The 111,633-nt window shown below is 45.6% G+C and overlaps 4 protein-coding genes and 1 non-coding gene across 9 annotated transcripts in view; 2 read left to right on the top strand and 3 right to left on the bottom strand.

Moving 5' to 3' along the window:
- The window catches only part of LOC135908481 (glycerol-3-phosphate phosphatase-like), a 12,502-nt gene extending 5,199 nt beyond the window's left edge, over nucleotides 1-7,303 (bottom strand). Inside the window, exons 1-6 of the mRNA XM_065440279.1 lie at nucleotides 7,165-7,303; nucleotides 6,912-6,979; nucleotides 6,752-6,844; nucleotides 6,533-6,670; nucleotides 4,967-5,029; nucleotides 1,999-2,149 (exon numbers count right to left, since the gene is read on the bottom strand). Coding sequence (XP_065296351.1) covers nucleotides 1,999-2,149; nucleotides 4,967-5,029; nucleotides 6,533-6,670; nucleotides 6,752-6,844; nucleotides 6,912-6,979; nucleotides 7,165-7,258 — 607 coding nt within the window. The 5' untranslated portion in view covers nucleotides 7,259-7,303. The remainder of the gene's footprint in view (nucleotides 1-1,998; nucleotides 2,150-4,966; nucleotides 5,030-6,532; nucleotides 6,671-6,751; nucleotides 6,845-6,911; nucleotides 6,980-7,164) is intronic.
- Nucleotides 7,304-9,537: 2,234 nt separating this feature from the next.
- On the bottom strand, nucleotides 9,538-37,301 carry LOC135908485 (nucleosome assembly protein 1-like 1-B). Of its 5 annotated transcripts, none has more exons than XM_065440285.2 (13): nucleotides 37,173-37,301; nucleotides 36,194-36,223; nucleotides 34,293-34,363; nucleotides 33,177-33,276; nucleotides 30,770-30,911; nucleotides 30,372-30,461; nucleotides 30,241-30,292; nucleotides 30,056-30,129; nucleotides 28,818-28,889; nucleotides 27,418-27,557; nucleotides 23,010-23,292; nucleotides 11,963-12,061; nucleotides 9,538-9,755 (listed from the first exon to the last, which is right to left on the bottom strand). In XM_065440285.2, the coding sequence occupies exons 2-13, from the start codon at nucleotides 36,208-36,210 to the stop codon at nucleotides 9,711-9,713; spliced, it is 1,185 nt and encodes a 394-aa protein (XP_065296357.1). In that variant the 5' UTR covers nucleotides 36,211-36,223; nucleotides 37,173-37,301; the 3' UTR covers nucleotides 9,538-9,710. The 5 variants fall into 5 exon arrangements, with proteins under 5 accessions (XP_065296357.1, XP_065296355.1, XP_065296360.1 ...); XM_065440283.2 differs by having other exon boundaries at nucleotides 34,269-34,363; XM_065440288.2 differs by having other exon boundaries at nucleotides 9,538-9,778; nucleotides 34,269-34,363.
- A 3,250-nt stretch (nucleotides 37,302-40,551) lies between these two features.
- On the bottom strand, nucleotides 40,552-78,423 carry OstDelta (oligosaccharide transferase delta subunit). The gene is made up of 18 exons (XM_065440289.2): nucleotides 78,265-78,423; nucleotides 76,474-76,673; nucleotides 74,226-74,318; nucleotides 73,046-73,154; nucleotides 71,330-71,393; nucleotides 68,055-68,169; nucleotides 63,475-63,564; nucleotides 61,355-61,462; nucleotides 57,368-57,564; nucleotides 56,340-56,457; nucleotides 54,531-54,622; nucleotides 53,674-53,878; nucleotides 52,819-52,923; nucleotides 49,682-49,765; nucleotides 49,407-49,502; nucleotides 47,879-47,954; nucleotides 43,822-43,961; nucleotides 40,552-40,873 (listed from the first exon to the last, which is right to left on the bottom strand). The coding sequence occupies exons 1-17, from the start codon at nucleotides 78,284-78,286 to the stop codon at nucleotides 43,828-43,830; spliced, it is 1,908 nt and encodes a 635-aa protein (XP_065296361.1). The 5' UTR covers nucleotides 78,287-78,423; the 3' UTR covers nucleotides 40,552-40,873; nucleotides 43,822-43,827.
- Nucleotides 78,424-78,517: 94 nt separating this feature from the next.
- LOC135908487 (protein N-lysine methyltransferase METTL21D-like) lies at nucleotides 78,518-91,938 on the top strand. The gene is made up of 4 exons (XM_065440290.1): nucleotides 78,518-78,870; nucleotides 86,060-86,243; nucleotides 88,389-88,508; nucleotides 91,803-91,938. The coding sequence occupies exons 1-4, from the start codon at nucleotides 78,641-78,643 to the stop codon at nucleotides 91,908-91,910; spliced, it is 642 nt and encodes a 213-aa protein (XP_065296362.1). The 5' UTR covers nucleotides 78,518-78,640; the 3' UTR covers nucleotides 91,911-91,938.
- On the top strand, nucleotides 78,914-78,985 carry TRNAD-GUC (transfer RNA aspartic acid (anticodon GUC)). Its single transcript has one exon. It is a non-coding gene; the product is annotated as a tRNA-Asp (tRNA).
- Nucleotides 91,939-111,633: the final 19,695 nt, after the last annotated feature.

The following is a 111,633-nucleotide window of genomic DNA, read 5'->3' on the forward strand; positions in this document are numbered from 1 at the left end:
ATAAGTACTTAGTTACGAATGATTAGATAGGGAGCTGATGCAGATGGGCACCAACTAATCAACCATAACAGAAGCTATGATAAGTATAACTGTAAGAATCTGTAAATCGTTAATTTGTAGCGCAAGCCATCGTGGTTATATATCATAAAACATTAGCAATCATATAAATATTCAGGATAGGAAATACCAATCAAATACTTAAACTTGATATCAAAGTACTAATTTTCTTGTATTCAGTTATGACTATATATGTATAAGGCTACTGTGCCCATACTACTTCATGCTAGCCTTTGGGAGCCCATGCATGTAGTGGCAAACTAGTAGATGCTTTGAGTAGCCAGAACATAGCCAGAACGCTATTCCAGTAAGATTTTTTCGAAATTTTCGGTCCTCCATTTCTGGGAAGCGCAATGCGACACTGGAGGGTCCTTGATATGGCATCTCTAATCAAAGCTTTACTTCTCAAGATTACAGAGTACCAGAAAATGACAAATGCAACAAGAACTGAAGGAGCAGTCTTCAAGCTGTGCAGAGGATGGTTTCTCTTGTTAAAAGCAAAAAAAGAAAGCTTAAATCAGTTTCCTAATGTATTAAAAATAAACAAAAAACATTGTCATTGACCCTATGATTTAGAAAGGTATAATCAAAAGAGCCTCATACATTTTGCTGAACAGCTGAAAAGTGCAGACAGTCATTAGATTAATGTTATATACGTTGAAGAAACCATACATTGAAAGCATATACAAAAGCTGACACAACTACCTAATGCTTCCCTTTTTATAATATACTTTCACTTACAAAAGCATAATGTGTGGTACATACTGCATGCCTGCTTCTTCACCTTTGAACAGCACAAGAAAAAAATAGGACGTCGTTGGGGTGGGTGGGGGGGTGCAGAAAATCAATAATAATAATATATGGGGTTTTACATGCCAAAACCACTTTCTGATTATGAGGCACGCCGTAGTGGAGGACTCCGGAAATTTAGACCACCTGGGGTTCTTTAACGTGCACCTAAATCTAAGTACACGGGTGTTTTCGCATTTCGCCCCCATCGAAATGCGGCCGCCGTGGCCGGGATTCGATCCCGCGACCTCGTGCTCAGCAGCCTAACACCATAGCCACTGAGTAACCACGGCGGGTGTGCAGAAAATCAAGACAAGACAGTGCTTCTTTGCGTTGCAGTTTCACTGCTTCTTACTGTTCAAAATTGGGGAAAACAAAGCAGCCCAACCTTCAATGCCTCTGTATAATTGCATTTGTGTCGCAGCCCACTGGATTATCTTCATCTGTGCACTCGACTGTAGAAGACATCGCTTTTTTTTTTTTTTGTACAACATGGTTCCCCTGGAAGAGCTTACGCCCAACATGGAAGCCAACTGAAGCTGCATCAAAAGTAAATCGATTGACTGCACAGTAATAAAGAGATCAGCTATTTCCATGGTTAAGCTAAAAGGCGCTCTTGTTAATGTTTCACCGCAATGTCCCTGAAACGCAGGCATAACAATATTTTTTTAGTGCTGTATTGCACTTTTCTTGCTTTTCCGTCTTATTCTCCCATTTTCTTCAACAGATGTATAATGCAGCCATGCAACTTATGCTTTTGTAGGCTGTCTGTACTGTGCCCTGTGAATTCTTTCTTGTCCTTTTTATTTTATCTTCGTTATTGCATTGGGAAGTCGTACCTACGAGCCCAAGTTCTGATGCTACCACATCTATTCCCAGCAGTGGCAAAAGACAAAATATGTTGTTCAAGGCTTGCACTGAGGCTAGTTGTAATGCATTAGTGGATCGAAACAGCCCTACAAAGGTTTACAAGACGGTCGACAGGAGCACTTACACGAACGAGAAAGTGCTTTCTCGTTCACATACACTTCTTGTTGTGTGTCTCGTGAGCCAGTGAAGCATGGCTCCTTTGCACGCTTTCTGCCTGTTTCCTGCACGTACGGCAAGACAGCCTTGTGCTGCCGCCTTATGGATTTTGGCACATGCACTGACCTGGTACAACGATGTCCTTGTTGGAGCACGGGTACGTCTCGTCTGTGTTAGTGGCAAGGAAGAGGCAGTCCTTGTCTTTCAGGTAGGTCGCAGCCCTCATGCACTTGTAGAAGCTAATGTGCTCATCAAAGCCACAGACAACAGCCCTTACCTGCGCCAGAAACATGGGCACCTGCTGTTCAACAAAGGTCAAAATGACTGAAAGAAAGGCAGTTTGACAATACTTTGAATTCATTAAGCAATGTGACTGAATTATGGTATTTAATGTCCCAGAGCCAAGCAGGAGCTATGAGATATATCACAACTTGGTGGGGGTGAGGATCGCATTAACTTCGACCACCTCAATTTTCTCTTTTTTTAAATTTTACTTTGACTAAATTGGTTATAAATAAGTAGCACATACTAATAAAGCAACCTTGGCAAAGCTACAGGGCTGGCAATTATCTCATTTTTTTATCAACACCCTTTAAATGGCACTTGAGTGGATGTCTGATGAACAGCAGATATGATGCACATCCCGGACCATGGCCTTCGAGATCTTTAGCATGCTGTGGGTATCGCCACAACCCAGAGCTCGTGTCCAGGAGTCGCACTGGTTCTCAACATTCTGGGCTCTGTGTCATCAATGGCGAGGCATAACAGTGGCAATATTTTTTGTTAGGTTCAGCATTAAAAATGTGCATCTTTGGATCCAGTCCTATTTCAGCCGCAAAATTTTTCATGGAAGCTGCACCATGTCTGTACTGTCCGAAACTATGCAGTCCCAAATTTTGCTGCAGTTGGCCTTTGACATGCATTTAAAGCTCAGTGCAGGAGCATTTTTTGCATCCTGCTAACGTGAAACTGTGGCCACTACAGTGAGGAATCGAACCCAAGACCTTGTTCTCAGCATCAGGACGTGGTCACCACTGAACCACCGTAGTGGGTCCCAAGTAATGGGACAGTGACTAAGGGCCCCATATTGTGAAGCAATTACTGTCAGTAATACGCTCGGGCTCTTTTTAAAGCTGCTGTCATCCCATCCATTTAAAGCGTTATTAAACATCTGCACAGTTGCAAATGGGAGAATATTTAATAGTGCTGAGTAATTACCAAGGCATAGAGTCAGACGTGCTCGGGAGGGCCACACCCTCTCTACCATACCTTATTAATTAATTTATTTATTTAAGTTTACTTTACAGGCCCAAAGGGCATTGAGTAAGGGGTTTAGTTACTACAATGAAAGCACACGCACACTGATAAGAAACATGGTTACAAAGCAAGCGAACAAGAAAATGCAATGCAACAAAATAAATTACAAAATATAAAAGAAGATTCCAACACAAGAAAAAAAAACGAAAAAAAAATGCAGCACAAAGGACTGCATTTAAGAAATAAGCATTAAAAGAGCATTTGACTGCAAGTGAAGAAGGAAACGCAACACATTGCAAAATAAACAAAGTAACAACTTAAACAATGAAACCATGTTACGATGCTATTGCAAAAAATGTACCTCGAGCTTGTGGGAAAACATATTCAGGTCATTATCAGACTATATGACGGGGCCTGTTCCCCTCTCATGAGCAAATATTACCATCCTCTGGAGAGTGAAGTGAATCTAGGTTAAGAATGATGGCCATTGCAACAGTGATGGCATGTACGGCGAATTACAGATTAATTGGCTAAATTTTCAAATTAGCCTATTCACCATTTCTATTTTCTTTTTCGAGGTACATAGATACACACATACAAATTATGACCAGCCAACGTATACATAGCAGGCCCCACATGTATTTTAATTTCTCTTCTGTATAAGCAAGAATAATTAAGGCCGACCCCTGATCTTTGCTGGGCCAGATGACGACTCACTATGTTCTAAAGATTGCTATATAAGACTAGGGGCAGCTTTAGCTGTTCTTTTTCAGGAATGACTTTCAACCTATATTCAGGCTTATACAGCATTTTTAATAGTAACAGTTAATCTTCATTATGCTTGCCTTGGCTTCATTGTCTGTTGGCTTCATGTGGTTGTAACAGAAAATCGAACCCCTCGGTTCTGATTCACTTCACTTGGTGCTCTTCACGTGGCTGTTTTTGTCAAAATTAACAGGGCTATGCGGAAGTAGAGGGCCTTATGAGAACAGTAAAGCACTACAATTGATATAACCATAGCTGCATCTTGGTTAGCCTCTCCTGAGAGAAATAGTTATAAAAACAGCAGGTACCTATATTTGGTAAAGTCTATCCTTAAACCAGAAATTACCATGAGTAACAAAGAAACAAATGATTAACGTTGGACTAAGTGTTCATTCACCTCTTAACTATTTGACAAGCCCGAGCTGTACTCATCCTAGCTGTTTGTACCAATATCGCCAAAGAGGAGTCGTTTTCGTCCAGGCCGCAGCATCTTCTGCTTTGCTTGTCACAGGCAAGCCGCACTCATCAGCTCAGATCAGGTAGTGCATCTGAGTTTTGACACTAAAGCATATTCTTTGCTGCTTTCAATTTCTTTTGTTACAATCTATTCAGATAATTATGCTAAAATATGCAAATATATTTCCAGGGTTCTGTGTGCCAAAATAATAAGATATGATTATCAGTTTCTCTATAGTGGGGGACTCAGGATATAACGTGAAATAATCTGCTGGAATGCGAAAAATAAAAAGTAAATGTACAATTTTCTACAAGATAAATGCGGAATTACAAGGTTGAAAAAAAAAACAGGCTACACAAAAGTGGCACAGCACACGGCTTACAAATGCTCTCTTTAATTGAGAGCATTACAACACCCTTGCTTCTTTTTTTTTTGTCACAAGCAATCACGCTGCAATATGTGCCATACACGAGCAGGTGCTAATAACCCAGGTCTTTCCTGTCCAGCAGAAGGAACATGCAGCTGCAGCCCCTTCAGAAAAACCATAAACATGTTTTGCAAGATACTTCACAACACCCTCGCAAAAATTACTGCAAAACAAATTTGCTATCTTACGCCGGGCTCCATCTTCACCTCTTCCACACAAAACTTCAGCCAGTCTGGACCAGTGGTCTCTGGCTGAAAACAGAAGCAAAATGAACTGCATTGACATAGCAAAATATTAATTTCAGCTGTCAAACTGTCATATGACACTAAATACAATATCAAATTAGCCTCTTTCAGGCAAGACAGGTGAGAATCCACAGTAATGCTGGTAGAATTTGTGAGTTATGTCATGTGGAGACGATATATACGTACAATGTTTGAACATTGCATGATTTTCATATATGTAATGTGGTCTTGCTTTCAAAGGCAGCTATTTATTGACAAATTCAATACAACTGCGAGATTTATTGAAAGTTATCTTAGCATAAAAAAATACTGTATACAAGCCTTCAAGCTATATCTCAGTGGTCAATGATGGCAGTCACACCTCACCTGCTGACTAGAGAACAGTTTTAAGTGGGTCTTCCATTTAACAATGAAACACTAAAATATATATCACAACTACACAAAAAGTGGGGCCATACATATAACTGTCCTGGTATTTTGTTTCCTGTCATATTTACAAGGCGAGCCTTACTGGGCTAATCATAATACATATAAGCCACATAACACACTGCAATATAGGCAGCTGCTATGGATGCATTGCAGAGGCACATTGCCATCACAGATACTGTGAAACTTGCAATTCCCAAAATTGCTTTGTGACAAATCTCAGCCTTCGTATAAAGCATCTCTAGGTTTTTCAGGTAGCAAAACCTATATGTGTGCTAGCATAGGCATCACCACAAGTTTTAGAAATCAGTTCAACATATTTCTTTTTGCTGCGAAATGCTCCTGTAGGTGGACAGATACTCTCAGGCTTGGTCTGTACAGTTGGATAGAACCAGCTGAAAGCAGCTCAAAGTGTCAATTAGATAATGCATTCCCTTTCTGCTCAAATGGAAGTAACATTTTGTTACAGTAAGAGAACATCTAGTGCACAAAACACACACACACACACACACACACACACACACACACACACACACACACACACACACACACACACACACACACACACATATATATATATATATATATATATATATATATATATATATATATATATATATATATATATATATATATATATATATATATATATATATATATATGATGTTACGCTGAAGTGAAGGAAGTTGAATTGGACTATAGAGAAAGACGAAGTCTGGCAGTTGCCTGAACGCCATATCCATCATTTGTAAATATACGTTATTTTATACTCGTGGACCATATTTGATATTTATTCGCGGTTCATCATTGGGGTTTCGATCCTGACCATTAAAATTGCATGGCTAGGGCTATAGGGGACTTATATTGGCAATTACTGAAAGCAAACGCACAATTACAGCGAGACCTCTGATGAAACATAAGAAATTCAGGAGTCCTATATTATTTCAATTTATGTCGTTTATATTCAATTTTCTGCACTGGCTGCTTGATGCACAACCGGCATCAAGAGCAGCGCAAGTAATCAAAAATTTTATAATGCACTCATATGTCAGACGAAAGTAGAGATTAACGATATGTACGTACGCCGATGGGCAGGGCCGTAAATCCCGCTTCAGTGAGTTCATCGTAAAGACCAGAGGAGCCAACGAGATAAATTTTTCCGGTGAAATTCACGTGCTTCAGGTAAAGCACTATGCAGTACGGCGCCGTAATTATTTCGTCCTGTCGGAAAAAACCAAGCACATATATATACCATTCGAAATTCGTACTGAGCAAAGTGCGGCGAAACTTTCAGCGCCTTACAAGGCTCGCCTCGAACTTCAACTGATGCATCTTGCTGAGGTACCCGTGCCGCGACTTTGAGCTGTTGTTTGTCACGTAGCGCACTTTTTTACCCTGCACAGGAAACAATCAGCGCGAGCTGTCACAGGAACTCGCCGTGCACGTACGGCCCGAGACTTACAAGTTTTCGAAGCAAAGATAGCGCTTCTGACGAGCCAGGGATGGGATTATTTGCCCGCCACAAGACGCCTGTAAAAAAACAGAGCGGGAGACAAACATGTTCATCCTGATGAATGAAACCTCTTTCGAAATTGCTGCCGGAAAAGGACGACCAGCGAAACCTCAAGGACACGGGCGATGTTTCGTTAGCAAGCTTCGCGAACCGCGATTCTTGCCGGCACAAGTGTTTGAGAAGAGGTGTTCCAGCCACCTACCATCGCAATCCACGAGCACATACGTAACTGAATTGATCAATTCATTCTTCAGAATTTCTTTCGTAAGCAGACGACAGCGACCCAAATCAGCCATTTTTGTTGTGACGCGTGCTCACGTGACAATAGTGACGTATTCGACTCCTCACAATGGCAATACGAATGCCATCAGAACGTAACTGCCACATGAGGCGCCCAGAGAGGGCAGCTTAGAAACCTGCCATGAGCAACTACTTAAGAGGACAAAACGAAATCAGGAAAGAAACAATTTATGATGACTCAAAGGGACGCTCAATACTTTTCGAAGCGAGATCAAGGGAGGTATTTTGTAAGCGTCCACCTACTGGACTTCTCCATTTTGTGCTACTTTTTGTGGTTCCTGCTAAAGCGCAGCCCAGCCAATCAGCACTTCAACGGCAGACGAAATGGACAAGCCCACTAGGTGGACTCTTGCAGAATACCAACCCCAGCGAGCCGCTCACGCCAGTGGAGCCCTGGACTAGAGGCCCCTACCACGGGACCTCAAATTTATTTTATTCTATAAAGTTTCTCTCTCTCTTCCCCAGGATGCCTTAGAACACGCACCCATAAAGCGAGATATAAGAACGAAGCATGTGCTTGCTGCAGTAAAGCTAGGCAAATGTTGCAGCATGTTTTATTAGAATGTGTAGGTCACAGAGTTAAGATAACCAACTCTGCGGAGAGCCCAGTACTTACCAGTAACGAACGGCATGTGCGTTATCAGCATGACATCACTGCCAACAGGAAAGTAGCGGGCGCGGCGTTTTTAAGGAAACGCAAGCAAGGCAGATGACCATTAACGTTCTGTGCACCCTGAAAACAGTTGTACCCTTTGGGGTGTATATTTGTCCCACAACAATAATCGTCGTCTGCCTTGCCCGCGTTTCCTTTCTTTAGGGACTTTTAGAATTTCTTTCTCTATGCTTTTAGCGTGTCCGGTATCCGGGAAAGCGCGGGCGGTTTTCCGGTTTAGCGGGGGCGTAAAGGTGAGTGGCCCGATAGGTGGCGCAAAGCTCAACCACACAACCACAGAGCTAATTACTGTATTCTGCTTAGCTGCTGGGGTAAATATTCGACAGTGGCGTAATCGTGTTCACAATTACGCCGCTGCCAAAAATTTGCACGAGTGGCGAAGCAGGATATGGTGAGTTACTGCAGTTTTAGCTATGCGTTTGTCTGGTTGAGCTCTACAACACCAGGCGGCTTCACCGCTCACGTTTACGCCCCGACCATCCGGTAACCCGCCCAAACCGCTCCCATTTACCGGATTAGCGTACAAGCTAAACGGCTCTTAACTCTGCGAGCCCGGTACTTCCCAGTCACGAACGGCATGCGAGTTATCAGTGTGACGCAGCATTCTCGACAGGAAAGTAGCGAGCGCCGAGTTTTCAAGAAAAACGCAAGCAAGGCAGATGATTATTGTGGGACAAATATACACCCCAAAGGGTGCAAACTGTCTTTAGTGTGGCAGAGATACGCCCCAAAGGGTGTAACTTTGCCTACGAGCGTACTCTAATAAAATCGCACCCTTTGAGTTGTATCTTGCCACACAAAAAACGTCATCTGTCTTGTCCGCATTTCCTTTCTTTAACGCGGCGAGCCCGGTACTCCCAGTAACTAACGACATGCACATTATCAGCATCACATGCCATTCCTGACAGGAAAGCGGGCGCGGGCACTGTGGTATACGAAACGAAAGTGTTCCATTCAGCACAAATATATGGTGTGGACCATAGACTCAAATAGTCCGGTGGCCTTGTATGTAGTCCCATTTTCTGCATGCACTGGCATCTTCACGAGCAAAGAACAAATTCCATGTACAGATCTGCAAGACCAGCAGATAAAACACAGAATGGAGGGCAAATCCAAGGCTGGTAGACATCCCAGAGCTCCTATGCAGGCTGCAGCCAGTGCATCCAGTTTTGCTTAGCCCAATTTCTTGGTGGCAGGCAGTTCAATCCATACCAGATTCCATTCACAGCACGACCGCATCTTGCCACAAGGTTCGGCCAATGCTGGCACGCTACGAGTATATCACCCACTTCGGTTAACTGCAGAACGTTCATAAATGCAACATCTTGCCTATTCAACTGTCTACTGCAAAAGGCATACACCAGAAGACCTACAAGCATCTCCAAGAAGAGCAAACCAGAATTCTCGAAATTAGAAATACTGCACGGAGGGCGGCAACGAAGTGGGCTATGCAGGGTCTTATTGGGAGATTCAAGTACTGCGAACCATGCGAGAGCTTTATGCCACGCAAGCAATGACAAAAATTGTTACATGAAAAGTAGTGTACCTGTAAAAATCTTTATTGCATTCTGCCAGCCAGCTAACTGAATGTACAAGTCCACACAAGGTTTGTAAACGAGGTTTATTTTCAATTTGGTTTGCAAGAGACTTGCGACAACATGTAAATACGCGGTTTGAAAGGAAACTTTTTATATAACAATTTCAAACCTCAGCTGACATACAGAGAAGGGAGAGAGGGTACATGTGTCCTTAAAAAAGATTAAGCCACATCTAGATTACTGCTGCTTGCACTCTGCTGGAGGCTCCCCTTTCTTGGTGCTCTGTGAAGCAAAAGACATCACAACTGAAAACAAAACAGCACAAGTAATCAAAGTCAAGCCTGCAGTGGGGGTTCAGGACAGCAAGCCATGCACAACACCCAAAGCTCGGCAGTGAAGGCTACCATCATTCCAGTTTGCAACAGGTGCGCACAACCCTTCCAAACACGGAAGCCATCAAAATGGAAGGCAAGTCCTCCACAGCTAACCCACACAACCTGAACCAAGGTGCACAGTAATGTGCCTCAAAGGTATCCTCCTGCTGAGGCTTGCATAAGCCCTTACAGATACTTTCTAGTGAAATTTCCACTACATTTGGCAGATTTTGGAAGCTGCTTCATGCTCCTGCTTATTCAATGTTTAATGCAACTTCACGATAACCAGCAGTGACAAGCAACAAAAGGTCGCTGATGCCACAACTGCACGCGCAAGATCAACATGAGAAGCAGTGCCTCCTTAGTGACCTTTCCCACACCATCCAGTTTAATGAACTATGAATGGCCAGCAGTGCAAAATATGCAGCAAGCTGTGTTTTAGTTTGAGAAAATATTTTGTTGTTCTTGAGGCTTCCTTGTTTTAGGAACTTCTGTGAGCAGCTGTACAGAAGGCTAAAAAGCAAGTATTAAAATGGGAGTGCACACTAAGCAGAAGCTTGCAGAGGAAGGAGGAACTGCTACTAAAGGTTTGTTCTAAATGTACCCCCACATTTTATGCAGGCAATCAACTCAAAATGGCTCTTGCAAGTACTAGTGCAAGCCACATTACAAAGAATCCTCAAGGTGCACAAATCTCAAGATGTTGCAAACCCAATTTCTAATACCCAAGAAATTGCGCCTTATATTAAGATCAGCTTTCCAAAGCTGTTGTACAAGACTACTACAACACATTCTTTTTGGACAGATCCACAGAACTACAAGAAACAAACCAAAATACACAAGTTGGCTACAACATAGCACTAAAATGCTTTAAGGAGGGGTGGGTGTTTAAGCAGCTGACAAATTTTACTATGCGTGCCCTGATGTCGTATGTATACATGTTATAAGCTTTGCAGATCTTGGCTTGCGAGAACACGCCTGCTGTCTGGCCTTAGACAAGGTGTAAAAGAAGCAGAGACAAAAGGCAAGCAATGCCTGATGAGCTCCTGGCTCCCTTTAAACGAATACACAACAATTTGGCTACTTTGCAATTCTGAAGTTCTAATGCAGCACTGTAGTTATTGCAAGACAACCAAAGCAAATGCATGCACGGTCGTCTTGTGCGTTACCTAGTCAAGCAATACATGCACAAATGAAACAAGCCCTAAATCAAGCCTTAACCTTCCAGCCTTTTAGATAATGGACAGATTTATGCTGACCATATTGAAATATGCCAACACTATACTACATCACTCAGTTTTGGCAGCATTCCCCTCAAGCTTCAAGCGCTACATGTAGGACACACTTGGGACCGGATTGCTCCAACATACGGAACCTCCAGTACGGAGTATGTGTGTCCCTCTATAACTTTGATGTACCTGTCAGTTTCTTTGAGAATTGGACACAAATCAAGTCCAACCACCAAGTGTCTGCAGGATACTACACAAACTGGCGGCATAATAAGCACTTCCTTATGTGAAACAAGGGACGAATGCAGAAGGCAGTGAAATTCGGGCTGCTTAACGTTTGTGTTCTGTGGCCATTTTGCATGTTGATCTATGTGCAGCTCCCACTGCTAAGCAGACCACTCTATTTTGGAGTGATGCTGTTAATTTTAAAGGATAACTACATTTAGAGGGAGACATTGTGGAACTACTGCATAAGAAAGTCAACTTGGAATGCAACTAAGGCAGCAGAGTAGGTAATTTGCAGAAGATATTGGGGGAAATTGCAAACGTGTCACGGGAAGGATGGCGGAGATGCGGCAAAGTGTTTATTACAGTGATGTTTGCACGTCTGGTACAACCTATGCTCCTTCTCCAAAGCTTTAGTGCACCAAAGAGTTTCAATAAGCCCAAAAAAGCAAATTTAGTATAACAAACTTCAATGCTTATCCAAATGTGACCCTTGCACAACTAAGGGTGCTACCAGGTAATGTGCGAGGCACAAGAGCCAACAGCATTACAATGCAACTTATGTAAGCAATAAAAGCGCAAGCAAGCAGAGAGGCTCATGGCTAGTGCAATGTGCAAAGCGGTAGGACTAACAAAACGACTAAAGAACAGCGACTCTTACCTTGGGCGCATAGTCTGGGTCATTCTCATCATCTTCGTCAAGGAACTCGTTCTGGTCATCATCTTCCTCATCATCGATGTCTTCTTCATCTTCATCATACTAAAACAAATGAAATGAAATATTTCATGGTACACACACCTTCTACAAGATAAACACAATTGAAGAACCCAATTATGTAGAACCAAAAGGTGCAATGTCGCAACACATTTTCTGGCATAAGAGCGACCTGTGCCAACAGCAAAACCAAAATGCAATTTTACTGAAGAACCCACAAGCGCTGTGCGCTACAAATTTTTGCAATCTGCTAAATACATCTATCAAGACTCATCAAGTCATTGTACAAAACTTTAGTATGGATAGGTGCAGAAAGTATAAGAGCAGCTTTTGAAGAGGAAATTGATTTGGTTTAATGGGACCCTGAAACACTTTTGACGATTTTCTACAAACGTACTGAGTTGTTATTGTAGGTCTTTCTGATAATTGACACATCTAAGTGCTCCGCGTAAAGCGTGTAATTTATTATAAGGTTTTAAAAATGCACATCGCTGCCGATCGCAGCACACCGCTCGGCAGCGATTTTAAGCCGCCCTACCCATATGACCGAAATCACCCATATGACGTCAGTGGGGCGAGCTATCCGATTGGCTGACCAGGGCGCGTGATCGATGATTTTTCCAACTTTATGGTAAACAAATGATCTTCATAATAGTTGGAATGTTAGTTAATTTGTTTTCATAAAAAGAAAGTAACATAAATAGAATGCACAAGAAAAATTTTTCAGTACACTTAAGCCCTTCCGGCAAACATCAATGGTCGTCTGCTTGTGTACTACGTACTCCATTTTGACGACAGCTCTGCGGTCAGAGTCTGTCTCAGACTTTTCGCAAGCACTACGATTAGATTTTGTTGCCTTGTCGACTGCAAACGTAGCCACTGGCAATATGTCAAGCTGTGACATCGTGTCCTTCTGCAAGGCAGCGTACGAGCGAACTGGCTGCTGTGCATCGGACTGCCGCTATCCAATCGGCACCAGAATTTGCGCGTTTGTGGCCGTCACTTTACACCGGAAGATTACTAACGCAATAGCGTTTCGCGAGTCCGTCATTGCGGCAAGCGCAAGGGGACAGGGTCTGGCCGCTTGACTGTGTCGTAACAGGATGAGCCATGAGATGAGCAGAAGGGTGTGAATAGTCTGCACGGTGCAGCTACCTGGTGGCACAGAGCTCAACCATACCAGTAGCAGCAACGAAGTGTATTCTTTGCTGCTGGTGTGTATTTTTCACAGGAGTGTAATCATCAACACATTGTTTTTACAAATGTTTAAAATGTTTTACACTTGGTTAGAGCAATATTAGCGCTTTGTTTGGCAGGTTAAGCACTGCGCCAACAAGTGTCTGGACCGTGCAGACCGATCAGGCCGCTCACGTACGTCTACACTTAAGTTCCTTCATCAGCTTGAGTTTATGCCTCCAGCCATTTGCCGAAATGACCAGCTTGCCTGTGGTTACCAGAATACAAGACACAATCGGCGCTACGACAGAATGCTTGCGTTGCACGCTGCTTCGATAGCTCTCGCTTGGGGTCGACGACGAAGCGGCTAGCGGAGAGGTCTCGCGCGGGCGGGCTCCAAAACAACCGGAAGTGGCCGATGTGACACAGAACCAGTGAAGGCGGAGCTTAGCCCCACTCACTTGGCGAACGAGTTGAGGAGGAAAAGCATAGCTAGGGAGGAGGGTAACTTCTAATCGCTTGTAGCTCCATTAATACATAACGCTTCACTTAAATTGTGGTGCAAATATTCTACTTAAGCTGTACCCTACGTGTCTACAAAATTTGTCCGAACCGTTTCAGCGGCCCTTTAAGATTCCTATGTAACACAGTGGCCATGTCTAAGGAATGTCGCAGCAAGGTTGGGGTGGTCAACACCAGGAGTCCTTAAGGGGGGACGCGGGTCTTGAAACGGCAAAAAATCACAAAAAAGTCGATTTTCGGAAAAGTGCATTTTCGCTAGGTTTATACATTCAAGAATCCCTCCGCGAAATCTAGAAGCTAAATTTAATCGGAAAATAATAAAAAATCGCGCTTAAAGGGGCCAGGGTGAACGCGAAATCAGCAAAATTTGGTCAAAAATGTTCAAACTTCGCGCCGTCACCATTCGCGAACGCGGTGGCCGATGGCCGCCATGTTGCGCTTGTTTTGAAGCTGTTTTCTTTGTGCGCATTTTGCACCCGTTCAAAATGGCGTCGGTGAAGGGAAACCGACGCTATCGCGTCATTTCTGGAGGATGCGTCCGTGCCGCCGATTGGCCAAAGCGCGCACACCCCCGCGCGCCTCGCTCCTATTGGTCCGGTGCTCGTCGGCGCGCGCTCGACCGCTCTCGCGTCTCGCTACGTTTGTTTATCTCTGGTTTCATCGCGCCGCTGTCTACGTTTGTTCAGCCGCTTGCTTCGCGACGTTTGATAAGATGCTCATTTCGTTGCCCGGGTGGCTGAAAAAGATTGTCGTCTCAAGGCTGCTACGCGTAAAGCGGCTGTGCAATGTGCGACGGAAGGCGGCTAGGCCTGTCATACTCGCGGAGTTGCCGGTAGCTGGTCTGCCTGGACATTCTACCGGATCGAGTTCCGAGCTGCAAACTGGCGCGTCTAGCGTCAACTCTTCGTCCGCCCACGCCACGCGTGTTGGCACAGATCGTGCACGCACCGTTTCCTTCACGACTGAAGAAAGTAGCGAGCGCGCAGCGAGCGCCGGAAAACGTCCGGAGCGCCAGACCGTCGAAGCATGTCGAAGTGCTAACTCCAGCAAGAAGCGAGAAGCCTGTTTGAGCGCAAGGAAGCTGGCCAAAAAGCGGCAAAAAGATAGGATGTATCCAGATTATGCCCCTGGTGAATTTCCTTGAGATTTTATTGGTATGTTCTCAATAAAGATGTTGCAGAATGTTTTTCCTTGATTTCTCAAAACAACAATTCCGACAGACTTCCAATTTTGGAGGTAAAACAGCTTCTGTCCTATTTCAGCTACCAACGTAATTTTTTTTTTTGCCAGAAAGATAAATGTATGCAGTAAGCGATATGCACCTTTTCAAAGCAGCACTCTTCTCAAAAAGTTTTTGAAATGGGTCACATGCTTGACATGCCAAAATGGCAGTTTTTTCTCACAACTTTGATGAGCTCTAACTCTTGCTCAGATTAGCCTAGAACATTGAATAATACCTTATGGCACTCCCTGAACATCCTAGATAGACTTTATACTCAAATTACTGTGTTAAGGTTTTCTGTTTAGATGCTAATTTTCCTCCAAACAAAGGACTCAGCTTATACAATGCTTTTAGAATATATCAGAAACTACTTATACTGTGGCAAAATTAATTATATTTTTAGAATCTGCATATTAAAATACACAATGTGTGAAAATTTCGTTCAGATCTGTCCACAAATAAAAAAGTTGTATTTCAAGTGTAGCCTCCCCCCTTAATATGTAATAAAGCTTATAGCAGGAGCATGTTTTGTAAACTTCAAAATGCAGCTGCAATGGCCAAGAAATGAACAGTTGACTTCATGCTCGGGAGAAAGCCCTAGTGGCTGGTGCACGAATTGAAGAGGGAAATTAACAGTGAGGAAGGCCGTGAAGCGGCACAGCTACATCAGAAACAGCTATAAATGGCTGCCAGTACTTAGACGTCTAGGGGCTCATACTGTGCCTGGGGGCAGCATATGCACACGTGTATAATTACGGGGACATGCAATGTTGCGTGACACTGGCCCCCTTTCCACTGGTAATGTGCCCCAACACATAAAATGGTTCTGATGTGGTGAAGCTGACTGAAGTGGACCAGCAATTATGCACCCTTGCCAGACCCAAAATAGGTAACCCTGTGCTCGGTTCCTGGTAATAATAATATCTGGGGTTTTGCGTGCCAAAACCACTTTCTGATTATGAGGCACGCCGTAGTAGCGGACTCCAGAGATTTTGACCACCTGAGGTTCTTTAACGTGCACCTAAATCTAAGCACACGGGTGTTTTCGCATTTCGCCTCCATCGAAATGCGGCCGCCGTGGCCGGGATTTGATCCCGCGACCTCGTGCTCAGCAGCCCAACACCATAGCCACTGAGCAACCACGGTGGGTTCGGTTCCTGGTAGGAGCAACACCTACTCTTTTTTTCAATGCCAGCGCAGTCCCTCGCTCCTCAATGAGGGCCGTTGGTACACCTTAGTTCAGAGAGTTGCCGTGATGTGACGCTACCCAGATGGTACGCCTGCTTGCATAATGCGGGCATCTGAGTGTGCACTGCTGCCGTTCTCAACGAGAGGTGGTAGATGCTCCGTCCCTGTGTGTCAGGTGTCAGATTATTGCGAGTCTGTCAGCCTTCCTCCGTCTTCCGCTGTGAAGCGCCACCCAGATGGTACTCTCCCTCACGACCGTAAAGCAGGTGCGAAAGCTAACCGCCGAGGAGAGTAGCAAAGGACGATAGGAGAGGGTGGTGAATTGTTGGATCGGCCGTATCTGGCTGGCATTGAAAAATAGAGGAGGTGCTGGGCAGAGACTTCGCCCAGCACTCTGTGCACGTTTTCTCCCAATATGCTTGTGCTAACTTGGTCGCTTGTTGCAAAGTATGCATGTATCGTCTTCGTAGCAATGCATGAGAGTGAATTCCCAGCTGCAGCGCTAAAGTGACGAGACTGTTGCGTTCAAATGCAATGCACATATGAGCCTATGGGATTTATGTTGAAACCATGAAAGTGTGATGAGGTAGCAGCCACGAAAACGAACTTGAGGAACATGCCAATGGGGCTCCACTGTAAATAGGTAGCATCGACTACACTGGAGAATGCAAGTTAATTGCTTCAAGATCCAAATACTAGAGCATTGGGAACATCACTTCAGCAGGCTTTGTTTCCAACATCACTCCAGCAGGCTCATCTGTTTTGGTTCCAAATTAAACATTTTACTGTGCATTATGCCCAGCATCAGATGCGCCACTCAAGCTTTTAAACAATGTTCTTGCACTTTTCGATCTTTGTTGAGCACCACACCTTTCCCATTTAAGATCTTTAAAAGAAGTACTGTATACTTTTAGCTCCGCAAACGACTTTCCAAGGCAACTAACGAAGGGTGCCCTGTAGACACGACAGACCCAATGCCTTTATGAAACCAGCCCCAAGCTTTGGCTCGAATTCACCTTCGGCTAGGTGCCCAGCGCATGCTGCTATGACTGTATTGCATACAGCGTACTTATTTCCACAACTTCTGTTTCTTGACAAGGTGAGGGCCATTCCCTAAAAAATTTCAGGTTGTGTCGTTACACTTGGAGTCTACCAGGCAATTAGAAGAGTTGGCAGGTATGCAGCTGCAACATGAAGCCCATATCTATTTTTGGTCCATCATCTGCGAAGGTCACAGTGCAAGAAAGAAGCTTAGCATACTACACTAGCCAGGTACATCTTCCAACTTTATGCTAGAGTTACTGTATGCATCATGTAAGGCTGGGCTCCGCAGCGCAGTGGTGCAACACTGCAGGAACTGCCCGACCAAGCGCAATTGACAGCAGCATTGTTATTACTGTATTCTTATCGCTGTTAATGCTGCTAGCTGATAGATGTGTTTGCAGGTTTCTTCTCGTAAAATTTTAGAAATGCCACGTGATGCACTCGCACATTTTGCATTATGATGAAGTGCAAAAAGAAAAGTGCATCCTTTTTTATCAAAAGCATGCATTTGCCAAAGCATGGCACTGCAGAAGTTGCAAAATTGAAAGTAACCATGGGAACTTCGCTAGTACAATAGGCACATAAGGCATGCAGACTTAGCGTGTCTGCTACAGACGAGACCCAAAACACGGCTGAATTTGTCCATAACATGTAAAATGCAATATGAATATACCGGAATCAGAATCAACACAGTGGTGCAAAGCGGGGTTACTGCAAACAATGTATGATGATTGCATGCAATTTCGCAAGTCATCCACCTAGGTTGTATTTACTTTCATACTTTACACACGGAATGCGAGACTTGACTGTTGGAATACGAGCAATCACTTTTTTCAGTTGCCGCGAGCCCCATCACATGCATGCCTAAGAATGATAGCATCTATGAAAGCAAAGCATTATATTTGACACTTTGCAAAGAAAATGGAAAAGCTCACAGATGGTGCCACAATGCGCTAGTGTGTGTTGGTCGCACACTGCATTTTCAGTAATCATTAGATAAGGCACATAAACAAAATTCAGCTTCGTATTCATGAGTTGAGCGATCGACTTGTACTAAAGAAATAATGAAAAAAAAAAATCCGCTGATGGCATTGCCAAGTGAAAGTGCCTTCTATGTGCACGGAGGCCTCTTTCCTGCATCACTTTGAAGTCCAAGATGGCATACCTTGGTGCAACCGACTCCCTAAACGGAGCCTTATATACAGTAACTGCACTATGCATCACATGCTATACAATGCTGTCCACTGAAAACATACCTAATACAGCAAAAGCTTGTTAATTCGGAAAATCCGATAATTCGACCTTCACGCCTGGTCCCACCAATTATATATAGTAGTCTATGGGATGAAACTCTCGTTAATTTGGACGGATTCCAGCCCACCTCGGATAATTCGGACGATTTCGGGCAGCCACTGAGACTCGAAAACGAAAATATGGCAAATGCAACACAAAAGTGATACCCAAACGCAGCATTGCCATTGACATCAAGTGGCTGAAACTTGGTCAACCCAATCCAATTGGCTAAACTTGTGGCTGGATGGACGCTTTTCCTTGTTTTTGCATGTGTCAGCGTTATCGATGGGGCCATTTTGTCGCTTTGTTGCTGTCTGTGCGCTACATCCTTGCATGCTGTTTTGCCGCGGACCACTGGATTTAGCGCAGCTCAGTTATTGAACTTTATTGGTGCTTTTCTGTTGTGCACCCGTGTCATTGCATTCTCCGCCAATGGCAACACCGGCAAAGCGGCCGAAATATGAGGCCAAGGACTTGGCTACCAAAATGGAAATTTTGCGGGCCCTGAAGGACAGGCTCTCTCGACAAGAAGCCATGAAGTAAGACGTGAAAAGAAGTACCTTGAGCATGTATGTGAGAAATGAACAAATTCTTTCGAGCGTCGCGAAAGTGTCTGCAAATAGCAGCTCATCCAGAGTTGGAAGAGGCTTTGCTTTGGTCGGTGGTCGACTCGCGTAATGCAAACCTGTCATTGAGTGGACCCCTCACCATGGTGGTGTGCGCACTTCACAGAGCGACATGGCCTCGTTTTTAAGACTGTGTGGTGAAAGAGGTGCTGGCAACGGAGGCGTTGCCAACAACTGGAAGAATGCTCAGCGGCTCGAACACATCGCCACCTACGATCCAAATGATATATTTAATGCTGGTGAAACAGCACCTTTCTTCAAGGCTTTGCTAGACAAGACTAACCATGAAAGGAGATCCGTGCATCGGTAGCAAAAGATCCAAGGAACGCATCACCATTCTTTTAGCCACCAACACGACAGGAACAGAGCGCTTGCCGCTTGTCATTGGAAAGGCACAAAAGCCACGGTGCTTTAAGAACATGCCTGCTCATCTGGTGGAATACCGAGCGAATAAGAAGGCCTGGATGACGCCCGAAATTTTTCGAGGCTGGATGCAGAAGTTAGAACGACAGCTTTCTGCAAAGAACCACAAAGTATTAATGGTGCTGGACAAGTGCAGTGCGCATAACAGTGTCACCGGACTGAACAACATAGTTGTTTTCTTGCCGCCGAACACATCTGCCCTTCAACCAATGGACCAAGGCATAATTCAGTATGTCAAGACCAAATACCGCAGGCGCATGCTTGAACGTATGCTCCTGTGCCATGAAGTCGGCAAGCAGTACGACATGAATCTTGAGCATGGTCAACATTCTTCCCTATGTTTGGCACATATTTGTATGGTTGGCTGTCAGGCCTCTAGCTACGTATTGTAAACAAAATGGGCAGTGATCACATTCAGAACACAGGGTAACAGTACGGCACTGCCTTGCAAAAGTGCAGAGCTCGGGCCGGCACAGCAGTGACCAAGGGTAGCTGAAAAATGTGGAGTTATGGTAACCAGATGTGAACGGCGTTTTCAAACAAGGAATAAGAAAAGCAAGCTTGACATTGCTAATGATGCAGTGTCCACATGCCATTTAAAGGAGTACACAGCACGGACAAGAGCAAGCTCGAGGGCAGGGACGAGAAGGAAAGAGAGAAACAAGTGGCAGACACATTCTTGATCATCCAACACCTGTTACTTTGCTTTTACGACATCATTTCCAAACGTTCTTGCGGCTGCATGTTCGTTGCAAGAACAAATTTTTGACCTCAGGATTGTTGAGGGGGTTTTTGACTGCGGGGAATGCTGCAGATCACCACCATCAGAAACAATATTGAATGGCTGCCAACACAGTTATTAGACGTCTTGGTGCTTGTACTATGACTGGAGACTGTGTGTGCGCGTGATAAACGGACGAATACTATGTTCTGTGAGAGTTGCCCCTTTGGACTCTTAATATGATTCATCACCTAACATGACTGCACTGCAGCATATAACTCGGGGATGGAAGCAGCCAAGGAAGTTTTGGAGCAGCTCTGTAGCATGAATTGTCTGTTCTGGAGCAACTTCGTTAATGTCAATGTGAGTGAAACACAAGCATGAAGAAAATGTGTTCCTTGCTTGACTTTGCGGAACACTATTAGGCTATGGCAGATCAGTTCTACAGAAGCCTGCAAGATGAGCAAAATTCATGACAAGGAAAAATTGTCATCCATCTGCCTATAGCATAAACCTAAAAAGGAAACCCATACAGGTTTCTCAGGAACTACCATTAAATTGCGTACCAGATGAGCCAACTAAATGAGGCCAAGAAAAAAAACCAAAAGCTTTCAGCCAACAGTGTCTGCTCAATGTTGATAGGCTTGTGTTAATGCTAGTAGAGTTTTTTTTCCTTCTTTTTCATTGTGAACAAGCAACTTATGTTTAGTTTTAATGAACAGTTATTACCTTACTTATTCAATGAGGTGTCAATGCAAAGGTTGTGGAATATATCCAGAAATTACCGATAACAGCGTACACATATAGCGACCTAGGTCTTGTGTAGTCTGCCACACTATTGCCGCAAATGCAATTTCGTAGGTTTGTGGTTTCGTGAAGCAGAGAAAGGGACACTAAAGGCAAACAGCAAGTCAAGCTAAAGTGATAGATTAGTGCTTGAGAATCTCAAAGGTGCCAATATCGCCAACAGCCTTAATTATCGAGAAATTGAGGCAAATGCAGGACATGATTAGAGACTCCCCGGGACATTGAAGCACTCGGTTAAATTCTGTTGCTAGTGCTCAACTACATGCTGCGAAAAACATTGTTATATTATAAGACAAAATAAAATGCTACTTGTCCAGTTCTATTTCATTTTTAGAAAAGAGAACTCATTTAAATTGCCACTGACAACGCGGGCGGTCGAAAGGTTTTGTTTGCGCTCTCCTCTGCGCTGCCCACGCTTTCGCATTTCAGCATTTTCCTGATCGCGTAGTGCTGTGCTTGTTTTGCTGGCTCATGAAACTCGCACAAACTGCAAGTAGCAGAGAATTCGACTTCCTTGTGATGTTGCAGGATGCCTGAACGGTCCACGCCACTTGACCAAAAAGCAGCTGCAGCAGCAAATCCACCGCTGTTTTGACTCTGTACCGCCATCTGTTGGGCGCAGTTTTACTCACCGACGGCAGGCAGCAAAGGGTGGTGATGGCGCAAGCAACGTTACCACTCCCCCGCTTAGGTGGCGGGAGATTTGAAATTTGAAAGAGGCATTCGGACCATTCAGATGCAATTTTCTCATAATATGTCTTTGCTTGGCATAAAACAATCATTGCGAGGTTTCTGGGATGGTATTTAAACAGTCCACGTGGACTTTGCATTTGCCTTTAGTGTCCCTTTTGTTATGACCACAATCTATCTGGCTGCTAAGGTGGCTGCTAAATACAAAATTTTACATCCTTGGCTTGCGTTCTGCGGCTGCAAGATCCTGATTTTGTGTGGTGTGGTCGTGCAGAAAATAGCGTAGCCAGAGTGCAAATTCGAGTAACAATTGTGGTTGCCATTTCGATAATTGTGACCAAGAAGTTTCATGAATGCAAGCGTGTGGATTGTCGGTGTGTTGCACTGTCATCCTGATAACCGGACGTGGTGCACGTGCGAAATAGATTTAGAATGTCACACGCAAGCTGTTTGCACATTCATCGACGCAGAGGTACCAAAAGGGGGCAAAATCGAGCACTAAAATGCATAACGAAACTGATGAACTACACACTGAGCAGACTGTATCGTATGACCTTATTCAGCATGGTTTTCCTTCCCGAATGCCCCATAAAATGAGCGCTAGTTCAAATCGATTAGCTGGTCTAAATATATTCAAGCACGTAACTTTTTATAAAAGATTAGCAATGCACTGTGTAGCACAAAACAGTTTTCGCTTACTTGTGGCCTAGTTACAATTATGCCAACAAACACATCCACACTCCAATGACACCAAGCTGAAACGGATTGCTTAAGACTGATAGACTGAAGCGCTAGTTAACGTATGTCTATGGCTGTGCGGCTACCACTGAGCACGCACATACTAATAAATTTGGCAACTTCGTTCAGAATTAGTGTTTTGGCGCAGGTTGGCACAATTGGCACAGCCCTTCCATCCCGGAGAACTGCACATACAGTTATTGAGATTGACGATAGTGCACTTCCAGCATTTCAGGAACAGCGAGGAATGTATAAACAGGGTTGGATTGTTGCAGCGTGGGAAGGACTACTTTCCATTATTTTGCATATACACTATCTTAATTCTGTCTTGACGTGCACAACTGCTGTAGTGTTCATGGCACTGCACAAAGTTGTTGCCTATTTATGAAGTTCAGCAGAGCGATTCCATTTCTACCCCCAAGGAACAGCGAATTCCAAGCAGTCTTATAAAATGCATGTCACACTAAATGAAAACCATTTCTGATACGTGCAATTAACCTGGGAGCTTTGAATATCTGAACGTTGAGCGATGACTGTACAAACCTCATCCTCCTGAAGGGCCTCTCCCGTGAAGTAGAGCACGGCACGGGGCACAATGCGTTCCTTGAGCACATGCCCGATCTCGAAGTCGGCAGCGAGCAGGGCCTGCGTGTCCTCATCCAGCTGCTCGCCTGCCGCTTCACTTGGTGGGCTGAAGAAGTTGAAGAAAGAGTCCTTCTGCACAGTCTTGGTCACAAAACGCACTGTTCCCTTGCTCTTGTGCTTCTGCTTTTTCTTGAGTGTTTTCACTGTCACATTCTTTCCCTTCTTCCAGTCAATTGTACACCTGCGCAAGTACACACACACCAATGAAGCGAGAACTGGGCATGGCCACAACCCCATGAGCAGAAAGCATAAAAAAACTTGCGCATACCACCTTAGAAATGGCTTTTGGTAACGGCAAATTATAAACATAGCATAAGAACCAATACACAAGAGCATTTTTTTTCTCTCCTATTACTAGCACTCCAAATTTACAGTTCTTACTACAGGCTGATCCAAAACAATGGTTCCTTCACTATTGCATGGGTACCATCATCCTCACTGTTCCCTCCTTGTTGCAGCACATGTGAAAAGCATTTCCTTTTGCCCCCTCCAATGACATTTTTCTCACCGATACTGAAGCCCCACCTGGCTCAAATGTTTGATTATGCCTGTGTGTCTTGCCCAACTTTTCATTTGGAACAGCACTACAGTGGCATTGCCTGTTTGGTGCCATTACGATAATGCCATGCTATGAGCCACGCCGCACGCCGATACAACAGGTCAAAACAGCGATGTCACTCGTGTAATGATCATGCATAATGATCGCACCCCTGAATTTTGTCAAAATTTCCCGTCTTTCCTGTGTAATGGCCGCACCTGTCTGTCTGGCAGCCTGTCTCATATGTCGTGTGCCAAGTCTAGCTAATGATGATTGCACTTGGCAATTGGCACTTGAATATTGATACAAGTGTGACTGATTTGATACAATGACCACTTACTATTTGCAGAACTATGGAGTTCATTATAAATGGGTTCCACAATATTACAACTTTCCTGAAGGGGAAGAAAATTGGCAAGAACTTGCAAAGCCGATCGTGAAAGCATACCAGACAAATGTGTGCATGTTGTAATTACTGACACACACAAACAAACATGACAGCAAAATGAGCACAGCACATTTTTATGTTGCACTGATGAGAAGGGGCGGATGAGGCCTGTATATGGAGACCGACCACCTGACGCAGTGCCACTGTTACGTAATCATAACAGTCCCGACAGCTGCTATGGCGCAACACTGTTGCAGTTCCTTGACCTTGCAATCTCAAGTGGATGCAGCTCTAATGCAATGCAGCCTTCACCAACGTTTACAGGAATACTAAAATGAAATAAATTGACTTGTGGATTGCACTCTAACAACGTGTAAAGACACTTAACGCAAAGTATTCTCTGCCTAATTTAGACACTTGGACCTATCTAGCCTTTTACACGATCGTGGTTTCTTCAATTGGATCTACATCAGAATATGCATGGCATGACAGGTACGAGTGACGACATCAGTCTCACTTCTGTCACAGAAGTGAAATAACAAACCCCATGGTTTACACAAACATGTTTGCCCATATGGCAACGCTCGGAAGAGCCCTGGATGATGCTGGATAGCCAGCTGCCAGCAAAATGCTATGCATACAGTATTCCCGTAGTATGTGGGGTCTGCATAACACTTCTCTTGTGTCTCCTGATGTTTGGCTTCAGCATGCTATGCGGTTGCAGCAGCCATCCACTGTCGTTGCTATGACAAGCAACTACAGTAAAACCTCGGTACGTTCCCGTTACGTACGCTTTCCTGGAACCAATGTTCGCAATCAAGAACAAAAAATAACCCAATAGAGTTGCGCTTAATTTATACAGGTTCATCTGTTCCCGGAAAATACAATTTCTTGAACCAATGTTTAGTACGTCGCCAAACATGATTGCATGATGCGTTTCCAAATGACTAGATCCAATGTAAAGAATAAAATGCGCAAGGCGCATGCGATCAAAAACAATATATAGCTGCCCGCTGCAGAAGCTTCACCGCAATGCTCGTCAAGCGTGAAAACGCCGGCGCGCGCTCAATTTTTATTTTGGTACCAGAAAATCTCTCCGGGGTCATCGCATGTGGCACTCACAATTATCATCGCCAATCCTATTGTGATAAGCATGTTCGCCTATCTGTTTCACAGTGCGCGGTGCCGTCTGAAGCGTAACGCACGCTTTTAATAAGCAATAATCGAGATGCGCCGCCGTTCCCTGCTGCAGACTAATCGTGCAAGTTTTCTGGCCGTTGGATCCCATGTGAACAAGGAAAGGCCCGAGGCGCGCACGATTGGGAACAGTATACAGGGTATTCCAGCTAGCTTTAGGGAGATTTTAAATATATGCGAATGCCACATAGCTGGACATCACCAATACAATGTCTGCTGTCGTTTGGAGATACTCAGATTTTTTGCATTCCACCTAATTGAATCATTAGTCTTAATCAACTTCTTAAACATTACAATTAGATGAAAAGTATGAATGAGAAAATTGTAGAGCGACATGAAAAACTCTTGATCCAGCTTTCTGTTGCTCAATATGTGCTACATAAAAGTTTTTCCGAGCGCGAAAGAAGCCTGAAAATGCACACAACATTGCCACGCAAATGGCTACTCGCGTAATGATCGCACCCCTAATTTTTGTCGTCAAAATTCCATTTTTTTTTCTTTCCTGTGTAATGATTGCAACCTGAACTTGTGCAGCGAGATGTCATATGCCAAGTCTAGCTAATAATGATCGCGCTTACAATCTGTCGAATGCTACGCGAACAACTCTTGAAGACATACCAAGCGGTCTGCATGCACCCAATATTAATATGCAGATGCTCCATTTCTTCACTTTCCGCACTTCCATGAAAAAAAAAAAAAAAAAAAGCTACAACCAAACTTGCCTCGGCTTTATTATTTGTAGGCTTTATAATGGTTTTGGTCAACTTCTCGTCTCCATGTAACAAATCGCGAGCGGCAAATACATTAGACACGCTTACACCGATACGTTAGAAGTGCACCCTATTCATACACCGATGCTTGTAACGCAGCTAAGATATTTTCCCAGCCTTAGCGGGAATGTGCCGTATTCGGACAGCAGTGAAGACAAATGCCACAGTTTCCGCAGCATGCCCGCCATGCGTTTATGTCACTTGCAGCTACGCGCGCCCATCTGTTTCTGTCCCCTCAAAGCGGACATGGCTACGATATTGTCGCACACTTGCCGATATTAACAATATTATTTGTTATTTATACGGAAGAAACTGTTTCAATGCGCGTAATGTACTGACGAGAAGTAAAATAATCGCGTTCAACTTGCTCCGCCAGCCGCCATTTTTGTTTTGGTGACCTGCATTGACAGCAGCAGTCACCTGCTTGTCATCCCGCAGCAAGTGTGGGATAGGAAATGTTTGTTTTTGTGGGAAATTTAACCAGCGTAATGATCGCAACCCCGAATTTGCGTCAAACTTTTTTACAACACGTGCGATCATTATGCAAGTAAATATGGTATGTGTATTCGCAGGCTTCCTTTCGCACTTGGAAAAACACTTGACACCGAAGCAAGAGAGATGTACTTCCACTTTGTCTGCTTGTTCCCACTGTCGTGCAGTCATGTGCACAGGTATTGAAACTACACCATTTTCTACTGTGTTCCAGCGCATGATCATGCTCTGCGATCCGCTTGTTCTGCCTCGGTATTCGTGTTTATACCGCTAGTCATGTGTGCTTGTGCACAGCATGCAAAATCAATACTGCAGCATGCAAAATCAATCAACAGCTCACGCGCAGCGGAGGTGCGCAACCTCGAGGAGAACAATATGAAGGGTCCGTGTATGTGTCACGCGATCCTTGAGGTCCGGTAGGGAGAACGCAGGGAAGGAATTTCGCTTGTGGATGCTATACAGGGAGTGTGGAGAGAGTCGCGTTATGCAGTGGAGCTTGCCTTCTGAAATCATGGGTTCACAGCACTGAAATATTTCTATCTCTGCTATTAACGAGCCGATTTGAAAGATTATGGTGAAAAGCTCCCTAGCGGACATGTAACAACTTCCAGTATATAACCAAAATTTGCTATGGGGCCTGGTGAGGGGCCATTTAACAAGGTTTTATCGTGCAGGAGTTGGCAAAAGCACTCCTATGCTAACACCACCTTAGTATGGATACCTTGGGTGAGGGGAAGTTGCTTTATGCTTCTTGGCTCAGTGATCATGTGCAGACTCGCGCACGCAACTCGTGCCCAATTTTTCTGGCCTACTTGCAAACCTTTCTGGCGATCATGTACAGTGGTATAGCGTCTACACATGAAATGGGTTCACATGCACGCACACTCCAGAATCGGGCAGTGTTCAAAATTACACACTTACCCCTTACAGCCAACAATGTCCGGTCCTTCGAAGGACAGGGGGTCACTGTCGTCCACCTCACACTTAACTTCGTACGTTTTTGTGAGCACCGTGTTCGAGAAGAAGTCGTTGGGCTCGAAGTAAAATTCCAGAACAAAGCCCTGCAATACAATCAATGCCAGGTCTGGTAAAACCTCGCTCCTCCACAGCCCCAGACAATTATTGGCTATTCACTTATTGTACATGCAAGAACACATGGCATTAGGATTTTTAAAATTTGGGCCATTACAATTCACACCTGTGTAGCACTGACAATTGCTAAATTTACCAAGGACTCATTCTAAGTACTACAGTAAACTTCCGTTAATTCAATCCTGACAGAACCAACAAAATGATCAAATTATCCAGTGGGTCAAATTAAACAAGATGCAAGAAGAACACCAAAACACCGCCAATTCACTCGGCAGTATTTGCTCGATTCTAACACAACCACTTTGTGTCGAAAGTGCTAATGTAGAGATAGCATATAAGCTTCTAAACAAAGCAAAACTAACGCATACCCAATTTTTTTAGCAAGAATGGGCCTCTCCTTCATACACCTCAGAGCATATGTCATATATACCCCATACAGGCCACATGAGAATTTAAATCTACCGGCGCTCCTACGGACTTGCTGTGCGATCTAGTTTATTAAGAACTATAGTTTTGTTTGCCAGAGTGGACTGTGTTATTGCATTTCACCCCCATCGAGATGTGGCTGCTGTGGCTGGGATTAAATCCCCCAACCTCATGCTTCGCAGCCGAACACCATAGCCACTAAGCAACCACAGCGGGTCATCCTCAAATGATCGTTTGGATGCACCTAATAGCAGTGGCTGAGGAAGAATGAATTTCAGATTTCAGTTCAAACGACGAAGGAGATCCTCAGAACCACTAGGCACAAATTTTTTTGCAACTGATGTTCCTTATGACCTAAATATGTGCAACTTTCCCGTGCCATAGACAATTGACGCAAAAACATTATGTATACGGTGAAAGTCATTTTCCATACACCAGATTTTTAGGACATGCAAAGTCATTCGGACACCTTCGCACCACTGCCACATACCCTAGAGAGGCAATGTATAAAAACTGAAATTTTGGATGCAGAATCCCTTTGCTGTCATATTTTCCAGACCTTTTTGCTATGACCCAGGTCTAAAACGGCATTATCAAATCCACCATCGCCACCATTTTGATCATGCTGCAGCCTCGTACAGGCACTCTCACACGCGGATCCATTGGCAGCCGTAGCCACCACTGCGGTAACGGTTGGGCCATCTGCTTCAACATACGCTACCAAGCTTCTTGCTGTTCAGTGCCATGTCTTTCATTGACAGAATTCGCCGCTTTCTACTGTGCAACACTTTTTAACAACTTACGAGAGGGCCTGGTGGTTCCAGTGGGCGGACCTTGATGTCTATCAAGTGCTTCAGGATCTCCTCATCATGCTCCTGAAATGAAATTCACAAGGAACAGCGCATGACAACCAACCCTTTCAGCACTTTTATGTGCCGTCGCAAGCACAGCCTTTCTTCCTCTGCTGCAGGCACATAACATGGGCCCGTATTCTGAAATGTTCGCCTTCTGCTAAACTATCGCCTTGGCTATGCCTCTGCCAACGGCGCGTGCTTATTGGTGGGTTTAGCTAAACTGGAAAATAAACAATGCCATCTAGCAGTTCCAGCCTACGTCATTTTAACGTCATGGTATCGATGGGTGCTCTCGACATATGTTGAATAAACAAACAAGTCTTCTGGCGTTCGGTTGGTGGTGGAGTGTAGTAGAGATAATAGGTGGTAGTTTAGAGTAGCCTTTTTTGGTGGCATCTTACACGAGTTGTTTTGCGGCGATAGTTGTCGATTCATTTATGATAAAAATTTCACACTTATTCAATTTATTTTACCTAAAGCGGCCGTAACCAACCATAGTCAGCAGAACCGGTACCGCGGCCACTACACTCGAAAACAACCCACCCAAGCCACTCTGCACTCTCTCGTGCCAAGTTAAGTGTTCGACAGCGGTAGTGCGCGCCGACGTCATGGGTAAGCAGTCGCTTGATTTATCGAACGCAACTATCGAGGTGGTGAAACTATCACTGAAGGCGAACGTTTCAGAATACGGCCCCTGCACGACCGTTACTTTAAATAATTAGACAAGTCCCAACCTTTCACTTTAGCAAAGAAAACGGAGGGATCCAGAATTATAAGCAAGTACCTTCTACGCTTTTGAAATGAAGCCACCATAGCCAGCAATCCAGCCAACACCCATTCTGTCTAACCAACGCCAAACCTTTTGTTCGGAATGGTGACTGTGCTGCTGGCAACTTGTGCACACCTCGAATGCACCATTGCATCAGAGGTTACTGCCAACAACAGACATGCCAAAACCACGATGAATATTATGAGGCCCGACGTAGTAGGCGATTCTGAATTATGACCACCCGAGGTTGATTAATGTACACCCGATGCACAGAACAAGAGCATTCTCCAATTTTGCCCCCACGGAAATGCAGCAGTTGCAGCCAAGCCACCTAGCGAGTGGCATGCAAGCAGCCATACAATACTGTTGCACTGCGTAATGCAAATAAAATGCTGTGCTGAATTTCGAATATCCTTACCTGAATCATGTCCACGACAAGGTCCAAGTTCTTCAGCGTCGTTAGCCAGAACTCTGGAATGCCACTCACAGTCTCTGGAAGGACGAGTAAAAAAAGAAAGCTCAGAAGTCTGCCAGCACGCACGGAGCATGAACGCAATAAGGCACTTTTACAAGAGCACTGCAGAACAAACATGCTCTCCTCACCTTCTTTCTTCTCATCTCCTTTCTCATTGATGTCGGCCTTCTTCACACCTTCCTGCACAGCACAAGAGGGGTTTTCAGCCAATGCCTAAGTGACTAAGCGGATGGAAACCACACAATGTTACAAATCTCACCGTAATCTCATCTTCCTCCTTGTCAGAATCTGTCTGGAAGTCGCACTCTTCATCTGTTGGTTCCACCTTGCCCATTGTAATTTGGTGCCTCTGCATTGCAGCAAGACAAGGTTGCTATCAAATACAGTCTGTATAAGAAATAAAAGGCCACCCGAAATTCGGTGACTGCCACATCTTGACAATAACAGCAAGCACTATGCATAAATATGTAGAGAATTCAGAACGTTTATGTAAAGTGTGTGCAAGAAAAACGAAGGAGAAGGGAACACTATTTGGAGGCTAAAATGGTCAAAAGGAGCAGTGTGGCCGCTCCTAGTCTACACATAGCATACTAAAGTCGAGCCCGTGCACTAGAGCTCAAAATTCTCCCAGACTGCAACACTGCTTTGGCGACGCACCTTTTCATAGAAGGGCTGGTACAACTTGTGGTACTTGCACTCCAATGCATAGACCTCCATGTGGAATTGGGCTTCTACCTTGGCACATTCAACGTGCAGCTTCTTGAGGGCCTTGATGCGCCGCTTTACGCAGGCAGGGAGGCTACATGGCAGGTACAAATAGGCGGCATCGTTAGCCAGGAAGACTGACAAGAAAGCAAAAGCACGACTGTGCTACATGCATTTAGCAAAATTTCATTGAGAGAAATGGTCCTCGATTTGACTACCAGAATGACGTGTTCAGTTGTACACAAAAAGGTGGGGAGGGAGGTTCTCCGAAATTTAGCATGCATGGACAAGGTACCCAAAAATTGGAAATTAAATTTCACAGACTATGTTCTAGCTCCCACATAAGCAGTTTTTTTATGACCAGTATATCAGAACTTAAAATTTAACATGAACAAACCAGTCATCAAAAACAAGCCGCAAGATCAACATGACAAGTCTTTTATGGGCACTACTTTACATATTAAGCACTGTGCTAACAAGTACTAAGTCTACCATTTATTTTCTAACCAAGACAAAAGGTTAGCTTAATATTGGTGTCTTCAGGTTTAGCCAAGACCACTTCACGTATATGCTAGATCAAAATTTTCAAGTGCAACATGTAGGACACACTCGGAACTGGATTGATCCAACATACGGAACCTCCAGTACGGAGAAATGTGCATCCCACTAGAATTGATGTACCTGGCAGTTTCTTTGAGAATTGGACATGGATAAGGTCCAACCACCAAGTGTCTGCAGGATATATGAACATGCATAAAATCTTAACACAGCTACCAGTTTGCAACCTGCACAGGTGGCATGCTGCTTGCTTAAGCCTTAAGCTCGGAGAGGTGCAAACTTTAATGTCATGCTGGAGGTGTTAGCCTGGCATGCTACTAGAAGGCGAAGTTTAGTACATTAACTATGCATGATGTACAGCCTTCGTGAAAAGAGGCAAGGCCACTAGGAGCACTAATTGCAGAGTTTTGGCGGCATCATAATGTGGCTTGTTTGTCAAGCCTGTTAAGCACAAGCAGAACAAGAGAACATCAGTTCAGTGGATGCACTATGTACTACTGCACTCAGTATGAGCTACAATGCAATCACAGACAATGGCTGCACAATGACGGTACAGCCTTAAAAAAAAAGAAACTAACTGCGAGATGCAGTGTTACGGCTGTGTAAGGCACCTGCAGAATTCCCGCTGCTACAAATCTAAGTGCAAGAGTAAGCATCTTCGTTCCCAGAGCTTTTGTGCACTGCAGACCATCTGCTGTCAGCTGCAGTTGTCTATGCTGTGGCTCTGAGAAGAGCTTTAGGCGACTCCTTACTGGGAGCATTGTCTGGTACTTTTCAGCAAGACTGTAGTTGAACACAAGTCACATCTATATACACACTTAACTGAACTCTGTTCTATCAAGGGACTGATTCAACCAAATGTCCAATGCATGATCTGCAAGAGCCAAACTGGAACAGAGGGAGCAATGCATGCCAGGTAAAGATGTTGCTATTCAATTTGAACCGAGATTTTCTAGGAAGTAAAGTCTAATAAAATTTTCACATTGACAGACGTGAAAATGGTGTCAAATATTGACACCCCCCCAATGAACACTAAAAGCTGAACAGCATGAACTCTCTGCACGCAGCCATGTTAACGATTAAGAATCAAGCAGGTAACACTAGGCAGCCTACCAGAGTTTCAGCACTACACACTGTGTGCACTACTCCTGTGTGCATAATGCCATGACTAGCAGTTCAGGCTACAATCCAAGACAATCTCATTATTTCAATCTCATTCAATACTAGGCCTAAGTGCTCATGGACCTAGCAGCACACTTCACTGCCATGCATATAAGCAATGTGAAAAAGAGCACCACACAGGGACGCAGCCCCACACTTCAGGGACAAAAGCATGACTGCAATGTCCCTGAAAACAATCGAGGGACATTGTTCATCTGCTCTGTTATGAATGTACATGCCTGTCCTTTCACAAATGCAGCTTGCACAGCAACGAAACAGCTTGTCAGACCAATTATTTGCAAGATTGTGGTTACGTTTCTTGAACATGCTAAAATTGAATAGGTGCAGAATGCACACAAATTGCTCAAATGTTTGCTAAATGCAGTAGGCTGTGCAAGGTCTAGTCTATTGGCCCAACGATTGACTGGGTCACATTGCATCCCAACCTGCAATAAGAGAAAGCAAAGGCAGGTAGGGGGGTACAGAAACCTGCTTGTGCACGGATACTATGCAGAGATGAAGCCAACATACACACATTCTGCTATCAACCAAAACTTACACATCAAGAAAGAATTTGAGCTAACCTAAAAGTTAAAAAAAAAGAAAGAAATAACAGAAAAAGTTAGCCAGCCAAACTCACCTTTCTATGTAGCCGGAACTTGAGCCAACCATAACACCAAGTTTAGACTGTAGCGCTGCTAGCACCTTAGGGTCTTTCATCATTTCTGCAGTCAAGCGAGCTGAAAGAGTACATAAAGTGGGGAGCAGCTAGTGAGCATAAGGGAACAAGCCTCCATGGCAGTGGTACTGACAGGAGCAACATGCATAGTCATCGTAAGCTGCGCTTTCACAGGCACTGCCACTGACCACTTCAATAAGGCAAAATCATTGCAGAACAACCTCGGCACAATCGCTCAGTACAGAGGCCAACACTGACCCTAACTTACTAGACATAAGGCATCCTATGATATGTCAGGCCTCAGATGACATGTGCTACCTACTCTGGTAGCAACAAGCCCTAAAGAGTACACACATAAAGCTGGGCTGCTATATTGTAGAAATGCCTTTCAACGATTTTCCCGTTCCTGAGTGGCCTTATTCAACGCTCCACCCGAGGCGGAGCATCGCTTCACCACTCATGAATGTGAAGAGTGCCGAAAGGCATTGGCATCGAGAAAAGGCATCACTACAAAATCGCAGCCTTGAATTCACAAGCTGGACCAAATCCTATGGCCAAGCACATTGAGTCTCAGTGCCATTGGATCATGCCGCATGAGGACCACTAAGCCACACTGCGCCTTGTTTGCAAACTGAATCTCAATGCATTCCATAGTGCGAATCCAACAAAATCAGCATTACTGCATGCAATAACATTTTAACTTGGCAGTGATTGGATAACTAACAATGAAGGACAATACATGGAGCTTGGGAAAAAGTACAGCAACAGAAATTTTCGTGGCCTAAATTGGGTCAGTCAGCGTTCAGCTAATTGAATCGCACACAATTATACTCGTGGCATGCAAGAACAACACCTAATGGTCAACGTGTCACCACGCCACACACAAAAACAATTATTGAGGTGCGAATGGAAGCCAACCAACCACAGCTTTACACAACAGCAGTTGCAATAACAGCAACAAACTGCCAGACATCCAATGAGACCGAAGGTCATTTTTCAGGCGTTCATGCCTGCACAAGCACGCAGAAAGAAAATATGTTCTACTGCCCTTACCAGTCTGCGATGCTGAGAGCTCACCTCCTTTCTTCTTTTCACCCTCCTCCACATCTTCAATGTCGGCATCATTGCCCTCGCCAGCCTCCAGTTCCCTGAGGAAGCAGTTGACAGATGAGACTTGGCCAGCCAAGAAAGCATTAAGTAAGGTAGCACACCGAGCAGAATGCCCATTTCAATGTGCCAGAAGCCTCTTATGTCTATGCATTAACGCCACAATAACTTGTAGGCCAATGTACATGCGCACTCCACGTGACGGTTTCTAAAGATTTGCAGCTACTGAGGGTGCAAACAAGCTGTGTCGAGGCATCACACAAGCAGGGTTTCTGCCCGCAAGTGTTCAATGCACAGTACATCCCGAGAATTGTTAAGACTGTGCGGGTCCACAAGATGAGGGATAAGCGATCAACAGAGGCTTGATAAGGGACGTCTTTGGAACTTCATGAAGGCAACTGCTGTCGAAACGTTGGTTCCAGACATTGATGGCTTGAATACTGTTTATCACAACTGTACAGGAATGAGATTGTTGGCGACATCCAAAGAATATCAGTTCCACCCATTAAGCCAAACTGAATACGCACTCTTCGCCTGCATACCGAGACATGAATACTGAAAGAAGTTGGTCTAACATGATGTGATGGGAATGAGTGAACACATCCAATTTTTCTGACAGCAGTACATTTCACACTGCATTCTGAGGCTGTCACTAACTCTGGGTACAAGCAACTGTAGAAACTGTCAGGAAGCAAGTACTGCGTAAGTGGGTGCCCTAACATTTTTGTTATCAATGTTTATGACCAACCACAGCCCAACTGTAAGACTAGTTGAAATGAACGCCATAGTTTTTTTACACGCAGTGCACATGTGCTGGGGACTACTACAATGCTTCATTTAAATGACCATGGTCATAGTATGTTAACTAGCACAATTGTAGGCTATCCATGGTACTGAAGTGTAAACAAGCACTAGGCCAGATTAAGTTTCATTAGGCACTTGCGGTCTGTCTCCACATCTTCGTTTCTGCTTTAATACTATGCATACATACAAACTAGTCCAACTGTCCACCTCTCTGCAATGCAAATATTATGCTGGACTAACCATTTATACTCAGCTGTTACATGGAAGGTGATGACTAAAATACTCTGCATACTTGTAGCAAATTCCGACAAGTGGAATAGTAAAGCTTGGTTGAAGCTAAGTACATGGCAGCTTATGCAAATATGCTGGGCATTACAGGGCTCAAGAAGATGGAAAGCCAATGACCAAAACAAGAGCAGCTTACCCTCACACTTCATGGCTATGCGAAATTTACTGTGAGAATTTGTTCTCATGGCTTAAATTCAGGACACGAAAGGAGCACCGCAAAACACTGCAATCGACAAAACCGGTACCTTTTGAATGAAACCATGATGTCTAAACATTTAAACCTGGAGTGCTTTTGGACATGCGCACATGACTGGCAATGAGTCTGCAAAGAAGTCTAAAAACTGCCCTTGTGGTGCCGTGTTTTAAAATAATCAAGTTCCTTTTTCGTGTTCCCAATCGGATGGCCGTTCCCGACAATAAGCAAAAAGAATAAAACGAAATACGAACCTTAGGCGAGCTATAACGTAAATCTGCAAACGTGCTTTTGTTCGTTACTCAAGACGGAATGTTTCTCAAAGAACCCAAGCCGTCGGAGTACGCAACAAAGAACTGTCTCGTAAGCGATGCCACCGTCAGGCTACGCGTAAAAGAGGTGTGCGTCGCTCTAATAGCTTTCGGCTGGTCTCCGGGGGGGACTAAAATAAAAGGAAAAGCGACCAGCGGTCACATGGGGCACAGGAGGCGGCCCCCACAAAGAAGCCGCAATAAAAAGCCAACCGACGTCTTGTTTTTTTCATTCAGTCTCGCCTCGCGTCGTGAACGAAGGTCCGTGAACTCACCGAGTAGGCTCAGCCATTGTGAAATAAGTTCTGCAAAAGAAAGAAAGCAAAGGAGAATGACGCGCAGGGCACAGGGAAGCCAAGGGCTCAAGAGGAAGAAATCTCTGCGCGTATTTGCCTCGCGTTCGTCTTTCTCGAAGTAGTACGTAGTAGCAATAATCGCGGCGCGTCACCGTGACGTAACTTGACACACAGCCGAGCGGCGCCTGGCACAAGTCGCGACGACGGGCCGGCCCGACAAGAGCGGCGGGAAGTCAGAAAAAAAGACGAGTGACAGATTGTTCTAGAGAAACACTTGGCCACTGACGCAGTGCTATAACTAAATAAGGAAATGACAGCAGAGGCTTTTTTTTCACTAGTGGCCGGCCGGACAAAAAAGCTCGCTCGAATACGCCGGCGCGACACTTGCCAAGGCGCGCCTACGACGTAACTCCACGTGGTGAAAAAGCAAACGCGAGGTTAAGTCCCAAGCTTTCTCGCACTGTCAAATAAACGAACGACAATCTCTATCGACACGAATGAAATAAAGAGCGCGTAGCTTTAGATGTTAAGAGCTAAGCAAGCCGGTCGAACACGCGGCTCGAACGAAGATAGCTGAGAGCCGAAAGCGGCGCACGAATGAGCCGCACTCGTCACTCGTTAACCGTGCAGGCATCGGTAAAAGACCGCGAACCTTGCCAAGTAATCTCGTCTGCCACACAACAGGCAGAACACTGGGCGGGCAAACGAAAAGAAACCCGAACGAGTAGAAAAAAAAGCAAACCAATGCACGGACGGTGCAACAGCTATTCGCTTTGTAGTGCGATTTACCGCGCTCCGTTAGGGTTCGCTCCATTGAAACTTGCTGACCTCAGAAATATCGCATCGGGCGCTAGTTCCGGCAGACCGAGCACACAATATGTCGAAAGAAAGACGACCTGGCGCGACGGGTACGTCAAAAATAAGAACGGAGAGAGGCGAGAGATTTCGCCCAACTTACACAGTCGGCGCAGAGACGACAAAAGACGGCGGCCTCCCTGGTCGAGATTAAAAGGAGACCACGAGGCGCAATGGCGGTATTTAACTGGCCAGGGATTGGACGCACATCAACAAGACGCCACGGGCGAGATAACCGCCGCACTAAATTTTTGCGAGAAAAACGGTGACAATTTTTATTGGACCAATCTCATTCCAGAAAGCAATGCTGAAAAAAATTATTTATTTAAAAAGAGGGCGTGCGAGCACGACAGGACTGACGTGACGTCATCCGGTTGCGGTTTCTGTCTGATGAGAAATGCGCAGCGCGTTCAACGGTTCAACCATTGGTTCAACGCGACACGTGTTTTACTGGTAAACCACGTCTCTCGGTGACCTTTTTTTTTTCTTTTTGGTATAGGTATATTAGGTTACACGTCAACTGAATTCGTGACAAGCGCCCCGTGAGACTAACTAGATTATATGTCAGGTTTATTCCGTGCAGTGTGTCTATCTTGCGATTGTTCTCAACTTCCTTGCGTACACAAAAAATAAACTAATTTTTAGTGGGTCCGTTTAAGTGGGAATAAAACGGTTAGTAGAGAGCTGTTTTTCGCAATAGAAGCTTTGGGTGTGCATAAAGGTGTTCTACATTGGTTCTCTTGCGAGACCATTTGAGATTTTTAGTAAGCGGAGCTGTTCCCAACGTCGATATTGTACAAAATTGGTGTAACTATCCGAGATGGCCCCTGTCAGTACATCGCGTTAGTTTTCCTTTTTTTTTTTTTTGATCTCGGTACAGATCAGTCAGGCCTTTATGTGAAATTTGCTTGCAAGATTGCAGGTAATGGGCTGTATATTTGAATAAAGCTTCAGAAAAATTTACATCAGCCGAGTATCTCAATGTTTCTCAACTTTCTTGGCCCTACCTTTTTGCCATTTTCTGTTGTTCCAGTGTACATACCATAGCCAAAAAAAAGTGCCTCCAAACTGCAAAAGCACATCAGTTCTCTAACACACACAAAGAAGAGTTGCGAAGGATGCCTGTAATGCTAGCTGTTGAAACAATTTATTTTCAGAGTAGTTTTGAACAGCTTTACTTCTGAAACACTATGGAGTAATTTCTGCTTCAGTGTTCTTGACATTATTTTAGAAGTGGCACTGAATTCACCAAGCCTCGGTGTACTGCAATATCGTCAGCTGCAAACAATTATGTACAAGCTCGTTTCGTACAAGATAGCCCAGCAGTATATACGGCACTGAAGATTGTGTTCATACAAAATCTGTGAAGAGAGTGGGTTCCCACCTGCACGGGATCGACCACTGCAGGGAAACTACCCCATTAGCACATTCCGAACATTTACGACATCGTCAAAAAAGTTGCCCATATGATGCTCCAGACTATCTTCAGTCTATGACCGAAAGGTTAGTCTGCATGGTACTTGGGTCTGAACTAAAATGCTCTTTGTGCTTGAATACAAATTAGGCATTTGTGCAAGGGAACAACATACCGGGCTGGGTGTATGTGGAGCACCCAGCTGTACACGAATATTGCAGTTAAACTGCAGGCCAGTTTTCGCTCGTACTTCTTACAGTGGGTTCAGTTTAATACCACATTTCCGAGCATTACCCGCCCATTTCGTTTACAATAGAGCTGAAGTTTGCGTCATTTGTGGCAATGTCACTCGTGAAATGACAGTTTTGCTACAAGGAAGCAGTGGCACCACCTCGCACAGCTACGGCGGAATGCACCTTTCACTGTTGTGGTGACGATGGCAGCACGGCTTCGCTGCAGCAAAAACGACATTGTTTGAGCTTGGCGTCACCGCATACGACGCGTATGCACTTTGGCGTACTTGTGAACAAAATAGAGGTGCAAGTAATGCTCGTAAAAACAGTATTAAACTGAACCCATTGCAAAATGCTACACCTCTGCACATAATTCGAACGGAAATTGGCCTGCTGTTTATTTGGAAGAGTTACGTACACATAGTGCTCCTATTTTTGCGAAACTCAGTATATATTGGGGCATATACAGCATGTCCTAGCTAACTTTTGCCAAGGTTTAAAAGTATGCCAAAGAAATTTAAAAGGGCATGTTGATATTGGGGCATATACAGCATGTCCCAGCTAACTTTTGCCAAGGTTTAAAAGTATGTCGAAGAAATTTAGAAGGGCATGTTGATTATTGTATGGAGCAAATAAAGTTATTTTTGTATTCTGCTTGACAGGCATTCGACTTGTTATGTAATAAGAAAGCACGCGGCATGCTCGATTGTGCACCATGATTGCAGTGCTCTCAACCGTGCCGCATAAGAATCAACACTGCATTTAGGCTGCTATGACACCACTTAAGAAGTGACAGGGGAGTGACGCAGGCGTCCGATTCTCGCTATCGTGAACTGCCGCGACGGATTAACGCACATCACCAGTGTAAAGTCAGTGGCTGATGCCTGCATCATTGCCCCGTCATGTTTAAGCAGAAGGCTAAATGCACTGTTTTTTTTTTCTCATAATGTTTTTTTCATTTCTTTTTCATAATTAGTGGGTTTCGTTTAAGATGCAGAAGCAATTATGTAACAAGTAGAGAGTTCAAAGCTGCCGGGAGCACTCTACAACTTTCTCATGGGAAGCTGTCCTAAAGTTAGTACTGACAAAGTTGGTTAATTAATGTCGACTAATGATGCAATTATGCAGAAGCTAAAAAACAGTGCAACTTGCTTCAAGCAATAGCCGACAATATGAATTTGGTTGTGTCCTTCTAGAGGGCTACGGTATATTTTAAAACTCCGGCTGAAATTAGCTGGGGCACCCTGTATATTGTATAAACATGCATATACACATGCACACACACACACGTATATGCCTCGTTGCATATTTCCTAGTGAAAAGAATGTTTTGAGCTACCATTGAATAACTTCAGAGATAACAAGTATGTACTACAAGTTTTAAATCAGGATATCATTCCACTTACCTGGCCAACTGTTTTCATCAGGGCAGTAAGGAAGTACTTTATTAAATCTCTCCTCTCCTCCACCCCCCATTCATCTCTAGCTATATGTTACAGTGCCACCATCAAAGAAGCGAGTCGCAAAACACTAACATTTCGATAAAGTTAAAAAATAGACTTTGCAAGAATTTAACCACAAGTTAGTCTGTAGTTGTGGGCTGTAGTAAAAGCCTAAATTTGAAGTGCAAATAAAGCAAATTCAGTCAAAAAGTTTGTTAAAGCAGCACAGGGTTCCCGTCGACTAAGTCAGTGACAAGCAACGGGCTACCAAAGCTATGCATGCTCAGACAAAAAGAAAAGTAGGAGATTTCACTGTCTGAAAAAGAAATCTTTATTACATGTCTCCAACATGGCAGACAGGAACTGGGTGCATAAAAAAAAAAATGAAAAAAAATAAGAGTTTTCAATCAGTTTACTAAGCAGCTGCTGACACAATGAAATACAAGAGCAAAAAACAAGAACAGTTGCGACAGAATTCCAGCAATGAAGCACTGTCAGTCTCCATACTATACAATATAACAAGGAAATAGCGCCGCCATACACTCGTGAAAGAGACCCATGGAATGAAAAATGTCCTTCCACACGACACATGCAACTCTGTAGTCCCCACCTGCACACAGACCAGCACACAAACAGTTAAAGTATGTCAGGAAAAAAAAAAAAAGGAATGATGCCTTCCCTGTCCCTTGCTTCAGATGACTTCCATTCAAGATGACCTGTAAAAAAAAAAAAAAAAAGTGAAGCTTGTGCAATATGTGAATAAAGGTAAAGTTTGAGCTCACTGATGAAAACTACCGCCTCTTCAGGAAGCAATTATGTAGCCTCTGCAAACCACGCAGTGTTTCTAGTTGTAGCATCATTATCACTGCTAGCATGATGTAATAAAATCCACTCGAGTGCACCTTGTAAGCGAGCTTTGCAATCTAACAGTATAATGAGTGATGGTCACGTGTGACAGGAGCCAAATCAATGCAGTGAGGTAAATTTAAGTGGTACTTGCTAGGAAGGAGGCAAATACTGACAAAAGGCACAGGCTTAACAATGCCCTCTTGTAGCTGACTGTTGAGGTTCCACTGCACATTGAGTGCGGATTACTAAATCACAATAGAATAATTAATCTAGTGAAAGAAGCTGCATTCTGACATTGTGTCCAGCTGCATGACAGTGTACTGTCATGTCGCTGTCAGCTGTGATTGTCTGCAAAACGAAGCTCTATGCACAAATTTTCATATGTGCTCAAGTTAAAAGTAATGCAGAAATATTCAGCAAAATACAGCAAGTACAGATAGATGTTCTTATGGCATTGGCAATCGCATGAAGTTGGCAATAAAGCTTTTGCAAAAAATCATATAAATATAAAGGTATTTGACATTCTCTTTTACTTCTGGAACAAGAATTTGTAATTTTAGACTAAACTTCCCTTATCACTGCATTAGTTAATTTGGCATGCTCCTATTTCAACTGTGTTCAATCGTACCAGAAGGCATCGGGTGGTGCTGCCAGGGCAGTTGGTTAGTTAGACACTTTGCACCAAATATTTACAACAAATTTTGTGGATTCGACCTCGTCAGGGCCAAATCCATGACATTTCACCCCCCCCCCCCTATTTTTCTAAAATTCAGGGAAGTCAGCTGTGCTTGGTGTTTAGCTTGACAGTAATATGAGCCAGGAATGGCCCAGCATATGCTATCAAATTGCTGTCAAAGGTGTGCTACATGGTTTCAGGGTTCCCAGTGATTGTAAAACTGGTGTCCCATCTTTAGCATCACAACAGTTCAGAGGCTGTGAGAGTGTAATGCACAAGTTGAATACAGTAGAACCCCTCTGAAATATTCCTCATTTATAAGTTTTTCTGACTATAACATCGCTAAAGCTTGGTTCTGACAAAAGGCTCACACACTTATGTATTAAAATCCTCTTTGATACGCAGTCGTTCCTGCGACATTCCCACGTAATAGGGTGCGACTTTGATGCATAATTACAAAAAAAAAAAAAAAAAAACAGATTGCACCATCTATAGCATGAAAAAATCTAAAAGAAAATTGTTAGCCAGCCGCAAGCTAGATAGCCGATATCTGAGCATTTTCGACCACCACCAACGTGCGCTTTTGACATGCCATGGTCTAGGAGGAAATTTCCGAAATTTCGGACACCCTACAATGCGGTGCTTGATCTGTCCAATCTGGCCAAAGAAACAAGGAAATAGCCATATTTCGGTTTTAACACACTGTCGGCTATATCGCCGGCTCCTCCATTAAACCGAAATTAGTGGAGCTTAGTCGATCCAGTAGCCACCGAACCGAACAAACCCAAAATGCAGGTCAAGCCAAGCCAAGCCATTAAGTGTTGAAAGGCTACACGTGCTGTTTGTCCTGTGGGTTCCACGCGCCCAGCGTTTATTTGTGTGTTACATTCTGACACAATCCCAGGCGACTTCTTCAAGCAGTCTCAAGTGGCTCCAACTCCACGCTCGATGTCAGCACTGACGAGGGCGGTGATTACATGAGGGAAGCGCTGGCCAATGACTGTTGCAAGAAACCTGCAATCATTCGGCCATCGCAACTAGGTTGATTTCTGTTACGTTGCCAGGGATGAAGATTTAGTGCATGCATTGATTGTTCTTTCCGTCTATCTGTAGCGCCAGCACAACAATGGTCGAAATATGAATCGACCAGGTCACAGGCAAGGGTATGTGCGCACAGCAACGCGTTGATTAACTTGGGCCACATTCTCGAACGATCACTTTTGAAGATACTATTATCAGTTTTGCAGCACTCTATGGGCGACATTGAAAAAAAAAAAACTAATAATTCCGGGGTTTTACGTGCCAAAACCACTTTCTGATTACGAGGCACGCCATAGTGGGGGACTTGGGAAATTCGGACCACCTGGGGTTCTTTAACGTGTACCTAAATCTAAGTGCACAGGTGTTTTCGCATTTCGCCCCCATCGAAATGCGGCTGCCGTGGCCAGGATAGCAATCCTGGCGCTGTGATACGACAGTATTTTTGACACTGTGCCAAGAAAGCCTTTGCTTGTAGATGCCGATGTGTCTAGTGCTAATCGCATGAAATTTTGCAAAAGATAAGGTATCGCTGAAAGTGACGATCCAAGAATATGACACCTTTTATGGCTAATTTTGGAATAAGTCACTCGTGCTCAGCTGAATCCGATAATTTGGACTTTAGGCAGTCTCCGTCGAGTTTGCATGATCGGTCAAATCCTTTGAGAGGCTGAACCTATGCATAGTGTCTTTGTTTTATTATTTAACAGCATGTCTGCACAATATGTTTCCCGGCCATTGCATTCTTTCCTTGTGCTCCCATGGAAAACATATTAGAGGGGTTCCACTGTACATGTGACTGAACTTACTGCTTTGACTATAGACTCTGAGTTAACTTTCCCATTATGTTCTTTGCCTATTCCCTCTGTTGTCACTGTCACCCACATCCGAATCCTTTTGCTTTTCCTCTTCTCTGCATCAGTGAAGAGTAGCTGGCTAGGGGAATGTACCTCAGGCATACCGCCTCCCAGCCCTTGTTATCCCCAAGTAAACCTTCCTCCCTCAAGGCAACTTTACAGCAGCATAACAGCTACTTGCTGTATAGAACTTTACAAGCACCGGCACATAACTAGTTAGTCATGAAAGAGTGTGGGACCTCACCTTGCTTTACTTCTTCTGCGTGAGCCGTGTGAGCATGCCGTGGCCTGATATGAAGGTCACTGCACCCAGCCCGGCCAAATACTTCAGCGTTGTGAACATGTTCAGCTTTAGCCAGAAGCAGCCGAACAGGCCGAAGATGGCTAGGGAGTAAGGAAGAACACAGTGTCATCAACAGTGTCGCCCAAAAACAAAAGGGCACTACAGTTCCAGCGACCAGTAAATGGCCTGATGATAATGTTAGTAGCACACTTTTTGTATAAGGGTCGATTAACAAGAAACCCAGAATTGGCACGGTACTGAGTTCTATAACAGCTGGGCCCATTTCCAGTCCACTGCAGGCAAAATAATGGCTAGGAAAATGTAACGATTCTATTCCAATTGCTTTCTTTTTCTCACTTCGCCAGTGGTCCAAATAACATTTTGCCTGGGTTTACCACCAGAAGCGGCCAGTCGAAAGTGGTGGACGACGAGAAAAAAACAGAATCGGGTAAAAGCAGTCGCTACACTATACAGGCCATTGCTTTCAGGACAAAATGAACACTTTATTAAGTTACAGGCTTATAGTAAGTTTTTCAATGCCACCTGTGGTCAAGTCTTTTCTTTGTGTGTTCAACACAAAAGTGCATTACAGTGTGGTCAGGTGAAGCCAGGCCAACAAAGGAGATGACCACAGTGGAGTCTCGTTGATACAATCTTCACGGGAATCGGAAAATAAAATGTATCATCCGAAAACCGTGTGATCCAAAGCAAGCCCCAAAAACTATGAAAATAGGCATTCGTTGATAAACTCAATAGCAAAGGTTCGAGTGGCGCCAATGGATACTGTTCTGCCTAACACATTATGGGGAGCAGCATCACTTGACGCCACACGAACCACAGCCAACGCAGTTTTACTCAGCAACGTTGAAATAGCTTGTCAGTTTGCACTGAACTTTCTTCTTCTCAATGTCCGTAAAAAAAAGTTCTTCCGAAAGTTAAAAAATAGAAGCCGCCAGTCCATGTGGATGCACTGCCACAGCAGTGTTTTACCACTGGCGGAGCACCAGGTGCATTTTTCCTCTAGTGTGGCTGGGGCATAACATGCTTCTCGTGGGTCGGTGGAATGTTATTTAAGCTAGTACACTGGTATATAAAGCTACGAGTTTTAGAAATACAAGTAAAAGCCCACTTATGCAATCATATTGTTCAATTTCAGGTGAAAACGCAGCCGCAATAATTGCATGAAAGTACATTGCTCCTATCAGACGTTGGCTGGGAAAAGAAAAAAAGAGAAACGTGTTATTCTGAAAAACATATTATGCAGAATTGTATCAACGATACTCCACTGGACCTCAAAAGAAGCCCAAATATATGGCATGGAAAGTCCATGAGCAGCTCAAAACACATGGTAATTTCATCAAAGGTATTCGTTCATAAACACAACTTGTTTCAAAGTAGGTGAGGTTCTGTACCTAAAATATGCACAGGTGTTTTGAAAGAGGAAACATTTCAGGGATGCCTAAAAGCAAAACTATTCAGATATAAAAATAATCGTCATCATTGTGGTGGTCAAACTGGTTATTGTGGATTATTTATTTGCTTTGTTCTAAACAGCAATGCCGATAGCGTTCAGGCTGCTCTTCAGGTCTCTGACAGCTGATACACTTGAATGAGCGTGCTGTCTACAGCCAATAGGAGGAGCACAAAGGTTTCTAAAGGCTAAGATATACCACATTACCACATACATAGCCTTCATCAAAACTCAAGAACCTTTAATTACAATGTGGGGATGAAAGTTGTAATTTTGATTCTGTGGTGCAACTTCACGGCAATGGCCCCCGCATTGCAGTTGTAAAGGTTGTTGTAAAGCAATCCTCACAGTCCAAATTTGCCTTTGATGGATTGCACTGCCATATGACCTCACCCACCTTAAACAGCAGTTATATGTCAAATGTTTTGTACAATGTCAAATGTACCAAAAAAAAAGGTTACTTCTGTAGTGAGGTTACTTTTTTGAATGTTTGAACATTGCTGTACACAGTTGTTCATGCAGTTCCTTCTCTTTCCCCCGAAGGACGTAACCGCGGGTAAGTCATGATAAGCAAGTCATGTGTATGAAAATACGGTACATCAAGTAATCATTTTACACGCAGAACACAAAAATCAAAGTTGCACATGGATGGATGGATGCGAAACTTTAATGAGGTCCTGAGGTACGTGACTCAGCGCGCTGCGGGCCGCTCCCACGTTGGGACAGTCAGGCCTTGCCCGACCGCCGCATCGTGGGCCCTCTGGACAGCCCATAGTTGCACCCCGGCATCAGGGCTCTTGATAGCGGAGAGCCACTTGTCTTCATTGATTTCTTCTGTGCCTCGTAATGAGGGGCAACGCCAGAGCATATGATCTAGGCTAGCGATGTCATTGCAATGCCTGCAAGAACTAGTAGCATAGGTGTCGGGATAAATTTTGTGGAATAAAGCCGGGCTGGGATATGAGCCTGTTTGCAGTAATCTGAGGGTCAATGCCTGCACTCTATTTAACTTCTTGTGTGGAAGGGGAAACTCTCTCCTGCCGAGATAAAAGTGCTGCGCAATTTCGTTATATGTGGTCGGTTGATCTCTATTCTCCACCGCTGCGGGCCGGCGTTGGAGTTCTCCATGGTCGCGGAAAGCGAGACTTCGCGCCTTGGAGTGGGCCGGCTCATTGAGGTTTGTGGGGCCTCTCGTGATGGATCCCATGTGAGCGGGGAACCACGTGAGAGTGTGGGTGGTGATGCTTTTGCCGTCGAGGATGCGACAGGCTTCCTTGCACACGGCGCCGACGCTGAAGGCGCGGATGGCTGCCCTGGAGTCGCTGAAGATATTGGCATGTCCGTCATCCAGGAGGGCCAAGGCCACTTGCTCCGCCGCACGCGACGACGTGCTTCGTACTGAAGCCGCGTTAACGGTCAAAGCCCTGTCGTTGATTGACACCACCGTGAAATTGTCGCTGTTGCCATACTGGGCCGCGTCAACGAAGCAGCTGCCTCCAGGGAGTTCTGTTGCGCGGCGTAGGAGCGCCACCGCTCTGGCCTTTCTTCTTTCTACGTTGCGCTGGGGATGCATATTGCGCGGGGCGGGCGATATGATGATGTTATCTTTCTGCTCTTTCGGTAGGCCTTGGTAGGCGTCTTCGACAGTGGCCGGGGGGACGCCCATCTCAGTTAGGAGTCGTCTGCCCACCCTGGTGCCAGAGAGCCTGAGAATCTGTGCCCTTTCTTGTGCTTCTGCAATCTATTCCAGGGTATTATGAATACCCAACTGCAGGAGTCAGTCGGTGCATGTGTAGTTTGGTAGTCCGAGCGCGCTCTTGATCCCCCTCCTTATCATGGCATTTAGTTTGTCTCGCTCGGCCCTCTTCCAGATGTGCATGGCCGCTACGTACGTAAAATGGCACAACAAGAAAGCGTGGACTAGCCTTAACAGATTCTCTTCGCTCAGGCCTCTCCTTCCGTTAGCTACCCGCCTGATTAGACCGATGACGCTATCCGTCTTCTTTGCTAATTTGTGAATGGTGGTGCTATTTGTGCCTGTCCCTTCGAGTGTCATTCCCAAGATCCGAATGGACGCGACTTTGGGAATGGGATCTCCGCAAAGTTGCACACCTACTGGTGTAACTGAAACTAGCCTTCACTTGCAGACAACTTTCTATGGCACTGGAGGGAGCGAAGCTTCTACATATATGTTATTGCACCAGGTAGTCCGGCTGCTTTTGACAGCACTTTAGGTTTCTTGGAATAGATACTGAATCAAAGTAGCTTCTACGTACGATGGTTTCGCGTATGCCCAAACGTGAGAAAATAAGTAAAATTTAACACTGAGTGGTGTATTTTGTCTTATTTTGTTTTTCTAAATAAATCGTTTCAGTTTTCTTGTTCCCATCAATGTGGATTGGAATGTGGGCCTTATTTCTGCAGTTCTCGCACTTTTATGCACTTTGCCTCGGTAGCTTTCCCGTCCTTTCAGCAGAACGTTGTCTGCAAGTATAACTGCATGCTACAAAAGCTGTATGCTCTATATCGTCTCAATAGCACGCTCACCTCCTAAGCCCAGGTGGAACACGATGGTGCTGAGACTGAAGGGGAAGTTGGACAAGTTCACTCCAATCCGTGCCCACTGTGAGAGGGAACATAAAACATGTAGGTACACATGCAGACATGCACTGCACAATCTGGCGTCAACTACAAGCACACCTTGACAGCCAAAGAATTGGGCCTTCTGCACTGAACATTCGCCCATTCAGTCATGGTGTTCACACTTGTGGGCGCAAATTCCCTTTACCAGTTCTGTGCAGTAGTGCGAGGAAAAATCCAGGCAAATTGAGCTGCGGGTTAATTCATCCATCTGCTTACCCAATGTTACCCTAGTAAATTTCAAACTGCAGGGTATTGCTACACACGACCACTTTGATAAAGGCAATACCAAAATTTAAGGGATGCTCGACATGCTGCACTCCGTCACCAATGACGTAGCAGTAGTTTTTGCTTCCTCGTTATGCTTGCAGCCATTAATTAACCTGTGTATGTGGTTTGTGCAAGCGATTTAAATGTTCTTATGATAGCATGCAACATTACTCTCTGTACAATAGGTCGAAATTTAATCACTTTGCAATTATGAGGACTCGCCAGAAAATGCAGGAAGGATGCACCATCTTTGCTTTTTTTCAAGAGAGTCTGCAGGACCTTGGAATAAAATTATGTGGCTTTCACACATTAAGTGACTGTGCATTGCAATTAGTGAAGGAAGGAAGTTAATGGGTGTATAGACCTGCCCTCATGAAAAGAATAACTGGCGTCGAAGCAATGAGCTTTGTTTAATGGCAGTCGCTCAACACCCGGCGTTAGTGACCCAGCTGTCCACTGCTCATCTGGCTTTCTGGATATTTTGTCCTGGCCGACATTACCACCTCAAGTTACCAATGCACGGTGGTAACGCGAGCCAGTAGGGAGGCGCCACTTTTGGTCGAGGTGCCTCGTGGGACAAATGGCTGCTTCCTAGGCTTCATTACCGCAGCGTTGTTTGTGCCGGAATACGCAGCACTCCACATTTGATGCGGTATGATTTAGCACAAAATTATGACAAAAGAAATTGTGCAGCTTTTTACTTCCTGGCACATTGGCTGCAACATCTCTTGGGGTCATGCTAGCAGAAACATTGTCAGTCCCGTCTTATGCCTAGCTTCTCAGTGACAATCACCACTAGATTGTTGGGGATCGTCACATGAGGTGCAGTGGTGCATCTTGCTAGACTTTTTGACGAGCAAACTTCGTCCAAAAAAAGTTCGCTCTATGAATGCTGCGCTTATTTGATTCACATGTTTTTCATGGAACAAGTGCAGGAAGTACTAGTTATTTAGTTAGAATATGCCAGTGCTAGCTACAAGTACACAACATACTACACTTTTTTCAATGATTATTTCTACCAGTTAGAGGACACCACAGCAGCATGGGTCCCTCCTAAGTACATGCAACATATACTCCAGGTAAACAAACTGACAGGTTTTATCACTGGAACTGGCTGGTTGGCATGGGCGCTCAGAGTGATAAAGAAAGTGGACCTCTTCCGTACCAGCACAATCAGCAGCAGCAGGGGAGCCAGGACCAGGCCGCAAAATGCGTTGGAGAGGAACACTGGCGGACGCTTCTCCTGCTCCCTGAACAGATGCTGCATGGAAACAAGAGGAAAGAAGATGAGGAAATCTCCCAAGCTTATACTCTAAAAGTAACAATAACAAAAATAATGAGTATAGTAAGCCCTCATCCACGGAGAACAGAGCATACAGATGGAAGGATGAAATGAAGAGCACAGAGCAAGAGACTACGAACGCATAAAATTGCACCAACCTTGATTTCAGGCTTTGGAGCATGCACGTCGACAGCAGGTTTTGGGGGTGCCGGGTTTGGCGGAAGGCTCAGCTGCAGAGAAGCCTGGAGCAAAAGAGAAGAATTACGGCGACTCCATTCAAAGACGTCACCACACATGTAAAAGTGGTAGGCACGTAAGGTTCCATGTAAAGTGTCACAAGGTATGCAAATATGTGAAACTTCCAAATAACTAATTGAATAGCTTCCTATTTGATTTGGCCTTCAAATTTAATACTCACTAGTTGTAAGTATGAATATCTTTCAAATAGTTTTCCAATATATCAAAATGTCCATTGTGCTAAATCAAACATAAAATTGTAACAAAAGTATGGTAAATTTCATTCCTGTGGGCGCAGTATAAGGATAAAACATGAGAATTTGCGTAGCGGTGCAGACTACGTTGCTCGGGCTGCCACACCTTACTGGCTAAACTGCAACCATTTGCACACTCCGAAGATAGCTGTGTGCGCAAACAACCTGCTTACTTGTGTTTAGTGCTTCATTTGTGCTTTTAGTAAACAATGTTTCATAACATGCAATCTAATGAAAGAAATTCGCTAATGTTAACATCATTTTGTATTAATTGTGAACGTGGCTGTTAATTATTTGAAAAGTATCCAATATTAGATTTTGTTCTGGCACTATTCGATTAATATTCAATTCTGCCTTAAAGATTACGGTTCACACACTCCCTAAACATGTCGACTGATATACAGTAAACTTCTGTTAAGTCAATCCTGACGGGACCGACGAAATTGATCGAATTATCCGGCGGGTCAAATTAAACAAGATGCAGAAAAAGTGCCAAAATACATCACTGATTCATTTGGCAGTATTTGCCCGAGTCTAACAAAGCCCCGAATCAAATGCATGCCCGCTTTCTATTTCTTCAAAGTAAAGACTAACGTAGAAATGACACTGAAGCTCATAAACAAAAGTAGAAATCTAACGCATCCCCGATTTTTTAGCAAGAAAAGTCGGCAACGATCTAAAATGTGTTGCACAATGGCAGCTGGTTGCCGAAAGTTAGCTTCGCCACACCATTCTTGAAGTCAGCTTCGCCGCAATACATTATTGTTATACGGTAAAACAGACAGAAACTGCAAAGGCGGCTTTGGTTTCGTATCTGCTAGGATGGGCCGGCTAATTTCGGCACAATTTTCTCTGAAAAGGAGGGCGCATTAGGATCGGGTGAAATGTGAGCTACAATTATTGTTTGAAAGTCTTCCTAGTGCGGGCTGAAAAAGGGAGTTTTCAACGGGAGTTGATGTGTGTTCAATGCATCAACTATCCACTAGGCTTCGCCAAGACAAGATGTTGCCACTACAGGAGTTGCTATTAGGGTCACCATATGAATCAGGCGTGTGCTTGCTAACTCATCAAGTTCGATTAATTGAGTGACGGCCAATTTTAGGATTGAAATAACGAGTGTTTGGGCACATAGAAAGGGATGGGCGTCGGACAGTACCCTCAGTCAAGATTAAATAAGCCGAAAAATTGAATTAACGGGGGTCGAATTAATGGAAGTCTATTGTACCAAGTCTCTGTTCAGCAGAGATTTTAAAGTAATTGTTGAGTACAGCTCTGTATACATTTTCTGTTTTTTAGTTGAGCAGCACGTACTGAAAACTTAGGCTGTGACAACCAATATTGTGATGAGCAACAGACTAAACTCTCTTGAACCTGATTTTTTTTTTGTGTTTAATAAAATTATGGTATGTAGGCATTTTCACATATGTACTTGCTGATACAGATGCTTCATTAAAACTTCTTTCTGGGCGAGTTGGTGCATACTTGACATAAAAATTGTTACAGCGCAAACACATGCAACCACAAAGTATGAAGGACGGGACACAAGCGCAAAAAATGATACAGATGTGGCACTGCAAAGCGGTGACTTTTCTAGCACAGAAGGAAGTTGCCGTGGTGCACAGCTGTATGAGTTAATACAAGCACCTTCACACAACAAAGCTGAAGTATTAATGCCGAAGCATGGGAGAGACAAAACCTTGCATTATGTTTCAAACATGCATTCGAATATAACGCGAGGCAATTTTTAGGCTCATGCTTACACTAAGAAGCATAATATTCATGCATGGAAATGCACTTGCATTCAATAAAACTAAGGGAGAAAAAGAACATTTCAATATTGGTAGGACTTGTTGACACATTTCTCACTGTTGCATTTTTCCAGCCACTATGCCGAGTTTTCGTGGTCCCGACCTAAATCCCATTGACTCGCATGTATTATGTTCCCATTTGATACATCGACATTCTGTAGTGCTCTCGCATCTTACATCGTGTTTGAATGAGGCAGTCACGTAAATTTAGCGGCAAAGAGGAAGATTTTCACTTGCATATTGCAATAAGCGACCGCAGTTTGCAATAAGTTGCACAGGCCAGGCACTGGACAAGCACAGGGAGAAAACATGCACAAAGCAGCTAGAAGCACTTAAAAAAGTGCGCATTGGTTAAACCTATCAGGAACCACACACACTGGGTCAAATCTGCCGAGCGCAGGGCTATATATATAATAGGGCCTACAAGTGTATTAGTTGCATTGCATAATGGCTGGTTCTATTTAGCTTCGCCACAATAAAATTGTGTTATGCGGTGAAGCTTATGCAAAATACTGGCGTGCAAGTGCCATTCGTGGTCACAGCACATGTGTTGAGTTGTCTAATAACTATACTGGCAGCCATTCAGAGCTGTTTCTGGCATTGTTGTGGCAATTTGCAACCTTCCTCACTGTTATGTTATTTTTTTCCATGGTTCCTTGAAAAACATATTAACAGGGTTCTGCTATTTGTCTCTATAGAGACGTCATAAATGACTGACTACTGGGGCAATATTCTTGAGTGATCAATTTGGAGCTATGATCACGTCCACAAGATTTAGTGTGACTTGGCACCAACTGCGACAATGCACTGACCGCGACAAAGCTGGCTATCTTTGCACTGTGCTAGAAATGCTGCCGGCCACATACTTTGATGTGTCTGGTGCCGAGTCACAAGAGATCTTGCAAATGTGATTGTATCCCCGAAACCGATCGCTTAAGAATCGCTGAAGTTCCGCTTGCAAACCCAATACGAGTGCAAGAGCACAATGCAACTCACCAGATGCCACTTGAAGGGGTTGGCTATCACAGCATCACCAATAATGAGCGATAGGTCATACTTCCCAGAGAGGTAGCCCATGTCCTTTGCCTTCTGGAACAGGTCCTAAAGGAGAGCCAGGAAAGGGCACGTCAACAAGCAGCTTGTGTGATGAATTATAAGCTACACAGCCAGGTGAATGACCTAACAACAAAAGCTACCATACCTGCACAAATGTAACACATCTCCCCTCTGTAGGCTAAATGTGCCTGTCACTTCTGGGGACTGCTAAAAATATTGTCTGTCTTTCTCTACATTTGCAACAGCTGCACTTGACCTCCAAGCACCTGAGCTATGCAAGAAAACAGCCATTGTGTGATTCTGTGGAAGCAGTTATGCCCGTATACAAAAGATGTAAACTGGCACAACATGGTATGAAAACAGCAGCGGGATGAGGATTGTACTCCAGTGTTAGGCTGCTCCACTCACAGGTCACAAGGAGGAACCCAGAAAGGGGAATGGACAGAATAAAGAGCTCACAGAAGCTTGTTAATTTGGTATTTTTGTGCATGGCTGAGTAAGGGACATTGCACATTCTGCACTAGGCGTGCTATAAAACAATGCATCCTTGCAATGACTAGATGAGACCAGAAAAGCGAGATGCCCAGATTCGGCAATAAAATATGCAGCAGGACCCTTCTCAGCACTAATAGTTGCAATGCCTTGTGCCAAACATGCAAAAGTTTTTAAATGCATCAAATAGCGCACATGCACACACACATGCACGCAAAAAGTTTAACTAAAGTCAGAAGTGCAAAAATAAAGGACTATGTGTGAATGTGGCAAGTGAGTGCCTTCAAAAAGAGCAGCACCTACCAGGTCAAAGCGGTAGACTACGCTAGTGTCTGGCTCTGCCAGGAAGACTATCTCGCGCTTGGTCTCCACGTGGTAGAGGTGCACAAAGGCCTGGTGTGCCGACATGATGTCTCCAGTGGAGACGTCCTTGAGTGAGAACTTCATCACCAGTTTCTGGTGGTGGTCTGCCTCCACAACCTCGCTCATCTTGCTACGGAAAGCCACTCTGCACACACATGAAGACAGCGATTCTCACATGTCTTGGCCACAGAAGAAGGAGAAAATGTGGGGTAAACAGTACTGACCTTGTGTCTTTTTCACTAAAGTATGGAGATGCTGGATAATCAAGCAAGACAACTTACGGGCCCATATCAGCTGTAGATTAGCCTTGCACTACACTGCTGTCAGCCATTTCTTGACAAGCACTGCATACCCTTTTCATGGGCACACTCCTACCCAGGATGCTCTATTAGTAGTTGCATAGTGCATAAAGGGACACTGGTTAGCTGCCCATGGCACATGCACAGTACGCGACACAACATCCAAATGTGCAGGTTGTGAAACAGAATGCACATTCTGGTGTGCGATGTGTTGAGTAACAACACTAACAACAGCACAGCACAACCATGCACGGCGTCCCAATGTCCCATGTGCTGCACTCCATTAATTTCTAAAGCTATAGAGCAACGCAAGGGTGATTAGTGTGATAATGTCAACGCTGTCTACAGGACATATACAGTGCTTGTTTGGCCACAGGCTGAGGAACAAACCATTCAAGAATGGCTTGCAGACAGATGCACGGTAGATATAAGAAACAAACATACAGTACATACACACAGTACATACAAGAAATAAAAGTACATTAAACGACTACTCACGGAGTCATTTTTGGAGCAGCTGTCTGGTCCCGGTCAGCAGTACCGATCTCAAGTCCAACCACTTCCACATCTGTCAGCACTTTCACGCTGATCTAAGAGAAGACAAATAGGGGCAGCCTGCATAAATTGACCCACTAGTGCTAAATCAGCAGAGCTGTCAAAAAAATTTCGAGGACAAATATGGGTAATCTCTGCATTATTGGAGCTAGAGCCGAACCTTGTCATAGCAAAGTCGCGTCCAACACAAAAATGCCTACGTTATATCCAATGCAGTCGAACCCACTTATAGCAATACTGGTTTTAACAATATATTGGATTTAGCAATGAGCAGCCGCCACACCCTGAACTTTAGTGTCTTCTACGGTAAAATAAACCGCTTACTATGTTTCCATGCAGCATTATTGGTTATAACAATTAAATCTGGCTGCTAGGTGTCAGTGCCGAATGGAAAAGGACTACAAAACCCTGGAAAAGAAAGAAAAACAAATTATGCAAATCCCATGCACAGTGGCAATCAACGTAAATGGAGCTTTCTGTGCTCTTTACCTTGACTGACAATAATTAGCGGCGATGTTGAGCGTGGATGTTTAATTTCTTAACGTTTAGTTCAATATGCAAGTGGTGAAGTTGATGTTAAACGTTACGTTGGGTGCGCCACTACCATTTGTCTGCCTAGTACCCAGAAGACACAGTGAGATGTGTGTGCTTGAGGCGTTGTTGTGTGTTATTGTTTATAACCTCTGAGAGGGTTGAGCATTGTCACTGCCTCACATGGCACATCGTATCGCGGCAGAAGTATTAAACTTTAATTGAATCGCGGGGCTCTATGTGCCAAAACCACAATCGGATTATGAGGCACGCCGCAGTGGAGGACTCCGGAGTAATTCTGACACCGTGGTGTTCTTTGACGTGTCCCTAAATCTACGCACACAAGCTTTCCTTGTTCCGCCCCCATCAAGATGCGGCTGCCGTGGTCAGGATCAAATCTGCGCCCTCTAGCAATGTCATAGCTGCAAAGCTACCGTGGCGGGCACAGAAGTGTCGATTTGATGTGCGACTGCTTCCATGGTGTCCCCTAGACCCTGCAGTACCCTTAAATTGATGTGGCTCTGCTTCTGTACGCCCTGCATAAGTTGTCTGCCTGGCATATTTGCATGGTGTTTGTTTTTCAAAAATAGCAGAAACCTACCATACCTTGAACTTAAGTTTCTCCAGTTTGCCAGCAACCACTGTCGTGTCTATAGTAGTACAGTTTCCTTGCCTTCTCACGTCAATTCCCTTTTTCCCCCTTGTATGAGAACTACGAGCGAAGAGTCCGTTTCCCAACTGCGACGGTTCTGCCCCTTCTCTGCCTCCTCGCCCCCTCCTCTCTACCTTTCTATCTAGCTTCCCTCTGGATTTGCATGTTACATGTAGGAAGGTAAGTGCTTACGGGGGGGGGGGGGTCAAGCCACAGCAGCAGCAGCACTAAGAAAGTTGAAGGAAGAGGCAAGGAAAACTTTGCTTTAAAAAGAAAAAGTGCCACGGTGATGTTGAGAAGGTGTAGCATTGTGTCCCCCACCCCTCTCCGCTGTAGCTTTTGCAGTGAAATGCACTGGAGAACTGGCGCACTGTGAAGGGGATCACAGGCTATCTTTCATTGCTAATAACTCTGCTGCTTCTGGCTGCACTGAAGTACTTTTTGAGACAAAGTATTTCTGAAATAGCCTGTTTTAGTGTCAAATGCATTTCTTGTCTTTGATAAAAGGTGGTACAGGATCCCCGTTAACAGTGCGCGATACTGTAAAGCAAGCAAGGAACAGTACTAACCTCGGCATCGGTGTTTCCAACAAGGCGGTCATCAGCCTTGACAGGAACAGCATTCAGGGAGAGCTGGTAGAAGCCCCGACGTGGCTTTTTCGACACAAAGTTGAATACGTACACAGAACTGGGACAGGAAGAAACCAGGGATGTTTCATTGGTACTCTGTCACATAGTCTCAATATACCAAGAGTTTTTGAGAAGACTGCCAAAAATTTTAGAAAAGATGCCTGTTGCAGATAGTACCCTTGAACAGGATTACTCAAAGAGGCGGCTATTACATTAACAATAAATCGAAGTGCATAATCGGCTAATTAACAAATCTTGACAAAGCAAATTTCTAACCAATTACTTATTGTACACATAGCAATTTACAAATTGTAGCCAGTGAGTCCACAAGGCATATTCAATTAAAGCCATACCACATCTCACAATTTGTTCAGGCGTCACTGTCTGATTAATGGCAAGATTAGAGTTTTGTTTCTGCGTGGCACATGATACATTACAGCGATGCACGACGGGTTGGGACCTTTGGGCATGCACATCATACAATGTGAAAGCAACATCTACTGAGCTCACGACGCAGTGCGGATGAGCACATCTTGAGGAGCATTCGGCCTTCCTATTGGCTAGAGAGCCCTGCAGCTTCCACAGTGCTGCAAAGAACTCATGAGGTGGAGTATAGCATTAAGGCTGACAGCTAGTTTCAAAATATATGCCATCAAATCTGTGGTAAAAATGCACTGCTGTACCACTTACTTAAACAAAATGCCTTTGTATGCATTGACGCATAAAAATAGTCTACCCTCGTTTGAATGAACGAGAAATAAAATTCAATTCAAATTCAAACTGGAACCCAAAAGCATTTCACTGCACACTTTGGAAATCAACATGTGCACTGCTACATTTGTAACGAGTTATGTGTTGTCATATGTAAATTTTTTTAAAATCTCTATCAGATGGTGTCAGCATGTTTTCGTTGCACAGTGAAACAGCCCCATGCTTCCCCGTGCACTGAGTGGCAAAGTGTAACTCACGGGTCATCCTTGGCTGGGGCAAAAGGCTTCCTCTCGATCACTACTTGGCTGTCACGCAGCCGGACGGCCTTGTTCAGCACCACAGAGAGGGGACCCAGGGATGAGCCCAGGACATCTGTCACTTGCACAACAACTGTGGGTGTAGCCTTGCTCAGGGCATTGGAGCCAGACACACTTGTTGCCACGGGAACGTGGTACTGAAATGTGCAAGGTGTGCATGCAGGCAGCCAGTTACAAAGTGCTAAAAATAAACAGCAATTATAGATAAGGAAACATGTTTATTAGAGCCACATCGTGCCACCACTGACTTCACTAGGCCCGTTTTCAAAACTGAATTGATAATTTACCCTACCAATGATTGCTCCTGCTCCCTTTTCCCCCTCCCACAACCATTGAGTGCCAAATGATAAAAACGGTAAACCATGCTCTGTGCCACCAACAAAAAAATCCTGGCACTGCTTCTGTGAACAAGAATATTTAATCAACAACCTTGGTGTCTGCATCTCTTTCCTTTCAACCAATGTGCTCTGCAGATTCCAATTTTGTGACTCCAACATTCACACTATAATGATGAAACAGGAGCACATAAGTAAGAATATAAATAAACTCAACCAATCTGCAATACATTCACTGCAGTAACTGTAGCTTTATCAGCCCCAATGTTTGCCTTCTTAATCACACAGTCCACAACCAATTTTTCGATCACCTGATCTTTTGAGCATGCCCGATAATTCAGACGCCTTCGCAGCACCGCCATATAGCCCATAGGGCCAATGTGCAAGAATGTCCGAGATTTCAGATGCTGAAACCCTTTGCCATCCTATATTCTGGACTTCTTGCCGTGACCACAGCTCCGAAATGACATTAATCAAAGCCACCACCACCGCCATTTTGACGGTCTTACAGCTTCGAACCAGTGCTCTTGCATGCCGATCCTCTGGCAGCCATAGCCACCACCACGACATTGTTAGACCTAGCTGCTTCGATGTAGGCTACCAAGCTTCGTGCTGCTCAGTACCGTGTTTTTCATTGAAAGACTTCACCACTGTCAGCAATAGCGCCACGTCATCCTCACGGATGGCTTCAAAGCGCGGAAAACACGGCGAGGGTCAAGCTTTGCGTAATGCCGGTTCCAAAAGTCAGCTTCGCCGCAATACAGCAGTGTTACGCAAAGGGCTGGGATTGCCCAAACTCATTTTGGAGCCATTTTTAATGCAAGTAAAACTGCGTTATGGAGCAGTTTGGAGCTGGCCAACTTGAATTTTGGTGGAATAATGGAATACAAAATATGGCAGTACACTTCGAAATAATGATGGAACCCAGAATAAACCAACACGAGCGCTGTGCTGCAACTGTCTTAGCAATGTCTTAAGCTGAATTTTGAAGATGATTGCCCTGATACTGAAACTGCCCAGTGCATGCAAATTTTAGCGATAGTGCCTCTAGGAGACATTTTTTATAAATACATTTTTTCTTTAACATCTCGACAGTGTGTGTGTGAAGTGCCTAGAAATGTGCTTCACCAACAGATCATACGGAAACGGCGAAGTTATGAACATCACAGCGATGGCGACGGACGAAATGCACCTGGAGTCTTCATATAATTGCTATCGCAATAAAATGGAATAGTTGGCTGAGCCGCAGCACAGAGCAGGCTTTCCTGTAAAGTCGAAAACATCGGCAGCACTATGACAGAACTATGTATTCCTGCGCCAATGCTCATGATGATAGTAGGAAATGTTCTCAAATTATGCGGTCCAGCTGACGTGGTAACATGTAATTTCTGGGTACCATGTGCCGCAAACCCAAAGAGCCGCAATCAACCTTGCGCTAGTATCACGTAAAACTATTCCAATTTGTTTTTATTGCGATAACAATTATATGAACACACCAGCAGGATTTCTGCCGTCGCCGTGATGTTCCGTATAAACTCCAAGTATGCTAACATTGTCTCCGTGCGCCGTATGCTGTATGTGCGAGTGAAAGCTTGTGAGGGTCAGCCGACGATCGTGACTCAACCTCGCGTGTGCAAAGGAGGAAAGTGGGGAGGAAGCACGTCGTCTTTCATCGTGCACGGGGCATTGGGGTGAGGAAGAAATGAGTAGTGGGGGGAGGGGGGGCTCTACTGCGGTGGCCACTGCACATGGTGCGTGAAAGTGATCTGCAATGTGGACAAAGTGCGCAGTGACACGGGCCTTATCTTCAAAGCGATCTGTCATGCGTACACAGTGCACAGAGTGCTGGTAGCTTCGTATGCGCTGTGCTTTCGACGCTTAGTTCGCATTGAAGCGAGACGCAGCACGAAGATAATTTCGCTTGCTGCTGTTGCCAGGCTTTCTCACTCCAGTGTTTTGACAGCGAGTTTCTGCGGTCATTGAGTGAGATGCGTTCATGTTTACCTGTGTGTGCGTGGCACCGTACTTGTTAATTTAGTAAGTACATGAATGTTTACATGTTTATACAGATGATAAGACTACTACCCTTACTGCACATGGCTGTCTACTAATCTGCTATCGCAATGGATGCTTCACCTTTCGGGAAAAGCTGTGACATTTTATTTTAAATCTGCAATTAGCCCTTCATGATAGTTCAAAATGGCTCAGGCCTTGCCAATATGGGTACAAAAACAGATTGGAATAGCCTTACGTTATGCCAACTAGGGGGCAGCGACGTCCGCTCGCTGAACCAGCTGCAGCTTGCGCCTCCCTAATATCTAGTTCGCTCGCAGCACCCTCAGTCTTCTTTCTGTTGCTTTGTGCCTCAGATATGGAGCGCTGCGCCGCTTGGCCCACTCAACCATATTCTAGCACTCTAAATACATACAGCAGCCATGGCCAACAGCAGCGACAAAAGCCAGAAGTGGCCACAAGTGCGCCAGCCATTTGCCAGAAGTGCGGAAAAATCGGGGTTTATAAGCATGAAAATGACAAGAATCTGTGCGAGAGGTGTCGTCGCGTGGTGTGCGGAATGTGAACGGTTGGACTCTTTTTTAAGGAACGGATTCACTCGCCTTTGGCGGCCACTGCTGGTGTGCACATGCCCAAGCCGTCCTGCCACAGTGTGGCACAATTTCAGTAAATTTTCTGTTTTTGGCACAGTTTGGCGCACAAATTTGCGTTTGTATCAAAACGCCGCAATTGGCACAGGAGTCCCACCCCTGTATGCAATGAAGCATACGTGATGTATGGCAGTGGAGTATGCCAAGAGTTGAAAGTGGCCACCGTCACGAGACACGATACATGTGGTCCTTAATTTATGCACACTTGCAACTGCCATCTCCCGTCACGTTACGAACACCAATACCCCTATTAAGTATAGTGGCAGGCCTTTAGAGCTATTTCAGATGTGCCTGTGGCGATTTGAGCCCTTGGGGGTAGTGAGTAGTCCTGTGAGTAGGTAGTGAGTAGCCCAATTTTTCGGACTGCCCGATTTTTCGGACTAACTTGTGGCCCCTAAGGTGTCTGAAAAATCTGAAGTTGACTGTATTTACTTGCCTTCTATACGGGCAAGTTTGGTCAGTGGGACGATCAAGAAATAGATGGCTGGTGGAAGACAGGTGCTGATCGCGTCCATGTGTTTGACATATTGCACAAGAAGCAAGAGAAGTGTGCTAACACCTTCTGCATTGGATGAAGCAACCCAACATCTTTTCCATAGTTCATGCATCTAACATTCAGCTGGCTAGAGGTCACACACACCACCACTGAAGTTTGCCGACATCATCAACATTGACCACACAGCAGCAACAGATCTTTCCAGTGAGAACTTCCCAGATGTTGCCATAATGCACCACAGGCTGCTGTGAGCACAGGCAAGCACCCTGCACTTTATACCCACGTGCAGCATTCCCGAGAGGACATGTTCTCGCACCCTCGATGAGGAGGTCTATAGCAGTGAAATGGCATGTTTAAGGCACTTAGTGGCCACAGTGACCAGGTACACCAAAGGAAAACATGTAGAAGTTCCAAAAACGTGGTGCTCAATTACCGAGTTTGTTGCGAGGAGCTTGAGCACATCATACAAAAGGGCCGCTCCCTTGACTGGCTGGACGTTCTTGCGAGACAGTAGGTAGTTAGCAAACTTGAGCACTTGTTCCTGCAGAAGAAAAAAATTAAACGGTTGAATAGCTCCCGAGGAAACCTGCGGCATGCCAGGAAGCCACCATGCTGTGATGGAAACATTCCCCTGTCTATGAGTAAAAGAATAAATGGTGGTGGTGGTAGTGGTGATAACTTTATTGCACACAGGGGAGTTGCGGACACGCAGGTCCTTGGGCCCCCGCACGGCCTCGCAGTTTCCTTGCGGGACCTATGTGTGACAAGTGTGTCATATGGGGATGTGATCTTCAACGATTACATAAGAGGTATCATATGGACAATGGGAAAGCATACTTTTAGTCAATGCAATTTTCAGCCTGCACAAATGTGGCCACACCGAATGCCCGCCAATGCTACATTTAGACGTAAAGTGAAATCTCTATATAACGAGTTTCAGGAGACCGTGGCAAACTGTTCGTTATTCTGAAAGGTTATCAGAGTGAAAGCCCCAAAATTAACCATTGCCCGTATCAACCCATCAGTTTATCAGCCGTCACTGTATGAGTTATCCATGAGAATGTTGCTGTTGGGTCTTGGCCCATGCTGTTGCTATTTTCCACATGTTCCGCCGCCACACACCACTGCAGCACCATATATAGAGTGGCCGTGCATATAAGAGATGCTGACGCCAAGAAAACCATCGACAAAAAGAAGCTCCATGTCGCCTACAAAGTGTAATGTTTCCTTTTGTTTGCTTCTTTTTCACGCTACTTGCCCGTGGACACCACAACTGTCTCGCTTGAGGCGCACACCTGAACTATACCAAAGTTCAAACGCATGTAACCGACACCATCCAGAAAGTGCGACAGTGTGGCATCCCCGCGAACACGTAGGTTACATTTCTTTGCGCCCGCTGGTACGGCTACAGAAATAAGCACGCAAATTGGGCGTGCGCAGAAAGACTGGCGAAAGAAGGAAGAGATGCGCCTCCATTGCAAGGTGATACTTGTCTCGGTGGAGCATGTGTTTACAAAACCTGATGTGTCGTCGCCTCCACAATAGAAAAAACAAGTCCCCTCTCAGTGTTCTTTTCCTCCGGCACCATCTTGCACTTTCCAAACCCACGTGCCCGCTGCGGCGTCTGCTTTTTGCACCTTGTCGTATGCTAGCCTACTGTTAAGGCTGCTGTAAAGGATATGCGGAAATCTAAGAATCCCCAGATTTCGGAATATTAGTTCACAGTACTGAGGCATTGTTAACATGACAGGAAAACTGAATGACAATCATTATTCTGAAAAGTTCAGTATTCTGAAGTTCGTAGCGTTAAAATATCTTTACATTGAAGCTATAAGCACTCAGCAGATTTCCGAAAGTTCACTCATCTGAAAAGTTTGTTAATGTGGTGTTCATTGTCACAAGGTTTCAATGGCATTCTGATAGACATTGCACCACATGAAAATTAAAGTGCCGTTAAGCGTGATCATGAAAACAGGCATCAATACGGAAAAATCTTGTACAAATAGTACAGCAACGTTTCAAAAAAACAAAATTACTTTGCTTTTAATGTGCAAGTGGTGTTGGTAATATCCCATTTTGGTATTATTATTCCTTTTGGTATTATCCCTGTAAAAGTTGCAGCGAAAAAATGATGTTTTTCAAGAGAAGAAATAAACTGCTTTAGAAGTAGACAGAGGCAAAACCCGAATAGTGCTTTCCTTGATAATGCGAAACAAATGAATGACCTCTTGCATTTCACAAAAGAAACTTTGCAAAGCTGGTAAGATTGCTGATCTGTTATTAGTGTCTTAACATGAAATGGAGCTTGCATGGAGGTTATCTCACCCACACGCATGCTAGCTTCTCCCACGAAATCTTGCACCGCTGCATTGAAGTCCGCAGAAGTTACGCTAAATGAACTAGCACAGAGTTTAAATAGGTACAGCAGGCAATGACAGTATGACACTGCAACAAAAGCAGTTGAAATTGCTCTACTTCAATTGAAGACATCACAAAACACAACAGAACAATTGCTTAACACTGCTGGTGTTCAAAAATGCTAGAAATGCTTGCCTTAGTGACTGTTGGAGCCTTCTTGGCAGCTTCGGCAAGCCGGTACACGCCGCTCAGGATCGTAGCAGTGACACTGAGGCCTCCCTCAAACTGGATGCATGAAAAGAAAGAACAAAAATCAAGCTGAAAGCCAAAGCCAAGCAGGTCCACAAATTGAAAAATGGCACGAAAGGTGGGTTCACTTTAAGTGCCTGTTAAACACCTAGCTTTAAGTTTTCAGCAATTCCCAAAAGTTTACTACCGTTATGAAATCCCTTTCACTTTCTCTAAAAGAAACACCTAGTATTATGGAAAAAATGTTGCCCCATCACTGCTGTCTTTAGTTGTGCATAAGTCACACGTTCGTGTAAGTTCAGCCATGATCTTAAATTACTTGTGAAGCCAACATACCGGTGTGACAAGTTGCAGCTTTGTACATATTGTACTGATCTAATTGTCCTCGTGGCTGTCATGACTAAACATGACTATGCATGCTTTTGTAACCTATCAGAACACAGATATACTAAGTCATATGTATGAACATATGCCCTGCATGCTTAGCCAGAACCTCCACGATTCGCATAGAGACAAAATTTTTACGTGCTATGTCCCCCATATATATATATTTCTTATGAACAACCCATGCTGGCAGGAAAGGAAATTTAGCTAACATGCTGTTTAAGTTGAGAAACATTTTCTCGGCCTCTTGCTCCTCCAGCCAGCTGTAATAAAGCCTGGTCTCTCGATAACGGTCTCAGTGATAACAATCTCAAATTTCAAACCGAATGCCGTTTCTCCTCACGGCCGCCGCGCCCCAAGCAGGAGGATGATGAACATGTGCTAGTGCGCCTACGTACAGGTGTTCGTGCTGTGACGTCACTCGTAGTGACATGTGATGTTGAAAATTATTCAAGGCAACACCAGTTATTTGTGCAATATGTTGCTTGAATAGACGACTTAAAGCTTAGGGAAATAATAAAACACACAAACCGAATGTCTGCATGTTTTTGTTTTACTTTGCACCACTGCAAGAGAAATTTACTTCCGTTTCGTCTGCTTGTTCCCACGTCGTGCAGTCGCGCATGCAGACAATGAAACTATGTTATTTTTTTACTGTGCTCCAGCGCGGGATCATGCTCTGTGATCCGCTTGTGTCTGCCTCAGTATTCATGTAGCACTGAATTACGCTGCTAGTCAGGTGCTCTCGTGCACAGCCCGCAATATCGTGCGCTGCACAAAACAAGAGAATCACAACAGCTTGCGCGCAACGCCGTCAGGGGATGTGCACCGCGCCGCAGAAAAGCAAGGAGGAAAAAAAATTAAAAAATGAAGGCAGGGCCCGTAACGTATGCGTCATGCAATCTTCGAGGTCCAGTATGGGAGAACGCAGGGAAGGAATTTCACTTGCAAAGACTAGACGGGGCGAGTGGGCAGAGTGTCTTGCTTGGGAGTCGAGCTCGCCTTCTGAAATCATGGGTTTGTGGCACTGAAATATTTTTATCTCGGCTGTTAATGAGCCGATTAGAAAAATTTTTTTTTTGCGGCAGAACACTCTCTAGAAGACACGTAACAACTTCCAGTTTATAACCAAAATTTGCTATGGTGCCTGGTTAACGGCCCTTTAGGACCTATAGTGCTTATATCTTAAATAGGCAAGCTAAGGTTGTAAGGAAAAAAATATGCATATTGCCTAGAGTTCCGGTCTACACACAAATGCTTAAAAGAGAAGGGAACTTCGTTTTTCATCTTTCTTTTCTTTTTCGATAAATCCCAAGCACAATCACGATAACGAAAGAAAAGCACAAATACTAGAGTAAGTTACGCTATAGTAGAATCTCAATGACACGATTACGGCTGATCTGAATTTTGCGATGATACAAATTTTTCAGATGTTTCGGATGGTCTACGTTATATAGAATACACTATGATTCGGGATTACACAAACAGTTTCTCAAGCCTTTGCGGATGATTCGAATGCACCAATGACCGGCGCACACGACCGGGGTGATGCGGCTGGTGTCGGAGAGGGAGCATAGCCACCGTGGCTAATGCGCGGCTACTGTCCCTTTTCACACCCGCTTCCCTTTACCTCCAGCCTCTGCTGGCCAAGCGGCAGCGACCACCAGCCTCCCTCTCCACACCCGCCTCCCTCTCCACACCCACTTCCCTTTACCTCCATGTCTTCGCCGCCAGTTGTGCAGCGCAGTGTAGCGCACATAGAGCACTCGGCACAAAACCTGACAAGCCCGTGCCAGGGCGAGTCACGTGCTTAACAAGGCTACGTCACCCATTTCCTGGCAGCTCATTGGTGTACACTAGCTTTCCTTCCTTTTTTTACCTTTATATAGCTACGCCAGCATGTCCTTGCTGTTTTTCCTCCCGTTTTTTATTGCTGCACCGCGCCTTCACGCAGGGCGACCCGATCTGCAAGCGAAAGCCGAACCACCATCACAGGCTGTGCTGGGCCGCTGGGCTGCGTGCTGCATGCTGCTGCATTCGTGTGTTTAGTGTTTGCTGCTGTCGCTGCCTTGTGCGTTTCGCGCAACTGCTAGAGAGCTGCAACATGGACTAACCAAACTTGACGGACGCAAGTTGAGTGCCCACAGGAAGACCGAAGCGTTTACTGTTTGCCATTTCGCGGAAATGGAAGGTCCTTTCTTTTAAGCAGAAAATTGCAATTCTCAAGAAGGTCGACTGAAACACTAAGAAGAAATGTGCTGAGTTGGATGAGGAGTTAGGCATAGCACCGTCGAGGCTCTGCACCACTGTTGGGCAGCGAGACGTTGTGCTGAAGAATGCCCAGCACTTCGACGTGAACATCAAACAGCCGAAGACAGCTACATACATAAAGCTGGAAGAAGTCCTGCTGACGTGCTTTCATGAAGTTACTGCGGCCGACGTCAACGTGGGCGGCTGGGCAGCAAGATACTATGCGAGAAGGCGAACAACATTGTGCTCTCCCTTGGAAGTGAAAATTTCCAAGCTTCCGGGGGATGGCTGCATCGTTTTAAAGAAAGGCATGGACTTGTCTACAGAGCTGTTTGCGGAGAAGGGAGGAAGAAAGTTGATGGGTCAGCTGTCAGCGACTGGCTTAACATGCTGCTGTTGCTGATTTCAGACTACGCACTGTGCAACGTATTTAACACTGATGAGGTGGACCTCTTTTTCAACTTGCAGCCGGAGTGGAGCTTGTGTGTGAAGGGACAGGCTTGTCAGGGCAGCCAAAAAAGTAAAGAAAGAGTGACCATGCTTTTTTGTGTGAATGCCAATGGTTCAGAGAAAATGCAGCTTATCGTCATAGGCAAGCCGAAGCAGTCGAGGTGCTTCCGATCGGCAGGACGTTTACCTTGTTTGCACAAGGGGAACAAGAAAGCATGGATGACTGCGGATTTTTTCAGTGAGTTCCTCACGAACCTGGATCAGAAAATGGCAGCAAAGAACCAAAACCTTTTGCTTTTCGTAGACCAGTGTTCGGCCCATCCAAAGGAGGCGACCTTTAACCTCACCCTAAGGTTCCCGCCTACGAACACTACGAGCCATGTGCAGCCGCCGGTCGCGGGAATAATTCGGAACTTCAAGCATCACTTCAAAAGACTTTTAGCAAGGCATCTGCTGGTAAAAATTTATCGCAAAGAGGAGAATTTGCCGATTAGCCTACTCAGTGCGTTGCATTTCTTGGCCATGTCTTAGGACAAAGTGACCTTGGAGACAATTGAGAACTGTTTTCGCAAATGTGGATTTGGCAGGGGACTGCATGCGGTTCCAGTGGGAGATAACCAAGAGCCCAATGAGGACTTGGTGAACGAAGGCTACGAGAGTCTGGAGACTCAAGCTTCTGCTCAAGACTTCGTCACCGCGGATGACAATGTTGCGACCTGTGGGTTAAGGTCCATTAAAGACTTGGTTGACGAAGTGAATGAAATCGAGACTACACTGATGGTGAAGACGCCGACAAGTGTGACCAACCACAGCCTATGTCAGAAACCCTTGTCTTTCTTGATGTTCTGTGCCCCACCTTAAGTGCCAACAGTGTGAACAATGAAACTGCTACATGATTTTAAGCCTTTCAGGCGGGTCTTTAACGTCAGAGACATTGAGGGCAAGAAAATGGAAGCGAACAATACAGACTTTTTCAATTGGATGTAGTTGTGCCCAATAAAGTTTGTGTTCATTTTCAGCTTGGCTTGTTTTGGCTTATACGAATTCAGGATGATACGAATATCTTGCGTGCTCCAGAGGAATTCATTTCATTGAGATCCTACTGTAGTTGGATTTCATTCACGATGAATCCAAAGAGAGCCAGAAATTAGAAACAGAGACGGGGACAAGATAGATGGGCATTTGTCCTGTCATCAATGAGTGCACATTATCACTCGCACTTTTTCTCTTTCATCATCTTAACACAAGAAAAGAATCGGCATATAACTAACCATTTGTCCCTTGCATACCTGCAGGCACTTCTTTGGAGTCATTCACAGGAAAAAAAAAAAAAGCCTGTTTGCCTATCTGTATGCATTAACATTTGTAGGCGCCATTCCTAGCAAAAGGAGAGTGGCCATGTATGTCAAGCAGTACGCACAGTGAGGAGCGGGCACGCTCACCTGAAGCAGTTCACTGCCAACTTCATCTGCCTGCACGACAGCGTCCTCAATGCGGTCGGTGAAGGGGGCCAGGTTCCCACCCAAGACTGAAGCCACGTGGAAGGCATAGCCCAAGCTGCACACCCACAAGGCAAATAAAATAAAATAAAATAAATATATGCAAAGTATTCAGCAGGAGAAGACACATGCTGTTGCACAGAGAAGGTTTATGATCCAACAGGTGCTCTCTTCAGTTTAACCCCCCAAAGCCCAACGCATCATTGTTGATACGCCGAATTTGATGCTTAAAGCTTTGATTTAAGTGCTGGAAACCGAAGGTAGAGCCAATGCTAGTGCTATTGATATGCCGGTCGGAGTTTTCAGTTGTAGATAATTCAGCAAATATTTTACTAATTAAGTAAGCGTACCAATTAATCTTTGCTACTAATTTATCATTGCACTGTTTATTTCGTACTAATATGCTTTCCATGGCCAGAAATAAATGTGAACGCGTTTAAATTTTCGTCGATGTGAAATGGCAATCCGGCTTTGTGAGGGCTAATAGCAAGAAACTGGCAAGCTTTCCATACCGACAGCAGCACCAGATCACACAGCCTAGCGAGCATGAGAATCACACCTTCTAGAAATCACACCTCTAGCCAATATTTATCTCAAGGCAGGTGTTTCCACGTTCTGTGTGTACCGTTGAATCTCAATAATTATAACTGCGAGGGGACCGGAAGTTTAACTGAATAAAACGGAGTTCGAACTAAGGAAAGCTCCTTTATGTATAGTGCATCATCAATTGTGCAGTAGAGCGCAAAAATCCGTCGCTGGGCTTGGAGTGAAAAGGTCTTATCTTTCATCCATCAGTGCGCACGCAATGACATTTGAACGTTGACGTGGAACAAGCAAAGAGTAAAGGCAATAAACAGGCTTGCGGCTGTTGCTGTTCAGAAAAATGTCTCATTTCTGTCGTAGCCCAAGCAGCTGGCATCAGCAGACCTGGTAGGAAGCTGAAACAACTGCAACGCCATTTCACCAGCACCTGGTGTCCATAGCTGAAGCTTTTTTAATGCAACTCATTTTGTGCCTCATAGCAGACATATTGCAGTAGGTAGGTTGGTAAGCAGGTAAGTGGGTGGGTTCTTGTCCCGCCTTGTATCAAGCATCAATAAAAGAATTGTGTGTCCAATAGTGGAATCAAACCAGGGTCCGTCAGCACAAAAGTCTGATGTTTTACTCAGTCGCTGGCCACCACACAACAAATAGTCGTCAGAGGATGCAGATGCTACTTTGCTATTTATTTATTTACAGAATAGTACCTGCGTCGCCTTGAACGCATTATTGCAAACGGGGGGAGGGGGGGGTTAGATAAAGATCTGTTAAATTGTCCACAAAAATAAGCAATAGATACATTGTGTCACTTTTTAAGTTATGCAATACAGTGAACGAAGCACTTGTCTTTTCAATTTCAAACATTGGAAACGTGCACTTCAGTTTCAAAGCTCCAATTTCACAGTCAGGAGTTGCCTGTGAATTCAGACACTAGGGATGATAGCCTCAAGGTCAAGAGACTGAGAAGAAAATGGGCAATCAACATCACAGTGGCCACTAACGTGAAACGATACACCCATCCAAAATGCATTTCATAAAATACGAAGCTGTAATACATGTCTAGCAATTATACTCTCTTAAAGAGACAGTAGAGAGAAAAACATACGTTAATTATCCTTCTGCAATACCAGAAAGGCCACTACATTACTGTAAGTGGAGGTCTGGTAAGCTAGAGAAAGACGCAGACTGAAAGACAGGGAGCGACACCACATTAGAGTTACCGCACCAGCTTGCAATGACATTGTGGATATTTATGGTGCCTGCTCATGCCCGGTTAACTTTTTAGCGGTAAACAAAAACTACCGTATTTACTCGCATAATGATCGCACCCCTGAATTTTGTTGTCAAAATTCGATTTTTTTTATTTCCCGTGTAATGATCGCACCCTGAACTTGCCGCAGCGATATGTGATGTGTCGTCTGTCAAGTCTAGCTAATATTGATCGCGCTTACCATCTGTTGAATGCTATGCGAACGACTCTTCAAGACAAACCAAGCGGTCTGCAGGCACCAAACATTCTTAAGTAGATGCCTCATTTCATTACTTTCATCACTTCCGCACTTCCATGACTACAAAAAAGCTGCAACCAAACTTGCATTTATTATGTGTAGGCTTTATAATGGCTGTGGTCAACAACAACAAAAAAGGCGCCTTTCAATTCTCATCTGCACTCGTGGGCACACGACAAATCGCGAGTGGCAACGATAGTAGCCACGTATACAGAAGAAAAAAAAAAAAACGCGTTTGGCGCGTTCGGCTTGCTCCGCGGGCCGCCATTTTTGTTTTGGTGTCCCGCAGCAATCGCGGGATGAAAAAAAACATGTTTCTTTTCGCGGGAAATTGAACCCGCGTAATGATCGCACCCCTGATGTTGCGTCAATTTTTCTGAAAAAAAAGTGCGATCATTATGCAAGTAAATACGGTACATTGTATTCTAATGGAAGAGAAGAAGAACGAGAGCTGATGGGCCTCATTTTTTAAATTCACAACCATATGAAGCCAACCGATCGTGAAGCCGAGGAAGGCATAGGGGAAGTTATTTGTAGTTTTTGATTAAAGTGTAGAAATGATAAGGTGAAGGGAAATGAAAGGGGACGGAAAAAGCAATTTGTAGATTGTGGGAGCCGAAACTCTCAACTTTCGCATTACGCATGCGTTTCACAACCAATTGTGCCATGGTGGCGGCTGTCCCCACGTCCACATTCTAGGGTATTTATGTATGCGTACAAGATCTCACCCGGGGAGTGTTTGCCGGCACAAATAAAGGCCACGGCAGTGGATGCGGAACATCTTTTCGACCGATTCACTAAGTACGTGAAATTATTACAGAAGAGCCAAAGGCTGAACGAAGCAGGTTTCGAGACTGAGCCAGAACCATCCACACACGAAAATTTTTTTTTGAAATCCGTGGCATCATGCCAACATGCTGACGTGGGGTTTCAGTGCAAAATTCAAGAAAGTGCCACTCTGACCTTCATTTTATCTTTTAACAATCCACCTATTGCGGTGAAATAACAAAGATAAAGAGATTTAAACAAATACCTGTATTAGTGGCAGATGCACAGTATGTGCAGAGAACTTCATAGATATGTGAAGAATAAAAGAAATCAAACAGTTCATCTACTACTGTGTAGGCAGTGCTAAAGTGCATCGCAACAATTTATCAAAACGGCACTCACTTGACCATGTTGTCATCTTTCTTCAGGGCGGCAAGCAGCAGCTGGCTGACCTTAGCGGAGTCCACTTTAATGAACAAAGGTAAGAAACAGAGACAGTAACAGAGATGAACAGGTAGCAACTCAGTGTCTCAGCCACCATTTTATGTATACGCACACGGCTCACCAAAGCACATTTCACATACAGTCTCGAATGCCTCCTACAGCACTTGAGCTATAAGTACGTAAATTTAGTAAAACAAGCTGCTTCTCAACATAAGCCAGTAAATTGCTTGAAGTTACGATCCAGAAAGGCAACACAACGGCCCAATCATGAACTTATCTTTCTGTGAGTGAACAGTGGCAAACTCATTCAGCCAAAATTGCTTGAGTTAAAAAAAAATTGCTTGACATTACATCAGAGGTTTTATGTTTTTGTTTCTTGGTAACTGCATCTCAGCAATCGCTTACCTACATTACATACGCTTGAAGCACACCAGTGTGCTAGTCCGCTTCTCTTCCTTGGCAAAGCAATTTTTTAGCAAACAAGATGTACTCAGGACAGAACAGCAGCTCCAGTTTCAGTTTTCTTTTTTCTACCACAAAGATATTAACTTTAATAAGAGACCATTGCATTCACCATGTACAACCAAGATATTGTCGAGCATACATTGTTCTTATGGGTATGCGAAGTGTGTCAGAAGCAGATCAAATCAAACAGTTTTCGAATAATGAGCAGCCGTTAATGCAATTAATATAAAATGATGTTCACATCCCGTTATTCTTAAAGTTAGCACGTTTCTGTAATTGCATAATATGTAATGAAGTATTGTTTATTAAAAGTACAAATGGAGGATTAGGAGCAAAGAGTAGTTTCTTCACATGCACAGGACTCTTCAGAAAGTGTGAATGATCACTGTACAGCTGTAAAGTATGGTTACCTAAGCAATGTAGCCTGATCCATTACGTAAGTTCTCAAGTTTTATGAATATACTGTGCCAATGAGGTCAAATTTTGACACACTTTTGCTACAATGTTATGTTTAACCGGGTGCAGTTCAAGTGTTGAAATACTCATGTTTACGAATAGTGACTATTCGATTCAAAGACCGAATCGAATATTTGCACACCCCTAATTGTTTTGCTTTTGTGCTGGTGTGTGTCTTTCACCCATTACCACTATTGTGAAGTTGTTGCCCGGTGTGAGATGCGCCTGCCGCTTCTCAAAGCTTGTGAATGTTGTCCCCTATTGCAGAGTAAAGAGCTCTGTCTGTTCATATTATCATGACATATGAAACATATAATCGCTAATTACACACCCATGATAAGAAAGATTGCTAATTGCATTAATGTCGCCAATCATCTCCAAAGAAAGGATGCACTGCCTACTTTTCTTTCTTCTTTTACAATGCACGTGAGCACTAAGTGAGCACTCTGGAATGCACGATTATGCACGCACAAATAGTCTGCATACTTGACTCGTCAGTTAAGATTTCAATGACAGTGACCATTATAGTTGTGCTTTACGTGTTGCTACTTCTTTCTGGGCACAAGTTCATCGAATGAAGCATTCAACTCTTAACCCAGGCTCTCGGTGGTATTTGATATTCCACTGTCACTACAACATGACAGTATTACTGTTGTAACACAACAACTATGTTTTTCTGTGCCCAATTTCGTGGCATGCAAGCCATGCTATCAATATACAACTTCATGTAAACCCAAGGCTTCACCAGCTGACCTGATACGCCGAGAGCCTTGAGGGCCAGAACAGCGTGATAAAGCTGTGCCACAGACGAGTCCTCTTTCAAAGCAGCCTGCAGCGTTGCCTTGCCCTCTGGAACGTCAAGCTGCAGAAGTAAACACAAAAAATGTTTTAGTTGACATTGTGGAAACACAGGGCATAAATCAACATATTTACAGCAGCCACTTTACCCCCGATTAGATTCCATTCATGATAACCCTTTAGTAAACACTTCCAGCAATTATATAGTGTTTTCGAAGAAATAGTTGATTTAGATTTCTTCATACCACCTACCATGTGATGGCTGGTTCATTTTATATGAAAATGCAAATATTAATTGTCAATAATCGAGTAGCATGTCGAAACCAGAACTGAACCTTCAGCCCAGGAAGCTGCTTCTTGAGACATCAGTAGCCCGTGCCAGTTATAACAGCACTAGTAGCAACACCTCGAGGCAAGGCGTTCAAAGACAATGAGTTAAAAATTCTTGTGTCATACGAGGCTTCTTGGCAAAAGAACTCGCAAGATACCTTTATGAACGTTACATTGTTGTCGGAACCATCATGCCAAAACATAAGTCAAGCACAGTCACTCATGGAAATAAGAATCCTGCAAGCATCAATCAAAAAACGCTATGCAAGAAGCTAATACCGCTACTGTTGTTCCTATGCTTATGCCATGAGCAGAAAGAAAGCACACAGTGGTCAGCAAGAATCATTCAACAACTACAAAAATAAACAGGTTGCAGAAAAACCACATAACTCCAAGTTGCTCCTCATTTTTAGTGCAAAGAGTGCAAGACAAAAAAAAAAAAAAGAAAACTAAGAAACTTGCACTTTGCCATTGTGGCCCTGTGACCACATATGCATGTATGCACTGCAGCATATATATATATATATATATATATATATCATCAGTCTGGTTACGCCCACTGCAGGGCAAAGGCCTCTCCCATACTTCTCCAACTACCCTGGTCATGTACTAATTGTGGCCATGTTATCCCTGCAAACTTCCTGCTCTCATCCGCCCACCTAACTTTCTACCTACTATATATGTATATATTACTAAAAAACATTGAGTGGCACCTGAAAGGGTTGACCCCATGCTCAATGTAGCCACCAGACACAGTATCCACCAAACCGCATAAAATGAAGGTTTCAATTGTGAGAAAACTTACTGGGCAGTTTCCGAGAGCTTTGCTCCCAGCCGCTGCATGGTAGAGCGCCTCGATGTTCTTTTGATCAACAGTTTTCAAAACTTTGCAGTAATCCTGAAATGCAAGAAGTGGGGAGAAAAAGAAAGTGTGATATTTGCTTCCAGCAAAACTGAGACATTCCATTTACAGCAATGTCACCAACCAACACATGTGCTATAATTCTTTTCAACCTTGTTATTTGGACTCAAAAAGCTCATGCAGATATTAAACTGCTCAAGATTGGCCTTCTCAAATTATCATTCTATAATTCAGGTCTCGTTACTGTGACACTAATGCTTTTACAGCAAAGAGGGCAAGTAGGAGTCGACAGCTATCAGCAGGTCAACCCTATATGGTCAGAGGGAGGCATTAAAAAAGTAATAGTAAAAAATGGTTCTATATTTTACATCTGCCTGGCCTAAAGTGTGTCAATATTTCACAATGTGGTTAAAAAAGAAAGAAAGAAGGGAAAGACTAAGCGCTTTCCATTTAAAGGTTGACTGCAACAAATGTTCACTTTGGTTAAATTGGTTATTATTGCAAACATGAAAAAGCTGCAGGGCTAGCAATTGTAGTTTTCTTCTGAACAGTTTTTTAAATAGCACCTAAGCGGATGACACAGGCAAATGGAGTTAAGTGGATACGACATAAATCCAAGATTACGACCTCCGAAGATGACAGCAGAGGTCATGTTTAAGCACCGTGCTGGTTCTTTAAGTTTCAATTTGTGCACAATTTTAAACGAGCAATATGAGCAACATTTCTTTTCCAGTTGTGGGGCCAAAAATCTATAATATTTAAAGCTTCTAGTGACACAGCTAATCATATTTCATACGCAAAATTCAGCATAAAGGCTGCTCTATATGTATGCTACTCGAGTCCACAGTTTCATTATCATTGGCCTTTAACTAAAGAAATACGACAAACAGAATGACGTTGATGAGAAGTCAAAGGGTTCTAAGCCAGCATGCCTCTCCTTGATGTTTAATGTCAAGACTTGCCTCTATGAAAAGGAATTCCTAGAAAGAGTCGCGCTTCTAGTGCAGCCAACTTGGAGAACTTTGCAAGTGGCTTATTAGAACTACAAAGTGCATTTCAGCATATTCGACTGCTTCCACTACCACATGCTTGAGCCTTCACCAAACACACCGATCACAACAGGCACTCTCAAGCATGCTTGAATCAATGTTGATCAAACACTGCTACATTTAACTTTCACACACGTTTGACTCTGATTCTGCAATACTGGCTTTGCACTTCAGTCACACTCAAAAGTTCCATGCCAGTAGAGCTCAAGTATTTTTGAAGAGTCACTTACTGAGTAGTGATATTATTGAGCTAAATTAGTATTGAGGTAGAATTTAATGAGTCAGTGAGGATAGACACTGACACAGGGATACAAGTAAGTGACACGCGCCAACTTTACCCACATATGCCTAGAAAACAGTGTGTACTCATACACGCTCATGCAATCGCACTCATTGGTACTCACTCGCATTTAAAACTTGACAGTACCTTTAGTAAGCATTAAAGAGGATGAAGGCGAAAGCCGTGTACTCACGAGACATTCATTACATTACTCGACATTTTCATTTGAATTCACTATTTCCTATTACTTGTTTTCTCCCCCCAAAGGTTGCGAGTTTGAGTGCCTTCATTAACTCTACCTTAATTAACTGTCTTAATTAACTTCATCCTGATAAACACCAAAGCTCGTGGGTTCGACTTCCACCAAAGGTTAAAGGTTTGAGTGCCTTACTTAACTTTACTGTAATTAACACCAAAGGTTCCAAAGGTTGTGGGTTCGACTCCCGACCTTCACAATGTCAACTGGTATCCAACTTGGAGATGTTCGCCCATATCTTGAAGCTTGAATTTTGGTGCCATAACGACGGACAACGTATTTTTGGACCTATGAGCCATCGAACGCTTTCACCTTAACAGTCATGTGCCCACTTATACTCACTAACAGTCACTTGCCGGCACAAACTCACTCACATGCATACTCACGTCCACTCACACTCGCAGGCACTCACTCCCGTTCATACTCACTCACACCCTTGGTCACTCACTAATGCATCATGCCTGTGAAATGATAGCGGAACAAGTATGTGTTAGTGTAGCTGTGCGTATGCTAATCTACACCCTTTAATTGGCTTTACAAAACTGAAAGACATCCATAACTACTATGTGCTGCTATTCCTGCAAACGGTATTCACAGCCAACTTGCCTGGGGGTTTGTGATCTTCTCACCCAGAAGGCTCAACCCATAAGCTGCATAGTGTGCTGATGGCAAGTCTGCCAGGGCCTTGGGTGATGTGAAGAGGCTCTTGAGGCGAGCTTTGTCTTCGGGACCAAAGTAGGTGGACAGCGTTAGGGCACTGCATAGCTGGGCACCTAGCACGGCTGCCAGGAGAAGCCTAGGTAATGCTGCAACATGAAAGTGGGTGTTGTACGCAACCGGGCACAAGTTTCACCGGTCAATGCTGGCTGCAGTTTCACAAGGCAGACACGATGACATGGAAAAGACAAAACAAGCATCTATGCAGAAGCTGAAGGCTACTGTTAATGTTCTAGATATCTCATTTTCTTTGCGATGTGGTTTCACTTCTACTTTTTAATAATAAATAAATCCCTGTGTGTTAATCAGGCCCAGATAACAAATTGGGCAGTGAACACCTACAAATCATAATTCACAAGATAAGAATAGATGCCTACGAGATGCTGCTGTTGTTACTACGATGATGCAGAGGCCAACCAAATAAGTTTATGTGGCGTTCTGCTTGCTTTATGCAATGCTCATGACATAAGCATTCCGATGAACTTCTCATCCCAAAGTAGACATAATGCCAATTTTGATTAAAAGCTAGCACAACAGGAACAGCTAGAGAGAGAGAGAGACAATTTACAGAAAGGCAGCGCCCGTCTTGAGCTACCTTTCACTGGCCTGCCACTAAAACAAGATGTATGACCACCCTTGTGCATACTGTGAACCTAGCCCAATATGGCTGATTCAAGGAATTAGACCCACATTCACAATACAGCAGTGCTAAGCAGAAAAACAGAGCAAGAAACGGGACAAATTGCCATTACAAATATTGTAGCTGTACACACTTTTCACCGTCTATCATACATTAGCAAGGCGTACTCCATTCCAAACGTACCACTACATTGGATATTGTGCATCGAGAATTACCAACGCAGCTCTAGCTTATGGCACTAATTGCTGAAACAGTATGACTAAAAGTTTTGAAGAGTAGGACTAAAACAGTTTTTGTAAACTGATGGACACATACAGTAGTGTTACCGTTGTGTACTGCTCTTAAGTTTAGCAAAGGAATTCTGGGTACGGGAGTTTAGGCTGGTTCTCGTAAGAGTTGTGGGCTTTACGTAAAAAAAAACATCGTCAAAGGTTTCATTTCTCTTGTATTTTTTACGGTTTGCTTTAACTGAACGGCAAGTCAAACATACTCCACTCAGGACACGCCTGCACACAGTGCTAAAACCGGTTCGATCGGCGAAGTTTGAAAGTTCAAACAGTAAACAACTATAGAGCTTGACCACCACGAGCTGTGCAATGTTTGAAGCCGACGTTCTAATTAATGGTGTTTGGAAAACTCATTGCGCCGATATTTCCCGATGTTCGAAGAATAAGCCGTTATCAAATTTCGGGAACAAGTGGGCAAGCAAAATATGGGCTGACTGACTGCAGCGAACCGTCAGGCGCTCAAGATCTCATCAGTGAATTTCGCTAACTCCTATATAAAGAGCAAGGAGTTTATTTTGAAGATGAGAGTGTATTTCTTAAAAACGCTGCAGCTGGCGGACACGACACACCGGCAAGAGTTTCTCGCGAGTATACGCCACGTGTCAATACCGGCAAAAATACTTTATCGCTGACCGGCGCGACGCCGAAACGAGTACGATACGTATCCGTGGTCTCTTGCAATGCGTGCTGTAAACGTAAAACTGAACGTAACGTACTTTTACGCACAAAAGTAGAAGTTCCAAACAAACTTACACACACACTCGCCTCGCCTCATCGTCGTCTGAAAACCGAAGAGACCTCTCGCGTTAGTTTATGTTGACACAGCAGCCGTAGCACACGTAGTTTACACGTCAGCTGCTTCGGCCTCAGCCGCGAAGCCGTAGCGGACTCTTTTTGAATGTCATGCTTTATCACAGCACCGCAAAATTTCCGAGAACCGTTAAGAACATTTTATATTCAACGCGCAAGCTGGTTGGATATCAAACCGGCTTCTAATGTACTTTGTTACCGGTTGCGCGCATGCGTGTCTACGCGCCGGCGAAGTGACAGCAGCGTGCATGGTAAATTCTAGGCGTTATAGTAACGTTGTTTGTCAAGTTTAGTTTTTGTGTTGTTCCTTTGCTACCCGATGAACGTGTCGACGTTCGTACGCACTGTCCATTTAGACTCTACTGATGTCGAGCTTGCCATACACCAGTGGACAGAAGGCGACGTGGGCTGCGTTGTGTGGGACGGCGCGCTCGTTCTGGGTAAATACATCGATCACAAGAACTGTCTCGGCGAATGGAATGCAAAGAAAAGCGTTTTGGAATTGGGTTCAGGAACAGGCATTGTCGGCATTGTTACCGCCAGTTTTGGGTGAGTATAGCTCATAATCGTTTTTAACTGCCCTGTTTCCCAGTCCTCGTTAGTATAGTGGTCAGTATCCCCGCCTGTCACGCGGGAGACCGGGGTTCGATTCCCCGACGGGGAGGAATTTTTTCTTCCACTTTTTGTATCTTATACTTCTTTTGAAATCTTTTATTTTTTTTTTATTTCACAGAATTTGAATTACTACTGCTTCATTACCCGCGTGTAAAACTTAGGAACATCATGGATTCCGCACTAAAAGCCAGGCGCGTCGAGCCTCACTGATGCTGGATCGTCATATGTGTTTCTGGTCGGCCCTACACAGTGACGATGTTCTAGCTTAATCAAATTTCGCATCAGAACAACGAATAGATTCCTTATCACTTCGTTGTTTCGTTTCACTCGGAATCGCCGGACCGTACTCCAGTTTTTCCGCTGTCATCTTGTAATAAATGTCCGTAATGTATAATAGTCACTGTAAGTACTGCTGCACTGTGCAGGGCATGAGCTCACGGAACGTAAGGCGTTCCAAGGGCAATTAAGCCGGACCTATTAATAACGACCCCGCGTATAACGGCTCCCCACTTGAAGCGAATAACTCTCGCTTGTATAGTACGAGCATGTAATAGCCATGCGACAAACCGTGCTAGAAGTCTATGGCGGATCTTGCTTTTATAACGAACTGATTGCTACGTCAGTACGCTTAGAACGAACGGAAGAAAATAAAAGCGGCTTCACGACCAAACGTTTTACGGTTGTTCGCGGGAAAGAATCTTCTTTCCACGGTGACCGCTATCTGTTATAGTAGCTACTTTTGGCGCACTGGACGTTTCAGAAACACGCGTTCTGACAGTTGACGTGCAGCCGTACAAACATGATTTATTTTTAACGCGAATCATTCTTTGGCTTATCTTAGGCACTATGCGGTTGGATAGGCAGGTTCCTGTCTCGCCTCGATCGTTTCGGGCATCATCAGTAAAAAAATCTGCAGACTTGTGCGACCCCGCAGACTCACAACCCAATATCCAGCGAAGTTGTCTCTTTCGCGCAGTTGCAATAAAAAATTCAGTTGCCTGTAATTTAATCGCACACGTTAAAACGTTTCCCCTATATATGAATGCTCCGTTTGAAACCTTCCAGCACATATAACCCATTCAGGCTCTTGGCAAAGAAATGTTACAAAAGCAGTAATTCATCCACATGCATTTTACTGTACGAGAATTCTGGCCATAATAGTTTCCAGATATTATTTCCCAAATTATGGGACGAAATACGTGGGCTTTCCAGTTACTTTTCTGCTTCAATGTATGGGCGTTTTGTTAAAATAGTGAGTGGCACAACTGGGCGTGGCGTACCAATCATGGAAATAACATAAAAACGAGGATTCTTGAATTGTTTGTAACGCTCCTTATTAAGACAGTAACGTTAAAATTTTCGTACAAAGTTGCACATAAGATGCTCCTCGTTTCTGTTAAATATGAAAATTGTGTAACGCAGAGTTCTTCACAGGCATTGGAAGATGTAGCTAATAGGCTCCCTGCAATGGTCAGGCGGCGCGGCGATCGGCTCAGCCGTCAGCACCACCGTGTCAGTTGCGCGAAACACTGAGGCGGCCGCTGCTGCGGAGGCATGCTTTTGCGGCGCTCGTTTTAAGCATTTCGAACGTTTTAAATTCCGGTTTTAAGGCAATCGAAAACGTCGAGGCCCATTTTTTACCACCGACGCTTGAGAAAGGATGTCAAATTTACGACTGCAACCACGTATACCGTGTCAAAGAAGTAAACAGCACGGACATTACAGTGAGGTGCTTAAATTAAATTGTGTTTTAGGTGCCAAATCCACGATCTGATTAGGAGGCACGCCGTGGCGGGAGACTCCGGAATAATTTTGACCACCTGGGGTTCTTTAACGTGGACCTAAATCTAATTACACGGGTGTTTTGGTATTTCGACCCCATCGAAATTCGGCCGCCGTGGCCGGGATTTACTCCCGAGACCTCGCGCTGAGCAGCCCAACACCGTAGCCACTAAGCAACCGCCGCAGGTCGCGAAGTATTTATCAGAACAAAGTAAGTATGCTTACGACGTCGATCTCAAAGTGCGTTAACAAATCATTATTTTATGCCACTTAAGTGAGCAGATACGGCCGTGGACGTCATTGAACTGTAATTTGTCGCTTCCTTACTTGGAGCGTGCCTTGCACCTCACATTGTAGAGGTTCTGGCGAATTGGCCGGCAAGTGCTTCTTTCTCCGTTGACAAAGTGCCTCGAGCATATTCTGGTGTTGTCGTTCGGGCTCGAATGTGAGAGACAGGCATTACCGCTGAAGCATCATAGATAGCAATCAGCTGAGATTAAACAACGTGAAGACTTAACAAATATGCGCTTGTGTGTGCGAGGGAAATGCTAATTTTCGAATATTCGACGTGTTCTACAGTGTACTCCAACCTTAGTTCAGTTGTTCTAAGCGCGAGTAAACATCGGCACGAATGAGCTCGGTTCCAGCATTTGCGTCTTGATCTTGGCGCAGGAAGAAGCACAGCGCATACAAAGCTCCAGCACGGAGCGCTTACGAAGCTAGATTTGACACCTAACAACCACTGCGCGTTTGTTTTGGAGCAAGACGAGCTAAACAACTATCAAAACTGATTTACAACAGCCGGAATCAATTCACGCGTTTTTATGCAGCTGACGCTTTATTGCGTGTTATTATAGATGCCGCTGCTGGCTCTTTTTCATTTCTTTTTCTTGTTGTTGCACTTAAGTCTTCGTTCTTTTAACAGAAAGTCGCAAGACCGACACGAACTGCGACGATCCACTTCAGCCGCCGGGTTGCTTCCCCTGGTTTTGAAGGGAAGCGGTACAATTTGATGCCGACATCCCCTTCGCGGTTGTGACAGTCCTTGACGCAGCAGTATCTGGGCTTGTTCTTTGTGTTCATGCTTCTCCCGAAGGAGCAGCGAAGAGGCCGCGGGGAATCCATTGGAAAATTGGAAAAGCAGGCTTGCAGGCGGGCCTGAGCGCACCACGGGCAATGGTGAAATGACGGTGAGGTATGGTACCATAGGTGAGGGCCTACCCGCGGGTGCTCACCGCCGCTGCCAGGTGGCGCGACATGTACAGGCAAACTGCATTGCAGGGTGCCTATAACGCCTGCGCAACATTTGGAAACCCTTTATTTTTCAGGAATTTTTAGCAAAAGTTGTATGTGATCCATACATTTACTTCAATGCATTTTACTTCGCACTCACGTTTTCCATAGTACTCAGCCTATTGTTGCTAACTTTGATCTTGGCAGCATTTGTAGTTATGCAACGGCTGCTTGCAAAATTTTGCCCCGCTTTTGAAACCAAGTCATAAGTTTTCGGAGCATCTGCATGCATAATTTACCGGAAATTCCGCAATTAACCCACATATCTAGAACTTTGCATACTATGTGTGTGCAAAGTACGAAATATGTGGCTTTTATTTTAATAAAATATAAGCAAGGTGCCGTGTCTAGTTCACTGAGAACGCTGGAGAAACCAACTGCAAACCTGGTATGACGCATGAAAAGAAGGGGGGGAAAACGCTCGCGTCTTCAGTAATTCTTTGGAGCGCTTGTATTTACACCAGAAACACCAAAGTGTCGCCACACATTGCACTTAACATTCCCACTATTTTCACCGAATTTGAGGAGTGTCTATCCTGCAGTTGCTTTAAGAATTTGGGAAATGTAGCAGTAAATAACGGGCAGTATGACACTCTGGAATGCTTGAATAAGTAAATTTCTACACAGCTTGTATTAAGCCACTAATGTGAGATGAAACATTTATCATTCGCCGCGCACGGCATGCTTTCTACTTCAACTAAATATAAGCCCCGTGCTTCGCATAGTTGACCAGGGAGACCGGGGAACAGCGACTAAATGTGTGCCGTGTATATCACGCTTGATAACATTTGGGGGAAGGTGAGTATTCAGTAATTGTTTTCAAAGTACATAATTACCCTATATCCACTTCAAACTTTCGGCACACGTCACACATAGAATGACCCCAATTTCTTCAGAATATGAAATATATCTGACATTTATGGTCCGCCCACGGAAGAGAGAACATTTTTAAAGCGTTTCATATTACGGTTCTATATATGGGCCAGAAAACGAGGATTTAAGAATCTTCATTTAACCCCTAATTGGCACAGACACTTCACAATTTACCTGTTTATTGTGCTTAAGAGGAAGCTTTAGCTCGGGCCCAACTCCGACGCGGCCTATTCAAATACATGTAAAAACGCAAAAACGTTTTTCTGAGATAGCCCCTGGACCGATTTTGATGAAATTTGTTGCATTTGAGAGAGTAAGATACATTGTAGTGACTGTTGGAAGCAGAATTTTGATTTAGGGCTTGAATTTTGTTAAAAGGATTTTCAAAAATTCGGAAGTTTGAAAAAAATAGAAGCATGAAGTTTACAAACTAACAGCTCTGCATCAAGAACAGATATCGCGGTTCTGTAAACGGCATCCATTAGATCATTCAAAGCGGACAAATATTATATGTCATTTTACATCTTACGTGAATTTGTTACATTGTTTACAAGGGTTCTGCAAAAGTTGTAATTACATATTAATAACAATTTTTTAGATTCATGTGTAAGATGTCAAATTTGTCCGCTTTAGATGTGCTATTAGGCACAATTCATAGAATTGCGATATCATTTTTTCTTGTTGAGTTACAGAGTTGTAAACTTGATAGTTTCGTTTTCTGAAAATTTGCAATTTCTGTCAATTTTTTATAAAATATTGACGGCCTAACTCAAAAATTCGAAACCAACAGTCACTAGATTTTAAGTTTTTCTTTTAAATGCAGCAAACCCAGTCAAATTTAGTGCAGTGGTTGCCGAGAAAAACGAATTCTCCTTTTACATGTATTTAGATAGGAGCACCCGAGCTAAAGCTTCCTCTTAACGACCCCCACACTTTCTCAAAATATAGACTTTGTGAGGGACCTTGCGTATTTTTTTTAAATTTTTCGTAACGTCGCGAAAACTGCCATGTAACGTTTTTGAGCGGTTCAATATATACATAGTCGCAGAAGAAAAAATTGGCAGTGGCTTAGCTCGGCTATGCCAGGATATATGTAGCGAAAGCTAAGGCATATAGCCTTGGTTAGGTTAGCCTTGGTTAATCTTGATTGCAAGCCCAGGTTAGTCTGGTTGTCTAGCTATGTTGCGGCGTTTAGCCACTCGTTAGGCGCGCTGTTCGTTTGTTTCCTGGGCGTTTCGTTTCCTCTTCATCTCGTTCCGATGTCGATTCCAGGTCTCCTCCTGCTTATCAGAATTGTCGCTGTCCATACGTCGCCTCAACTGTGGTTGCGGCGCACGCGAGCTCTCCTTCTCAATCCTTCGACATGTTATCAGGCATGCGACGTAGCTGGCGAAGCGAGCGGAGGCGAGCGCAACGACGAGGAACGCGGTTTGACGTCATTCCAAACGGCGGCGCGGAAAGGCGCTGCGCAGCGGCGGAGCACCTGTGGCTCGGTGGGTAGTGGCTCGGTTCTACTAGTGGCGCTTGCGCAGTGGTGACTGGGGAGCGAGCGAGAGAGAGAAATATCCGCGGCGATGCGCGCGTTGTGACGTCATGTGCCTCCTCGGAGCACCGCCACGGCGAAATCGCAAGTTCGTGGCCAGTAAAGCTTTCGCTTTAAAAGCCAACCTCTTAATGGTGGGATCCAACAATCTGACTACCAGAAACGGCAGCGCGATGCTTTAAACCGTTTATCGCTTCTCGATCGGGCTTATAGGCCACGACGCACGCATGCTTCTCTCGCGTCAACGTCCCCCTAATATAAAACGCTATAATTGCGCTTTGACGACTGCCGTGTGAGCCATGCGCGTCACATAGCATGCACGAGCAAAAGCACGTGCGCCTTCTTCGTGCGGCACGAGCGAGGGCGTGGCGGTTTCTCCCATTGTTGCGTCCTGACAGCGAGCTCTTGGAGACACTGCAGCGTTAGACTGGCACCGCCTTCGGGAGGACGAGCTGGACATTGCCCAGTCCTTTTCTCGTAGCAGATAACGCTACGAGAACGTTTTATACATTGTGCACCGCGTCTTCGGGATCGGCCTAGGTTGTAACGGAATAGGTTGCAGCGTTTCTCCTCCGGAGCTGGGGAAAAAAAGACAAAAAGAATGCAGTTTCGCTTGATGGCGAAAACCACGTGGCTCAGGCCCATGCCAAGAACCAGCGCGTAAACCGCCGTGGTTGCTCAGTGGCTATGGTGTTAGGCTGCTGAGCACGAGGTCGCGGGATCGTATCCCGGCCACGGCGGCCGCATTTCGATGGGGGCAAAATGCGAAAACAACTGTGTACTTAGATTTAGGTGCACGTTAAGGAACCCCAGGTGGTCTAAATTTCCGGAGTCCTCCACTACGGCGTGCCTCATAATCAGAAAGTGGTTTTGGCACGTAAAACCCCATAATTTTATAAAAAAAGAACCAGCGCCTCGACCTCAGAGATCAACTGCGGCGTCGATGTGCACCTGCGGTTGAAGCGGCATCCTCCGTGTTCTCTCTCATTTCTGTTGCTCTTTTTATCTCTACATCCTTCCCCCTTTGTACAGGGTAACAAACGGGGCGAACGTATACACGATTCACCTCCCTGCCTTTCCTTTTATTGCGATAGCAATTACACGGACCCTCGAAGCACATTCATACTGTCGGCGCCGCTTCCGCCGTCGTTGTCGTGCTGACGGCGCATGCGCAGCTCGCGCGCGCAGGGCCAGATGATGGCCAGAGGGTCTGCACATAGATGCGTTTTACTGCAGAAACGACGAAGCGAAGTGGACACGCCGTCGACCCTACGCTCAATCGCCTCTGTGGCGGAACAGTTGTAGCGTTCCTGCAAAAACGTTATCAGCCCGTCAGTAACTCTAAGCTTCAGTCAATCAATCAATCTACAGTCCCGTATGCCGCTCGTCGACCGCTTCCATTCCTAGTAGCCCTGCACCTCTTCGTCGTAGCCTGGCACGCCTCCCTTCAGTCTTTTTTCGTATCATAATCATGGCAGCCTCATGCCAGTTTTTTTTTCTTTCTTTCTAAATCTGTGGTTCTAACGGATTGCCCACAGTCGGGGCATGACGTCACCGTGACTTCTTCGCGTGTTGTCTCCCGGTCATTCGAAGCAAGCAGGATGTAATTCCGTGTGTGATTTTATCTCGCAGGAACGATGTCTTGCTGACCGACCTACCGCAGTTCGTGCCTCTGTTGGAGAAGAACCTCGAAGAAAACCGCGACCGCCTCAGAGGAAAGGCATCCGTGCGGACGCTGGAGTGGGCTGCGCCACCTGCTCCCGACATGATCGCTCCTGACGTCATGCTGATAAGCGAGGGCGTCTACTACGAAAAGGTGACAGCTGCAGATAACAAGCATTACACGCGTCCTTGCTTTTTCGATCGGCTTTTTTCTAAGCACAGGCGAATCCGCACGAAACAAAGTTTTACACAAAGTTTTGTGTTTTCACTTACTGACTGCAACCCGCTGGTAGCCTACCGTATAGCCTTGTTGCCGTACAACGTAAAACTACTTCATTCTGACTTTATTCCATTCACTTGACGTCAAAATTTGCGTAACCGCCGACGCAACAATATGGCGGTGACTCGCAGCGTTATTTGAACAGCCCCATTCATCAAACGTTCTCCTCGTTTATAGGAGGCCACCTTTGTTTGGTTTGAAGGCACATGGCGTTGCCTATCTTGACAGATTTTTTTTATATCTGACTGGTTGACAGGAAGCTAGGAGGCGTGCATAAGTGGAGAGGGCTTTGGTTGGTCCGAACTATCGCAGTGAAAGTAGATAAATCCACGAGGAGGGCGATGCCGGCGCTTGCGATTGGTCCGCTTCCCCGTGCTCTCGTGACTCTTCTCAAATAAACGGACCTGAAAAGTCGCCTGTGGACACTCTACGTCTACTGCTACGCGAGTGAACTGTCTCTCTCCTTCTCCTTTATTTATTCTTTTAATTTTCCCATTACCATTCCCCCGGCAGGGTAGCAAATCGGATGTCCGTCGGGCTAACCTCCCCGCCTTTTCTTGTTTCTCTCTCTCTCACACGTACCAAAAGAGATGCTTCTCCACATTGTAAGTGTACGTGCAGTGCAGCCAGCTTCTCGTCAACGAAGTCGAACTCTTATTTTGTTGTTGTTGCTTTGTCTTTTTTGTTCTGCATTGTGCGTGCGTGCGTGCGTGTGTGTGTGTGTGTGTGTGTGTGTGGTGTGTGTGCGTTGCTGCATGCGTAGCTAGTGCACGAGATTGCCTTCTCGTGCACCATACCACTCTCGGTTGAGCGAGATATGGTGCGTGCGAGGTGGCGTTTATCGGCGCCCAACGAAAAGATTGCGTGTTTGCTCGCTCAAAGCGGGCAGATCGAGCCAAATGCGTTTGACGAAAGAGGGAATGAACAAAAGAAGTAACACGGTTGCGCATAACCAATCGCGTATCGTGGGCTATGGTCTATAGTGGGCAGGCACAGTTGCAACGACACAAGGAGATATATAGAAGCGATACAGTCAAGAGAAAATAAACCAATTGTGCGGATCCAACGCACTTTATGCAATCTATGTGAAGCGAAGCTTTCGTGAATTGGTTAGTTGAATGATGTAACATCATTCATGTTCTGCACTGCATTCTGCAGCGTAGCGATTACATGCCGGTATACGGCAACACGCGGAGACCTCCCACCACACGACCCACGTGTGCCACGCAATCGCGGATTACACCGCCTCCGAGATCAGCTCACTTTTCATTACGCATTCTCCGGGATCGGCCCACCTTGCAATTGCATTGGGCGGCAGCATCGATTATACGCCCCTGACAGACCCGCGCTTCCCGAGGCGGTGCTTTCAGCCAATGAGCGTTGCGTGTGCAGCATCTCGGACAGTCCGGGACTGCCAGGGACCGTTGATCGAAGAGGCCCACTGTCCCTACGACTGGCCCACATTTTATTCGACAGGAAACTGTCCGTGAATACGCTCCAGATCTCGGGAAAGAAAGCACAGAAATGTTCGCTTTAGTGAAGAAATCATGATCTTTACAGTGTACACTTGTTGCGGTGAGGATATTTATTTACCGTTTGTTGTTTCGTTGCGCAAGTGCGTAGAGAACAGAGCCGCTTACTGTACACGTGTAGGCGTGGTACAGGTCTATGTGGACTGACTCGTGTCCTATACGTGTGAGCTATTCGGTAAGACAGCAGCAGCAGACACGGTCAGCAAATTCCGGGAGGGTTCGGGAAGAAAGCTCCTTGTCAAAAAATGCTGCGTCGAAGCGAGAGGCCTTCACAGCCCCTGCTGCACAGTGTCCTCCGCGTTGCGCGACGTAGGTCATAGTGATCACACTCGAAATGCATATACGAAACCCATCACACGAAAACGGGCTGTCTCCTTAGCGCCCTAACTGTTTTGGAGATGACGATGGTTGCGTTGTCGTTGTTAATAATAGAATATTAAAAGAGCGCTAACCCTGTGCGGAACGCTTCGTGCTTCTACTCTCGCAGGCTGTCGAGCCTCTGCTAAAGACCATGACGGAACTGTGCGGCCCGAACACGGAGATGCTTGTGTCGTACGAGGACCGGGACAACGAAGCGAACTCGGCGGCCGTCGGTCGCTTCTTGCGGGTGCGTGCTCTCTCTCTCTCTCTCTCTCTCTCTCTCTCTCTCTCTCTCTCTCTCTCTCTCTCTCTCTCTCTCTCTCACACACACACACACACACACACACACACTCGCACGCACGCACGCACGCACAAAAACGCTACCCCGATTTACTCTTGTGCTTGTCCTGCCTCCCGAATCTTCCTGCCCTTGCCATTGTCTGTGCCCTTCTGCCGTCTGCGTTGAATGGACTAATTCATCAGCTCATTGGCGTCGACATACTTTTCCCTATACTGACGTTCTCTTGAGGAAGAAACAAGGTTGACCTAAGAAACAAAGCTACGTTTAGAACTAAAGAAGAAAAAATGTAACATGCGTTAGTAAATTACGCTGTAACATGCGTTAGTAAATTACGCTACTTCAACACCTGAAAAATCCACACTTACCGCTAGAAGAGACTTGGCGTAGAGCCATAAAGGCCGCAAAAACGACAGATGGGTGGCGACGCTGTCTTGAAGTTCCCGTACCAGCTTGGCGTGAGGTCATGAGTTTTAACAGCGTCTGTTCTGGTCTTATTGTGTATCGGTAAAAAAAGGAAGTTCTAAAGTAACCAATACATGTACCTAGCAAATTTCGAGTTTTTATTTATCTATTTATTTACTTATTTATTTATTTATTTATTTATTTATTTTTGAAAGAAGAGCCTAAATAGGAGAATGTGCTTTGAAATCTATGACAGCTGTCGCACTGACGTACCAATGCAAAACAATTATGAAGTTTTACGCGCCAAAATTACGATCTGATTATGAGGCGCGCCGTAGTGAGGGAGTCCGGAAATTTGTACCTGGGGTTCTTTAACGTGCACTTAAATCCAAGTACACGGGTGTTCTCGCATTTCGCCTTACCCACGCCGATGTTTCCTCGCGTTGATAGAGAGAGTGAGAAACTTGGCCCTTTGTTTTATGATTTAGTAACGAACTGTTTTTCGCCGAATGAATGAAAATGTATAGTTTGGAATAACACTTCGCCAGTCAAAGCTGAATTAGGGTTGCTCTTTGGTGTCCTTTAAAAAAGGAAGCGCCAGTCTGAACGTAAGACTGACGGGTTGATATACTCGTGAGATTTAACGTCCCGGAACAACACCAAGGCTATGAGAGAAGCCGTATAGTGAAGGGTTCCGGATTACTTTTGACCATGTGGGAGTCTAACGCGCATCTGAACGTAAACCAGCGCTCAACCTGACAATACCTGGCTACCGTAAAAATGCAGACATGACATCACCGACTCTTAAAGAGCTCCTCTTACTCCTATTATATGAGAAGTACCGCAATTACATACACCGACGGCTCCTTGCTGCCGAACAGCTCTACCGCAGCTATCGTCTTTTCAGCAAAGGCCACCGATATCAAGTTGAAAAGGTCTCACTTGACAACGTCTATGGCAGCAGGACTTGCAGCGCTTCGAGTTGCACTATACTTAAATAATGAGGAACCAACGCCCAACTGTTTCATTGTCTGCAACTCGAAGACTGCACCGCAGTGTTTACTGTCAGCATTACGGCACGGTCCGCATGCACAGTTGGTGTTCGAAATTACGGAAGTCATACACCACATGACTGAGAAAGGACACGAAATCATATTATCGGCAATGAACGTGCCGATCAAGCTGCTCGTTTAGCTTATGTAGAAGACCACCGTCTATCAATTCCGCTGTCTAGGACAGATGCTACAAGGATGCGCCGCCTATACATACTTGCAGGCCAATGCAATACATCAAAGTGGAATGAACCACACTTTATGCACGGCCGATTATATACACCTTGGCTCCTAGACTTGGCCACCTAGACCTCCCCGAAGAGACGTGACCGTTTTGTGTAGGCTATGGCTGGGCGTCGCGTTTACCAATGCCTACGCGTTCCTCATATAGGGATGGCCGACACCGCAGCATGTGGCAATTGCGGCGACGCGGAAACGATTCGTCATGTTCTAGGCAAGCGCCCGCAGCACAGCGTGCAGAAACAGTAGTTTACCGTCGTGCTCGACTAGTTGGACGACCAGCCTCCGTAGGAAGAAAGCATTTCACAGCATCGACGCGACTTAACATCGCATCAGAAGGCCGTGCAAGTCCTACTGCGCTTCGTAAGATCGACCAGCCTGTGTGAACTCCTGTAATTGGAACGCCTTTTCTGTTACCTGTTCCTGTTCTCTCTCTCTCTCTCTCTAAATGTAAAGGTGCACGAGCACTTTTTGCATTTCGCGCCCATCGAAATGCGGCCATCGCGTCAAGGCATCGAACTCGCGACTTCGTGCTCGGCAGCATGGACGCAGTAGCCACTCAGCTACCGGGGCGGTTTTGAACGCAGTAGTCGAAAGCGAACTTGTCGCGGTCTGCCGTACGCGACGCGGACGAAACATAATATGGTCAGTAGAACTTTTCTGTCGTAACTGCGGATTTGTTGTTTCCAACGCTTCGCATACGCTCTGCAATTGAAACCGGTTTACATTCCAAAATATTCGCCCTAATAATGACCTCACTAAATGTAAGTACCTCAAGGACTGAACCTTCAGCTACAATATGTGCGTACTTAATGAACCGTGAGCTAGTGCCCCCTGTGCGTTCCGCGCTATGAAGGCGCTTGTAACGTTTCCGCGAGACACTGGTTTCAATGGCATACTTGAATTCCGTGCGTTATGTGGTCGTACGTCCTGCGTGCATCATTTCATCATCGCGTTAACGCGGAGTATAGCCTGTTAAACCAGGTCAGCTTTAATTTAGGAGGCTCCCCTCCCCCTTGCTTTCTGTCTCTCTCACACACACGTACACACACACGTACACACACACACATACACACACACACACACACGTACACGTACACACACACACACGCACACACACGCACACACACAAACACACGCGCACACACACACACACACACACACACACATACACACACACCGGCAATTTAAAGCAGCCTTGCTGATATCGACACGTTTGTAAAGGCGCATAATCAGCTCCACTGCTGCAGAGATGGATTGCCAGCGAAGAGAGAAAGAAACGTTTATTATACGAAACAGTGTCCCGAGCGAGGCCCGGTAGTATACTAAGGTGGGAAGGCTCCTTAGTCCAGGAACCCTCTGGCTTCGACTGCCCTCTTAGCCCTGGCGACGAGTTAAATATATATATATATATGTCATATGCGAATGCGTGTAAGGAGCGAAGTTTTATTTAAAAAAAGAAACGATGAAAAAGATCTTTCTCCTTCCAAATCTTCCCAAGCTGGCGAATCCTGATGATTATTTCTCTTTCCTTTTCTGCGTGCAGGGTTGTCGGCAACACTTCCTTATTGAAGAGGTGCCTAGCAAGGAGCAGCACCCGGACTTTTCCAGTCACGACATTCACATACTAAAGCTGAGACCCATCAAGCAGTGAAGAAAAAAAAAACAATAAAGGCAATCTATTGCCGATTTTGTGCGTCATGGGTAATCAGACACTCGGTAACACGATTCTCAAGTTACGTGACTGCACTGTAAACTTGACAGACATTGCGAGCCCTGGCACGCGAGGTCAAACTGAAAAACCAGGTGAGCATATCTGCACCTCTTCATAGGCACCGGGCGCGGGATGAGTTTGGACCGGTGGCGCAATGTAATGGATGCGACGGCCGGGACGGACTCGGCATGGCGCTGCCGCAAGCTACGTTGATCTAATATGTTCCGTCATTTTTTTTTCTTCTGTTTTGCGTTGCTGAAATACCACGTGAAACCACATCTGGTCAAAGATGTTGAGTATTTGGTCGCACGAACAGTTAGTGAAACACGACTGTAGCTGCTTAGGCCATTCACCTCAATCGTTTTTCATTGCACCCTCACCCGATGGAACGGCGGGAAGACCGGATACGCACGCGCGGTCTGTAGGCAACAGCATGGGCGTATACAGTGCTCGGCAATTGAAACGCAATACGTGAAGCGCATGGTCGCTGACACTTCTTGCACTGACTAGCTGTAAGCGCTAGGGACACCGAGCTGATGCATCGTGGTATACAGTGAAAGCGAGAACCGTTATCACGTCTTGTGACTGCATTTGATCCCAAAGCAACCACGTAGATCTCACCTGTGGCGAAAAAAAAAAATTAAGATGGTGGCAGTTGTGCCCTCCGAGTATTGGGTTTCAATCGCTGAGCATTGTACATTTCTGCACTGTACGTTGCTTTGCTATGGGCTAGTAGTTTTAACGCTAATATTATAGAGGAGCCGTTATTCATACGCAAGAGCTTTGTGTCCCATGGGAATTGCCTTTCTTCGCCTCCGCAGCTGTGACGGCTCCGGAATTTGGGCTATGAAGGTGAACACTCAAATTTGTAGTCGCTGTTTAGCTGTCTTGTCGGGGCATCAGTCTTCCTTGTAGGGTACGTTTCTCTTCCTCGCGCTCCCCAACTCTAGTAGCGTCCGGCACATGACTGTTTGCTGCGCATCGACGGCGAACGCAAACGCACCAGCGTGTTCACACTTCCACTACCGACGGTTTTCGTCGCGCTGAGCAGTGCGAAGCGGACCATGACTGAAGATTGGGCTAGTTTCTAAGACATTAAAGGCTCATTCACACCGGCGACTGACAGCAGTCGTGCGACCAAGTTGGTCGCAAAGCGACCAGTCGCGAACGGTCGCGAATGGTCGCTTTTCTCGAGAAGCGACTATCGTCTAGTCGCACGACCGTGGTCGCAAAATCGCTAAACCAATCAGCGGCGCGGCGAAAGTTATGGTAATTCCGTTCTAGTACACTCTAGTTATGTTGTCATGCGTTTTCATCCTGCGGCCTTTCTGCGTCGCGCCAATTACAAAGCATATACGCCATCATGGCAGACTGCAGGCCTTTAATTCGTGTCTCGCCTTCTGATTCTGAGGCGCAGCAGTTCTAGCAACGTGTCGAATGTACGTACGTGTGTGTGCTTAGGTTTTTTTTTTCATTTTTTATCCTCCTTTCTTTCTCACATATTGCATCCCTTTGCCCCTCCCCCAGTACATGGTAGCCAACCGGAGATAATCTCTGGTTAACCTCCCCGTCTTTCCTTTGCCTTTCTCTCTCTCTCTCTCTCTCTCTCTCTCGAATGTACACGGTGCGGATTCGCAGTAAGATAAACAGCAGCAAAAGAGAGCACAAAAATTGTGCACCGATTCCCACGCAACGCGAACTAGAAATTACAATTTACTCTCCATAATACTCCTCGACATGCGCGCGGAATTTGGGCAGGAGGCGGCTTGCGTGGCCGGCCACTTATAGGCCGCGCGTGCACACGCTAGCGTCGCTTTTCCTTCAGAGGCTTCCGTGCTGCCACAGCTGGTACCACGGCAGAGAACATCAGCACAGTAACGACTTCTTCGCTCGAATCAAAATGCGTGGCTCCTACCAGAACGCGAAACCAGCGAACCGCGCGCGAACGGAGTAGATCCCTGTAGTTCTTGCTGAGAACGATAATCCCTGGGATTGCGACTTGCAGTTCGCGCTCAGCCGGGCATGCCGGTGTGAGCATCGGTCTCCTCCAGTCACTTTTCGGTCGCCAGTCGCAAATGCATGGTCGCGCGACCTACTCATGTCGCCGGTGTATTGAGCCTTAGGAATGACGAAGCATTGCAAAGATGAAAATAATTACAACGGACAGTGAACGGGAACTTACCGACACATGTGCGATATGCGAAACGGCTCAAGAAACAAAAAAGGGGGATGACGTACGTCTCCTCGGCGTAACCAAGCGAATGACCACAGCGAAGGATGAAAGAGCGAGCGCGTAGCGCAGCGGGGCATGAAAGACGGCGACAGCGAAGAGAACGCGAGGAGGAAAGCGGAGGAGGAGGGTGTGGCGAAAACGTGAGACGAAAAGCGTAGTACTACCGCGCTAGACGGGCTCTGCGGCGACGACCGCTATAGGAGACGGCGCCAGAGTAGCGCACCGTATAATGCCCCTAAATAAAAATAAAAATACCGCCATCCTTCGCCGAATCTTCCCCCCGCCTCACCCAAAGTTCAGCCGGGCGCAGGCTGCCACCCTGCGTTTACTACAAACAGACACGTACCCTTCACCCGCCCGCCTCCACCTTATATTCCCGGACGTCTACACTACCCCCAACTGCCGGTGCTGTGGAATTCACCCGGCTACGCTTCCGCATATGCTATGGGAGTGCCCAGCACAGTACGCACAGACTAACACCACGACTCTCTCGTCGAGGTTGCATGAGGCTCTGCGGAGCTCCGCCCTCGACGACCAAACCTGGGCGACCCAGCACGCCCGCGAGGCGGCGGCGAGGCAAGCCCTCGACGTCCCTTCGAGGGAGGCGTAAGCCCGGCCATCATAAAGTGCTGGTTCTACAATAAAAGTTTATTCCTCCTCCTCTGCCACCCTTCGAAGATTGCCACCGTTCTCCTACCCTGCGCTTTTCCTCGACACTCGGCCCTCCCACTGGCCGAACGCCGTCGCGTGCTCTCGCGCGCTTTTTTCTTGCTTGTTTTTTTTGCTTACGCCGCCATCGCGGTGCCAAACATTGCGAGCGGCGTACGCAGGCACGACGTTTCGCGCCTCCTTTGTGCTTTTGTAGCATAGTTCTGTGTTCTCGATGCCGCGTTGCTGTGCCTTCGGGCGCAGCACAAGTGAAAGGCACGGCAAGCGACTATTCCGTATTCCATCTGCCAAGCGAGACGCGGTACGGAAGAAATGTCTGGCTTCAAAGAATCAACCCGGCTGATACTTCTAATGGTCCAGGCTCTGCGATGTAAGCGGGCGGTTCGTCCCTCATCACTAATCTCCTGTGCTGTCACTTGTATGCGGCTTCGTTAGTTTTTCGCTCTCCTAAGTGCTGTATGTTGGCGTTGCGTTTATTTGCAACTTGCGTGCCCGACTTCAATCAAGCCGTCTTCAAACGCACGCGCTTTTCGTCGACTCAGCCATACATTCCATGGCGTTGTCTTTGTTTGGCCTGAATGCATGCGAACAGCACCTTTGGAGTGTATCACCGTACGTTACGAAGCGGTGACGCTACGTAGGCAAACAGGTGCGCTGATGACGTTCCGATCATTATAAGCCTTTATCTCTCTTTAGCGCCTTATCTATCCGCGTCGAGCCGTTATGAACCGTGACCAAACGTACTCGGCCGGAGGCACCGCCGCGCAGACCGTACCTGGAAAGCCATCTGCGATGCCGACAAAGAGCGCCGCGTAGGCGGAGCCTCGGCCACAGAGGAGAGAGTGAACGCCTGCGCATCATCATCATCACAAAACTTTATTGTGAGACTGAGGAGTTTGGAGCACGCAGGCTCCTGGGCCCCCGCACGACGCCACTGCACTCAAGCGTTTATGTTGCTTCGCTCCATAACGCTGGCAGCCCGATCAGTAGCCATGGTCTGCACGACCGGGTCTCCAGAGCGCAGCAGGGTCTCCCAGTCCTCCCAGGTCTTCAGGTGCTCGAGGCCCCGCGGGGGAGGATCCGCCGGGCAATGAGAAAGGAGGTGGAGAGCAGAAGCGCGAGGTACCATATCCTCTCTCCGCCTCCTGCGCAGGCGTTCAGCCTGTAAACTCTGTCCCGAACGCCTGCGTAGGAGGCGGAGAGAGGATATGGCGCTACTTTTATTTCACGTAGGGGCTTTAGCACCGTCGTCCACCGTTGGCATGCGGAGAGCGCGTCCACCGACACCATATATGGTAACAAAGCGCTGCATGAGTGGAGGACTGTCTGCGGCGGCTGCTGGGAATTGCGCCCATGCGTAACTCACGCACTGCCTGGCAATGACTGGGCAATGAAAGCCGTCCCCGAAGGCGGGGGTGCAGTTTAACAAAGCGTCCCAAAATGTTAGCTGCTACGAGGCGAGAATGGGACAAACTGATACGCTCCTGCTCGTGACTCAAGGGAGAAAGTGATTAATTCCAGTGGCCGAATGGAAGCTAACGCGCACTCATGTACTCTAGCTCGTGCTATGTAGGACGTTACGTATGCGTGTCCGTCGTGTCAAAGAAGTGCAACACAGTCCAACGCCTTTGCAACGAAGTACGTAGGGCCTCCGGAATCCTTCGTTTAGGTCACTTCTCGCGGAGCGCACAGCTCACTCAAGAACAGGGACAGTTATTCCTTCGTCATACAGGTCGTCCCGTTCTAGAGGCGCTTGTTGTACAGGTGCTCGACTGTAATTGGCTTCAGCATGAGAGAAGCATGCGTACGGTTTGAACATCGTGCTTCTGTGCCTGCGGCGTCAGGGTTCGCGCAACCGTATACTAGCGGACGTCGCACTGATTACTATGTCGTTGGAGCCAATTAATAAACGCGCAAGCCTAGATGTTATCGGTCATAACCACTGCAGTCACTCTGGGAACCTTTGCAGTCTTATGATAAATACTTCGTCATTGTATGATTAACGAGAAAAATAGATCAGTCTTCGTCAACCATTTCGGTGGCAACGAAAGCCTCTTAGCTCAATATCTCCCTTGCAAAGCCCTTAAAAAACACAAATGCGACGTTGCGGGGCATATTTGGCAAGAACGCGCTTTTTGAGAGCCGAAAAAACTGCAATGTCGACGACGACCCTCATATGCAAGAAAAGTCGCATTAAGTTAATGTCACAGTGTAGATGTGATGTTGTTGTGCCCCTTGCAGTGAGCCAAGTTGACAAAAAATTAACGCAGAAATTCATCTGCGGGAGTTGTCTAAGTATGCGTAACCATTGTGACTCTTGCTCATCTCCATGCAGCCCGGTGTCATTATATATATTATGAAACTTGATCCCACCAGTATAAAGCTTATATACGAACGTTATTATTATTATTATTTATTATCAAACTTATCGGACTAGATCCGACCCCTAACAACCCTTATTGGTCGGTATCAAACTTAACTCAATCGATCCGGTCTGTATCAACCCTTAACTGTTCTTATCAACCTTATCGGACTTGATCCGACCCTTATCAACCTTAGAGCACTTGATCCGACCCCTATCAACCATTATCACTGTTTAATAACGTCATCAGAATTGATTCGACTGTGATAAGTCCTTATTGCTCTTCAGCAACTTATCCATCCACGTCGAGCCACTCTAAACCGTGATGACAACCATATAAACGCTCATGACTCCTCATCATCCTTGTCAAATTATGGACTACTTATCTACGAGGGGTGTTCAATAAAGATTTCCCCTGACTCACTTATATTTATTGCAGGATGCTGAAACTGCGCATGCGTAATGACATAAGTCACTAGAGGTCACGTGCCAATGTGCAACTTTGAACTAATAACGGTCTTTCTTTTACAGGTGCTGAAGTGGTGTGAGGCGTGATAATGGATGCAGTGGAATACAGAGCCGTCATCAAGTTCCTGTACTTGAAAGGCCGCACTCCAAGAAAGACGTTCGATGAGATAAAAGAGGTTTATGGCTCCGATTACAGGGCGACCCCACTCCGCTATCGATGAACACACCATCCAGCAAGTGGAAGCCGCCATTTTGGAAAATCGCCGCGTAACCGCTGGAGACCTAGCCCAAAATGTCGAGGTTAGTGTGGGGTCCATCGAAAAAAATTATTGTGCAAGGTATCCGCTCGCTGGATTCCCCGGCTGTTCACACCTTTCCAAAAGCAGGAACGAGTCGAATGCTCCCGCACTCTTTTGACCATGTGCCATGGAAACCAGGAGGACTTTTTCAACAGACTGATTACACAGGATGAAAGCTGGGTCCATTACTGTGATCCGGAGACTAAAGCCCAGTCGATGCAATGGAAGCACTTGGACTCACCGCCTCCAAAGGAGGCACGCGCCCAGCCCTCGGCGTGCAAGGTCATGCTCAGAGACTTTTGGGACCAGCACCGAGTAGTCTTCATGGATTTCCTAGCAAAGGGTGCCACGATTACCGGGGCATACTATGCTTCACTGCTGCGGAAATTGCGGCAGGCCATCAAAAGCAAGAGACCTGGCATGCTCGCCAAAGGTGACCGCCTTCTGCAAGACAATGCCCCAGTTCACAACTCACATGTTGCCCAGAGGGAAGCACGCTGCTGCGGTTTTGAAATTCTACCGCATCCCCCTTATTCACCCGACCTCGCAACATCGAACTTCCACCTCGTTCCAACAATTAAGTGATATTTGAAGGGCAAGCATTTTCCAACGTGTCGATTTCTACAAGCGAGGTGATTACAGCTGCATAAAAAGATGGGATAAGTATGTGTCCCTGGGTGGCACCTGTGCAAAGAAGGACTAATAAATCTGCAAAGTTTCGTTGCTCTCCGTCAACAGGAAGTGGGTCAGGGGATACCTTTATTGAACGCCCCTCGTATACGTGTTTTGCGACGTGATCCGCATAAGCACTCATAGATCGGTGGCATTTTGGTCGGTGAAGAAACGCCCCAACGGAAGGCGCATCCCGCGACCACCGAGACGCAACGGGTACGTCGCGTGTTTGGCAGTAAATTTTCGCAATACTGGATTTTTGCTGATGTCTACATTGCACCGAGTCGGCTCTGAATGTGGTTCCAGAGACGGATTTTATTCCACCAACACCAAATACGTATTTCAACAAAGCCTTCATAGAAACAATGCTTTATACATTATTTTCTTTATAGTGATTATTCTTACGTGGCGGACAGGTGTCCTGGTTGGGTAGGCATAGAAATGCTTACCCGGACTAGTTTCTAAACATGCAGCCGGCATAGTCAGCAGATCATTTCGTATTAGTACGGGAGAAGAAACTAGAGGTCGTACCATAGCATGGTTCCCGGCCCACGTGAACGATCTAACCAACCAAGCGGATTGCAACCCTAACGAGCGAGCCAACTGCCTGGCGCGTGAATTTACGAATCGTGCCCGTGCTAACGGTCGCGCTCTCCCACAGGATTGCCCCTTCAAAGATCATCTTACCACCTTTCACGAAATTACGTCGCATTACAGACACAGCATGAGGAAATTCCCTCCCCCCAGCCCGACACTTAACAGGGCTAAGGCCGTTATTTTCAGGCTCCTACAGACCAGGTCCTACCTCACCCCCAGAGTGCTTAGTTGGATAGACCCGAACTTCCCGCAGTCATGCTTCAAATGCGGTCACGCATGCTCCTCCTTCGACCACATGCTCTGGCTGTGCCCGTACAATGCGGGCTCCGACCTTCAATACAAGTCCAAGTGGGACTCCTTTCTGACGAGCTAGGATTTCACGAACCAACTACAGGACGTCCAGAGGGCCCGCGACGTCGCGGAGAGTCACCACCTCCCTGTCCCGTCGTCGGCGGAGCCACCAATTTGATTGGGGAGCCTTCGGTTCCCCCCAATCCAGTTCCTCAGGACACTCTAATAAAGTTCTTGTCACTATCACTGTGATATTCCGTACAAATTTCACGTGCGATAAGATCTCGCCCCGCGCGCCGTATGCTGCGAGTGCGAGGGTGAGCCAAGAAGGATGGTGGATTGATGCGCGCTCAGTGTTGGAGGCCGTGATCAAGCGCGCGTCAGGGTAGGAGAGCGCGCGTCTCCTCCTCTAGCGCGACCGTGGCTGGGCAAGGCTGTCGGCGCGGCTGAGCGCATACGGGGCCTGTAAGCCGTGTGGGGTCTGAAGTTGTTTTGTTTTTGAAAATTTTTGCGACAATTTAACAGTTCTGGCAATTTTTGCAAAAACGCAGCCTGTTACACTCCTGTAACACGTGAACGCGAAAGCCTGCTGCACACTTAATGTGTTAAGTTATACGACGGAGCGGTCAGACTTCTTGCAAGACATAACGAGCCTCAGTGTGAAGTAAACGTGTGTCAATCCGCTGTGAGCGAGCTTCGGCCTCCTCTCTACGTTGCCGTCTCGCATCGTCACGCTGCTGCTTTCGCAGTTTTGGCTTCTTTGGCGCGTTTTCGACGCTTAGCTGCGGCTTCGCGCGCTCGTATAGCGGGGTCAGATTCGCGCAACGACGTTTCTCTTCCACTTTGCGCTGCACCCTCTCAGCAGGGGAAAGCAGCACTCGCGGTCGAACGCCTTGCTCCCGCCGCTTCGCACGTCGCACCTCGTTTCTCGCTTCGAGAGCTTACTTGGCTGTATATAGGGTACTTCCGAAGGGGGCATGCAATACTTAAAAAATGGTTCAGATGCTCGTTTCGAGCTTGCTCTTTATTGAAACGTATGCTGCTTTGTGTGTGTGTATATATATATATATATATATATATATATATATATATATATATATATATATATATATATATATATATATATATATATGTGGTGAGCGCTGTGCCTCCATTTCCTCTTTTCCTCATCTGTACACGCTCAGCATCACCACTCGGGACCGTAAAATTGGGTGGTTCGCTCGTCGAAGTAGAAGACCTGCGGCCTAACCGTTGTCTCTCAAGTGGTGGAGGTTTCTTTCCCGCCACGTAGCCCTCTCCCCTATTGAGCTTCCCCTGGAGTACATCCCTGGAGCTCCGGTCAGGTCACCGCTCGTATCAACTGCCCTCGGCGGTGTCGCAAGATCAGCAGCCCAACATGGTAGCTTCCATTATGCCTGCTCCTGCGGGGACACCTTCTTGAACCATTACTAGCACTCAGAAGGATCACCAGATGCTATCTGGTCTCCGCGGTGACGATGTTCGGGACTGGTTGGAAAATTACGACCGCGTGAGTGCATTTAACCATTGGGACGGTTCCACGAAGCTCGCTCATGTAGCCTTGTATGTAACCAACGTCGTGAAGACTTGGTTTCTCGACCATGAACATGACTTAGTGGACTGGAACTCTTTTAAACAGCAGTTGCGACAGGTTTTTGCCATCCCAGCTGTCTGCTCCGAGGTCGCGAAAAAGAAGCTTGCCGAGCGTGTACAGCACACCGGCGAGTCGTACACTTCATATATAGAAGACGTCCTCGCCGATTGCCGCCGTCTCAACGGCTCCATGGCGAAGAATCACCGCGTGCGCCATTTACTCAAAGGCATTGGGAACGTTGTGTTCAATGCCCTTCTCGTGAACCCCACTACTGTAGCCGACATCATCGCCACGTGCCAGTGCATCAGTGAACTTGTTCGATCCGCTTGCAGCCTCACGCGTCTGATCACAGGTCAACCAACGACATCGAGCTGCGTGCGCTCATCCGTAGCATAATTCGCGAGGAATTTCAGGCACACCATTCACCGTGGGCTTTCAACGTACATACAGCGCCGTCTGGGGCCGTTCTACGTAACACCGTGAGGGAGCAACAAGCTTCAGTGGCGTGCGCGCAAGGCCCAAGCTATCTGCCCTTACCAAAGCCCACTTACGCTCAGGTTGCTGCTGTGGCATCACCTTTCCAGCAGCCCCCGCCACCTGCGGCTGCACTGCATTGATCTCTCCCTTCCCTCTCGGCAAACGTACCGGCTCAGCCTTACGAAAACACATGGCGCCCACCCTCACCGGTGTGCTATTAATATTACTGCGGCATCCGTGGCCATATTTCAAGGTTTTGTCGACGCCGCCAACAGGACGAATGACGTGGTTATAAAGCTTTTGGGAGAGATGCGCTTTCTGCTCCAGGACCACAACGACGCCGCTCTTACGAACGTTATGAACATCCCTCTCCTTTTCTGGACAACGTCAGCACAAACGAAGGTTTCAATTCCGCGCGTCGTCGCTCTCCTTTGTCGGTGCGACGCTCCTCCTCGCCTCTTCGTCCGGCCACTTCGTCTGCTGACCATGGCTCAGAAAACTAGGTAGGGCAACTTCAGGAGGGAATTTCAGTAAAACTTCATTTGGGACTAGTTGGCACATAATTCTGACCTTAAACTTACAGCGCAAACATCTAAGACGAACCACAAAAGTGTGTGTCATATCTTCCTTGTGTGGTTCGTCTTAGGTGTTTGTTCTGTAAGTTTAAGTTCAGATTCAGGAGGGAATGCTCCATTTTTCGGCCTACGCACAACCCCTCCGGGGGGCCCGTCTGTCGGTGAGTGTTGAAGCTGTGCAGATTGAAGCCTTGCTTGACACGGGCGCTTCACTTTCAGTCATCAGTGCCAATTTGTGTTCCCGTTCGCGAAAATTCAAGTCACCCTACAATGGCCCACCCCTTCGTTGTGCTAATGCCGTCCTTGTTCAGCCCTCCGGAGTTTGCACAGCGCGCGTTTTCATTGAAGGCATACGTCCCCACATTCAGTGCCTCGTCTTGTCCTCCTTCACTCATGAACTCATTTTTAGGATGGGACTTTCCCTCGTTCACATCAGCTTTGATCTATTGCCGTCAACGTGTAATTCATCTGAGCGACACTGGATGTTCATCTGAACACGCTGCACACAGCCTGCGTTTCGTCACAGCTGCCATTTGTCTGATTACACCTGGCCATGAGCAAATTCTAACCTTGGCTTCGGATACCATCGTTAACGGTGATGTGTTCTTCCATTTGCTTGCTGGCAAATCGGCATGTTTTAGTGTTCAGCTGGAGACCAGCGTTAGAAATTTGCAGGTCAATACTTCGTCCAAACGCTGGAGACACTGGCGAAAAGCCGAAGAAAAAATAACAATGCCATAAAGATAACAGAAGCAAGTTTTCCACTTCGGGACATGTGTAACTGTGTCTATGATACGTTCAAAGGCTGCAGGAGCGTTACACACCCCGAAGGGCATTACGTTGAATTCGTACAGTCCGTCTGGTGTTGCAAAGGTGATTTCGTCCTTGTCTGCTTCGTGCATAGGTATTTACCAATAACCCAATCGAAGATCGAGACTTGAGAAGTATTCAGTACCCTGTAGAGAGTCAAGGGCATCGTCGATTCGTGGCATCGGGTACAAATCGATGCGGAATCGTACAGAACTGTCCTTCTTCCGGACTAGCACAACAGGCGACGACCAAGAGCTTCATGAGGGCTTGATAATGTCGCGTTTGAGCATGTCGGTGACGTTTTCCTCGATTTTCCGCTTCAGTGACGGCGTACAATGAAACCGCCATTGGTTGCAATGCGATGCACTGCTGCGGAAGTGCAGCCGAGAAGCTTCGAGTGGGCGTCAAATAAAAATTTGTTTCTGAAGCAGCACTAAAAGGTCTTCTTTCTGCGCAACAGTGAGATCGTCGTTTATCGTGACTGTTAAAGCTGCAGTACTATCATCATAAGGAGGTGCAGGCAAAGGTCGTGTTTCCATGTGAAGAGGAGCAAGCGTAATAGGTTTGGTGTCCGTAATGCAAGGAACAGCGGTGCCTTGGGCCATCACGATCTGCGAAAGAGATGGATTGAATGCCGTGGCTAGCGCACTCCTGTCGTGAAACCTTACCAGGCTAGGAGCGGTGGTGAGGCCGCAAGAGATGTGGCAACCAGATGGTTCGAGGAACAGATCACCATTAACGATGGTATCCACCTTGTCAACAAGGATGGCGTCCGACCAACCCTGACAAGATTGCTGCTGTGCTTCAGTTTTCTCGCCCAAAACATCTGAAAGACTTACGAGTTTCCTTGACCTCGCTTCTTATTTCCGGTGCTCTATCCGGCACTTCGCAAGCATAGCGTCGCCACCGCACAAGCTGTTAGCCTCGGGCACTCCGTTCACTTGGACTGACGACTGTGAGTTTGCTTTCCAAGCCCTCAAACGTGCCTTAACACCCGACCCCATTCTCTGTCATTTTGATGAGAGCGCGCTTACCCTTTCGCACACCGACGCGAGTGGTCACGGGATCGGTGCCGTCTTCTTGCAACGTGACAGCACTTCACGAGAGAGAGAGAGAGTTGTTGCGTGTGCCAGTCGCAGACTAACGGCTGCGGAACAGAACTACAACATAACAGAGTAGGAATGTCTTAGTTTGGGCCGTGCAAAAATTCCGGCCATATATTTATGGACGCCACTTTACCGCAGTTACTGACCATCACGCGCTATATGCTGGTTGCCATCATTGAAAAATATGTGTGGTCGCCTTGGGCGCTGGGTTCTCCGGTTGCAGGAATTTGATTTCGACGTGATCAACCAGTCCGGCAAGAAACATCAAGATGCCGACGCTTTGTCTCGCTGCCCCCTGCCGCTATCATCTACGAGCATATCTCTGCATTATACTTCACGAGGCCATGGGACTACGTCTTCACTGACGTTGTCACCATTAGCACCTAGCTATCAACACGCTGCCCTCCAACCACTACACTGCGTTCGCCTCTCATCAACGAGCTCACCCATACTGCCACTGAATTATTTAACGTCTATGCGGAACTTCACGCCCACCTAATGTCAGGCTTCGTCGCCAACTGAAGCAGTTTAAGCTCGAGAACCATGTGCTGCACCGTTACATTTACCATTCTGATGGACGCTGTTTGGTTCCGGTTCTTCCTCGTTCACTGAGCTCACAGGTCCTCGAAGCCTTCCACGACGACTTACGACGACTTCCATGGCCACATAGGTTTTCACAAAAACTACAACTGGATCAGGAGCCGTTTCTTCTGGCCTGGCCTTTCTACCTTTGCGGCTAAGTACGTCACTTCTAGCACACTTTGCCAACAGCGGTAGCGACCAACAACACCTCCTGCTGGTCTGATATATCCTATTCTATGTCCAGAGACACCATTTGACGTCACTAGAATCTCTTCAGACCTCTTCCTATCACGTCGGCAAGACATCGATGGATTGTGACTGCTGTCGACCACCCTAGACGCTACGCAGATAGCGCTCCTCTGCGCTCTGACTCTGCGTCAGAAGTCGCCACCTGCTTTGTGGAAGCCATCGTGTTGAGTCATGGGGCACCTCGCGCCCTGTTGAGTGACCGGTGCAACACTTTTTTTTTGTCGACAATCCTCGAAGAAAGTCATAACATGTCGCACAGTTCATAGGACGACGTCTGCACCACACACAAACAAGTGGCTTGACAGAGCGATTTCATCGCACATTAGCTGATATATCTATGTGTATCGGACCAGACCACAACTGGGGCACAATTCTTCCAGTTGTGACGTTTGCTCATAACACCGCTGTTCAAAGAACTATTGGCTACTCCCCTTTCTACCTCGTTTACGGCCGTTCGCCGACATCTATTCTCGATGCCTCTTTCTTAAATGTCCCTGTACTAACCCCTCGGCGTCTGTGTCCGATCAGTTCGTCTCAACACTTGACAAATGTCGACAAAGTGCTCGACTCAGTACAGAAGTCAGTCAACAAGACCGCAAGCAGCGTCACAACAGCTCTCGCCGCGACGTTTCCTTTCGTTCCGGAGATGAGGTGCTGCTCTAGACACCCGTTAGTACGCCCGGCTTGTGTGGAAAGTTCCTCTCGCGTTTTGTAGGACCCGACATAATTACAGAACAAACGTCCCCTGTGAACTACCATGTCACTCCTCTTGAAGTTCTGACCGTCGTTCTGACCGTCTGAAGTTCTGACCGTCTCAAACCGCTTGTTCGGCGTTCCTTGCAAGTGTGAGTTGCGCCGGGCTACCCGTTTCAGCGCGCGAGGCAAATTAGTGTGAGCGCTCCGCCTGCCTTTCATCTTCCTGATCTCTACATACTCATCACCACTCGGAGCCGTAATAGTGGGTGGCACGCTCGCTGCAATAAAAGCAAAGACCGGCGGCCTACCCGCAGTCTGTCGTACACATATATATATATATATATATATATATATATATATATATATATATATATATATATATATATATATATATATATATATATATACATACATACATACATTATATATATATATATATATATATATATATATATATATATATATGCGCTCTAACTACACTTAGTGTCAATTGCACACTTCGTTCCTCGAAAAGGCAGGACGTGTGCCGAGTGAGCTGATGAACAACACTTTGCAATGTGGTGAGCACGCAGTCTGAATCATGGATCCGGGACCTCACAAAGGTTTATTTCTGTCGAATTCACCGCTAATTCGGCAATGAAACTTGGGCGAACAGCTGTCTCTGGCTCTATCACCCGTTTTCTCTGTGATCGGGCTTTCACCGCCGAAGCAAAAGCACCGTTTCAAAAAGTAACGTGCTCTGACCTCAGGCAACAGAGTTGCGAGACGCGCTCGTCGCCGAACGGAAACTACTGTAGCTCCGAAACGCGCGTGCTCTGGGCGCGAGAGCTTTGGGAAGTTCGATGGTCGACACGTTTAGGCGCTGCGGCGGAGTGCTCGAGAAGGAGAGCCCTGCTGTCCTTCCCCCCACTCTTTCCCCCTGTGACGCTTGCGAGAGAGGAGGATGGCAGTCTCCTTCCTCGCGGCGCTCGCGCAGCTGCGTACAACAGACTTCAGTTATTGGCCTCGAGCTCCACCACTGGAAAAGCTGGCGCCACCGTCGGCGTGACGTGCTAGGAGGGATCACGTGGACATAGCGGCCGCGTCGGCTGCTTCTGCGCGCCGAAGGGAGCTGAAAACGAGTTTAAATTCCCTCGAACGCTGCGGTCCCCATTTAGTGGCGAAATTTTCCCGCTTCGAGTGTCTCCTTTACAACGCTTGTAAGCACTACAATAGGTAGTGGGTGCCTTTAAAGGCGCGCAACATGGTAGGCTACTGCTCGGTGCCGCAGGGCCGGACGCACGTAACGGAGGCCGGTGTCAGCCTTATTCACACGTAGCCGCAGGACAAGAAGTTGCGTGAAGCTTGGCTCGCGAAACATAAAACCGGCAAACAGTCATCGGCTGCAACTCGGGTATGCAGCAAGCACAGACGCGAGGAAGATTTCTGCTACGGCGCCCGGCCTGCGATGTTCTGAAAACGCGTACTGAGACGCTCGCCCGAATCCGCTGCCCGACTAATGTCATGACGGTTTGGTGTATGAACTTGTCGATGCTATAGATACTGGCAAGTTCAGTGGAGTGGAAAGGCAGCGGTAAGAAGCACATTAAAAAAAAAAGCATGGCATATGGTCATGTTTGTGCTATGAATTAATGCAATGGATTACAAAAAAGGAGCAGAGGGAAAGTGCACGCTGAGTGCACCGATAAACATGCAGTGCGACGCAACTCGAGAAATAGTATTGAAAGATCAAAGAATTTAGAAGAAAAAAAAGATTGAATCGTCGCGACGGCACATCACAGTCCCCGTAGGCGTCGAAGTCTCTACAATGAAATTATTTTTGAACAGCTCTGATAGCGCCCACGCAACAATGGTTGCTTGTATACTGTCAAATGCTCATATTCTGCGGCCTAAAGCTCATGGCACGGTGCGAAAACGCGCGCGGGGGGAAAGCGACACAGTGCGCGGACAAGCATGCAGACGCGCACTCGGTCGCTGCGAATCTGCGCGATGGCTGCATTGAGGATTCGTTCTATTACACTCCATTTAGTTATACAAACACTATAAGAACATATTTCACATAGTTTGCTCTCAGTGTTTACCTACCTTACACGCAAGAAGCCGGTTCGGGAGACTCCATCGCGGCGACCGCGCGCAGTGGCGTTGACTGTACGTATTCGGTAAAGAGATAGCGTCTACGATTGTGTGCTTTCAGTTTGTCCAAGATTATTATTTAGACTGTAAGAAACTTCTCTCGTTTCGAAAGTACTTACAGAAATGTCCGGGAGAGCTCGCGCGTGGTGTTTTCAGTGAGCGCTGACAGCAAAACCTATGAGGAGCGCGCCACGTGATCCCTCATACTACGCCAGCGAGGCGCTTCCGATAGATGGCGACTCCGTAACTCCTCGCCGCCAATAGACCGTTTCATCGGGCGAGGAGGATAGGGCGCGCGGAGAGCCTTTCCTCCTCTCTGGCTTGGGCGATCCGGCGCGGCGCTGCTTGAAGGTATTGCTGTCGCGTGCTGCGGAACGATTTCGAGATGTTTTAGATCGTACTTTGTGAAATTTACGCCATGTCCGTTCATATAAGGTCGTCAGGGAAGCCTTTCGGTGCATCGATAACTACAGTAGGCGGAAATATCTCTTGGGGGCGCAAAAATGTGACGCGCTTTATCAGCCGCGGTGTACGTACATTATCAGTCGCGGTGTGCATGTGTTGTGAACTGTTTTGCTTATATCGGTTTTAATTCAGCAAAGAAAACCGGTGTCTCTGCATTAGCAGCATGAAATGGTAAATCTGTATCTGCTCGCTTGGCGTATAGGGAGTAAAACATAAACCATAAGAGCGCACGTTCGTGAACGGCCAACCTAAGGCAACTAAGAAACATCTAAGCGGCAGCGCTATCAAATATTTCTGATGCACCGGCATCGTTCTCGCGCATTTCAAGGCTAGTAGGCTTCAAATTACCATATGTCTACGCTAGCCTTCCTGCATGAGGCCGATGGCGCTGCTCAACAGAGCGATTACTGCGTTCGGTGAACCAGCACGATACATACGTAAGCTGTGCGCTTCGGCATTGCCATTTTGGCCTGTATACAGCCATAATATATGAGATGGATCGCATAAAAAGAATGCGATGCCTATTTTTGAGGATAAAATTTCCGTAATACGTGAGTGCGTCGTAGAGAACGGAACGAACGCAACCGAAAAAAAAAATCGGTTGTCATCCTCTTTCTCGAAAAAGCAATATAAAACGGGCTAACGCCGCAGTAGGACCTCGCATAGTCACGCCGCACAACGTTTATAAATATATAACCGCTGATGCCGTATGCTTGGATCATGCGGCTTATAGAACAAAGATATATGTAATCCAGCACATACCACTGCTTAGGACGCTCGCGCAGTTCGTATACAGTCCCTTTGCTGGACAAGCTTTATTCAGACTGTAAGGTATGCTGCTATTACTTGCCAAAACTATTTTATTCTGGGGCGGAAACCTCATCCATCGAACCAAGTATAGTAACGCAATGTAACCTGCAGCGAACAGTTTGAACGCTTGTCAAAGTATAACATTTTTAGCACAACTCCTATCTTAGCAGAACGGTATCCACGCTGTTACGATCGTCGCTTACGTTTCATGGCTCCTAAACCGCAGCTTAGAAATAGAGGATAATACTGCAATAAGGTCACATTAGTGATTAGAACATTCAGAAATACACAACTGAGCTCCGAGGCCGATTGTAGGCTCAACTATGCGCGCACACGTCGCGCTGCGTGTTCCGTCCACCTCAACGCCAGCAGAAATTCCGGCCGTGACGCCTTAGACTACTTCCGCACGTCTCACGGAACCGTTTACCACGTAGAAAACGCGCGTCATACAAAACAGGCCGCACGACAGCGAAAATAAACGCCAGAACCTACCGCCGAGCGTATACCTGCCATGCAAAACATCGCTTTCACCCAAGCCAGTATGGCTCTGCTCATAGGCGGCGCCACTGCGTTCACAAAATGGCGGCACCTACGAAAAAACGGTCTATATGTACGCATAGGATGTCACAGGCGCGAGTGTCGCTGCGCTCTGCGTCGGAGGGTGAGCGCGCTTATCGCGAGTGGCTTTGCCACAGCAAGACCACCACTGAGGAGAAGCACGCTTTACGCGTTTGCCTTCGGTTTCGCGTGCGGTGTTCTGTCAGAAAACTAGAAATGCGGCAGAACTCATCTCACGATGAACGTCTACGTTAATGCCATTAGAAATGAAGCGAAGTAGCGATACATGGTACTGTCATCGCAGAGAGGCGTCATGAATGGGACGTGTATACAGCTGGGTTTTTCCCGATTATATACGACATACGATACCGTCCACCACCGAATTGCATTGCATTGCAGAGTCGTAGAAACTAAGTGGCCCGTAGTTACCCAAGTCGGCGTCAAATAAATTTATCGAAGAACCACACATGCCCACAGAGCCTACATGGTGACTCAAGTTGGCCTAGAGAAAATTCATTGAAATCCCTAGTGGAGCCAATTTGGCGTCAAGTTCATTCAAGAGTGTCACAGACCAAGTGGCGCATACAGAGTGCTCCAAGTTAGCATCGAAGAGGTTCACTAAACACTGGAACATACCCAGTGTCACACACCTAGTAAACCAAGTTGTTCCGTCGGTTGCTTTTAAATAATGTTCCATCAGCAGAGCAGCCCGACGCGCTACCCTTTGTACCATGGACTATACCCACTTCCGGTAACAGAGATTGGCGCGAAACTGGTTAACTGATGAACGGCATATATTAAATGTCGTGCACCCGTGACCCAAGCTGGACCAACAATTGTTTTCTAACCCGGTTCCCTCATAACAGCAGTGCGATGACCTTAGACTACCCAGATAACCAAGTTAGCGGGAAATCGGCTTGGGACCTTGCCAGACAGAGGGCCCCCGAAAATTGCGGGAAGTATTCGAATAATGCTAATCGCATAAAAAAAGGAGAAACGTGAATCCGTGTACGCGTGCTTTAGTCAGACCATTTTCGTGGCAACGGTACCTGCAATTATCAAAAACGCGGCAGAGCCAACCTCACGATGAATGTCGAATTTAAAGCGATTAGCAATGAAGCAAAGTAGTAACACAACGCATGGCCACCACAGAGACACGCGTCATGAATGGTGTCATGTCTGGGGCTGCTCTATTGATGCGCTGTAGTTTGTGTGTGTGTGTGTGTACATACATACATATATATATATACATACATTATATATATACATATATATATATATATATATATACATATATATATATATATATATACATATATATATATATATATATATACATATATATATATACATATATATATATATACATATATATACATATATATATATATACATATATATATATATATATATATATATATATATATATATATATATATATATATATATATATATATATATATATATATATATATATATATATATATATATATATATATATATATATATATATATATATATGGTTTCCCAGGTAGCTTGGACCCAGAGGTTTTAAAAACCAAAGAGCTCTAGAGAAATCGTACCGACTGCATAGTAGCCGTAGTCGTGTGTACTTACAGCCAGTATTCTCTTAATCGCGAAGTATTAATTAATTGCTTTTAATTAGTGAACTTTAAACAGTCACTGTAACGGTGTTTGTTTCTTCAATTATTCGTGTGTCGGCGCCCACCCTGCAGTCTTGACGCCCTTCTGAACACGGGCGCCATGTTGCAGCTGATATTGCACGCGACTGCGCAGTGCTCAGCGAAGATTGAAACGCGAAGCAAATGGCTGCCAGCGTTATTTTTTTCTCGCCACCGGTACGTGAGCGCTGGGTAATCACTGAGGGGGGCCAAATTCGCTCACATTGCACCAAAAAAATTGCTCTCGCTTTCATGCGATGCAAAAATATGCATCAGCTCGGTGCGCCACCAGCGCCCACTGGTGGCACAACAAGCGC

Source organism: Dermacentor albipictus, chromosome 3 (assembly GCF_038994185.2).
Source record: "Dermacentor albipictus isolate Rhodes 1998 colony chromosome 3, USDA_Dalb.pri_finalv2, whole genome shotgun sequence".
Taxonomy (NCBI): Eukaryota; Metazoa; Arthropoda; class Arachnida; order Ixodida; family Ixodidae; genus Dermacentor; species Dermacentor albipictus.

Excerpts from the sequence above, each read along its gene's own strand:
- OstDelta (XM_065440289.2), bottom strand. The coding sequence starts at position 78,286 with ATGAGGCGAGGCGAGTGTGTGT. Across the intron at positions 73,155-74,225 it reads AAGCTCTCGGAAACTGCCCA|CTTGACGTTCCAGAGGGCAA; the intron begins GTAAGTTTTCTC and ends TTACTTCTGCAG. Across the intron at positions 68,170-71,329 it reads AAAGATGACAACATGGTCAA|CTTGGGCTATGCCTTCCACG; the intron begins GTGAGTGCCGTT and ends GTGGGTGTGCAG.
- LOC135908487 (XM_065440290.1), top strand. The coding sequence starts at position 78,641 with ATGAACGTGTCGACGTTCGTACGCACTGTCCATTTAGACTCTACTGAT. Across the intron at positions 86,244-88,388 it reads AGGGCGTCTACTACGAAAAG|GCTGTCGAGCCTCTGCTAAA; the intron begins GTGACAGCTGCA and ends CTACTCTCGCAG. Across the intron at positions 88,509-91,802 it reads CCGTCGGTCGCTTCTTGCGG|GGTTGTCGGCAACACTTCCT; the intron begins GTGCGTGCTCTC and ends TTCTGCGTGCAG.
- LOC135908485 (XM_065440283.2), bottom strand. Across the intron at positions 30,462-30,769 it reads ACCAGCCCTTCTATGAAAAG|AGGCACCAAATTACAATGGG; the intron begins GTGCGTCGCCAA and ends GCTGCAATGCAG. Across the intron at positions 9,756-11,962 it reads ACCCAGACTATGCGCCCAAG|AGCACCAAGAAAGGGGAGCC; the intron begins GTAAGAGTCGCT and ends TTTGCTTCACAG.